General features: G+C 40.4%; 3 pseudogenes; 2 read left to right on the top strand and 1 right to left on the bottom strand.

Moving 5' to 3' along the window:
* Positions 1-26,150: 26,150 nt before the first annotated feature.
* Positions 26,151-34,675, top strand: LOC134384440 (YTH domain-containing family protein 1-like; annotated as a pseudogene).
* Positions 34,676-74,113: 39,438 nt separating this feature from the next.
* On the top strand, positions 74,114-134,997 carry LOC134384439 (NADH-ubiquinone oxidoreductase chain 5-like; annotated as a pseudogene).
* A 2,780-nt stretch (positions 134,998-137,777) lies between these two features.
* Positions 137,778-138,415, bottom strand: LOC134384438 (FAS-associated death domain protein-like; annotated as a pseudogene).
* Positions 138,416-144,179: the final 5,764 nt, after the last annotated feature.

Here is a 144,179-nt window from a genome sequence, read left to right as displayed (position 1 = left end):
TCCCAGGGTAAAGCGGCAGAGCCAGGTCAGGTGCATTGAATGCACGCTTGTCTGAGCGAACTTGGTGGAACAGCACACTGGAGATGGGGGAGTCTTGACTGTGAGGCCTTGAAAACATTTTGCCTCTTTTTCAGCAGAAACAGTTTCTTATTCTACCGTATTCTCTGTAACAAGGATCTGCAATTGTTTGCTGTAAAAAGGCAGAGAGTAAATAGTTTTGGCTTTGCTGTCTATAAAGTTCTGTCACAACTGCTAATCTCTGTCTAGATACTGACAACATGTAAATGACCTGAAAATAAAGAACTTTATTTACAAAAACAGGCAGTGGGTGCAATGGAATGTTATTTAGCCTTGAAACAGAAGGAAATTCTGACACACGCGACAACATGGATGACCCTTGAGGACATTATGCTAAAGGTAGTAAGCCAGCCACATTTATATCAGGTAGTAGAGTAGTCCAGTTCATAGAGATAGAAAGTAGAACGGGGCTGCCAGGGGCTGGGGGAGGGAGGAGTGGGGAGATGTTGTTTAATGAACACAGAGTTTCAATTTGGGAAGGTGAAGAGGTTCGGGAGATGGCTGGTTGGGCTGGTTGCACAGCACTGTGGGTGGACTTAATGCCACGGAAACGTATACCTGAAAACTGTTAAGATGGTAAATTTTATGTTAGGTTTGTTACTCTTGAAAGGTAAGGCATGTAGTGTACAGAGAAATATTACATTTTTCACCCAGCCAATGGTCATAATGTTTCTCTAGCATCAGTCCTGTGGGGTGTGGGGGATGGACGGGGAGAGAAATGTGTGGTGTGGTCCCTGTTTCACTGGGGACAGAAAAATGTATTGATGAAATCATCTGAGTTTTCAAGAAATTCAGAAAAGAAAATGAAAGAAAGATTTAAATTTACTTTTGGGGGAAAGGTGTCATTATTTTGTTCTCAAGAGCAGTCTTTTCTAAGCCTGTTTGAGCACATAGTTACTTGTTCTCATTGCCTAAAAATATGTCTCAAGGACAAATGTAACAGAAAACTGAATAAGCTTCAGTAGCCGTGCTGTGTCAGACTGCAGTGTCCGGGTGAATTTGCTCGGTCATTGCTGTGGACTGAATTGTGTCCCCCAAAATTCGTATACTGTTCAAAATTCATATACTGCTCGGTCATTGCTGTGGACTGAACTGTGTCCCCCCAAAATTCAACTACTGTTGAAGACCTAACCCACAAGGTGATGGAATTTGAAGATGTGGTCTTTGGGAGATAATTAGGTATAGATGAGGTCACGGGGTGGAGTCCTCATGATAGGATTAATGCCCTTACAAGAAGAGACCGGAGAGCTTGTTCTCTCTCTGCCATGTGAGAATGCAGCAAGAGGGCCGCCATCTGCAAGCCAGGAAGAGGGTTCTCGCCAGAATTTGACCCTGCTGACATCTCGATCTTGGACTTACAGTCTCCAAAAATGTGAGAAATAAATGTCTGTTGTTTAAGCTTCCCAACTTGTGGTATTTTGTTGCAGTAGCCTGAGCTAATACAGCTTATATATACGCAAGTGTACATCGTGTGTATTGTGTGTGTATATATGTGTATGTGTACACATACACAGGCACACATGTATGTAACCCAATGGCACTCCATCCGTCTGTGTAGACAAGCAGGGATAGAGGGAGGGAGGGAGCTCAAGTTCAAGGTTGCTTCATTGATATTAAATTTTAAGTAATTTTAAACATTCTCATGGAGTAAAGAGATTTATAATTCCAGAGCAGGAAATTCTCTGTCCGTTCAGGAAAGAACAGAACAAGGAGCGGCCCAACAACGACAACTTTTCTTTGCCCTGTAGGGTGTGGGCTGGAGTTTGATTTGATTAAGAAACACCCACAAGTGAAGGGCAGGGGTTGGATAGCTCGACACAATCTCATTTCCTTTCCTTACATAAACTCATTAGCAAAAACATTGATTAGAGTCCTTGCTCATGATCTACAGGTGTATTTCATGTTTTTGTCTGTCCCCCAATAGGGCTTGCCCTAAGGAGAGCTCAGTGAGAGCAGTGCTGAGAGCCAGTCATCAGGACAACACTTAGAACATTCCAAAGACGTCAGGTCACCGCCCTTGGGCTGGCTTTGACCCTGCAACCCTGAAGCACAGGGCTGGGGCCTGCTGCAGCCTGGTTTTCTCATCTCATCACAGCCCCAGGCACACACTTTCAGTGTCCTAAATGCCTAATTCTCACCCAAAATTGGGAATGTTATGCTGATCGCACTGCATGTCTGTGCATAATGTCACTAGGATTGTGGTTCTGTTCATTCCTAAAGACTTTATGGTGTTTGGTTAACCTTGCTGTGATACGGCTGTTGCCTTTGGAGTTGTAATTGCTACTGCTAATTGAGAAAACCTGGTGATAGGATTTATGCACATTGACCACCATTATGTGGGCGGGGCACAGTGGCCGTCCTTAGAAACTAGATGGCACAGAATAGCTTTAATTAGACATGACTAACATCACGGTGAAGTTAAAGCACACTGAAAGGCGCACCATCTTGTTTGATCTTGAGAAGGGAGGGGCGGCCATAGTTGCCTCTAAGAGTTTTTCTCTCTCATTTTAAAATGAGTTTGGCTTTGATTTAGGATTAAGGAGCTGAATATTTTCTGCTTGTTTGGAGAAGTCATTCTGTGAGGTTTATGGTCAGCAATACGGAAAGGTAAAAATGATCATTTAGACACTTGGAAAGCCCAGGAGAGCTGTTTGCTCTTTCCCATTGTTAGAGGCCAAACCTTTCCTAATTAAAAAGAACTAGGCATGGAGCTGTGTGGCATGGATCTTACCCTTCTCTGAAATGTCATTTGTTTAATGAAGATCCATATGACTGATAAGTGTGGCCCACATGTTAACATAAGGACAGTGATGATTGTCTTTAACGCTCTTATTTGTTAGTAATCTGAAACAAAGCCAAGGCACTGTGCTACACCTCACCATTGCAGAAAGCCATAACTCAGAGGGACGAGGATTCTTTTCTCCTGTGTCACATCCCTGACTTGCCAGCTACCATCCCTGTTCAGACTCCTCCCTAACCTGCGCCTCAAGCACTTCTCTGCCCAGCTCACTGTCTCCGTGTTCTGCTGACCGCCCTCATCCTGGCTCCTCCCAGGCCCTAACGCGGGTGGCCAGAGCCACAGTCAGCATCGCTGCCCCTCACCTTTCCTGCTCTTGGTGTTACCTTCTCCTGAGTTATCCAGGATTGAAATGTCCTTCTGCTTTCACACCTCTTTTTCTTAGCTTCTACATTTCATCAGTGTTAGTGGCATTTGATTTTTACTCTGTCTAGTCCTTCCATTTCTGAGCTGGATGTGCCTCCCTAATTCTCTCTGAACTACTGAAAAAACCTCCTTGGTTGTCCACCTGCCTCCAGTCTCCCCACGTAACTGCTTTCTGGGAGCTGCCAGGGCGACCATCAAACACAGCTTTAATCATGTTTCTTCACTAGTAGTCCCCCACAAGATAAGATCTGAACCACTGAGGGAGCCTTACTGGGTCTCCACAAACATTCCAGCCCCAAGTCCCTTAATACCTTGGCACACTTTTATCATACTGGACGATGGAAGCACATTGGAGGTTCCTAGTAGACTGCTGCCTACAGTACAGAGTTTGAAATAAGAATTGGGCTCCAAACCTCAGTCCAACTCTTTCTAGATTCAAACTTTGTGAACTCCTCCAACTTCTCTGAAACTGTTTCCTTGAAAACGATTTGTAGGCATTTCTCAAAGTTTGTTGTAAAAGCGAAATTAAATGCTGGAAAATTATACAGCAATTTACTAGTGGAAAGAAGTATTTTTATTGGGTTGTTGGTAAAGAAAGCCAGAGGTCTTCAGTAAGTTGAGAAAGCCAGTGACAAAAAGCAAACTTCAGATGAAAGAACAGACTCAATATAGAAATTAAAGTACAAAAGTTGGTCTGATATAGCAGCAGATTTAGACAGAAGGTCCCCTCCACTAATGCAGGCCATGTTTTCTACCTGCTGACTTAACTTGTGGTTATGAAAAAGGACGTGCTCAGTTTCCCTGGGCTCAGGTTTCAGGACACAGCTCTGGGTTTCAACCCACTCCCTGAAGTCTTAGGCCCCCCACATAGGTCTTCCCCTAGAGGAAAGTTACTGTTGCTAGTTAGACCTACTTTCAGCACTAACGGGGAAAATGAGACCACAAGGGGCTGGCTTATGCAAACCCAGTGGCTGGGCATGCTGAGTACGGAAGGGTTATATAACCCTGGTAGTTGAATGGCCTTCTACTAGAGGTGCTAGAGAGCACAGAATATTCTTGAATAAGTCTGGTGCATGTCATAGGGTCTGATGCATGGTCCAAGAAGAGACCGACTGAGCATGTGCAAGATTAATGTTACATAACTGGAAACCACCCCCTTAATTGAAATTAGATTGTGAAACTATAAAAGCCCAAACCCAGTAAAAGGTGGGGTGGTTGCTCACTTTGCTGCATTGGCTGGCTGAGGTGTCTGTGCTTTACTTTGTATCAAACTTACTTTCAGCAAGCAGCTGCTCACTCTCTTGAGCCAGCCTGCACTTTGTACTGAGCTTTAAATATGTTTTTCTTGCTTTTGTGTTAAACTTGGTGTGAGCCCTGCTTGGTCTCTGGAGCTAGGCTGTGGTCTCTCTGAAATCTGTGTCTCTTATACATTATATTAAACCTATTCTCACTTTGTACTGTGACTCTGCCCTTGAATTCTTTCCTGTGGCAGAGTCAAGAGTCTGGTAAGAGGACGGGGTGGGTTGAGGCTGGCTATTGGGCCCCTGGGACCTCACCTCTGACATCACTACTTATAATGGGTCCCTCCACTTTACAGGTCTCTTCCCCTTCAGCCCCTGAAGGATGCAGCTTCTGCTCTCTCTCACATACTAACAGTGTCCCCATCTTACTGGACTCTTCCCATTAGCATCCTGTATTAAAAGAGAAAACATCTTCTGCCCAAGGCGCCCTTTAGCCACTGCCCATGTCTCTCTTCCTGAGAGCTGTCTGATCCCAGTCTCTGTTTCTGCTTGTCCCAGTCTCTCTCAGGTCCACTAAACTGGTTGTCATTCTCACCACATCTGGAAGCTGCTCTCTGTACAATCCCTGGTGACATGTGTACACATTGCTAAGCCCAGCGGTCAGTGCCCGTCTTCGTCTTATTTTGCCCCAAGCCACATTCTGTGCACTTGGACGCTGTCCACTCCTGCAGTCACGTGCTCAGCGTGGCCTCACTGACTCCACACCCAGGCTGTCTACCTGCTCCGAGGATGCTCCTTCGCAGGCTCCTCTTCTCCCTGACCTCTCTGTGGTGGGGGCCCCGACATGGTCTTGTCTCTCTGTTTCTCTGTCTACACTCCCTCCCTGGTATCTCCAATCTTAGGATTCTAAATAACATCAAAATGGTGAAGATTCCTGAATTAATACATCTAGCGTGGTCCCTTCAGCCTCCTAAAGAAATCTGCCTACTTGACACTTTTTCTGGGTTTCCAAAGGCCAATCAGACATGTATGAAACTGAATTTCTATTCTTATCCTCCAGACCTTCTCCACCCAATTTTTTCTATAATAATTAAAGATCATTCCAGCAATCCAGTTACTTGAACCAAAATAAGGGAGTCTTTCTTGATGCCCTCAGCAAATCTTTTGGCAAACGTGGTGGCTCTGCCTTCAGAATGCAATCCAAATCCCATCACATTTCACCACCTTCCTGCCACCACCCTAGAAAAAGCCACCATCATCTCTCACCTGGGTTATTAAATCAGCTTCCTAAATGATTTCTCTGCTCCCACACTCACCCTCCACTGGCTCTTCTCCATGCAAAAGCCTGAGTAAGCCTTTTACCATATAAGTCAGACAGCATTACTCCTGCTCAAAAACCTCCAGCAGCATTGTAGAGCTAAGGCTGGGTCTGGAGCTCACAGACCCCTCGAGCCCATTCACAAACCCTTCACATGCAGGTCTATGAGCTAGGTAACTGGCAAAAAGGTCCTTGCAGCCTTGGTTGAAGAAGGAATAGTCTTTATTCAGCACACACATGTCTAGGAGCTAGGCAGTACAAAGAGAAACTCAGAAACTCAACTGCTACCAGCAAAGTCCAAAGAAAAACTGAGCAGCTGCCAGCAGAGTAAACATCCTCTATTTTTAGATGCAAGCTCTGCCTGCCAGCTTCTGCTTCACAAACTCAAGAACACACAATAGCAGCAACTGAAAAGATACATTGGTGCACATGTGCACTGACTCCCCCCCAACACAGCTTGTTTACAAGAAATGTGCTGCTCGACCCCCAACCAGACCTGTGCCCAGGGAGTCTGACTAAATTATCCTATTTTCCCCACAAACATCTTCTACAAGCTTCACTTGGAGCACCTGCAACCACATAATCTGAGTTGGCTCTTTGGTCTCATCTCCTGCCCTCTTGCCTATGCTCTCTGCAGTGATGACTCTTCACACATACCAGGCCACTCCTACCACTGGGCCTTTGCGCTGGCTGAACACATGATGGCCTGGAGCACATGATCCCTTGTACTTCTGTCCCCTTTCAAGTCTGCTCAAATGTTACCTTCCTGGCAAGGTCTATCTCAACCACATTAACAATTCCAGCTCCCGCTCCTGGGGCTACTGACATGTCTCATCCCACTCCTCCCTAAGTCCATGGCACTTACCACCTTTTCACACTGAATGCAATCTTCTTCTTTGTTGTATTTGTAGACTCCATTCTTCCCAGGACTATAAGTGCCATAAGAGTGGAGACTTTTTACCTATTTTATTCTCTAATTCCCTCCAATCCTGGAGGCTGACAAACAGTACATAAATGCTACTGAATACATTAATAAACTAATGAATATTTCACTCATTCAGTAAGCAGTAGGGAACATGAAAAAATTTTCAACAAGTGTGGTCTATGGTCCAAACCATGCTTTAGAATTATTTTCAGGTGGTTGAGTTCTTGAAAGATCTCAGACTGTCTCAGTCACTGTAGCTACCTACACAAAGCCCTTAAAAACTGTATATTTTTTGAAACTGGAAATAAAGGAAAATTATGCAACAACTAGGTCACAAAGAGTTTAATTTTTCAAAGAAGAAAAATAATTCTTTACCTCTTTCAAAAAAGTAAAATAAAACTTCTGGGGAGTTATGTGAGGTAGACTTAGAGAAATAAATTCATGACATGAGAATCACACTTAGGTGCTCTGCTAACTCCAAATTCATAGGTATGATTACGCATGAATGTTTCTCATATACAAGAATTTATCTTCAAAAGGTGAAAAGGCAAATCTTCACCTATTTCACTCAAAGTGTCCATCCAACCCTCTCACAATATTTGTTGACCAAGCACCATAATCGGTAGAAGTGGAAAATTTATAATTCAGTCCATCTCGGGCCTTCTGTCAGCATATTTTCAGGATATATGTCATTCTTCCCAACACACCTTCCTAAGAAATACCCTGTGTCAGGGTGAACAAAGTAAACCACAGCCTCCTCCTGTGACAGGAGTAGAGGAAATTTGCATCTTCCCGCCCGTGTAAGCAGGACGCTCGCTTCCATGGGTAGTGATCAGAGTCTACTTTGGAGATTGAAGGAAACTCTTAGAATGGGATTTCTGTTTCTTTGAGGTTCACCTTTTAAAAAAATAGCACCACAAAACATTGACTTATCCAAGTATGTCACACAGGTCACTAATACTAAGAGCTCTCAGGTATTTGAGTTGGACATTCCTGAAGCATTCCTGCATGACACTTGGCTCAAAACAGCAGTTTTCTTGGTTTCTGCTCTCTATGCAATCACCTCCCAGAATAATGCTTTAGGAGCAGAAATCAATGGTCAAAAATGTTCAAAGCCAAAAACAATCATCACTTTGTAAAGAAAGAAAAGCTTTTATTTTACAAGAAGGAGGCTAAGAGGCTTACCAACCACCTGCATAATGAGGCTGTCACTGGGTGAAAATGACACCTTGGTCTCTTTCTTCCTGACCCTTTGTTCTCTCCACCACACTAATACACAATACCCCAAGAGAAGCACAATCAGGGGCCTTCAGCCTTTTATCCCATCACCTGAGAAGGTTCTTCCTGTAACACTGCCGTCTTCACCAAAAATGTACTGAGGAGCTACCAGGCACAAGGCACATATACACCGGACAGGAAGGAGGGGATATGACATCAGGTCACCTGTCACAATGTGGCTCCAACCACCTGGAGAGCCAGTCCAACTTCTGTGTGGCATCCGCTGCTCTGTCCAGTCAAGGAGTGAGACATACCATGAGTTGTTACACGCAGAGACTCACTGAAGGAGGCATGTCTATCCCTGTTCTCATGACTAACAAAACATGCAAGCCTGGCCCTTAAATAACCTCATGTTCAGCCACTTACTTCCGAGTGTGCTTTCCAGAGAGTGCGAGAAGGCAGCCCCGTCACAGCCAGCACGCAGGGACTGCAGAAACCCACAGCCTGTGTTACCGGGGGCCAGGTGTGGAGCAGGTCATTTAGGAGAACAGCATCCATCAGGCAGAAAGGAGGAGTCCAGGCTGAGCCCACACCCGCAGCAACACCAGGCACACCCTTCATGAGCTCTGAAGGCCTTGCATGGCCTGACCACATGCAGGTGTGCAGGATCACCTGTGCATGCACGGGCCCAAGTCATGACAGCCTGCACTCCACATCGTAAACACCCCACCTGGCCTGTCCTCCCCACGCTGGCTCTGATGCCACCTCAACTTCTCCTCTAAGTCTAACTGCTCCAGCCCTTAAATGAGCTTCTCTCGCTCCTCCTGTAGGCATGGCCAGCCAAGTCACACAGTTTAACTCCTAAATGTTCTCTGAATACTTCATGCATGCCTAAACCACCAACCAGGGCCTCTGTGGAACCCCTCACCACCTGCATAGTCTGAGGCCATTATTTAGGGATTTGCACTGATGAGGAAATAATCTTCCTCTGTTTCCCCAAGTTTACATAGGTCGGGTCTTTTGTCAGACATGCCCTTGTGAATACTGTCCATCACAGTGACTCTGAAGGCTATTTAAAGCTGTAGATTCATATCCACATACCAGCCAGCTGCCAAAAATAAATAAATAAATAAATAAAATAAAGCTAGAGATGGCTGATGTCAAATTTAAAACTCCACTTGACCACATTATCTCAACCATTATATGAGGGTACTTCAAAAAGTTCTTGGAAAAATAGAATTAAAAGATAATACAAATCCTTCCATGAGATTTTTGTAGTACCCTCATATTTCTACCTGAATAGTTCAAGCATAAAAAAAAGAACCTTAAGAAATCAAAAGGAGGAATGATTTTTTTTAAAATGCTTTTGGGGATGACTATAGAAAATCTCAAAGATTTTGTTTTTTAATCTCTATTCAGTTTTCCAAATGCACCACCATTCTTGCTGTAGGTGGACACTGGAGAAAAGCTTGGCTCTGACCCCAGCTTACTCACAGGTCACTGGTGTGGCACAGGTAGGGGACAGCCTGCATCTGTACTGTGGGTTCCAGGGCTTCCTACCCAGTCTGCGCCAAAATGATGGCTCTTTCAATCACGTCTTGCAGTAGGATGAAGATGTAGTTATATTTGAACCCATCAGCCAGTAGACTCTCAGGATGAAACTTCAAAGAAGGGTTTCATGTCCTCATGCTGTATAAGACACTGGTCCGAATCATGTATGTGACACGGGGTGGCAATTTGAGAGACTCTGATCTGAAGTTCTTGCTGGCTAAGGAATTGTTGAATATAACACCTAATGGCAGAAAAGGAAGAATAAAGCATCGTCACAACTTAGGCAGGGGCCCACACCATGTCCACACTGGGTCAGATTGGACAGCGGGCAGGACTGTGAGGCTGGGCACAGCCCTCCACTCCTGCAGGAGCAGGACCAAGCCCTAGGGAGGCAAGAGCTATTTTCAGTCACACAGGCAGTGGGTGGTAAGCTTGAACCAAGACCTCCTGAATTCCAGTCCGGTGCTTCTCATTTTTAATAAAACCATACTGTGGTGTCATCCATACAAAGAAATCACTTGTTTTTCATTTTTTGCAGGACTTGACAAATTACATGAGGCTGCTCAAATAATCAGGCATTCCTGCTCTCGAGTAGCAGCTGTAACTCAGTGTATAGAACCCATGTGTTTGGGTTACTTATCACTCATAAATATGAAGCTACTTCAAAAAAGTTTGTGAGAAGATTTTTATTATCTTTTAATTGCATTTTTGAAGTACCTTCATATTCTATTTTCTGTCACATGAATTCTTTAAATTTCATGCAAAAAGGCTATTATGGGATGAATTGTGTCCCTCACCAAAATTTATATGTTGAAGTCCTAATGTCCAGTACCTCGGAATGTGACCATATCTTAGACAGCATTTTAAAAGAGGTAATCAAGTTAAAATTAAAATCAAGTTAAAATGAGGCCATTAGGGGCCCTAATGTACTATGAGGGTGCCCCTATAAAAAGGGAAAATTTGGACACAGAGACATGCTTAGGAGGAAGATAATAAGCTAATAAGGTGATCTGAAGAGACACGGGGAGAAGACGGCCATCTACAAACCAACAAGAAAGGCCTAGAGAGGATCTTTCCCTCACAGGCTGCAGCGGGAGCTGATAGACGCCCTGACCTTCCAGCTTCCAGAACTGGGAGATAACAGATTTCTATTGTTTAAGCCACCCAGTTTGTGACACTTTCTTACAGCTTCCCCAGCAAACCAATACAAAAAGCTCAATAAAAAAATAACCAAATGTTTATTCAGAAAGAATAGAACACGTCATATAGACGAACAATGAATAACGGCGTTGAACTGGCCATTGTTTTTTCTCCTCTCCTCAACAAGACATCAAGACACTATGATAAAAACAAAGGTGATAAAGGAAATTCCAGTATAACTTTAATAAGGAAAAATGTAATTTAGCATGTGAGATTTTACCATAAAACAATGTCATAAAAACAGTAAAAACATGTGGAGAGTAGCATTTGTCTCCAGATGGTGAAAATGCCATCAGTCACTAAGGTATGGGGCATACCTTTTCATTAACTCAATGCCAACATTTCTACTTATTTTATGTTTTATCTGGAAAGCATTTCTTCCTGAGCCACCTTTAGGGAGAAATATGCAAAATGACAACTTATTTGAGCTGGTGCCTTTGTGAACATATTTTTTTCATTGACTACTTACTGCCCAGAAACTTATTCTGCTGCATGAGTTCGTTTGCTTTAGTCTCAAGGGCATCAACAGACTCCACAGTGTGGAAATGGTTCAACACCACGCAGGAAGAGAGGTTGACCAAGACACGGCCCAAGAAATGGAAGCGTCCAGCCCGTGTGGTTAAACATCTTGTCCAGCATCCCTCCTGAGGAAAGTAAACAAATCAGGATGTGTCAACTCCTGTTTCACTGCAGCACTTACTGCTTATATAGTAGAGATCGTGCAAATGAATTTGAAAATGAGTATAAATTCCTTCATTAAAAATTGCTCAGAAGAGTCAAGTTTTGATCATATGCAAAATTTGCTACTTATTTGCTGAGTGTAAACTCTCCCGTTCTGGATGTAATTTCTATAAAAATGATACTTACATATAAATGAAAAGGAAACAGTTAAAGCACAGAGGGTGATGCTGCAGCCCAAGGAACAAGAGAGAGCGGGAGACAGGAGCAGGAGAGCAGAGGAAGAGTCTACAAGTCGTAGGGAAGACCTTTGCATGAGAGTTCAGCAGCAACAACATAAAGATAATGTTCCAACCTGGAGTCAAGTGATTCTAAAAAGAAAAAAAAAATTAAAAATGCCTTCGCTGAAGCAGCAGGCATTTTGTGAAAGTCATTTTACAACATTAATTTTGCAAAGACAATTATCAAGGATCTCAAGGATCACTGACATTGAGGAGACCAAATCCTTGTGTAGCCCCTGTCCTGGATTTGTGCACTTGAAACAGAAACATGGCAGTAAATAAAAGTTGGCAATATCTGGCTCTGGAAGTTCAGCATCAAACATTTTTCAGGGCAAAACACTAGGATGTCTCAGTATCTTTGCCTGTGCTTGAGGAATGAGCTGGAAAAACTAAACGATCTGGAGTAAGGCAGTATGGGAAGAGTACCGAGAACACAGCCTAGAGAGGGGACAGGACATGAATGATCACAGAATCAGGGGGTTGCTCTGGAGGAGGCCTGACCAGTGGGAGATGCCATCACAGCCCCAGGGTCACCCCATCACCATAAGGTTGGCAAGTGAGCTCCCCACCTTGGTGGTACAAAAGGAAGTGGTCCTGCTAGGTCCTGTCCTGTAAGAGAGCTGCTCATCTAGTCCATGTGATATTTCCAGCAGAAGGGTCTTCACCCACCCTAGACCCACAGACATGAAGGAGCTAGGTTGCAACTAACCCCCACCAACTCCAAATCCATCAGAATGAATATTACTATCCACTTCTGGGAAACACCAAGTCTGAAAGAAACAGAAGCACGATTAGACTTTTCCAAGAAAGGGCTCACAAGTACATATGACACAATCTTTGCAACACCTTTTAATTTCACTGAAGTAAATTATATATTTTAGAGCAAGTATTGACTGACTGATATTTTAGTTACATATTATTTTGTTTAAATATATGAGTGCATTCTCTATTGCTGGTGGTCTTTCCTGGGAACATGGTAATCAGGCAACTTTGTGGGCAAGGCCATGGTCAATGCTTTGTAGTCAGGGCTCCATGGTGAGGGCTCCATGGCAAGGCTCCGTGGTCAGGACTCTGTGGTCAGTCTCCATGGGCAGCACTCCATCATCAGGGCTCCATTAGCCTGCTTCACTGAGGGTCCAGGTGTGAGTGCACACTACACAGACCAGAAGTTGCTCACTGTCATCTCTCCAACTCCAAGTTCCCACATGTTTGTCCCCGAGGTGGCATGGCAGCATTAGTCTCCACTGAGAGCTGCCTCCACCACTCCTGCTCACTCCCCTCCTCGACTAGTCTTCTCTGAGCTCCCAGATCTTTCTGGATTCCTAGCTACCTAGCTACCTCCTCGGTAAGGAAAATATCTTTTCCATCCACCAACTCCAGGAAAAAACAAATAAAACATGTTGTCTTTCCCAGACGACATAGAGAAGTGTCGTGATCCTTCAGCCACTTGACTCTTCTCGACCTTCATTGCTCACTGCTCCTCAAAGAAAAAGTTATTTGTTGTTGTTGTTGTTACTGCTCTTGTCATGTTCCAGGAATTTCCAGATCTCAGGACAGGACACAGGTGTAAGGACTTGGAAAGGCTGGATTTCAGATGATTAAGCTTTTGCTAAATATCTACAATAAGGAGGTGGCATTGTCTGAGTGTCAGTCATGTGCCAGGCAAATTCTGGGTATTTTATGTGTTGTCTCACTTAATCCTTACCTCTATAGAAAGTGCAATTGGCATGTTCATTTTGGCATGTTTCATTGGTGCAGGAATTAAGGCACAAAAAGTAACAAGTGATAATCAAAACCTGACTCAAACGTGTGCCATCTAGCTTTGGAGCCCACCTTCTTACAGCTACACCAGGCTGCATTTATACTGGGTGAAACCATGTGAAACTGCTGCTTAAGGTATGTCAAAAAACCTCAAATTCCTGGAATTCCATACAGCCCTGACAGACACACAGTAGAAAGACTACATGATCTGAAGTCCAAAGAACTGGGTTCCTGGATCCACTAACTATTACAGGGCCTTGAAGCCAGTCTCTAGGCCCCAGCCTTATCATCTGTATTTTAGAAAGAATAAAAATTCTGTTGCAGTTTCTCAGGGAGAGATAACAACAACAAAAAAAATCTATGAAGCTGTTACTGAACTGTTAAGCAGGAGATCCATTAACTATTGCCATTGGAACTTACACACATATTCTCACAGAAACACCATCTTAATTCACAATTTGGTAGACCCCAAAGCATCCAGTTAAGTGAAGACAGTCCAAGTGGATTTACAGAAGTTTAAAACCAGTTCATCGGACAGACCAGTGAGAAGAGAACAGCTGCAGGGGCAGCTCTCCAATTGCATCGACAGTGAAGACTGCAGTTTTCAATTCTCATCCAGCTTCACAGTCAACAGTTTGTATGATTTAAGGCAGGAAGGACCTTTGGCTGTTCAGATGACACAATCAGAGAGAAAGTAGATGGACCCCCAGGGTTGGGGTCTTCTGCCTCAGTGTGTCCTGAGTCACCACAACTGGGACAGTATTTCCCACTTCCGGTGCAGGAACATCCACCACAGAGCATCTCAGAGTCCCTTGGAAAGGTTCTGAGCATCGGAGCAGCTGGGATGGACACCAGCAAGACCTTTTCCTCGACACTGATGTGGCAGGCTCCAGGGGGCAGCTAGTGTCTGGTCTAGCCTCTCCTCACTGAAGAGGTCATGTGGTATTGGTATAAAGAGTTCCTCTTGGTGTGGAGCCCATTTGGCCAGGACATGGAGACATAAGGTCTCTGGGCCTTGAAGTCTAAGGGTCAGATGGATTTGAGGTCTGCTCACCATTCCCTAGTGGGCAGCTGTGTCCTCCTTATGAAATGGGAATGATAATACTCTGCTCCATAATGAAATAGAGCAAGTAACACATTTGGCACTCTCTGTGTCTGCTGCAGTGAGCACTTAATAAATGTTCTCTAGCAACACTGAGCAAAAAAAATAAAGCTGGAGGCATAACACTACCTGACTTTAAACTATACTACAAAGCTATAATAACCAAAACAGTATGGTACTGGCATAAAAACAGACACACTGATCAATGGAATAGAATAGAGAATCCAGAAATCAGCCCACACACCTACAGCCATCTGATCTTTGAAAAAGGCACCAAGCCTATACACTGGAGAAGAGACTGCCTCTTTAGCAAATGGTGCTGGGAGAACCGGATATCAATATGCAGGAGAATGAAACTAGACCCATACCTTTCACCATACACTAAAGTCAACTCAAAATGGATTAAAGAATTAAATATACTCCCTGAAACAATAAAACTTCTTAAAGAAAACATAGGAGAAACACTTCAGGAAATAGGACTGGACACAGACTTCATGAATATGACCCCAAAAGCACGGGCAACCAAAGGAAAAATAAACAAATGGAATTATATCAAACTAAAGAGCTTCTGCACAGCAAAAGAAACAATTAACAGAGTTAAAAGACAACCAACAGAGTGGGAGACAATATTTGCAAAATATACATCTGATAAAGGATTAATATCCAGAATATACAAGGAACTCAAACAATTCTACAAGAAAAAAAAAAGCAACCCAATTAAAAAATGGGCTAAAGAACTAAGTAGGCATTTCTCTAAGGAAGATATACAAATGGCCAACAGACATATGAAAAAATGCTCAACATCACTCAGCATCCGGGAAATGCAAATCAAAACCACACTGAGATACCATCTCACCCCAGTTAGGATGGCTAAAATCCAAAAGACTCTGAACGATAAATGCTGGGGAGGTTGCGGAGAAAAAGGAACTCTCATACATTGTTGGTGGGACTGCAAAATGGTGCAGCCTCTATGGAAAATGTTATGGAGGTTCCTCAAACAATTGCAGATAGATCCACCATATGATCCAGCTATCCCACTTCTGGGAATATACCCAGAAGAATGGAAATCATCAAGTCGAAGGTATACCTGTTCCCCAATGTTCATTGCAGCACTCTTCACAATAGCCAAGAGTTGTAACCAGCCCAAATGTCTATCATCGGATGAGTGGATACGGAAAATGTGGTATATCTACACAATGGAATACTACTCAGCTATAAAAAAGAATGAAAGGGCCGACCCCGTGGCACACTTGGGAGAGTGCAGCACTGGGAGCACAGCGATGCTCCCGCCGCGGGTTCGGATCCTATATAGGAATGGCAGGTGCACTCACTGGCTGAGTGCCGGTCACAAAAAGGACAAAAAAAAAAAAAAAAAAAAGAATGAAATACTGCCATTTGCAACAACATGGATGGACCTTGAGAGAATTATATGAAGTGAAACAAGTCAGGCACAGAAAGAGAAATACCACATGTTCTCACTGATTGGTGGGAGATAAAAATAAATAAATAAATTCACACACACACACACACACACACACACACACACACACACACAAACTGGGGGTGAAAGGACATAACAACTACAATTCCTTGAAGTAGACATGACAAGCAAACAGAAAGGATATTGTTGGGTGGGAGGGGGGAGAGGGAGGAGATAGGGAAGTTTTGGTAATGGGCCACAATAATTAACCACATTGTATATCGACAAAATAAAATTTTAAAAAATAAATAGAAAGAAAGAAAGAAAGAAACAGAAAAAAAAATTTTTTTAAATGTTCTCTAGTATTGTGGTTATTAATATATTAATTGATTTCCAACAGAGGCACAGATAAAATACGTTGCCTTTCTCTTGCTCTAGACCTCAGATATTGGCTCACGTAACACTGCACAGTCAAAACGATGTGCTGCGAGGCAGGTGGATTTGCAGGATTCCCTCTCCCCTACCCCACCAAGATGGAAAGCTCAGAGGCCTAGCTTATCTGCTGTGGAGACACAGGAGGCAGGGGTGAGCAGCTGGACTGGCTTAGCTGATTCTGGGGCAAAGCTGACACCAGTAACTTTGTATATTTTTCATCCATTTTCTTCACCTATTTCCTTCTCCAGGATCTCTCAAACCACCCTTGAGGGGTAACTGCAGCAAGCAGGGCTGACCGCTGCTGTGTTGTGTAGCCCTTCTCCAGTGCTTCCACCATCTGGCTCTAGTGGAAGAGGAGGACAGAGAGGGTGGTGGGGTGTGCAAGGGGAGGACAGAGATCCTGCACGAGCCTTTACAGGACAAAATGTGAAATCATTGCTTCTTCATGTGCAAAACTTATATTGCATTAGCCTACCTACCTCTCATTTGTTTTAACATAAAATTATGCCTCACTTTCCCCAAAATGTTGAGGCAAAAGTGATGTCTTTGGACAATTCATCATGTGTACTCACTCCATAGCTTTCTATGGGCCCTGGAACTCTGCCTGGCACCTACTCAGAAGCACTGGTGTATCAGGTTGGGAGACATTTTTATGTGAAATGCTACTGTAAGGAGTGGTATTTATGGGGTATGCAGGGCTGGGATGAAAACTCCTCTGGGGATTCTGTTGTTTTCTTAAACAGTATGAGAATGAGGCTAAGCCTGGGTATTCCTACGTGCAAAGAAAGCCCTGGGAGCCACCAAAAAGCAAGACCCATGAGAAATGTGGGCTGGCATATGCCCGCCTGGAGGAATAGGGGTGGCATCGTCTCTGCTGTGACTGCCACAGGGCAGGACAATGCTGCTGCAAAGCCAGCAAGACGCAGCCTTGACCCTATAGCAATTCTACTATTTATTCCATGATTTCCACTGGGAAGTTACTTAATCTGTCAAAGTTTCCATTTCCTCATCTGTAGGGTGAGAAAAGCAAAATTACCCATGTGGTTGTTGGGAAAATTAAATGAAATATATGTATAAACTGATGTTACAATAAATGCTCCCTGAATGCTAACTATTATCACATTTGCAATTGCTAAAGAAGAGAGCTAGGCTTCAACCAATTACTTTTATTTAATTCCTTCACTTGAAACTACATAAAAGTAGAAAAAAGGAGATCAAAGTGTACACTGTGCATTGTGAGAGGCTTGATTTTTTTTTCATGGAGAATTAGAAAGTGTTAAATTTTACAGGATGGGGCAAACTGGGGACATTTTTGTATTGCTGACTGTTTGTCATTTGGAATCTGTTGCTCTGTAAGTGTGCCTAAGTAAGCTTGGTTAGACAATTTAACTGTGTATAATTCCAGATGTTAAATATAGTAAAGAGTGACTTGACTTCAGTATAGTGTGGCTTTAATTATCTTTCAGAGGAAGAATCAAAGCTACTTTTAAAAAATGCCTTAAGGATCTAAATCATGTATATAACTGGGAGACATACTTGCATATGTATATGTGTGGATCTGTGTGGATATATATATTTATATATAGAGAGAGAGTGAGAGATAGACAGACATATAGATACAAGGGCACTTCAAAATGTTTGTGGAAAAATAGAATTGGAAGATAATATGAATCTTTCCATGAACTTTCTGAGGTGCCCTCAGATATATATATACACATATTTATGAATAAGGTTAGGAATTAGAAAAGCCAAATCTGACTAAAGGATTTGAAACCCCAAGGTGCCTGCCCCTAATAATTGTTTTCAACAGGTGACTGCATCCTATTGCTCTACAACGAGGGCTTCTCAGCCTTGGCACTGTGGACACCTGGAGCCCATAATTGTTTGTTGTGGAAGGTTGTCCTGTGCATCCCAGGATGTGTAGTGTCACCTCTGGCCTCTCTACCCTCTAGATGCCAGTAGCACCTCAGCAGCTGTGACAACCAGAAATATCTCCAGACATTGCCAAATGCCCCCTGGGGGACAAAATCACCCTCAGTGGAGAAGCACTGGACTAAACTGAATCTTAGTACGTTCCACCCATATAAAAAATCTTTCAGTCAGATTCTAGTGCCTCATTCTTAACATAAACCAACATTTAAGGAAACCCTTCAACATGTAAAAGAGAATTCAAAATAAATAACAAAACAAAATAACAAAAAACAGTAACAGCAATCAAAAGATAAACCTAAAGATAAAAATGACATTAGTTTTTAAGTGGAGGTTAAAAAATATATCAAAGAAATAATGACAGGAAAATTTCTGACAATTGACCGACAATAGTCTTCAGATTGAAAGGACCTATTGAGAGAATTTCTGCTTAGAGTAATGAAGAACAACTTGTTGCAGACAAATTTTCCTGCCATGAACAATTAAAAAATACAAACGACTTAAAAAATCTATATGAAGGCTACAAAGAGCCAGCAAAGACTTAAAGGTCTGAGATCCAAGAGAAAAGGGAAGCATATTGTAAGTGCTGCTGCCACAGACAGAGAAGCAGAGCCTCCTGTGGTTCCTCGGGGCTCTGAGTTTAGGGCCGTGCGAGGATGTGGGCCTTGATAAACACCATCTGTTTAGCGGAAATTTCTCCTCACCCCAATAGGGCTACTCCTTAGGAGTACTGGGAAACTAAAAACTTCCCTTGTACAACCGAAGCCCATGAAACCGCTCAGTCTCTGATTATATTAAGAGAATGTAGCCCCACCCCAGCTCTTTGCCTAGGAGAAGGAAAAAAACATCTGGAGGCAGATAACATCATCAAGACACTCAAATTTATTTCTATAATTTTTCAAATGTAATGTATGGTATTCAATGTAAAAAATACTTAATACTCCTGGAGGTAAGATAGAATAACCAGAAACCAAAAGAAAAATGAACTATGGGTACGACCCCGTGGCGCAATCGGGAGAGTGCAGCGCTGAGAGCACAGCAGCGCTCCCGCTGCAAGTTCGGATCCTATATAGGGATGGCCGGTGTGCTCACTGGCTGAGTGTGGTGCGGCTGGTCACAAAAAAGAAAAGAAAAGAAAAGAAAAAGAAGGAAAAATGAACTATGGAAATAGACTCACAAAAGACTCAAATATTATAGTTAACAACATGCATGTCAAAAATATTATTGTGTCCAAATATTAGATGAAAATAGGGGAAAATTTGAGCAGAGAACTAAAAACTATAAAAAATAAAATTTAAATTTTCAATGGAAAATACAATAAAATAAAGAACTCCATGGGTATGTTTAACAGCAGATTAAGCTCAGCTGAAGAGAGGATTAGTAGAGTAGAAAACTTGTAAGAAAGAAATTTACAAACTGAAGCACTGGGGAGAAAACAAAAGGTTAGAAAACAGAAAATGATACAAGTAGCATTCAGATACTGTGAGAAGTTTTAATCGTGTTTCACTGGAGTTGCAGAAAGGAGCAGAGAGACAACTGCAGAGAAACAACATTTTAAGAAATAATAGCCAAGACTTTCCCCAAATGTGAGATATCAAGCCACTGATTTAAGAACTGCTACAAAACCAAAGCAGGATTCTCATTAAACAACAACAACAGCAACAAAAACACCTAAGTAAGCCCTAGCAAAGAAGCTGGAAAGAAAAAGCAAGCAAGCAAGCAAGAAGGAAAGAAAGAAAGAAAAAGAGAAAGGGAGGGAGGGGAAGAGGAGACGGGGAGGGAAGAAGGGATGAAATTAAATACGAAGAGATGAAAATATAAACATCTCAAACATAGTTTCAATATGAAATAAAATACATCATCAAGAAATATAAAGTTTAAATCTATGAAACTTAAAGGAGAAATAGACAAATACATAATCATAATGGGAAATGTAAACATACACCTGTGAACTAGTAGAACAAGCAGACGGTGAGAATACACAGGATTATATCCAACAATTTGAGAACTATTGCATACAGGAACCAAAATTGACCTGGGCATTAAGCAAGTTTCAATAAATTTCAAACAAAACGAAATCGTACTGATTGAATATAATCTCTGACCACTGTAAAATACAGCTAGAAATCAGTTACACACAGATAAATAGAAAATCCCAATTATTTAGATATTAAGCTATCAACTTGCAAATAACCCAAGGGCCAAAAGAGAGAGAGAGAGAGAGAGAGAGAGAGAGAAATTACACTATAAATTAAAATACGTTTAATTATAATGAAAATACAACAGATCAAAACCCAGGAGATGCAGTTAAGGCAATGCTCAGAGGGAAACGTATAGTCACGAGTCTATACATACATATAATATTATATAGATGAGAAAAGAAGACGAGGTGGGAGTCAATGATCTAAGTACTCACCTTGAGTTACAGAAAAAGGCAACAAACCAAAGGGAGTAAAAGGGTGGAACCAATAACGAAAAGAGCAAAAATTAATGAAATAAAAAACAAACAAATAAACAAGGCAAAACTTTTTTATTTTCCTAAAAAAGACTAAAAGAATCAATAACCACCTGAGAAGACCAATCGAAAGAGAGAGAGGACAGAAATTAAAATTTTCAGAAATGAAATTGGGGATATTTCCGTATATTCTTCAGGAATAAACATAACTTTACTGACTAATATTACTTAGGAAATGTCTCTGTCCTGTCTTTTTCACGGTGATGTCTGCGACGATAAACCCACAAAACATGGTAATAACACAAATGTGAGGAGGACATAGAACCCAGGGATCCTGGCCTCCCGCCCAGGGGAGCAGAGAGGAGAGTCCTGGGGAAGCCGTGGGCGAAGGGCCACCCTTCCTCGCCGGAGCTTGAGGGAGGCCCTGGGTGGGTGTCCTCAGACAAGAGGACCTGACCCAAGCACGGTCTCCTGGCACACTGCGGGCAGGGGCCACGGACAGCACATGTCACATGTACAAGCAAGAGAACATCAAACTCTAGGGAAAGGGAAACATAAAACAGGAAATTTCATGATAAGGCACAGCCTGGCTGTGCACTGAACAATATGTATCTAGTCATAATGTTTTACGACAACTAAAATGGTCATATAAGTGCCGTGGGAACAACCGGGTGGAGAAGTGATGGGGGCAGAACTAATTCTGCACCTGTCATAACAGGAAATCAATTGATAATTCCCACAACAAGTACATCAGGAAATACTACTATAGGCATCTCCTTTAAGGATAACAACCAATCTGGAAGAAATTGATTAAAAAGTTTAAAGTAATTTATACTAGGGTGTGAAAATGGAAGAGGAAGGCTGAGTTAAGGGACTCTTTTTTAGTAACAGAGTCAATATTTGTGGATATGAAGAACCTTTGGAATCCAGTTAATTTTTTAAAACACAGGTTACAAAATGATGTGGACAGAATGATCGTTTTTATGAAAATACATATACCTATGTTCCATCTGGAAAAGAATTCCAAGGCTTTTACAATAGCTATCTGTGATGAGGAGATTATGGGTGCGTTTTTTGTTGGGTTTTTTTTCTGGCTTACTTGTATTTTCTGATGTTTCTACAACAGACTTATACTGTTTTTCTAATAAGCAAAACATTATTTTTAAAAGTTATATAATGAATAAAAATGACAGCATGATTGAATAAACATCTCTAGGAACTGCATCAATATAACTTCAACAGTTATTTTACCCCAGTCTCCAGATACTGGTTATAGGATGAAGAAATGTATGTACAACCTAGGTATAAAGTTAAAAGGCTGCATGCACTAAGGAGAGTTAATTCTTTAGCTAGAGAGTTACAGAAGGAGGTTTCATCTAGTCTGTGACCAGTCCCCCACCACCCCTGTCTTTACCCTGTGCCTGTTCCCAGGGACTGTGCAGGGTCGGATGGAAGATAACCATCACCCCAGCGCTGACGACAGGAGCTTCCTTCAGTCTCCAGCGCTGGGTGGCAGCAGGAAGAAGGAAAGAATCACACTTCACAGATCTCAAAATTCCGTGTGAATTTCATATTCTGGGTCCCCACATACTTGAAGGAAAAGGTCTGAATTTCTGTTTTTTCCCATTAACTTTATAATAGAAGTACATAGGCCAGGAAACCTATTCAAAAGTTGTGTTGGTTCTTGGCAGCAATGTGTAGAACAAGGTGGTTCAAGTGCATCTCATGCTCTGAGACACTATTTACACCAGTGAAATGCACAGAAAGTCTCATGATGGGGACTCGGCTGTAACAAGCTTTCCTGTACAACTTCATTTACATACATAAATAAATAAATGTTCTAATTATTCAAAAAAATTATTTTAGCCAGTATATTTATTTTAATATATTACTAATCTTTCTAAAGTAGTAAATTTACCAAAAACATTTTTTTCCTGAAAGAAAATTGTGCTTAATAGAATGCCTTGCCTTCTTCTAACCTTTGTGCCTCAGACAGATCTAAGCCCCTTTTCTGTCCACAGGCAGAGTGCCAAGATGCCAGGGACCTGAAACAGCCTGATCCCCTTCCTCCCCCACCTTCAGGACCCCTCCAGCTGGTTAGGTTCCTGAGAGCATTCCAGGCAGGCCTCTGACAAAGCCTGATTCTGACCCAGTGTCACTGTTTCTTAGCCTGGTCATCTTCCCTATGCACTGTGTGGTGGGACCGGAATACATCATGCCCTTTCTAGATCCTTGCACTGAACTGGCTCTCCTTGTGTGTTCAGTAAATGTTTGCTAAACACCTAAATGAATTCATAGGTTCATTGACTGTAGAGGTACAATCATGTTTGCTAACTGATAGATTTCTTTTTTAAATCCAAGCTCCACATTTTCAAATCAATGCAACTGCTTTCAATTTACTGTTAACTCAATACTAATTTCTTTTATAATCTGGCTTCTTAACTCACAATTCTTTTATTTGAATCAGAAGCCTTCCTTTTTAACAAGTTCTTTCCTTGTCAAGCCCTGAATCAGAAAACTTCAAGTATGAACACACTTTGGAGTATATTTAGTTCAAGCCCTTCATGTTACAGATAAGAAATCAGAAACTGAAAAAGGAAAAGTGGCTTGTTCACGTCACCCAGCTACTTTGTGGCCAAAGGGGTAGGACCCAAGAGGCAGAGAGGCATTTGGGCAGATGGACCTAATACCCCCATCAGCACACTTACCATATGTCTGGAGATTTTCAGTAAGTGTGTCCACATCAAAGTGCAACTGGCTTTCTACAAAGTTTCTTATAAATTTGTTTCCTAGAGCTTCCTTAGAAAATAATATAGCTTAAAAAAAATAATTGCAAAATTTCCTCTTGTTAAATAATACTTATTAGGCTTATTGCTTATTATTACTTTATTCAAAATTTCATTATGCAGAACAAAGGCACAAGGTGAATCCACTTAGAGGTTCTAAAACATCCAATAAATAACAGGATAACATTTGATTAGGACTTTACCTTGAAAAATGTAACAGTTATCTAAGTTTAGGTTAGAATTGCCATTATGCCACTAAGAGTGTAAACAAAGAATGAGCTTAGTGGTGACAGTCATCTCTTGAATGAATTGTCATTTATATCCTTTAATTGGCCTTCAATCTCCAGCCCTAAAATCTATTTTTCACGCTGCTTCCAGAATTAAAGTTTTGAAATACAGATGTGAAAATGTCATTCCTCTGCTGAAAACCTTCAATAGTTCCAATGTAATGAAGTCAAAATATCTTTCACATTCTTGCTTCATCTACCTTTCTAGTACTTTTTTTCTCCCATTTGCCAACCTCTTCCCAAAATACACACACATGCACGCACACTCCCCTGTGCTCTTAGCACACAGGTTCACTTGCAGTTTCTCAGACATGCTGTTTCGTTTCTTTGAAAATGCTTTCGTCCTGTGCTGTCCAATATGGTGGCCACCAGCTAGAGGTGGCCACTAAGCATTTGAAACATGGCCCGTCCGAAGTGAGATGTGATGTCGATGTGAAACAAACAATGAATTTCACATACTTTGTACCAAAAGTTAATGTCAAATATCTTATTAATACTCTTTCATTAAAAATTGTTACATGTTGAAATGATAATATAGTACGTATGTTGGGTTAAATAAAATATAATATTAAAATTTAAAGAAAAGAAGTGGTGACATTTTGGCAATTTTTTCTAACAAAACTATATGCTGATCTTTTACTTTCTATCAGATCCTCTCCTTTCCTTTCCATTACCTTTTCCACAGGACAGTTATGAAGAGGGGGTGACGGTGGCAAAAACACTGAAAAGGGACTTCAGCACTTCCCAGACTCCTCTCAACCCTCTGACATTCACGTCTTCATTGCTGGAAGCATCATTCACTGCATAATTGGCACCATTCCTCTCTCATCATTGACGGTTCTAACTTTACCTCATTTGACAACGGTTTCACTATGGAGAATTCTCCAAAATTATTCTCATCGCCTTACTGACCATTTGCGTCTTCACTGTGCGGGTGGCGTGCGTGTGCATTCACTTGCATCGTGCTGCCACGGGCCTGCAGCACCCGAGAGCCAGCAGGAAACTGAGAAGCCAAACACTGATGCACCAGGCACCGCGCCAGGGCCAAGCAGGCGGATTAGCTTTGGAATGTGCACGTTCCTCAGAGAGAATTTATACAAGAGTACTTCAAAAAGTTCAGGGAAAAATACAATTAAAAGATAATACAAATCTTTTCATAAATTTTTTGAAGTACTCTATTATGTTATCCAGACTTTGTTTCACCACATAACTTTATAACACGGGATTCTCAGATTAGGAATTTTCAAGTAATGTACCTTCTGTACTTAGCTCTTTTATTTCTTATGTTTGCCTCATTACATATGATGATTCTATCTCATCTCATCTAAGGATGAGAAGATATGAAACCTGGGCATGAGTTATTTGCCAGACAATGTGCAGGGTACTTTATTATGCATTATGTCACCAAATCTCAATAAGATGCTCATGAGCAAATTACTGTCGCCTTTTACTGATGGGAACAAGAAGCAGAGCAAAGTCATGGGTATCACACAAAAGCACCAACGACCCCATCGGTGGCAGAACCAGGCCTCAAACACAAGTGTCGACCCTTCTACAAACCCAAAGACACAACAAGCTTTTCCTAAACATGACCCCAATGTGACCAAATAGAGTAAAAACTTATGACATTTTATCCTATGTAAGATAGAAAGTTCTTCCAAATGATTGAACTTGTGATTTTAATTTCTGATGTGACTCCTACAGTCATGACAGGACCCAGCTAACCTATGCTATTCTCAAGGAGCTATAGCATTAGGCACTGCTTTCTGCTCTCACAGTACTTTGAATATTCCCAGTTTGGCACTTATAATATTGCATGTAATTATTTGCAGTTGCAGCAGAGACTTTATCAAAACCTAAACTATTTATTATCTGGCACATTATGGAAAAACTTTGCTGATCTCTGGTTTAACAAACTAATCCATGAGCAAACAAGTTAAAGAAGAGTATTACAATAAGAGCCAATGCGTACAGGCTGCCGTGAGAATGAGCACCGCAGCTCTTCTAATACAAGGAAGGACACTGACCAGGGCCCCGCTGCTGTGCTCTGAGTCCATCTCAGCCTGTCCCAAGGCCACGGCTCCCACGGGCTGACAGTGCCACCACAGCAGGCACACCCTTCAGAGCCACTGGCCTCCGCTGAGCCAATGCAGGACTCCCCCACTGATCACTGACTTTAGCTCCATGACTCCCGCAGTCTTTGCCCAATGTTCATTAAATTGCCAGCTAACCAGCTAGCTGTGCCATCAGTGCCACCACTCATGCCCAGCAGCTGCTGCCACACCTGGCCTGGGGAGTTGGCGGTGGGGCCAGCTCAGGGCCATGCAAGCGGGCACAACCCGAGCCCACAAGCACCCCAGCTTCGCTGTGCTATTCATGAAGCATGTTGGCCAGGAGCATGGACCCCCAGTAGAGAATGGTTCTTTGCATCAGAAGGAGTCAGTCAATGACAATGACTCTGAGCCCTACCTTTCTGGACAGTCAAATCAGAGTAAGAGTTACCCCTTGATGAGCGATCCCTACCTGTCCGGCTGGTGCCCGCCGCCCACGGATTTCCTCATTCTCAGGTGCCTGGTCCACCTCAGGGGACCCTCCAATTCCATAGCTCACCACCTGCAGACAGCGCAGTAATGAGGATGATCATCTCATGCGTGACGCTGTTTTGTGGCAGCCCGGAGACCTGGGGAACAACATCTATCAGGAAAGGTTTAATTTTCCCCCCAAAGCCCCTGTGTTCTCAAGATGGGAGACAAGTGGATCTCAAGGGCAGCAGACTCAGAATCCAGCACATGGACGCAGCTACCTTACCTGCCGGGCCGCCTGGGTGGCACGGTGGTTGATGGCCAGACAGATTTTCACAGCAACACACTAAACAAGGCCCCTGGGATGAACAGCCTGGAGCAGGGCATGGTTGGCCTGAAGATCAGGGATGCTACCACCTCTGCAGTCAAAATGGTGGGCTCCGTTGTCAACAACGTGGTGCTGACTGGTGTCCTTTCTGCAACAGTGGGACAAATGTAACATGCCAGTTTCAAAACCGACCTCATGGACGGCCATTGCCAGCAAGCCTGCCAAACCCAGCCTAAGATGAAAGCAAAGACTGGGCCTGTGATGGGAGGCACACTGCCCCCTCCACCCCTAAAGCATAAATGGACATCAGCATCTGGGATAACAAGGGGCTGCTGCCAAGGCCCCAGGCCCCCAGCAGACACTGGTCCCCTCAGACTGTCCCCCAGCCCCAGCTCAGCCTCTCCCAGCCCAGCCTCCCCCATCAGCCCAACCATAATATCAGAGCCCTCAGCAGCCACCCCAAGCCGCTGGGTCGTCCCTCACAGCAGAAGGGCAGCATGTGGGCAGAGTGCAGGGACCAGCAGCGCGAGTGACGGTCCTGGAAACACCCCGCCCAGCTCTGCCCCGAGTGCAGACTCGCACCCCATCCTTGAGAAGCTGAAGGCTGCCCACAGCCCTAATCCTAAAGACTGTGACTGGAACCTGAAAAGCGGGGTGTGTCCACCATAGAGAGCCACGCCGAGGACGACACCCGTCACTCCAGGAAGTGCCCCAGTCGGTGGAGCACTGAGCGCGGCGACAGGCGCGCGGACAGCTTTGCGCTCCGCTCCGCGAGTGACAGGGCCCGCTGCCGGCTGCTCGGCGTCCACGGGATGGCGTTTCTGTGGGGCGGCCGAGAGGAAGTCGCCCCGGACCAGGCACCAGTGCTGGAGTCTGGTCTCAGGACGAGAGGAAGGGGAAGCCCGACGTGAAGTGGATTTTTGTCAAGGTCGCGCCCAGCAGCCAGGAGAATAACGACCAGGAGCGGTCACGAAGTCCCGCGACTCCCAGATGTCCTCGGAGGAAGCAAAGCAAGCGCCGAGAATCGTCGCCTCCGAGGAGCACCGCCTCCATCTGCGACGCTTTTGTCACCAGGAGCGGCGCCGGGAGGGGCGGGAGCAGGAGGCGCAGGGGACGCAGGATGGAAACAGACAGCGGGGAAACCGGCTTCTCACGTTTCAACATCTGACTTTGTAAAACGTTTGCAAATTGTGTGCTCGGTGCTGTCCCTGCCTCGCCCGGCGTGTCGCCCGCGTTACCTTCTTTGTAGTTTATTTTTGCCCAAATGGATCCACGTGCACTTGTACTTTTTCTAGGTATTACTTGATATTGTAGAACTCACTAATAAAGGGGTATTTTTTTGAGCTTATCAATCAGACTGATCTAATTTGAAATATAAGTATCCTCAAAAACAAATAGAACAAAAAGCCTTATACATCCCAAAGGTTTTGTTTTTAAAATTTTGGCAGAAATTATGCTCTTGTTCTTACACCCACGGTCACTTAGTATCTCTATTTGAGACTTGGTATTTCTTTTCCCTTTATTGGTTTATAGCAAACACAAGAAACCATTTAGAGTGTCCTGTGAAATCTCTTCCAAACACTGAAGTCAAAGTTAGTGATCACCTTGTTCAGCTGGTTTTTATTAACTATGTTATCTGTCTAAAGGGCTAATCTGCCCATTTGGTTTTTTACTAGACAGATAAATTTTAAAATTCAAATCTGGTGAGCATGATTTTGCTTTCTTGGAAGAGTGTCCTTTCATAATCGGTGGCCTGCACCAAGCGGCTGCTGTGTCCCTCACCGGCCCACTGTCTGATCCATCTGAGTGGTGATGGGGTTCAACATGCAGAGGATTTGGAAGACGTTTTAGGTCTGGTTCCGTGTTCAGGCATTCTTAGTTGTTTGCACATCATTTTTAATTTCCCCCTTTTACTTCACTCGAGAATCCTAATGCCATCTTAAGTTTTCGTACCAATAATACTGAGCTTTAAATGTAGGATCTTGTAGTACAGTGTGGTGCTTGACACCCCCAATTGTGAATTTCACTGTGTGTGTCTAATCTTTTTCTTCCTGTTGAATGGGTAAAAAAATGCAAAAAACAAACAGAAAAAACTTTTAGAAAATGAGTTTGCTGTCATGTTTTGTGGAATGAGAGACCATTGAAGAACTTGCCACCAACTGGAGTTTGAGTTTAAGCATGAAAATGGTGCTGACGCCTGATGCTCTAGCACACCGAACCTTCATGTGCCATTGTAGAGGATCTTCCTGTCTTAGAGAGCAGATACCCTGAAAACTATTTACTCCAAAAGACTCTCTGAGTCAAAGTTTAAGCTGTATTATTTAGACTTGTATTTAGAACGTGTCACTTTCTCTGAACTGTTACTGCCTATATAGAGTCATGGACAACATTGGATAACTTTCCTCTAGGAGAATACAAGCCTTAATAAACAACACCTATTTAGAAAAAAAAAAGTCGAGGATACTCTAATTTTGGTTTTGGTTTAATTTCTCCATATATGATGATAACAATCTTTGCCCTCAGCCTAACTCTAATACATCCCCAAATCTACTTGTCTACTTGATATTTCCTCTAAAGACATCCCAGATTCAACATGCCCAAAGTAATCCACCAGCTGTGCCCCACTGTGCCTCCAGACTTGTGTTGTAGCATGTTTTATTCCCCAATTTATGGGATTCCCAATGAGATAAATAAGAAAATCATCCTATTGCTTTTTGCTGGTTTTTTGTAATTCCTAAACTTGTCTGTAACCTGCCCTCACCTTCTCACTCTCCCTGACACTGCCATAGCCACAGTCAAGCTCAAATTCCTCAGCTTCACTCTCCAGGACCACGGTCACGGCTTCCTCATCTACCTCGAGGCATGCACAGGTTCATTGTGTCCTAAACCACAGAAAAAAATTCTGACATGCAAACCTCACCATCTCACTCTCCCCTATAAGACTGATCCATTACTCTCTATCACCCATTTAGGGTTAAGGCCTTCAACAACCTGGCTTCTATCTCTTTGGTTCCATGCTGGAGTTGTACATATATGATTGCCTCCCCAACATTTTAGAAAAGCACCAAGTTTCCATCTGTAAATCTACATGCTTCTGGGGAAGCTGCCTCTACCCCTGCCCTGGAATGGAATATACAACTTAACCACAGAAATACTACTTTAAGAATGGGCATGTGACCTCTGCTAGTCGAATCAGAATGGATCCAGGACTATTGCTGGAAACGCTTGCATGAAGGTTCTGCACAGTGAGGGAGAAGGACAGAAGCCTGGAATCCTAGAGCTCAATTCAGCACGAGGAAGGAAGCCAGCTGAGAGCAAAGGCCCTAGGATAAAACCATGAACCTCCACGTGAAACTATGTTGGAGGCTGTTCCCTTGGGCATTTTCAATTATGGGAGTAAATAAATTCCCTCCATTATTTAATATAGTTGAACTGGAATTTGTATAAATAAGTAGATACTCCATATTCATGGACTGGAAACCTCATTATTGTGAAGATGTCAATTCTTCCCAACTTGGTCTATAGATTCAACACAATCCCAATGAAAATCCCAGCAAGCTGTTTTGTAGCTATTGAAAAACTAATTCTAATGTTTATATGAAAAGGCAAATGACCCAGAATTGTCAACATGACATTGAAGAAGAACAAAGTTGGGGACTGACACAGCCAGATCACAGGACCCACTACAGAGCTACAGGACAGTGCAGTGTCAGTGAAATAACAGACGTGCAGATCATGGGACAGAAAAGACTGCCCAGAAATAGAACCACGCGAATACAGGCAACTGATCTGACACAGAAAAAAAAGCAATTCAGCGGAGAAAGGATTGTCTCTCAACAAATTGTGCTAGAAAAATTGGACTTCCACATGCCAAAACAACAACAAAAAATCTAAACACAGCCCTTCACACCTGTCATAAAAATTTTCTCCAAGACAAGAGTTAAACACCATACCATAGGGCTGGCCAGTTAGCTCAGTTGCTTAGAGCACAGCCTTATAACCCCAAGGTCACAGGTTTGGATCTCCACACCAGCCAGACACCATAAAAATTTAAACTTAAAAAATTGAATAAATAAACACAGTACCATAAAACTTCTGTAAGGAATTATAGGAGAAAATTTGGGGTATAACCCCAAAAGCACATTACATGACAGAAAAAAAAAGCGATTTTAGACTTTATTAAAATTTAAAATTTCTACTCTGTGAAAGACAGTGTTAAGAGAATCCAATGACAAGCCAAAATAAGAGAGAAAATATTTGCAAAACACATATATGATGAAGAATTTGCATCCCAAAATACAAAGAACTCTTAAAACTCAACCATGAGAAAATAGCCCAGGGTTCCATCCCATCCTGGCCAGCCACATAAAAGAAAACAGCCCAATTAAAACATGGGCCTAAAAATCGAAACACCTCATGAGGAAGACACAGGAATGGCAAATTAGGATATGAAAAGATCTCATCACTTGTCAGCAGGGAGCTGCAGATTACGACAGCAAGGAGACGCAACTGCACACCCACTAGAATGGCTGAAATCTAAAACACCGACAAGGCCACGAGCTGCGAGGCCTGCAGAGCAGCAGGGACACTCTCATTCATTACTGGTGGGGATGCAAAGTGGCACAGCCACTGTGGAAGGCAGCTTGGCACCGTCCTGCAAAGGTAAACGTCGTCTCACCATTCCACCAGCAACCTTATTTACCCAATTGATTTGAAATCTAATTCTCCCACAAAATCCTGCAAAAGAATGTTTATACCAGCTTTATTCAGAATTGCCTAAAACTGAATGAATAAGCAGATTGTGGTCCAGACATACAATGAAATATAATTCAGTGATGAAAAGAAAGCCATGAAAAGACATGAAGGGATCTTCAGTACATGTTATTAAGTGAAAGAAACCAGTATGAAAAAGTTACATGTTGCTTGGTCCAACTCTACGACATGCTGGAAATTCAAAACTATAGAGACAGTCAAACAGAAGTCACCAGGGGTTCTGAGAGAAGAGGGATGACAGATGAACAGGTGGAGAACAGGGGATTTTTAGTAGGTTAAAATGTGTTTTCTTTTACTATAGGTCCGATTCCATAACCACACCTTGTATTTCACACTCTAGGACCAGCAAACTAATGTTCTTCTATGAGTATTTTTCTTAAGGCTGTATTTATTCACTATTCATGTTGTTGACTGAAATTAAGGCTGTGGAGGCAGAAATTTTATGAAGTTTATCAGGAGTCAGTTGTGAAGATCATCTTCCAGAAACACCATTCCACAAAGTCAGAGAAGTGCTCAGAAGTTTATCATAAACAACGAAGGCTTTATAGTCAGAAAAAGGCTGAAGAGAGCAGAAACAAAGAGCAAAGAGTGGATTGGTCATTTCAAAGTTACTTTGCTTGTAAGGTAGAGACAGGGGCAGAGAATAATGGAAAAATAGCTGATTAATTAACATCAGGTTGGTTCTGGCTATCTCTTCTGTGTAAGGATTAAAGCAGAGGGAGACGTCACTATCATACCTATTGAAGATTTAAACTGGCTTGTTTTGGAAATTGGCTGTTCTCTCTTTCTCCTGACTTCTCGGGTCAGACCACAACCTAAGTGAGATGGAATTAGCAGGAGTGACTCCACTTTGGTTTTTTTTAGTCTGGTCTGCTGGAGCCTAGTGCAGGAACATAGTTCAAAACAATGACCTCTGATAATTTGTGTTTAACAATATATTCATCCTGTGATATTGTAAAAATATATATTCAGTCTTTTTACCATATCCTGCCATACAACTCCTAAAATCCTTCGAAACTCCAAGGTGCTGTCTTTTTGTATGATAACGAGTTGAGTTGACTGATGGCTGGCAGTCCCTAGGTAGTTTCAGGATGGGGGCTAGTACCAGAAAGACCAAGGTGGGACTTTCAGTCCTACCCCCAACCTCCAGGGAGGGGAGAAGGGCTCTAGGTTAAGTTCAACAATGGCCAATGACTTAATCAATTTGCCTGTGTAATGAAACCTCCATAAAAACCCAAGAGGCCTGGGTTTGAACAGCTTCTGGATGGCTGAGTGCATGGAGACTCCTGGAGGATGGCATGCCCTGGGGAGGCATGGAGCTCTGTACCCATTCCGTCATACCTCATCCTATGCATCTCTTCATCTGTATCCTTTGTAATATCCTTCATTTAAAAAAAAACAGAAAATGTAAGTATGTGTTTCCCTGAGTTCTGAGTCATTCAAGCAAACTAATAGAACCCAAGGAGGGAATTGTGGAAACCTGGGTTTACAGCTGGTTGGTTAGAAGTTCCAGAGGCCGGGACTTGCAACTGGCATCTGCGATAGGGTGCAGTCTTGGGGACTGAGCCCTCAACCTGTGGGATCTGACACTACCTCCAGGTAGAGAGAGTCAGAATGTAATTAAATCAGAAGATACCCAGCTGGTGTCTGCTGCAGAATTAATTGCTTGCTTGCTGGTGGGGAGAAATCCCCACACACATGGTCACAGAAGTCTGTCTAACGTGTTGCTGATAGTGCTGCAACAGCAGAGGAAAACACACGGTTTGTGTGTGCACGTGTGTGTGTTTTCCCACTCATGCTAATTTACTCAAGAAATAATCTTTAAGCACTGTGCCAAAAGCCAGGCACTACTCTATGCTAAACGTTTTTGTATATCTTTGAGCATAATTCATTCCTTACTGTTACTTCTTTCTCTATTGGTGATACAGCATTAGCCTATTTAACACTGTAAACTTTTCCCAGTCGTCAAGTGCTCTGAAAACACGTGCATACCTGTCCCTTCAGGAGTCAGATCATCCTTTGATATTATTGTCTTATGTGAGCTTCCTGTACAATTAAATATTTCGCCATATAGTGCAATTAGTTGTTTACATCTCTTCTGTAAGCTTAAATTAGGGGGCATTGTTATTAAAATGATCTTGTAAATATATAATCACGAGTTAAAACCTTGTGAAACACACAGGATTCAAAGAAATACACTTTAATATTAGTTTTGTGGGGGCCAATGAAATATATAAAATTATTCAGAGACCTTTACATGTAAAGAAGAAACAGGGACTTATCTTAAAAACCAAAGTCTTGCAAAATCCAATCAAGTGAGCAACTTGTATGGACGGTAGCGTTCTGTAAAAGACTCGAGTTAGGTGATAAACATAACATAATCCAGGGACACGACCTGGCTCCTGAAGTTATGGAGCAATCCACATGGAAACTATAAACAGGGCTGAGGATTGTGGACGAGACTGTGACGTCTCAACCACAATCTCCTGTGTGCACAGAAGGTCACTTTTTCCTGCCTCGTGCCTGTGCGCCGTTCACGCTCGCTCTTTTTGATTAAATAGACTTATTTGTCACTGTCTTTCAGGTTCACAGTGGTACTGAGTGGGAGGCACAGAGTCCCTTCTGCCCTGTGCCCACCGCCTGCACCCGCTGCACCCCGGCGCACACTAGATGGATGAGACTGCCTTGGTCACGTGGACCGTCTTTCCTCGTGGGGAAGCGTCTTGTCAGTGTCAGGAAAAGTCTAAACGTTTAGGAGAATCAAAATCTCACCTCCTGGGGGTCAGGAACACGCCGGCCGCCGGGCACTTTTGCCTCCGCGGGCGCAGCCTCCGGCCCGGGCCTGGCTCCTCCCGGCGCTGGGGACAGCGGGCGGCTCCGCGGTGACGCCCGGGCTTCTGGAGCTGGCAGCAGGCCCGGGTGCCGCAGGGGAGGAGCAGTGGGTCCCCAGCCCCCTGGGCTGTCCCGGGAGGAGGATGGAGCCCGAGGAGGGGAAGTTCACGAGGGGCTGGAGTGAAAGGAGAATTGGGCGCTGTCCGGGCGTATCTGAGAACCGAGAACCGGGACAGACGCACGGAACGTGGGTTGACGCTCTCACCGTCGCTGAGATGCCAGGGGACTGGAAGATGCCGTCAGTGCAGGAAGGACGACGGAGGCTGGAAGTTCCGGATGCGTCCGCGTCGCCCGTGTCTTCAGCCCGCACGTGCGGCGTCTGCAGCCACTGAGGCGGGTCTCCCGGCGGTGCAAAGGCCCGTCCCTTCCTTCCCCAGCGACGCCGCGTGGCCCCGCGGCGCACGCCCGGGACCCTCCCGCCGCCTGCGACCTCTTGGGACGCGCTTCTCTGTCTTCCTCGGCAAAGGTCTGCTTCAAATCGTCTTTTATTTAAGTGTAAAATATTTTAATAAGCCAAAGCCACATGGAATTTTCTTCAGCGGCCTTAACGACGCCCCCCCCATCCATTTCTTCACAGCGTTTTCCGGTTTTTTGTCCATCTGGCGTCACTGTGGTTTATTTTGTCAGATGGAATTACTCGTGTGTGCGTTTCCCCCTAAATTGTTTTCTCGTTTACAGCATTAACATATTCAACAAATCCTTCTGTGATAGGAATCAATGAAAATTATTCTCGGTATTAAATAAATCCAGCCGTCCTAAAACTTATTTTGCAGGATCACAATTTTAATTCATAAATTGCAGATTTGGGCGCTTTCCGTATGTTCTAACAACTATTTTGACGAACTTAATTTGCTATTTTGGGGAATTCGTCAACTCATTTGTCTGATCACAACTGGTATTATGTCACTAGCTGCCTGATTTCCCCTATAATTCAATAGTACTTTAACATGAAGTGTGACTCTACAGAGTTGATGATTTTTAGGGAAATATTGTGTGCAAAATGCATGTAGTGAATACATCTTATATATGCATGAATTTCTTTTCTTATTTACATATATACATGAATTTCTTTTATTTATTTTTAATGTGCAAAATAAGTTGGTCTATTAGAATTTCAGATTTATAACTCTAACATGCATATAGATTATTTGAGTTAGACTTGTGATTTTAAGTTGAAATCTTCCTGAGTTGGAAAATTAATGTAAAGTTAAATTTCACTGTATTTATAAGTTCGATTTATTACATTTGTAAGAATTACCTAGTACTCCAGGAGGTTCAGTTTATTAGGTTAAAATACTTTGGAAGGAAATGGAATATATTAAATTTGCAAATGCAAGTTAAAGGTTTTAAAAACATAAAGATTGTAAATGAGGCCAGACTCACCATTCATACCAGGTTCTCTAGAAGTCACAGTGAACAATTGCTCAAAATAGAATAGGAATATTAGGTTATGCACTTTAAAACTTTAGGAAAAATTACAGTTTTGAATTTTTGACTTTAAAAAATTTTTAAAAAACAATAGTTTCTTTGGCATATGCAAAATTGCCTCTGAGGCAAAATAAAACAAACCCCTTGTGCCTAATATGCTTTTTTTCTAGAGTTAACCAACCCTTTTTCCTTCAAGGTTTCAAACTCCTAACATTGTATGCATCAAAATTAAGTTTTTTGTTTGTTGTATTTATCTCTTTCTACCATGCAGTAAAATCCCAGAGTGCAGGGACAGCATCTCGTTTACATCTGATTCTATAGTTAGTGTATGGCATGGTGCTTTGGCATACTGTAAGTGCTCAATAAAAGTTGACTAAACACAATACAAAGTTTCAGGCAAAAGAGAAATAGCAGAGTATGACAAAATGCCTCAAATTTACACTTATTCACTATCAAGAAAGCTGGATCAGAGCAAATTGCCTCACACTGCAGGTGTGTCTGAGATGACCTGCAACATGATCACCGTTTTGGTCAAACACAGTCACTGTTTTGGTCTTGTTTCAAAATGGAAAATCGCACACAGTTCATCTCTATTTCCTGTCTGTTCACGTGTCAGATGTATTCCATAGGAGTTGCTGTTGGTCCTTTCATGGCACTTTGAACATCACCTTCCAGAGTCGCACTGATGCTTCTGAGTTCATTGGCTGTTTCTGGAGCTCAATTTTAAACCTTAATGTTGTCTTACTGAAAAGAACTTGGAAACAACAAACTTGAGCTCAAGGCCTGATTCTGTCGCAAAGCAAGCGTAACACCTGCTCTGTGCAGCCTTGGCCACATGCTTCCCTTCCTCAGTATCCTTTTCCGTGGCCGTGAAAGGAAATGGTGTCAGCATCAGCCTCATGGAACTTCTGTGTTTATAAGACAATAGAAACTTATAACCTACAAGAAAACTTAAAACCTATAAGACTACACACACGGAAGACACACCTGCTGCATGCCCATGGTGACAGTTTCTCTCATTTGTCCTCACAGCACATTCTACATTCTTCTTGCTTGAGCGTGGTCTGTGGCCTAACATGACTGGCCCTGCCTGGAGGCTTGTTAAATATGCAGTGCCCCGGGCCTTCCCACCCCAGACCTACCAAATCAGGGCCTGCATTTTAACAAGATCCCCAGTGATCGCACAACACAGTCTGAGAAGCATGGTCTACACAGAACTGAAGCTGTACTCATTTCTTACTGCTATTGGGTTCCAAGACTTAAACCAAAGGCACCCCTGGCTCACCGTCCTTGGGCCTCTGACCGAGAATCACACCATCGCCTTCCCTGCTTCTGAGGCTCTCGTGCTTGGACTGAGCCAGGCCACTGGCACTCACTTTGCAGACTGGCTATAATGGGACTCCTCAGCCTCACAATTGCATGCACCAGTTCCCCTAATAAGCCCCTCTCATGTGTTTATAGACATTTCCTGTTGGTTCTGTCTCTGGAAGACCCTGACTAATAAGCCCCTTGCACATTCAGGGTGGGGAGTGTTTTGGGGCCCTGCTGTTATAGAGCTGAAGACTTGCACTATGGAAACCCTCATGGTTTCCCTACACTCTGCTCACAACTTTGAAAAATTTTTTTTCTACAAAACTTGCCGCAAATTAGTTACTTTGGATGTGCCAGCCTTCCTGTCAGAACCCTGGCAGAATATAAATGTGAACCTTTGGTTCTTTGAGGTGGTTGGATTGTACATGATAATTATTTTTCTGTCTTTACTTACCTGCACTTCTCACATTTTTAATTTGGAAATAGGTTATTTATATACATTCTAAGTTAAAAAATAAAAAGTTAGATGAATATTTAAAATGTTTAATAAGGGAAAATTAATGATGGCTTGAAATTGGATGATATTTAGGCTCCTAGCAATGGCAGTTGGCAGGGAAATCCCATTATAGAGCTGCTGGATTTTTATTACCTTTAAGCACAATGTCACACATCTATCAACTTTTCCCAGACATTGCTACTATAACTAGATATTACAGTGCATTATCCAGGGTTCATGATATAATGGCATAAAAGCAGAGAGAGGTGGCTGGTTTTCCATAGATGACAAGATTAGCTTCCTCCAGCCTTCGAGTCGTGGCTGTAGAGCCAGGTTGAGTAATATGTTTAATGCGGACAATGTTTGTAGCAGACAAAGTCAACTACAAAGCTCATTTCACATGAGCTTGTCAAGTGTCCCCTGCTCAGTGTGTTCTCTTTTTCCCCTCTCTCACTCTTTAAATAAATTATAGGAGCAGATAATTTAGCTGGGAACTGCTACTAATCCCGAATATGAAAGTCATGTTTGGAATATCTGTGTTCTTGGCCTCATGTCCTCCAAAAACGCTCCATGAAGAGAACTTTTCCTTAAGTCAGGCATGCCCCTTGTTTCTCATTCCCTTGCCTTCATAATTCAGACGTGTCTTCTCAGTGATGCACGACTTGGAGTATGTCTTCTTATGAGGGTCATTGTCCCTGCTAGAACACAGTGATCTTGTAACCCTGTTTCCCCTCTCTGTCAGGTAAGTGCCTTCAAAGCTTCAAAGAGATTTCCCCTTCAGCCATCAGGCTATTTTTGGGGGGCGGGGGGCTGGAAAGTAAAGTAAAGGGAGATGAAACCTGTGATTTCTCTCACTATCTGAAAAGAGTCAGGAAGTGCTACATTAAAAAACTAAAAGCACCAGTGGAGATTCTTGGTCTTAGACTTTAGGAGATAAATCTCACAACTTCCCCACAGCCTCTAGGCCTTGTTTCTTGCTGTCTTATCTGCCACCGTGATCCTATCATGGCCTAGTATTTGGTTCCATGGTGGCCTGGGGGATGCTCTTACAGTCATCCCAGCTCTTCCAGCATCCGAGCACTAGGCAGTTCCAGACAGTGAATGGGAGTGCAGCAGAGGCTCAGGTGCTGAAAATGGGGGACACACTGTGACCAGCCTTTTCCTCCCAGACAGAAAGGAATCTTGACTTTGTCCTTGAAAAACTCTTTGCCATGAGTCAAGGATACTGCAGCTCCCAGCAGAGTGCCGTGGCACAGAGAGAGGCAGAAGTTGTAGCTCTCAGGGCCTCGCTCCTGTGCACCAGCCTCCTGAGCAGCTCCTGAGCCTCCTGCGATCACTCTTTCCCAGTGCAGATGTCGTGGCGTCCCTCACCCGTGCATCCCTCCCCAGCCCACCATCCCTTTTGCCTTCTCCTCTCCCAGGAGCAACCTCAGCTTTTCACCTCAGAATGTTTTTGCTCTGGGCCTCTCAGATGTTGATTTAAAAGCCCCTCTCTGAGCTTTCTCCTAGGACCCTAGTGGCAACTTGTGTGGCAGTTGAGCCAAAGACAGCAAAGAGACAAGAGTGCTCCTGAAGCCAACATTGCCAACCTGGCTAACTTATGATGAACCATTCAGAAGTCATCACTGCCAGTTGCAGGATGCCCATTTGAGTGATTATTTCTCTCTTCTCTGCATATTTATAGTTTATCCCTAGGACAGGACTCATCTCTGAAGGTAACAACAGCACCAGGAAACAGCCTATTAGCCAAGAGACTTAAAAAAATTGGGCTGGTTAGATAGCTCAGTTGGTTAGTGTGCAGTGTGATAACAGCAAAGTCAAGGGTTTAGATTCTCAATGTGTCCAGCAGCCAACAAAAACCCAAAAAGGTTGAATAGGTTTGGGGTTTAGGATGGACTAGGTTTAACCATCTCTGAGCAGGTGTATACAAAATTCTGATATTTTAGCACATGTCTTAGACTTTGGATACCACTAAGAGGAGCTATTCCAGCTCTTCGGTTTCAAAACCAAATTTGCCAGAGTTCTGAAGGTACTGTTACTTGTCAGTGTACAAAATGGATCCTGGTGCTCCTAAGCTTGCCTTTGAGACATGTGTAAATAAAGACTAGGTCCACCGATAAAGCAGCTCACAAGCATTCCCTGCAGAGCCAACTCAAGGAGCCCTGTGCTTTCTTTCCTCTCTTCTCTGCGTTCTCTTCCCCTTTCTCTCACCCTTCTCATGACAGAGTAAAGATAAAATCTGCTGGAGTAGAGTCAAGGAAAAAGTTAATTACAAGGAAGGGAGATGGAGTTCATTGTTAAATAGGCTTCTGCTTTCCTTATTTTTCCAGGCAGCAGCAATTCTGGAGGCAAAAGAAGAAACCAACCCTACAGGATGGTGTATCGCTTACTAGGAATCTAGGTTTTTCTTTCCAAAGGGAGGAGGGTACGCAAACTTGGAGCGATGTTTTATGGCCATTGGGATTCCTGGTCAGAGGAGGCAGTGCCTTTTCAGAGTCTGTGTGCTGCCCTCTCCTGCCCGGCCTCCCTGCAGGAGTGTCACAGCACAACACGTGCACTCATGGTGTCCCCACGGCTGCATGTGATGCACTGGGAGCATGGGAGACTGTTTAAAGTATTTCAGGATGTCTCATCACAAGTTTACACTTGAAGAAATTTGAGGAAATAAATTCATCCTTCCTCTTCCTCTTGGATTGACATGTGAGGATGGCGATCTTTAGAGCATCTCACCTTGTACCCTGTGCTTCAGCCCTCCCACTCTTCAGCTTCTTGATGCCCATGGGTGCTGGGACTCAGCTCTGCAAACCAGTGCTGCACCACAGGCTGGATCCTGTCCATGGAGTCAATCAGAGACATCACCCCAAGTAGAAGTGGTGGCAATGGGAAATGTGCTGAAGTCGCTGGTCAGTGTTTACTCTGAGGACCCTATTTCAGACTGACATTTGATTAAAATGAATTCTACAGTTTGTTAGGTCAGCATGTGCAATTCACAGAAACAAGAGAAGTATGTGGGAGGAAGAGAAGCAGCTGAGCAAGGAGGTAGCAAAGAGGTGACACCATGGGTCTAATTTATAATTGCACCCCTGCCTCTTCAAAACATTTGTCTTACTTGTTGGTCTTTTGTGTGACTTGTTTTAATCACAATACTGGGCACATTTTCCCCTGTGGAAATAATTCATTACATTTCTCCTAAATACTTAAAGGATCCTGATACTGAGAAAATGCCTGCAATCTGGCGCAACTGCTGTGGCAGCACTGGGGCACCATGTGGCCAGCCTAGTGTGCCATAGGGCTGTGCTCTGCAGCCTCTCAGTGTTTTCCTTTGACCCAGGCAGCCTGGGCCAGGCCTCTCCTTCTCAACAAAGACTCAGAGTCTGTTACCGTTCCTTTCTGTTAGAAGAAGAGAGCTAAGGAAGAGGTGTTTACTTTAAAGAGATTTAAAGGCATGTACCTTTTAAAACATTACCAAATTTGTAACTTGAGGGTATCTAAAGCTCTGATTTGCTGCACTAAGATTGACAGAGAATGACATTTTGGTCACCTCTCTCAATGAAGCATGATAGCACTAAACAATGAATAAGTGAAGCATTGTCTGTGTATCTTTGAAAAGCCATCAGCATCTTGTCGTCCATATGAATTGACACATTCAGCCTCACATTCACTCAGTCCCTACTGACATGCCCAAAATTGCTTTAGAGTCTGAATGGTAGGCGGGAAATGGGCTCCAGTTTATTTCAGATATTGTATTTACACAAGATTGACCAATGCTCATAATAATGCAAAATTACCTTTTAATTACTAATAGAATTTAGTTGGGTTAATTGATTTACATGTTCGAATAGGTAATTTTTTTATAATCAGTTTCCTGTGATATGAGGAGAAAAATATTCATCTATAAAATCAAAATACTCTGTCCTAAATGTAATATTCACATGCCATGTATATTCTTTGACATAAGTAAAAAAAAAAGAAAAATGTTAAATCATTCAGATCAGTCAATGGGCAAAAACATAAAATCTATATGACTCTTTGGTATAGCTAAGGCTGCATTTTCCTTAATGATGAAAGAACATCTTCATCTGACAAAAAAGCAGGTCAACATAAATTCTGCATTTTGATATGCAAAACAAACACCTTTATTACAACTTCCTTATGTTCCGTGGTCGGGCACAGGTCCTGGGATAAGGACTCTGCTGAAAACCAGGCACTACTGGATGGCAAGTTGAGTGTGAGTTACCAGTGGGTGGTTTGGGGTGATGTACTAAGAACCCCCTGAGAAGCGTGCTGTTTCCCCATCAGATGGCACATTTGCTCACTCCTGCACCTGCGGCAGTGCCCTTCTCTTGTTCAACTAGAACCCAATCTGTGTATATTCTCCACTACAGAAAAAGCACTTTTTACAGGGATTCAGAGCAGTAGGACACCCAGTATTTGAGGACTGCCTAAAGCAAGACCAGTCTTTTTACTGAACCCTCATTCTGTCCCCTCTGGCTTTTCTGGGGAAAGACTGAAGGCCTGAAGCAATATTAGTCTAATCACAAGTAATCAACAGCAGAAAAATTTACATTACTGACTTTAAAACTCTGAATCAAACATAGTGAAGTCCTAAGAAAAAAGATTTCTTTTTACAAAACTCACACCGGAAAATGAGAGAAATAAAGAAAAAAGGAAAGAAATAGGTAGAAGTCTACTAGTTTTAAGATGAAATAGAATCAAACCAAAAATTAACAATTCTTTACAAGAATCCTATTTGCTACAGAGTTGCATCTCATGACTGTTTAATGTAGAAATACCTGAGTTACTGCAGCTCATACTGCTTAAGGGTGCAGAATACAGATGCATTTTTAAACTCATAAAACAACGTAAAAATCAAGTACACAGGAGGAATCAGACACATATAAAAATATCAATCTCCCTTCTCTCTTTTTCTCTTTCAACTACAGCATAGTGACACCGTGATATTTACCTTACAAAGTTATTCCCCATATGCTTTAAACATCAAAACCATGCCCAAGTCCACACATAGCATTTAAGAGGTTCAGGGTTTCAGGGGGAGGCTGAGCCAGCCCAGAGCAACAGGCACAAGGAGCTGAAGATGACTCATGAGTTTGGAGCAGAGTCATATAGCTTTAACCCCAGTCCTGGTCCTTACCAGCAAGGAGGGATCTCAGAGCCTCAGTTTCTCCCTTGCAGCATAGAGGGAACCTTGGTCTCTGCCTCCTGAGGCTCCTAAACTGAGAAGTTGCAGGTGCCCTCAAGCTCCTTTCCCACACTGAGGGCAGCTGGCAGATGAATCCTCCCCATCCCCAGGGTCTATCTGTGCCAGGTGGTGACCTCTCCCCAACCAGTTGTTCTATCAGCCATGCTGTAGGGTGACCTCGCTGTCCCCGGGGACTCTCCCCACTGAGCGGCCCAACACAGCATGCTACTTCCTGCAGCCTCTTCTGTGCACTGAGCCCTGGAGGAGATTGGGTTCACTGTACACAGTCTGTGCTGCCCTGGGGCTGTGTCCCTGTCCTCCTGTGTGCTGCCCAGTGCCTGGTAGAAGGGGGACACATGCAGAGATGCATCCAGGGTGGCAGAGGTGGCAGCCACTCACTGTGCTGGGCATGTTCTACTTCCATGCAGGTGGCAAAGTGGTGCAGTCACACCTGTATGCAGCAGCAGCTGAGCTGGAACCATGCTGCATCACTCTGCTGTTCTGTCACTGTGGTAAGTAGCTTCCCCAGTGTGACCTTAAGGCTCATTGTTTATAAAGTTGGGGACAACCAGTGATGGCCACCTCTTCCCAGGCTGTGCTGAGTGTGATCACATGGTGCAGAGCAGGCTGGGAGCTGTAAAGGACTGCACAAAGGAAGTGATGTTTTGACAGAAGAAGATGGCCTGCCAAGTGTTGCAAAGGGTCCTGGCCTTGGATTCAGGAAACTGGGGTGGTGACGCTGCTGATGGCACATGCATATCCCCTCGGCATGCCTGAGTTCACCTGACACTGGGGCAGCAGATCTGCTGCAGGCCTACAGCACCGTCTCCCCAGAAAAGTGTGCATGTGCACACACACGCACACCTGCACACACACACATGCACACACCTGCACTCAGCGCAAGAACAAAGAGGAGGAAGACCGCATGGGCCACACACTGGTCTCCTGGGTGGAAGGACTGGATATTAAATGGTATTCTCCATTCAGACTGAACTACCGATTTACTTATAAGCATTACCTTTGGCTTCATAATACATGCCTATAAAATGGGAAACTAGGTAATGTACTTAGTAGGTGAGTGTTCAGTGGATAGTATTTAACATGTTAATGTTTTTGTAAATATAAAATACTCTGCAAATTATACAACATTTAAATATCACTTCAATGAGAATAAAAGGTTTTGAAAGTCCCACCCAGAAGAGCTGGTCCACGTTCATGGCCTGGTCATGTCTTCCGGGCTGTCGCTCCCATTCGATTCCCTCTGCCTCTGTGTCTGTCTCACTCTCTCACACAGATTCACTTACATATAGGTGTGTAGCACAGTGACAACACATAAACATTGTTTTTCCACCTGAGTTCCTGGATACAGACTGGCCTTCATGACCTGTTTATGTGACAATTTATGTAACGTCTCTGCACACGGGAAGCTCAGCAGCTGCTCAAAGTTCCCTGGTCTGCGTGGACCATATTTTAACACCCAGTCGTTCTGCAGGGATATTAGTGATGTGGCCAGCCCCTTTCAATCTTGAAAACCTGGGCAGCTGTGGTGTGGCGTAACTTCCTAGCATCACTGCTGCCTGGCACGTGGACACACGTGGGCACTTTGGTAGGAGCTGCTGAGTGGCTTCTACGACAGGGGTATCTATGAACACATTTCCCGGGGCATCCGCTGGGACCTCTTCTTCCCTCATTCTCACAAGAGCTGGTCATCACCAGACATACAGACCTGCCCATCTGATGGGGCAAATGCCATCTGAATAGTGAGTAAATTTCTGTGCATAATCATTAGGGAGGCCGTAGATGTCTGACATTTACTGGCCATATGAATTGCTTCCCTTTGGAACTGCAGGAATATGTGCTTTGTCCCTATGGATAAATGAGAACTCTTTGTACCACTAGGATGCATACTACCCTTTCTCTGCCCATGAAGAATTTTCCAGTCTGGGGTTTGTCTTTTCAGCTTTTGACATTATTCTGGTTTTTGTTTTGACCAGGAAAAGTCAGCATTTTCCTCAGTGGCTTCTGGCTCTCTGGTCATTCAAAAGTAGTTCCTATTTCAAGATTATGGGTATAATAACTATCAGGGCTTTGTGTTTCTACATAGAGTCTTTGATTGTTCTGTAATTTTCCTCTTACTAAAAACATAAAATGAAAATTAATCAGATCTTTCTCCTATTATGTGGCCAGATACAAAAGGCCACAAAACATATAACTGTAATGATAGGAACAATCCACGATAGGTAAATTCACACACACAGAAAATGGAGTGGTTGTCAGGGACTGGGAGAGGCGGGATGGGGAGTGACAGCTTAATGGCTACAGAGTCGATGAAGCTGTTCGATCACTAGATGGTGGTAAGGGTTGCACCATATTAAAAATGTACTTAATGCCACTGAATGGTAATTTTGAAAATATTAAAACACTTTAATTTATACAAGGGATATTATTGAAAATAAAAGATGAAAAAATTTGAGGAGATGCAGGACACAGACAAAAACGAGGAGAAACAGAACGTCAAGGAAGGGCAAGAACAGATCTGGAGTGGGGACTGGTGAGGGTGTTTGTGGGAGCTCTGGAGCCAGGGCTCCCCTGGGTGCTGGTGTTTCTTCTAATTCTTTTGATGTTTCAGGAGCGGTTATGTCAGCTTGCTCTAGCTCTACCTCTGGATCTTGATCTTTCTCCTGATCTTTCTCTTGATCTTTCTGTTGCTCCTGCTCTGGATCTTGCATCTGCTCTACCTCTTGCTCTGGATCTTGGTCCCACTCTACCTCTTGCTCGGGCTTGGGCTCTGGATCTTGCTCTCGCTCTGCCTCTGGCAGTGGAGGTGGAGCTGGGGCTGGAACTCGAGTCGAACATGGCAGCAGCTCTTGGGAGAGTTGTTCAGCCTGGGCGGAAGCTGGAACTGGAGAGACAACAATTGAAAATATCAATGTGAGTTTCTATGTCTCGTCCAATGACACTGTCTTTCTAGAAGCACAAGTCCAGAGACCCAGCCTCAGGAAGTCTCCCTACACTGCAGAACACTGCATGATTGTTCTGAGTACTCAGTGCCCCTGTCCCCAGCCTGCTTCTGGAAACTCTGCTCTGTGTGGCCCAGCCCAGCCCCCTCCGCAAACACACACAGGCACCCACCCTCTTCCTCCTCACCCTCAGTCTCTGCCTCACTAGGCTCCAGGTGCTCCAGCTTCTCCAGCTGCGCCAGAAGAAGATCAGCCATGTGCTCCACCTCTGATCCTGGCATACTGGCATTTACATAGGCCCACAGAAACTTCAAAGAATGGAATTCAGGAGGCTCATGGAAATCATTGGAATAGAATTCCATCCAGATTTTTAAGACAGAGGACATGGCACTGCGGGAGACAGGTGGGCAATAGCATCAGAGGCCTGGCCTATCCCTCTATGCTGCCCTCCCAGGGCTCCCCTGAGTGAGCTGCAGTCTTTTACCCTCTGCCCCTGCCTGTCCATAGACCAGCCCGTCCAATGTCCACCCCAAGTATGGCAGTTCTGGCACAGATGGGCCTGGCAGCCAAGGAGGGACTGGCAAAAGCCTCCATGGGAGGAGCCTTCAACCACTGATGTGACCACATTTCCCTTCTTCAGGGAAACCTGACACCCTCTTCTGTCTGTGTCACTGCTCCGCCCCTGCTGGAATGACCTGTCCACCCCAGGAGGGTGCTGTCTGCTCTGGACGTTACTCTCTGGCACACAGGAGGTGTCCAGGAATATCTGATAAATGAGGAAACAGAGGGAGGCTCTGCTCCCCTGGCCTACCCAGGGCTCTTGGAAAAGCCCAAACTTGAGCTCACACGTGAATGTACTGCCCAAGTGTCTGCATGAAAATCTGCATCTCCTTTTCCCACTGACACCGATCTCTTGGCCCTGACCACACTCTGCGTCCCCAGCACCAGATGAGCCTGCCCATGGAGGCTCCAGCCCCGAGTGTGAGCGGAATGCTCTGCACACCTCCTGCTCTGGCTCAGCACGGGCTCTGAGGGTGTGGGCAGGGCTGGGTGGGAGGGGTAGGGATGGATTCTCTCTGGGCTCACTCTACTCTCCAGCCTCTCACACACCCTACGGTGCCTGGGACCCCATCCCCAGCCGTCTTGACTCCTTTCCCTGCAGGGAAAGCCTTGAGCCCTCAGCCCTGTAGCAGGAATCATAAGATGTGTGAGAGCCAGAGTTCTGCCAGCCCCCGACCCACAGGCCCCCGCAGACCACACGCAGTTGTGTGGAGATGGGAGCCCCTCCTTCTGCACCCAAACCCCACTTACCATTTTAGCTGCTCCAGCGATTCGCCATCCCCGTCACAATCAGAAATCATGTTTCCATATCTAGAGGAGGTCAGGAGTGTGTCACATCTACCACATGGTGGCACTACCTGCTTCTCATGTCTACTGTGACTGTCTCACCTCTGACTAGAATGGAAGCCCAGGAGGGCAGGGCATGTAGTCTCCTCGGTCTATTGGATTATGGTCAGTGCCCAGAAAGTGACTGCACATAGTGTGGCTTCACATATGTTTGTTGAAGGAATGAACCCCAACCAACTCCTCCCAAGAGAGCTGGGTGCACCTGAAGCTGCTCTGCCCGCCCCTGGTCTCCCTGCTTTGAACACACCCAGCGGCCTGCAGATAGAATCTCACATTTCCTGTAAAAATGTGAAAACAGTGAAGCCCAAGTCAACGAGGTCAGTGAGGGGGTGACAGAGACTTCCTCGTGGGGGGGCAGGAATCCTGAATGAGGACGACCCGTGGCCCCTCCAGCAGACCTTCCACAGGGCTGGACTCAGGAGCAGCACTTTCCATGGGGGACCCACTGGAGCTTGTTCCTGTTACCACCCACTGAACACAAGTGGAAACTGAGGCTCAGAGGGGTGTGGTGACAGTCCCAAGACTCACAGCTGGGAGGCGGCCTAGTGATACTGTGCAATCGACGACCAGAGTGCTCACCTGAGGAAAAGCAGGTGCAGCACATGCCGGGGACTGGCAAAGTTCCTGTACGTTGACAGAAACAGGTGGACATAAGATTGGTCACCACCCAAGACAGCAGGCACCAGGTGCTCCACCCGATTCTTCAGGTAGCGTGCCGGGACAGGCCACACCCTGTGGGTGGCATCCGAGCTCAATGAAGATGTGTCTTCACTCTAGGACAGGACAGGGGAGAGATACACAGTGACAGCACCGTGAACCCCAAGGAGGGAAGGGGCTGGAGGCCAGTCTTAACCCCAGGGAGGACATGAAAAGACAGCCTGAGGGCCCAGGGTTAATGTACAGGGTGGTGGTTGCCACCCCAGCAGTCCCCTTTCACCCTCCAGCCATGACCTGAGGTGTGAACACACCAGGACCAGCAGGTTTATAAATCCCGCACCCTCTGCCCCTGCCCAGGGAGGGTGTCCCATGTCCCCATTCCCCACACACTCAGGAGGAGGGGGTATGGTCACCCAGGGAGGCTCATAGTGCTGGCCTGACCTTGCCCAGACTCCTCTGGGCCACCTGACATTACCTTTGGGGACCTCCTCCCAGACGGCCACAGGGGTCGAGGGCGAGGGCTGAACCAGTGCCGGAAGCATTGGCCAAGCCTCTCAGCACAGGGGTTCCTGGGGCTACGGCCCCAGGACCTTGGGAAACAGCACAACATCTCACTCTGCCTGTGGCCAAGTGAGCTGGGGAAGGGGCTGTGTATAGAATGTGGGTGCCAGGTTACCGAGTTCCGAGTTCTGTTGGGGTCTGTTGTCAAGGAAGTGAAGTCAGTTCCTGATACCTCATTTCCTGGGCCCCTCCTTTGTGTACAAGACTGCAAGTGCCCCTCTGGGTACATGACTGCTGACCCTCCTTCCCCATTAACTCTGTCTATTGCCCACACTTCCACCAACACTGCCTGACCACACCCCTGTGCAAGGCCTGGGTGCAGCCAGCATCACAGCTCGGAGGAGATACACGTAGGTTCATCCCCAGCTCCTGCTTCTTATCACTTATGTGACCCTGGACAAGCCATTGTCACTCTCATGACCTCCCCAGTCTCCCCTTTTGCACACTGGGGATCATTCTAGCATCTTCCTCCTAGGGATGGCATCAGGCATGTGTGAGAAAACACCTCTGAAACCGATGGCCGGTGTCACATGCAGCTAATAAACAAGACTAGAGATAAAATCCATGACGGTGTGGAAGGTAGCATGGAATACGAATAAAGACAGGTCTGGTTCCTGTCATATAATCTTGAAAATGTCACTTTTGCTCTTGGTCTATTTTCCCTGTCTGCACCATGCGACAGTTGGAATTTCCTGCATTCACATACTGCTGTCCTCCATAAAACCTCACAATGGCTTCGTGTGTATTTAGGTTTGGTCTCAAGTGCCACATCTCTGTCTGTGTGGTTGGTGACTCCTCAGGGGCTCCCAGTGGTCCCCACCACCTGCTGCACACATCCTCACGTCATCCCCTGCCCTGCAGTGTGGACTGGACTTAGTGACTCACTTCTAACCAATACAGTATCAAAAGTGAGAAGGTGTCACTTTCTAAATGTCATTGTAACACGCCTGTCTCTAGAGTCTTGTGTTCTGTCTCCTCTGCCCTCTCTGTGTGTATCTACCATATGCCAAGCATGGTGCCGAGAGCTGGAGAAAGAGCTGATTCAGCTGCACCCTGGCTTGGGAGATGATCCCAGCATAAGGAAAATGAGAAGACGTGCTATTGGTTGGCTGCCATTCTAAGAGAGGAAAGGGTAAAGTGATCCAGGAGGCCATCAGAATATTCTAGATTAGGAAGCTCCCTGAAGATGGTAGGAAATGAACACCATGTGCAGAGAAGAACCAGAGGCGTTTGGTCCATTAAGATGACAGCAACATGTAACTGATGTGTAAAATGTAAGTAAGAAATATTATTCACAAATTCAAATCCTATTTTCAAAATCATTGAATGGCAGGGATAAATGCTCATGTTAAATGCAAACATAACTAGAATTGAGGAAGATTCCATTTTTGGAATAACTTTATATCTCCATTAGATGAAAGTATGCAGATATGTTCAGCAATTCCTTTCAAATTATATAAAATATCCATTTTTGACATAATCAGGATTCCACCCCCATACTTTGGCTTCACACCCCATTTTCTTTACACCAGACACACATCCATTGCTGTGATTTAGATCCATTGCTGTCAACACTATCCCAGCCCACAGCCTACTGGTCCTGGGAGACAGCAACTCTATCACTGTATTGTGTGCAGAATCCAGGAAGGGCCTAACACGGGGGCTCCATAAATACTCCCTGAAATGCTGCACTTGAGAAGAGGCTATGATTTTATTACCTGGTGCTCTGCCTACACATGTTATCACTCTGCATTATGTCATGAGCCTTAGTCCCCCTCACCTGACAGTCAGCAACCCAGGAGCAGAGTCTTCACCTCAGTCTGCCCCTATTCCAGGCCCCCAGCCCAGCACCTGGCAAGTAATAGGTGCCAAGTACTGATGAATGAATTATCTGGAAACATGTGAAACAGGATTCATCAAGAATACCCAGATGGAAGGTCACCATGAACATGCAGCTTGATAACCTGCCAGCCGTTTAATTCTGTCTGGCCACCACTTCCTTCAGCCGGGAACTGCCTGGGCACAAAGGTTTCTCAGAGTCACCATCCTGCCTTGACTTCTGCCGTTCACTTTAGCCTCCTTGATTGTCCTACTTACTGTGGGTTTCTTCACTCTCAGTCTCAGGGGACACCTCTGAACCCCTAAGGTAGCCCACTGGGTCTTCCTTCTCTGGCCAACACATTCCTCTTGCTTCTGTGCATGGCCTTGATAGCAGTGTCACAGGCAATCCCAGGAAAGTGACACCCCAGCATGCTGACCTTGGGCACCCACACTAGTCAAGGGAGCCTTCTCACCTCAACTCCTGCAGAATCCCCCTAGGAATAGGGGATGCAGATGTGTACACATGGGTAGGGAGGAAAGGGGGGTCTCATGACATCTTAGTTAGAAGATGATTACAAATTTCTTAAACATTAGTAGAAAATTGTGGTTCATTTGTCCTGGCATGCAACTGAATGATAAAAAATCTGTGAAAAATTCTGATACCAATGACCAAAAACATGATCCAAACAATATGACCATAGAGGTACTTTTCTTTTATGCTTAGGACTATTGTTTAAAAATGTGGTATTAAGGAGAATGTCAACAATATTGGGGTAGGCTCTGGAATGATGCTGAGTAGAAAATGGACAATAGATTACTTTTTTGAGAATTGAGAGAAGCTATTTTGCAGAAAGTTGCAAATGAGCTTGACTTTTAAAAATGAAGAGCATTAAAGCAAGTAAGTTTAGTGGAAAGTAGATGATATTTGGGGGAGGGGTGACGTGTTAAGTTACAAGAGGCAAAGAAATGGAAAGAACACATATTTTGCAAAGGGAAAAATCATTCCTGTAAAACATCAGAATTGGCGTTTTCTTGCTGTTCTTTTTGTGCCTATGTAGTATCTTCTTTCTGCTGTAACTTCCAACTTGGGTTCTAGGTACTCTGTGTATGTGTGTGTTTACAAGAGAGAAATTGATAAACCTTAGTAAGCCCTAGAAAATTCTAGAGGTCTGAAATAAACAGCTATTTTTCAAGTTTATGTTATTAAAAAGCAAAACAAAACAAAAACAGTGTCATCTGCTCCTATTAGGTAAATAAATATATGATCATATTGGAATCTTTGTGTGTGTGTGTGGCTGGCCAATATAGGGATCCACACCCTTGACCTTGGTGATACGAGGCTGTGCTCTAACCAGCTGAGCTACCAGCCAGCCTATACATGATCATATTGGAATAATATGCAACAGAGAGATACTCTGCTGCTATGGAGAATAAGCTGATTGCAAGGAAAAAAGACGCTCACAGATAAGGCAAGGGTAGGCTTTTTGTCCCCCATTGTGGAATAGTACAGGGAACAATGCAAATGTATTGAGGCTGGTAATTCCAAGTCATGGGAGGGAAATAAAAATGATGACTCTGGAAGAATAGTTTCAAATGTCAAGGAGTTTGAGGCAGGTGATCAATTTAGTGAAATGACAATTGCTTTAGGAGAGGCTGCTTCTTTGAAAGGATTGATGCATACAGCAAGGCAAGGGAGGTGACTGTGCTGCTAAGTTTTTAATATTGCTATGCGTTTTAACTTTAAATATATTTGTGACTTTGCATGTAGCTCTGAATTTTGAGTGTCACAATTATTTGAGAATCTTTTATTGATTTGATTACTATAGCTATCACTGTAATTTCATGAGGTTTTAGAACTACATTCCATTTCTAATTTTGGTTTTATTATTTCCAAGTGCCAAAAAACTTGAACACAGAACCACCTCTTATTCTATAATAAAAAGCAATGGAGACAAGTTATTCAGTTGAAAAAAATTACTTTTTTTCTTTTCAAAGATGACCGGTAAGGGGATCCTATCCCTTGATGTGGTGTTGTCAACACCACGCTCTCCAAAGTGAGCCAATCAGCCATCCCTCCATAGGGATCCGAACCCGTGGCCCTGGTGCTGTCAGCACCGCACTCTCCAAGTGCGCATGGGGCCGGCCCTGCTCCATGGTAGTTTTGGATGCTTCCCTCCTTTCTTCTCAGAATTTTCATTTTCCCATGTTCTCCTGGACAACTTCAACCCTGCTAACAATTAAAACCCATCACATCTGTCTGTCGTGGTGTGGATTGGCTCCCACGCAGAAGACTCAGGGCCTCTTTGAACTAGGATTTGCATTGACTTCAACTCAACCAAGCCGAGGCGCCGATCTTGTGATTGCACTTAGCATGTGCTACGAATGGAGAGAAATGAAGTGAAAAGTGCCTATGAGATGCGAAGTCAAACTTGTCACGTTCCTAGTCCCCTCTCTGGGCTTCTCTCCATCTTCAGCTCCACCTCACTGTTTACCCCTTAAAGAAGCCAGATGCTCTCTAATTCGTATGTCCACGAAACACTTGGTTTCAAATAACGGGTATTAAATGACTATTTGTTGGAAGTTCTGTACCCTAAATTTGTAGGTGTCCTTTATGTGACTGACGATGGCATGAATACCTAGTGTTAACAGTCTTTGGTGTGCTCAGCATTAAGGTACGTTAGGAATTGTCATGGAAACTTGTAAAATTTAAAAAAAAATCCAAATGCATGTCATCTGGCCTTGGAGTCCAGTTCTTCAGTACACACTCTGCTGATTTGGGCACCTCAGTCAAGAACCCAGTCAAAGAACCTCACAGAGTCACCCACAGGCCACGAAGCCACAGCACACGAGCAAGACTGTCCCGTGCTGCCCTGTTAACCATGAGCAGATGCCAAGGGCCGCAGATGTTTCAGCAAATCCTCTAGTTTCAGCAAATCCTCTAATATGAAACAGGCCAAAGCAAACAAACAAAAAAGGAAAAAGCAAATTGGAAGAAATAGAGATCATGCAAGGGAAACAGAAAATACCATTAACTTCCTCAGAGTTATAGGAGAGAAACTGTTGGACTTACTGACGAAGAACAGACATTGTTAAAGTAGAAGAGGGAGAAGATGAATCAAATAACCACGAGGTCATTTAGAAATTAAAAATATAACTGTTGAAATTTTTGTTTGTTTGTTTTGTGTGTGTGTGTGACAGGTAAGGGGGTTGCAACCCTAGGCGTGGTGTCGCCCGCACCGCGCTCAGCCAGTGAGCGCACCGGCCATCCCTATGTGGGATCCGAACCCGCGGCGGCGCCCCTGCGCTCCCAGCGCCGCTCTCTCCAGAGTTCGCCACGGGGCGGCCCATAAGTGTTGAAATTTAAATTAGAAAACAACTCACTAGAAAGATGAGAAAATAACACAAGGGAAGCCTGATTAGATCAAAAAGACAAAAGGATAACGAGAAAGATACAATTGGAAAAAAGCATAAAAAAGTAAAAGGAGTAAAAGGGAAAGAGAGAGAGAAACCGGAAGTGCGTGTCCGCAGAGCCAGTGTCTGAACAACACGCGCTCCAGGAAGAGCCGCGGAGATGGGCAGGAGGAGAGAACCGTGGGAGAAAGGAGGAAGGGACAGGTCCCGGAGGTCCCCAGAGGTCCCCACGTGGAGAGTGACGATGGGTCCACACGCCGCCCCGCACTGGGGAAGCACAGGGGACACCGTGTCAACTCTGGGTGTGGGGGTCCAGGGGACGGACCCTGCGGAGGAGCCTCAAGACGGAGACGACAGGGGAGTCCGGCCTTCAGCGTCTCGTGCAGAGTCGGTTCCAGTCTCCGCTTTTCCTCGTCAAACGTGAGTCCGACAAGGCGAGGACGGGCCTCTGGACGTTTAGCAGCCCAAGACCGTTTTCTTAGCAGTCTATGGGGGGGGGGCGTCTCCCACTACGGAGAAGACATAAACCCGGACAGGGGACAGGGCCCTGGTGACGGCCACGGGGGATCGTACCGACCCCGACTGCTCGGAGGCTGCAGTGTAGACATCGGCTCCCAGGAGGTGTCGTCCAGAGCACCACATGGGTCCCTGAGGCGTTCACCTGTGGTGACAGCAGCCGCCCTAACCGGGACAGTGCGCGTGCGCAGACGCCACCGCGCACAGAGGACACGCCGCCAGCGCCGGGCTGTCAGCCGCGTCCCCGCAGCCGTCGGAGCGCGGCGCTCAGAGCCGCCGACGGGAAGCCGCGGTCGCGGGGTGCGCTCTCCGTGGCGCCTCCTGGTGGCCCTGCCTGCAGCTGCCGCCCCCAGGCCGCCCGCTCGGGGACAGGAGCGCACGACCGGCCGCTCTCCACTCCCTGCTCCCGCCCCTCTGCGGCCGATGACAGCGGGTTCCAGCGACACGACGGATTCCCACGGGCGCTCCAGGTTGGTGCATGGGGGTCCGCGCTGACGAGGCGCCGAGCACAGCCGTGGGGGGGACCCGCGTGGGCTGTCGTCGGCCGACGGTCCTGGCGGTTCCTCGGCCCCAGGCTGGCAGGCACAGTCCGCCGCGTGACAGTCCTGACCACGGAGTAGTGTGCTATGAAAGCCACACGGTCACCACGAGCGACGGGTGAGAACAAAGAGCGCGGGGAGCGCTGATCACACGACACAGACCGGCGAGGAGTGAACTCGCGCAGTCGTCTGCACCAGACATTTTGACATTTTGACACTGGAAAAATTCCGGCTTGGTAAAGGCCTTTCCTATGGCCTGGCTACATCAGGATTTCAACCCAGGTCTGTCTGGAAAGCTTTCTTGCAATGTCCCTTTTACGAGAATTAACCAAAGTCATTCAGCTAGTTGTTATCAGAGCTGGATCATTCACTGACTAATCATTTATTCAAACCTTATATGTTGAATGCTGACTCTAAAGATGGTTTCCTTGCTCATAGAATTAATAGCAGAGTCCAATGATATGAGTACTCAATTTAGTGGTAATCTAATAAAGAAATGTAAAATGTTCAATGCAGAATTAGTTCATGTTTTAGAGCTATTCCGTTTGCTCCAGACATCTGCATGCAAGGAGACGACAGTTACTTAGAATGCCATTTAGGGGCCGAGCCCATGGCTCACTCGGGAGAGTGTGGCGTTGGGAGCGCGGCGACGCTTCCGCCGCGGGTTCGGATCCTATATAGGAATGGCCGGTGCACTCAGCCAGTGAGTGCACGTCACGCAAAAGACAAAAAAAAAAAAGGGGGGGGGGGCGAACTGCTCTGTGTGAAATGCATTGTTGACTCACTGAACTTAAACATTCTCATTTACTTGTCTTTGCTTCTTTAGCAGTTAGACCAAATGCTATCGTATTTTTTTGTCATTCTTATAGATTTTCAGATTATCTTCTAAAGCAGACCCATGGTGAGGTGTTGGTTATATGTGACTAGGCATGCCCTAAATTGAAGAGTTAAATTAAATTACTCTTTATGTAACACTTCTTTCCAAGTATTGAGTCTAATTTCTGCTACTTACTAAGCAACTCATCAGTGATTTTATTTTCAGTGCCTTAATCCATTTATTGTTTGTTTAAGGTCCTTTAAAAAACAAGTTTTACTGCTATTTTATAATCAGTTTGACTAAACAGCAAACACTGGGTTAATATTAAAATACTGTTTTTGGTATAATTTTATCTGCAGTGAAAGTTAATCTGACATGTTTGTGAGTTGATGACAAATGAGATGAAATGGTTAACAACTAGAGCATTTAGGCAAAATCTTAAGTGTATTTAAAATTAGCCATCTTATATTTATCTGAAATACTCTTTATTCTTTGAGACACCAACCAATATTTCCTTTAAAAGCACATCTGATCAATTTCAAAGTGAAGAAAAATAAAGCCAGAGCCAGTTTTTAAAATTATTCCCTCTTGTAATGTTCTGAGTGCCGGAATTTATTTTACAGTTCCAGCTAAGCAGCCTTCTGGAGTGAAAAGCAGGGGATGAATAGTGTCTAAATCTACTTTAGAAGATAGCTTGTTTATCAAGCTACACCTCATTTTCCTTTATCTGTCACTGTGTAAATAATAGGTAGAATTCCTTGGTTGGTTGTTTTCTGCGTGCACAGCATAAAGCTTATAGACAACCAGCTGTAGGAATTTTGATTCTTCCTTAGGGTTTTCTTTTTTTCCTAAGCTTCCTTCCCCATCTCACCTTCCTGTCTGCCACATGATCCAAATCGAATGATGTAGTAGATTAGAGTCTTCATGTCTATCTTTAAACTTATACATTTATTCTGAAAATGAAATATGGGTTTTTTGCAGGATGAAATAGAAATTACAGTGAAATAGACTTTTAGTTATACATTTTTTTTTTTTTTTAGATTTCTACATTTTGTTTGGCAACATTTTTCTGTAAACTTAATACGTAAACAAGGATTAACTCTGTCTAACAGCATTTATCAGAGAACTCAGCGTATTAGGGGTTTAAACAGTATAGAAATTTATTTCTCTCTCAAAAAGGAAGTTTAGCAGTAGGCATTCTATGGCCCTATGTTGTCTCCATGATCTTGAGAGACCAAAGCTCCTGCCTCCTCCTGCTCTGAAATTTTGATTCTGCCTTTAATTCTTAGGATCCCCTCACATTACCAGATGGCTGCTGGGGCTGCAGCTGTCTCGTGTACATTCCATGTTGCACGGAGGAGGGAAGCAAAGCAGGGAGGACAGAAGGAATGCATTTCCAGGTGAATTGGCAGTTTTCCGGGAAATTCCACATAGCATTATGTGTCATGAGCTTGAACTTTAATAGCATGGTCACACCTAGCTGAAAAGGAGATCGGGAAGTGTAGTCTTTTAATGTTAAGTTTAAAAAGGGGAGGGTGGATATTATGTTCAATTAGCAGTCACGGTCATTGTTCATGGACGTGATGATTACTTCTCTGGTTTTCAGTTTTCACATGTTTAAAATGGGCAGAAGTGCATCTTCCTCATGATGCTTTTATGAGGATTAAAGGGCATGCTGTATGGATGATATTCAGGCTTGGGACATAGTAAATATTAATATGGTTGCTTTTCTAATTCTCATTTCCCTTATTATTACTATACCATTAGGACAGCAGGAAGTCTCGAGGCTTTGTGGACTCTCATGATGATCCACAGTAACTTGTGAATTATTTCACTTTAGGGACTAGTATGTGCTTTGTTTTGCAATTGGTATCTACTTGCATGTTTCTTCTATAAGCCTTACACAGCCCTTCTAACATTATGCCCTATATATAACTGAAAACAGGGGATTAGTCACTCCTTGAAGTGGAAAAGGATTAGCCATAGAGGGTAATTAATCTATTTTGAAATTTTGGGGACTACAGATTTCACTGAAACCATCAGCCTGTCTAAAGAGCAGCTCTTTAGGGAAGAGCACTAAATGGGAGTCAGAAAAGAAGGGCAGCCTCAGGCAAGTCACTGGGCAGTGTCCCTGTTAATGGAAAGGGGGCTTGGCTGATCTCTGAGGTCCTTCTTACTTCTTAAATAATATGATTGAAGGAATCTCATTCTCTTCAGATCCTTTAAGCCACACATAGGTTTTTGTGGTGTTTGGTAACTTTTATATGTAGACTCACAGTGAGGGACTGATCTGGTGGTGCTGAAGGAGCTCCTAAAATTTACACCCTTGACTTTTGCTGCCTGACCTCTTTGTCTCTCTCTTAAATTCTAATAATTGCAGATTATTCAGATTTGAACTACTCCTGAGAGTGAAAAAGTTTAGTGATACACTATTACATTTTTTAATCAAACTTTTATTTTATTTAAAACGTTTTTTTCCATTTTGATTAATAATTTGTTAATTGAAACAGAATTATGAATTGAACCCAGATCTGATTCCTTCTTAATATTTTAACCAATGAGACTAAAAATCAAAGAAAAGAGAAGTCCAGGCATATCATTTTGTTTCACGTTGGCTCCCATGTTAGACCTGAGCAGGTCTGGCTGGGCTGGGTCTCCCCCTGTGACATTTTGGATCACAGCAACTCCACGCAGCCTGTAGAGGCATGGGGCTCCCGGGGAAGACAGAAGTGACTACCAGCTGGCTCTGGTTTCATGATCACCAGCTGTGGGGAGAAGGAGCCGAGAAGAGAATCCCTCCTCTCAGTGCTGCTAGGCTGTGTTGGGTGGTAGCTGCACAGGGGCACACACCTGGGAGACTGAAGGGAGGGGAACTGTTTGCTAGCTCAGTCTTGCATCAGAGCACTGGAGTCTAATTCCTACAAATGACCAGCAGCCCTGTGGTCTCCTTCTTTCTAATTCTGGGGTGTATCAGGCTTGGCAAGTATAACGATGGCAAGTACCTTGTTGTGTGGTAGGAGCTGACTCACAAGGCCATGGCAAGAGCTGGTGGGGATTGAGGGAGATGCATTTTGCTCTCACCTTGAGCATCAGAACCTGGTCTGTGCATCCGAATTCTCCTGGGTCCCAGGGCTCTCCTCATCCTGCAAAGTCCTTACCGATGTGTCAGTTGTTCCCTTTCTCACAGATAAAGCCAGTTGACTAAACATCCCAGTGTCTCTGCACATGGTCCCCAATGTCTCCTGTTTATCACAACAGCAGCCTGGAGGCTGAGGCCAGGGTAGGGCAGCGCCAGGTGAAGCGCCCCCCACTTACTAGCCACAGAACTATGAGCAGGTTTCTCATCCAAAATATGGGCATGGGGCAGTAAGTCTTTAAAGACATCCACACAGTGTCTTTCAGCCCACAAGCTTTTCTGAGATATGATTTTGCCACTTCCGCCTCAGAAGGTGGGGCCTGATCTCCTCCCCCTGAGTCTGGGCTGGCCGTCTTGATTCCCCTATAGCCAGTGGAATATGGGGGAGGGGCACTGCCTGGATTCCAAGGCTGGGGAAGGCCACACAGCTTCCACCTGGCTTGGAATATTCCCCGCACATTCCACCACAGGCAGCTGTGGGACTCCTGAGCTTTACTCCTACAATTTTGGTAGGAATTTTTATGAAATAACCTGCATATATATATATATATATATATACATTTTTGCATATATATATATTTTTTTCTTTCAAATGAGCAGTGTAATACTAATAACTAAGATCCCCCAAATAAAGTCAGCTAAATACCAGTTCTCTTATTTGTTACTTCTATGCCTTTGGGCAGATCATTTAAACTCTCAAAGACTTAGTTTCCTCATCTATAAAATAGGAATATTTGTAATTCCTTTTATATAGGTTTTGTGGGAGAGTTAAATGAAATCATAAATGTGAAGTATTAGAATATCTGGAGCAAGAGGTCATTAAAATACTATACTGTTACTATTATGAAAATAGACTTAGGTAACTAGCTAATTTAGCTTCCATTTATCTGTTGCTGCATAACAAACTATCCCAAATCTAATGGCTTGACACAACAACCATTTCATTAAGCTCACTAAACATGTTGGCAGAATTCTGGCAGGTCGTTAATGCTGATGGCTTGTCTCTGCTCCACAGTGTCTAGGGCATGAGTCGGGAAGACTCCAAAGGCTGGGGGTAGAGACCTGGGGCCTGGAATCATCTGGAGGCTCCTTCACTGACATGGCTAGTTTCTGGGCTGTGGGGACTTTAAGGCTGTGTGCACCTAGCCAGTTGACTAGAGATCCTACACGTGGTCTCTCCATGTGGCTTGGACTTCTCCCAGCATGACAACTGTGTTTGGAAGGGGAGCATTCAAAGAGCAGGTGTTCCAGGTGACCAAGGAGAAGCAGTGTGGCATTTGATGACCTCACTTCAGAAGTCACATAGCGTCACTTCTGCTGCATTCTATCAATTGAAGCACTCACAGGCCCACCCAGAGTCAAGGAAAGAGGACATAGACCATACGTCTTATTGGGAGGAATATCAAATAACTTGGGGCCATCTCTAATACTCTGTTTTCATTAAAGAAGTATGAAAGGTAACAAGGAATAAACATGATTTAGTTTGGAAATGGTTTTTCTGTAAATTACTCTCAAAAGAGTAATGCAGTTGTAACCTGTCACAATCTAATATGGGCAAGCAATTAAAGGTTTTTATCAGAGGCCTAAAAACACTGTAAATTTCATCCTAGCTTTTAATTTTGTTAATCTTGGACATTTATACTCTTAACTCTAGAATAAATCTTTTGTTTTTTTTAAAATCAACATTTATTTGTACATATTTGTGGGGTACAGTATGTTGATTCTGTACATGCACATACTGCACAATGGCAATGATTCATTGAGGGTAGGTAGCATAGTTTTGTACCCAGTAGTCCCCCCTACCCCACACCTCTGGTAACCATTATTCTACTCTGTACTTCTATGAGAACCAATTTTTTTTTTTTTAAGATTCTACATATGAGTGATAGCATGTGATAAAAGTTTAAAAATCATTGTGGTTCTAGGGAGGCATATTTTATTTTTCTCTTATAGAAGTTTCTTTTTCTTAGGTTTTTATGAGGATTAAATTGCCAATTTTTAAAATGCTTAGATCAGTACCAGGTATAACTCCATTATAAATGTTCATTAAATTTAAAAAAAGTCTGTAAATCCCTTTTAAAAACCATAAAGAAAAACATAGCAAAGTAAATTAAGTCAATATGTTTACTGATACTGTATCCTTAACATCATTACTATAATACTTTGTCAAAAGATTTGAACAATAAAACTTATAAATTTGTTTAAAATCAAAATTCATTGTGAACAAATAAATAAGGGATTCAAATTATTTACAAGACCAATGACTTACTTGCTTGATATGAAATAATAAACAGAAATAATTACAAACTCTCCAAATTGTCAGTGATGGAAAATGTGAAAAGGGTACAACTAAGTAGTCACAGAGGACAAACCATGACAATACTAGAGTCTTAAAATCGGTTTCTACATTTTGTCTGTTTTCTTTTTCTTTTTCATTTTCTGGTGGCTGGTTGGTAAGGGGATCTAAACCCTTGATCTTGGTGTTATCAACACTGTGCTCTAATGTTTGTTTTCTTATACTGCCACAGGCTACTAAAAATTTCCTTGAGAAACTTTAGTTGGCTATTTGTGTGTCTGGTGCTATTAACTCATAATTTTACATCAAATTCTCATAACATGACATGATTGAGGTTTAATCCTAAAAAAAAAAAAAAAAAAAAATTCAAAACACACAAAACAGGAAAAAAATATCACCGTAATCCGTTTTGGAACAAATAACCTATTAAAGAGAATAAATGTGTCTGGCAGAATTCTAGAGGTGACAGAAAACAAGAGGAAATAACATTTCTTAATGTTATTTAAATAGGCACACAGGAGACAGGGAGATGTCCTGGGACAGAGAATCAACAGGAACCCTACTCTTCCTGCACACAGAATAAGGCTTCATTAACAATAAAGGAACAGGTATCTTGGGACCCATTTATACAGGCTATTAACTATTATGAGCTGCTGGTATCCAAATTTATTTTAGTACTAGGCAACTGATTAAAAATAAATACAAATTCAAATTCCATTTATTAGCATGTGAAAGCAATGCTTAGCTTTCCAGATTCTAATTTAATACAAAGGTATTTTTCTATGGTCCCGATCACAGGAGGATACTGAAATCCATATACAATATTTCCTAGTCCTAAAACAAAGACCTTCATAATAAACCTGATTTGAATGGAAAAAAATGATGAATGGCCTTTTATCTTGACCTGACAAAACCAAACAAGTTTTACAAAGAACTAAATTTTTATTCAAACTTAAATAATGATACAAACATGCATCCATCTTTAAAAAAGGAGGGGAGGGAATCACATACACCAACCTCTTGCCCTAAATTCATGCATCTTACCACTTTTTATATTACTTATTTTGAAAAAACATGAGGAGCAATGGTTATCCACTAGTAATTTTTCACTATCTCATTTATAATTAATGATTAAAAAATTAACATTCGAACTATTTGAGGAAACTTCACATTTGACTACAAATATTTAGAATGTTAGAGGGGATAATCTAGTGCAACATACTTTTTTATAGAACAAGAAAATAAGGTACAGTGAGGCTAAGTAATTTGGCTAAGGTAAACATAGCAATATTTTGACCACATAAATTGTTCAAAATACTGTTATACCGTAAAATCAGTATAATGATACCGATCTTCTAAGGATGTTGTGAGAATTCAATGGGTGTAGGTTGATCTGATATTATTTCAGACTGTTACATTTACTTGCAGACTGTTTTAAAAAGTTATGGTTTATTCACTTATATAATGATCTGATGGGGATATTATTTCCACTTATTACAGAGTATTAAGTGATTATGCTTTTTGTGCCACACTCTGTGGAGAATAAAGATGATACAGTGTGATCTATATCCACAAGTATCTAGTAAAAGCCACTGGAGATAAGAAATGGCAAAAAAATTTGAGAGATTGATGAGAAAGCCAAAGATAGAATCATGATTCTTAAAAACATGGTGATATTTTAAGTGGAAATAATTTGATAAGGCCAGGGTTTCTCGACCTTGGCACTGACAGCATTTTAAGCTGGATCTCTGTTGTGAGGGGCTGTGCACTGCAGGACATTTGGTAGCACCCCTAACCTCTACCCAGTAGATACCAGTAGCACCCCCCAGTTGTAACAACCAAAAATGTCTCCACAGACACTGTCAACTGTCCTGAGGAGGGCAAAATCGCCCCTGGTTGAAAGTCACTGGATAAGTTGAAAATCATGGGATAAGGCAGACGACTATACTTTATGTTGATTTTCAAGATAATGATACATCCTAAATATCACCTAGAGGCAAAACAAACCGGGAGCTTTAGTATTCTTTTAAAGATAGCTTCAGATCTAAGGCACTGAGCATTAGGATACTTAAGTAAAAGAATAAAATCACATGTTCAGTATCAAGATGTGGCTTTGGTTTTGACTTTATCGTTTTCTGCCACTAACTGCAAAAGAGTCCAAAGAAATATGAAGAGTTCTAGATCCATGTTCCTAATGAGAGACAGGTATCTTTCATTATATTAAGGTTTCTCAGATTAGAAAATCTCCCCCTCCCCTCCAAGAAATCCTAGTACTTCCTTTCCTACTGTCTTGAAGTATAACTTGCCGTTTTGCTAAAGCACAAATTTAATCAAGTACAATTCCAGGCTGCTGTGCAGAATCAAGCTATCCAATGGCCTAGGAATATTAAAACAATCAGGTTTTGTTTTGTTCTCTGTATATGAATTTTGAGTGCAAAAAAATTGTTATAAAACCATTCTCGAATTTAATACTTTCCAATATTCTTAAGAATACCAAAGGCTTATTGTACTGGAGACTGTTAAAACATTAGTTCAAAGACCAAATAATTGAGGTGGCAAGCAAACATTACATCTACATAATATACAAAGGGAAAGAACTGACTTCCTCTGTCTCATGCCCCTTCCTCTGGATTCTCTCTTCTCTACCTTTCACACCTGCTGAAGTATGAAACTCTGAACAACTGCTTGGTAATGGCAGCACCTCATTAATCATGTGGGGCATAGGGCATATGTAAGTACTCTGGAAGAAGACACTAAGAGAGAAAGATGGAAAGGAGTGTTTGAGAATCATTGGCCAAACGTGAGTTGGCTCAGGATCGAACTTAAAAAGAATTAGGCCCACAGAGGCATAGTCCATGAGACAGGCCTGCCATTAGTGCCTTCTCCGCTTCTAGGAACCTACAGGCTCTGAATTAAAAGCAAACAAAAAAAATGGACTGGACAATTGATGAACCTGAAAATCATAATTACCAAGAGGAGTTGCTCATTTTGAAATTAAGAAAAAGTTGCTTCACTTCAAAAGTTACCAGGTCATCTCAATTTCTCATACTCAACAAACTTTTGTTTCTTCAACATTGTGGAAGAAGAGAGAGGTCTGTGTTTTTACAAAGGGATGCCCACAGGCTGAAAAGTTCTATTCATATTGTTTTGTTTTGATTCTGTGTATAGTGGTATCTGCAACATTAGAAATTTGGACATAATTTGCTAAATCTTAATTTACATACTGAGCAGTATTTTCTTTAACAAAGTCTAATTGGAATGGCAATTTACGGTACATGAAAATTTAATTTAAAATGTTAGAGATACAGAGAAATCTGATTTATAGAGAAGACAACTTATTTTTAGTTGGAAAAAACTGCAATTCCAAACTATTTTGCATTTAATGCAATAATTTACATATATTACAATATTCATGATACATGATAAATACTGAAATTCTATTTGAAAAATGTTCATTGCAAAATAAATTAGAACTTTAAGAAAATGGTGCCTCACATTTTAAAGAATGTTCTCATTTTAAAAAGGTAAACGTAGCAATTTGACAAGCAATATTAAACACATTACTAATAAACTCAGATTCCTTTAATATTCCTTGAGTAATTCTAAATAGTAAAGGTAAATACCATATATAAAGAGTCTTCAAAAAATTTATGGAAAGATTCATATTATCTTTCAATTCTTTATTTTTCCAAGAACTTTCTGAGGTACCTTTGTATATGCCAATAAATTTCTAAATATATTTTTTAAAAATGAGCACCCTGCATTTAAGGTACATGATTAATTTGACAAAGAATTCTTTAGTTATTACAGGCAACATGCTGCCACAGCTACAGAGGAAAAGAGTTCTGAAACAACTGATGCTCTCTGACCCTTTTCATTTTTCAATTTGTGTTTCAAGGCAAAGTTTAGAGATGACATTTTCTACTTGTCCCTACAAATATCTTTTCACTAAAGTATTATTTTACTTGGGTGACAAATCATCTTTGTTTCTACACAATGGAAATTAACCACCCCCCCTAAAAAGAGACTAACCAATCAAGGCCCCAATTATAAAAATACCCAAATAAAATACAGGATCACACATGTAACACACCCAAATTTCTAGTGCTTTAAAATGTACAGAGACCTCCAACTCTCAGCATGGTGGAATGAGAAGAAGGTTGACAAATCCTCCCTCAAACAACAACTATAAAGCTGGACAAAACCATCAGCAGCAATCATTTTAGCAGTCTGCCATTTAACCAAAGGCCCACACTTCATCAGAACTACTGAGCTTCAGGTGGGAACAGAGGAGTCTACGCCGTCCTTGCCACGGCTGCTCCCAACTCCATCCCCAAGCTTCTTCAGCCCAGTAATTCCATCAGGGCAGGGGAGGCTGTGAAGACTAGCAGCTTTGTCACCTCTGCCAGAGGGGCTCAAGTTAAGCCTGAATAAGCAAACCTGATTGGGGCGAGCAGCAGACGAACAGACTAGCCAGGAATTTAACAGGGAGTTCCAGCAGCAGAGGTGGCTTAATCCCACATATTTTGAGTTGACTAGGGATTGTGTGCACTGCTGCAGAGACCAGAGAGGAACCACATATCCCTGACTAATGGAGCCTGCGAGCATATGCAAGTGAGAAATGAGAGGTCCCAATAGGAAGAAAAAGCCAGAGCAGCCCGAAGGTGAATATGTTTCCCAGTTCACACACAGATCCATCAGGAGAGACTGGAAGCCTCACTGGCTGGCTTAAGGTGTTTCAGCATAGCTTCGGACTAATCTTTGGCTGATCTCTAAGCTATGCAGACACAGGGGCAACCACTAGGAAGACAAACTTACAAAAACAAGGGAAAAATAGCAAGCAGAAGTGTCCCAGCTGCACTTTGTGGGGGATACAGACATCAACGGTTTAGCACAGGCAAGTTACAAAACAAACAAACAACAACAACAACAATCAATTGATACCACCAATGGAGGGGGAAAGTCAGAAACTATAGTTCCTACAACATATCATCTAAAATGTTCAGTATTCCACAGTAAGTTACGAGTCATGCAAGAAACAAAAACGTGATCCATAAGAAGGCTGTCATTAGAAACTGTCTCTAAGTGTCTTTAAGGTACTGTATTTAGCAAAGATTTCAAACTAGCTTTTATAAATATGCTTAAAAACAAAAGAAAACTATGTTTAAAGAATTAGATGGCCATCAATATAGAACCTCAGTAAAAGGATATAAATTATTCTTTAAAAGAATCAAATGGAAATCCTGGAAACGAAAAGTATAACAACTGAAATGGAAATATCACTAGAGGGTCTCAATAGTAAATCTGAGATAGCAGAGAAAGAATCAGTGAATTTGAAGACAGATCCATAGTAATTATTTTTATCTGAAGAATACACAAAAAAAAGACTGAAGAAAAGCAAACAGAGCCTCAGACACCTATAAGACAATATCAAGTACACCAAAATATGTGTAGTAAGAGCCTCAGAAGGTGAGGAAAAGTGAAAGAAAAGGCAGAAAATATATTTGAAGAAATAATGGCCAAAAATTTACCAAATTTGATGAAAAATATCAATTTACAGAACGAAGCTATTCAGTTAACTCTACATAAAACAAACAAAAGAGATATACACCCAGACACATCACAGACAAACAGCTGAAAGGCAGAAAAGTCTTGAAAGTAGCAAGGGAGAAATGCATCAAGTACAATTAGTGGTTGATTTCTCATCAGAAACAAAGGAGGCCAGAGCTCAACGGAATAATTCATTAAAAGTGCTGGGAAGGGAGGGAGAAGCTTGACAATTAAAAATTCTATATCCTGGGCCGAGCCCGTGGCGCACTCGGGAGAGTGCAGTGCTGGGGAGCGTGGGGACGCTCCTGCCGCGGGTTCGGATCCTACATAGGACTGGCCGGTGCACTCACTGGCTGAGTGCCAGTCACGGGAAAAAAAAAAAAAGAAAAGAAAAAAGAAAAAAAAATTCTATATCCTGCAAAACTTTCCTTTAAAAATAAAAGCAAAAAAAAAAAAAAAAGCCTCTATGAGGTAAAGAAAAATGGAGAGAATTTTTTTGTTATCAGACTTGCCTTACAAAAAATACTAAAGTCCTTCAGGCTGAAGGGAAATGATACCAGTAGGCCTCACACCACTTTCACAGAGGAGGTCCACAAGAGCCACCACAACAATTTTTACCTCTGCAAGGACAGCTTGCCACCACAGTAGCAGCCACAACCACCATAAAGATAGCCCGCCGCATATTCTACCACATGGACACGAGGAGAATCACCAGAGGAGCCTGAAAAAGAGGGGGGAATCTTTCTTGTCACAGTGTACTACAGAGTAATGGAAGAAACAACTGTTGTACCAGATAACTAGAAATCAATGTGGAAACACTAGAAAAAAGAAAGAGAGAGAGAGAGAGAGAGAGAGAGAGAGAGAGAGAAAGAAAGGAAGAAAGAAAGAAAGAGAAAAGAAAACTTGGAAATGGAATATAGTAATTATCAAGTACCAAACCCTACAGAACAGGAAGCCTTTGAAACTATTGAAAAGGAATTCTGAGTAACAATATTAAAGAAACTCAATGAGATAAAAGAAGACTCAGTTAGACAACACAATAAAAAGAAAAAAAAAATCCAGGAGGAAATTTACAAAGAGATTAATGTAGCAGAATTCCTGGAACTGAAGGATTCATCCAATGAAATAAACACAACTGAGAGCTTAAGCAGCAGATCAGAGCAAGCAGAAGGAAGAATTTCTGATCTCAAAGATGGTCTTTACAAAATAACCCAGGTAGCCAAAAAAAAAAAAAAAGGAAAAAATAATTTTAAAAATGAAGAAAGTCTAAGAGCTAGCAGACAACATTGAGCACACAAACATCCAAATCATGGGTGTTCCAGAAGAGGAGGAGAAAGGTAAAGGCATTGAAAATCTAATTGAAATAATAATAAAAAATTTCATATGAATAAGGAGAGACACAGACCTTAAGATCTAGGAAGCTCAAAGATCCCCAAACAGATTCAACCCAAAAAGATTCTCTTTAAGACACATTATAGTCAAACAGGCAAAGCTCAAAGAGAAAGACAGAATCCTAAAAGCAGCAAAAAAAAAAAAAAAAAGCATCAAGTCACTTACAAGGGAGTCTCCAACAGACTAACAGCAGATTTCTCATCTGAAACTCTGCAGGCAAGAAGACAATGGGATGACATATTCAAAATACTAAATAATAATAATAATATAATAATAATAATAATAATAGTAATAGTAATAATAATAATAATAACCTGCTAGCCAAGATTACTATATACTCAGCAAGGTTATCCTCCAGAAATGAGAGAGAAATAGTGTATTTCCCATACAAACTAAAACTACAGGAGTTCATCCCCACATGCCCACTCCTGCAAGAAATTTTCAATAGAGTCCTGCATCTGGAATCTGAAAAACCATAATTGCTACCACAAATACACAAGAAAGAAAAAACCCACTGGTAAAACACATATACAAATGAGAAAGAGAATAAATGAAATATTACCACCTCAAAAAACCAACAAACATTGAAGACAAACAATAAAAGGGGAAGAAAAGAACAAAAGATATTTAAAACGTCCAAACAGAAAGTGATAAAATGCCAGGAGTAAGACAATACTCCTCAATAACAACCCTAAATGTAAAGGGATTAAACTCCCCACTCAAAAGATGCTGACTGATGGATTGGATTAGAAAACTAGACCCAACTACATGATGTCTCCAAGAGACTCACCTCACCTGAAAAGATGCTCACAGACAAATGGTGAGGGGATGGAAAAAGATATAGTATGCAAATAGGACCAAAAATGAGCAGGAATAGCTATTCTTATTTCAGATAAAATAGACTTTAAACCGAAAACCACAAAAAGACATAAAGAAGGCCACTATATAATGATAAAGGGATCCATCCTGCAAGAAGACATACCAAACATATATATGCAGCTAACACCAGAGCACTCAGATATATAAAGCAAATATTATTAAACCTGAAGAAAGATATAGACCCCAGCACTGCACAGATCATTCAGGCAATAAATCAATGGAGAAACACAGGATTTAAACTTCACTTTACACCAATTGGACCTGGCAGATATCTATAGAAAATTTCATCTAACAACTACAAAATATACATTCTTCTCATCAGCACATGGAACATTCTCCAGGATAGACCACTTGTTACGTTACAAATCAAGTCTCAGCAAATTTTTAAAAATTGGAATCATCTCAAGCATCTTTTCAGACCACAATGGATTAAAACTAGAAATTAACAACAAGCAAAACTGACCTCCTACAGTAAGGTCAGCTAAACAAGCTATCGGGCCCATACCCCGAAAATGTTGGTTCACATCCTTCCCATACTAATTAAACCCACAACTTTTTTCACCACCCTTACAACCCTATTCGCAAGTACCATACTCACAATATTAAGCTCCCACTGACTACTAGCCTGAACCGGACGCTAGCCCTCATCCCTATTTTAACAAAAAAGACCAACCCACGATCAACAGAAGCAGCCACCAAATATTTCCTCACACAAACAACGGTGTCTATACTCCTAATAATAGCCATCCTAATCAACTCAACAAACTCAGGACAATGAACAATCACAAACACAGACAACCCCCTAGCGACCTCGCTACTGACACTAGCATTAACTATAAAACTAGGCCTATTCCCCTTTCACTTCTGAGTTCTAGAAGTCACACAAGGAGTCCCCCTAACATCAGGCATAGTCCTACTGACATGACAAAAACTAGCCCCCATCTCAATTATATTTCAAATAGCGCCACTGCTTAATCCCTATATCATCCTAATCACCGCCACCCCATCTATTCTAGTAGGGGGCTGACGGGGACTCAACCAGACGCAACTACGAAAAATTATAGCCTACTCATCAATCTCACACATAGGCTGGACCACAGCCGTCCTTATCTACAATCCCCCTACCTTGGTTCTCAACCTACTAATCTATGTTCTGCTTACACTTACTACCTTTAGCATACTAAATTTAAACACCAACCACACAGCCTCCTCTTTAACAATCCTATGAAACAAAGCCCCACTAATTGCCCTCGCAATCCCCCTTACCCTACTATCACTAGGAGGACTCCCCCCTCTAACAGGATTTCTACCCAAATGAACTATCATCCAAGAAATAATAAAAAAGGGCAACACCGTTCTACCAACATTCATAACTATCGCAACATTACTTAACCTATACTTCTACATACGACTAATCTACTCTACAGCCCTCACCATATTCCCAACAACCAACAACACAAAAACAAAATGACAATTCGAAAACACAAAACAAACACCCCTCCTGCCAACACTAATAATTTTGTCTGCACTCCTCCTCCCCCTCGCCTCTATACCCTCCATCTTAAACTAGAAATTTAGGTTAGAACAGGCCAAGAGCCTTCAAAGCCCTAAGCAAGTATCCCTACTTAATTTCTGGCCTTAAGGACTGCAAGATTATACTCCTACATCAACTGAATGCAAATCAACCACTTTAATTAAGCTAAGCCCTCACTAGACTGGCAGGTTCCAACCCCGCGAAAAATTAGTTAACAGCTAATCACCCTAAACAACTGGCTTCAATCGACTTCTCCCACCTCCAGGAAAAAAGGCGGGAGAAGCCCCGGCAGGATTGAAGCTGCTCTTCTGAATTTGCATTCAACGTGACTAATCCCCTCAAGGCTTGATGAAGAGGGGGCTCGACCCCTATGCCTAGATTTACAGTCTAACGCCTATTCGGCCACTTCATCCCCGTACCCATGTTCATCAGCCATTGACTGTTTTCAACAAACCACAAAGACATGGGCACACTTTACCTCCTATTCGGTGCCTGGGCTGGAATAGTAGGCACGGCCCTGAGCCGCCTTATTTGAACTGAACTTGGCCGGCCGGAGCCCTTTTAGGTGATGATCAGCTCTATAACGTTATCGTGACTGCCCACGCATTCGTGATAATCTTCTTTACAGTTATACCCATTGTGATTGGGGGCTTTGGCAGCTGACTAGTTCCTCTTATAATCGGAGCCCCCGACATAGCATTTCCCCGAATAAACCACAGGAGCTTCTGACTCCTCCCCCGTCGTTCCTGCTCCTACTCGCCTCCTCAGTAGTGGAAGCCGGTGCCGGAAGCGCTGAACGGTTCACCCGCCCCTAGCCGGAAACCTGGCCCACGCCGGAGCTTCGTCTTCCTGTTCACAACTGGAGGCTTGACAGGAATGTACGAGCCAAGTCATCGCTAGACATCGTACTACACGACACGTACTACGTAGTAGCTCATTTCCACTATGTACTGTCTATGGGAGCAGTGTTCGCCATCATGGGAGGTTTCGTCCACTGATTCCCTCTATTCTCGGGCTACACCCTCAACACCACCTGAGCTAAAATTCACTCCACAGTTATGTTTGTAGGCGTGAAGCTAACGTTCTTTCCACAACATTTCCTGGGCCTGTCGGGAATGCCACGACGATACTCCAGCTACCCGGATGCACACACCACGTGAAACACAGTCTCGTCCATGGGGTCGTTTATCTCTTTAACAGCAGTTATGCTAATAGTTTTCATGACGTGAGAGGCTTTCGCTTCAAAACGAGCGGTCTCAACAGTAGAACTTGTCACCACAAACCTAGAATGACTTCCCGGCTGCCCCCTACTTCCCACACATTCTAGGAAGCAACATACGTGAAGACTCAACGAGAAAGGGAGGAGTTGAACCTCCCAAGAATGGTTTCAAGCCACCCCATAGCCCCGATGACTTTCCCTACAGACGAGACATTAGTAAACACATTACATGACTTCGTCAGAGTTGATTTATAGGCCTAAATCCTTTACGTCTCTGTGGCACACCCACTGCAGCTAGGACTTCTAGACGCTTCCTCCCCCACCGTAGAGGAACTGCTGTATTTCCACGACCACACCCTCATAATCGTGTCCCTGATCAGCTCCTTGGTCCTTTATATTATTTCCCTGATATTAACCACAAAACTCACCCACATGAGCACTATAAACGCCCAAATGGTGGAAACCGTATGAACTACTGTACCCGCCGTTATCCTGCCTTCAGTTGCCCTCCCATCACTACGATCCTCTACATAACAGATGAAATTAACAAGCCCTCCTAACCGTCAAGGCCATAGGTCACCAATCCCATACTGATCTCATCCGAGGACGCTCTGCACTGTGAACCGTGCCCTCGCTAGGTCTTAGAACGGATGCCACTCCAGGACGCCTGAACCGGACAACCCTGTCAGCAGCACGGCCAGGTCTACTCTACGGCCAGTGTTCGGAAACCTGCGGCTCAAACCACAGCTTCGTGCCCACCGTACTTGAACTCGTCCCACTCAAACATTTTGAGACTTGATCCATCGTGAAGCTAAACAGCATTAACCTTTTAAGTTAAAGAATGGAAGCACCAACCTTCCCACAATGAAATGCCACAGCTAGATACCTCAACATGGCCCATCTCTATTATATTTATAATCCTAACACTTTTCGTCGTACTCCAACTAAAATTCTCAAAATTTACCTACCCCCACAACCCCACAGAAAAATCCACCAAACTACCAAAACACACAAATCCATGAGAAAAAAAATGAACGAAAACCTACTCACTTCTTTTACAACCCCCACATGGATAGGCTTACCCATCGTAACCCTCATCACCCTCCTGCCCAGCACAATATATCCTCTCCCCCCGCCTCATCAACAATCGCTGAACATCTCTACAAATATGATTCATCCAACTTGCCCTAAAACAGCTAATGACAATCCACAGCACTAAAGGACAATCATGATCCCTAATACTAACTTCGCTAATCCTATTTATTGGCTCAACAAACCTACTAGGCCTGCTACCCCACTCATTCACACCCACCTCCCAACTATCCCTAAACTTGGGCATAGCAATTCCCCTGCGGGCTGGAACAGTAATCCTAGGTCTCCGCAATAAAACAAAGGAATCTTTAGCCCATCTCCTGCCCCAAGGCACACCTACACCTCTCATCCCTATACTTGTAATTATTGAAACCATCAGCCTTTTCATCCAACCCTTAGCCCTGGCCATACAATTAACAGCTAACATCACAGCCGGCCATCTACTTATACACCTCGTCGGAAATGCTACATCACTACTAATTTCCCTAAACCCTCCAACGGTCCCAATTATCCTCGCCCTTCTCACCCTACTCACCATCCTCGAACTCGCCATAGCCCTAATCCAAGCCTACGTATTTACCCTCCTAGTAAGCCTCTACCTACACGACAACACCTAAGGACCCACCAAACTCACGCCTACCACATAGTCAACCCCAGCCCCTGGCCACTCACAGCAGCCCTAGCTGCCTTACTCATAACATCCGGCCTAACAATATGACTTCACTTCAACTCCAGCACCCTACTGGCCCTAGGACTACTAACTAACCTACTAACCATGTACCAGTGATGACGAGATGTAGTACGAGAAGGCACCTTCCAAGGCCACCACACAACCACCGTACAAACAGGATTAGGATACGGAATAATCCTCTTTATTACATCCGAAGTCTTCTTTTTCGCCGGATTCTTTTGAGCCTTCTACCACTCAAGCCTAGCCCCAACCCCCAACCTAGGAGGTTGCTGGCCACCAGCAGGCATCTGCCCCCTTAATCCCATAGAAGTTCCACTGCTTAACACACTGGTACTGTTAGCCTCTGGAGTATCTATCACTTGGGCCCACCACAGCCTCATAGAAGGAAACCGCAAACACAAAATCCAAGCCCTTCTCATCACAATCTCCCTGGGCATTTACTTCACACTTCTCCAAATCTCAGAATACCTCGAAGCTCCTTTCACCATTTCCAATGGCGTCTACGGATCAACATTCTTTGTAGCAACAGGCTTCCACGGCCTCCATGTAATAATTGGATCTACCTTCCTCACCATCTACCTCCTACGCCAACTAAAATTTCATTTCACATCCAAACACTATTTTGGCTTCGAAGCAGCAGCCTGGTATTGACACTTCGCAGATGTAATCTGTCTGTTCTTATACATTTCCATTTACTGATGAGGATCCTATTCTTTCAGTATCAGCTAGTACAATTGACTTCCAATCAATTAGATCTGGTCACAACCCAGAAAAGAATAATCAATCTAACACTAACCCTCTTTGTCAACTCAACACTAGCACTCCTGCTCATCACCATCGCCCTCTGACTCCCCCAAATGTACACCTACGCAGAAAAACTAAGCCCATACGAATGCGGATTCGATCCCGTAGGATCTGCCCGCTTGCCATTCTCTATAAAATTCTTCCTGGTAGCCATTACATTCCTTCTATTTGACCTAGAAATCACCCTGCTACTATCACTCCTGTGAGTCACCCAAGTAAATGGCCTCAAACTAATACTTACCATTGCACTTATTCTGATCCTCACATTAGCACTAAGCCTGGCCTACGAATGATCCCAAAAAGGCCTAGAATGAGCCGAATATGGTAGTTACTTTAACCATAACAACTGGTTTCGACCCATTAAATTACAACATCTCGTAACTACTAAATGCCTCCAATTTACATTAACATTATCCTGGCGTACGCCACATCCCTTGTAGGGCTGCTAATATATCGGTCCCACTTCATATCTTCCCTATTATGCTTGGAGGGCATAATATTATCCCTATTCGTCCTAGCCACCACTCTAGCCCTAAACCTACACTTCACCTTATTCTATATCCTTCCCATCACTCTCCTAATCTTTGCAGGCTGCAAAACCGCCGTAGGCCTAGCACTCCTAGTAATGATCTCTGACACTTACGGCCTAGACCACATACAAAACCTTAATCTTCTACAGTGCTAAAACTCATCATCCCCACAATCATACTTATCCCCACCACATGATACTCCAACAATAACATAATCTGAATTAACTCAACAATTCATAGCCTGCTAATTAGTCTCATCACCCTTCTCTTCCTAAATCACAACAATGAAAACAGCACAACCATATCACCAAACTTCTTCTCAGACCCCCTATCATCCCCCCTCCTAATATTAATAACCTGACTCCTTCCCCTAATAATCATAGCAAGCCAACATCACCTCTCCAAAGAAACACTCACCCAAAAAAAACTATACATCACAATACTAACCTCACTACAAATTCTACTAATCATGACATTCACTGCCACAGAACTAATTATGTTTTACATTATATTCGAAGCAACACTGATCCCAACCTTAATTATCATCACCCGATGAGGTAACCAACCAGAACGACTAAATGCAGGACTCTACTTCTTATTTTACACCCTCTTCGGCTCCATACCCCTACTTATTGCACTAGTCTATATCCACAACTCCACCGGCTCCCTAAACCTACTACTACTCCAACACTGAACCCAAACACCCCTACCCCATGATCCAACACCCTACTATGAATGGCATGCATAATTGCCTTTATAGTAAAGATACCACTCTACGGACTTCATCTCTCACTATCAAAGGCACACGTAGAAGCCCCCATCATCGTATCCATAGTCCTTGCAGCCGTCCTCCTAAAATTAGGAGGATACAGAATAATACGAATTACTATCATTCTAAACCCTCCTACGGGCTCCGCAACCTATCCCTTTCTTATCCTCTCCCTATGAGGAATAGTCATGACAAGCTCCATCTGCCTGCGCCAAACAGACCTAAAATCCCTCATCGCATATTCATCTGTTAGCCACATGGCCCTTGTAATTGTAGCCATCCTAATCCAAACGCCCTGAGGATTCACAGGGGCCACAACCCTGATAATTGCCCATGGACTTACACCATCCCTACTCTTCTGCCTCACGAACTCCAACTACAAACGCACCCACAGCCGGACTGTAATTCTAGCCCGTGGACTACAAATACTCCTTCCCCTAATAGCGACATGATGACTGGTGGCCTCCCTAACAAATTTAGCCCTCCCACCAACCATCAATCTAACCGGAGAACTATTCGTAGTAATAACAGCATTCTCATGATCAAACATCACGATCATCCTCATAGGATTTAATATACTGATTACAGCTCTGTACACCCTGTACATACTAATCACAACACAACGAGGCACCCTCACACACCACATTACCAATATTAAACCAACCCTTACACGAGAAAATTCCCTAATACTAATGCACATCATCCCACTTCTACTCCTATCCCTCAACCCCAAGACAGCTCTAGGACCCCTTTACTGTAAATATAGTTTAAACAAAACATTAGGCTGTGAACCTGACAACAGAGACTCAAAACCCCTTATTTACCAAGAAAGACCCCAAGAACTGCTAATTCTTATAACCATACCTAAAATTATGGCTTTCTTACTTTTAAAGGATAGAAGGAATCCATTGACCTTAGGAACCAAAAATTTGGCGCAACTTCATATAAAAGTAATAAACCTATCCCTATCCCTATCCCTAACGATAACCTCACTTGCCATTCTCACCATTCCCACCCCTACCAGCATACACAAACACTACCCACACCACGTAAAAACCTCGACCCAACTTGCCTCCCTAATCAATCTCACACCTGCCCTCACATTTATCCACTCCGGACAGGATATAATCACCTCCAACTGACACTGAATCACTATCCAAACACTAGAACTATCCCTCAGCTTCAAACTAGACTCCTTCTCCATAATTTTTACCCCAACAGCCCTCTTCGTCACATGATCCATTATAGAATTCTCCCTATGGTATATACAATCGGACCCCAACATCAACAAATTCTTTAAATCTTTACTTATTTTCCTTATCATAATACTAATTCTGGTCTCTGCCAACAACCTATTTCAACTCTTTATCAGATAAGAAGGAGTGGGCATCATACCTTTCCTCCTAATTGGGTGATGACATGGCCAAACAGACACAAACACAGCAGCTCTGCAAGCAATCATCTACAATCGCATCGGCGACATCGGCTTCATCCTAGCTATAGCATGATTCTTTGTCCACTCAAATACATGAAACCTTCAACAACTATTTATTCTCAACATGGACCCGAATTCCCTACCACTAGTGGGTCTCCTCCTCACCGCAACAGGCAAATCCGCCCTATTCAGCCTACACCCATGGCTACCCTCTGCAATAGAAGGCCCCACACCCGTCTCAGCTCTACTTCACTCCAGCACGATAGTCGTAGCAGGGATCTTTCTACTAATCTGATTCCACCCCCTAATAGAAAACAACAAAGCAATCCAAACACTAGCACTATGCCTAGGCGCCCTTACCACACAATTTACAGCAATCTGTGGCCTAACACAAAACGACATTAAAAAAATTATCACATTCTCCACCTTGAGCCAACTAGGCCTAATGATAGTAAGAATCGGCATCAACCAACAACACCTAGCATTGCTCCACATCTGCATGCACGCATTCTTCAAGGCCATACTATTCATATGCCCCGGCTCTATCATCCACAACCTAAACAACGAACAAGACATCCGAAAAATAGGAGGCCTGCATAAGACCATACCCCTTACAACAGCCTCCCTAATCGTTGGAAACCTTGCCCTCACGGGCATGCCATTCCTAACAGGCTTTTACTCCAAAGACCCAATCATCGAGACCATTAATACGTCGCACACCAACGCCTGAGCCCCTACAATCACACTCATCACCACTATCCTCACAGCTGCCTACAGCACCTGATTTATTTTTCTTACATTACTAGGACAACCCCGCTTCCCAACCCTAATAACCATTAATGAAAACAACCCTAACCTCACCAACTCAACCAAACGTCTAATGATTGGTAGCATTTTCGCCGGTTTCATTATCTCACAGTATTCCCCCGACGAACATTCCCCAAATAACCATACCCCCCTACCTGAAGCTGTCTGCCCTCCTCATCACTATCCTAGGCCTTATCCTAGCACTAGAACTGTGCCTAAACTCACCCAGCCTAGTCCCTAAACCACCAGTGAAGGCTTATTCAATTTTAAGTTATTCTGGACTGTGCAATAATCCTCTTTGGTTGTCCCTGGTTTTATGGTTTTTGTGAGAATGAAGGAAAATGATACAAATAAGAAGCAGAGTAATACTGAGAGAGGCAGAAGCCTCTCTCTCTCGCAAGTGGAATTATTCTAGGAGCAGGATTCAGAGCCAGAAGTGTACTCCCAGAAATTCTCTGAAAATTTAAGGAGGGATTTGACTTCCCTCTATATGTGGGATGCGGCTCAAGTCTTTTTATTCAGATACGGAAGTATAAGGACTGGTAAGAACTATTTGGCAGACAGATGCTACAAACTATACAAATACAATAAAATGTGAAAATAACACATTTTTAATTACCTCCACATAATAATTCCTGATACAAAACAATGTTAAGTCCAAAACAGGAAATACTAAAATGATGTACTTGAATATAACATTTGTATTCATTAAAAATATACAATAGATTGACAAATATGCTTATCCTTCAAATGTAATGCTCTAAATATAGCAAATTTAAAAATATGAACTAAATCTCTGTTCTAGTTTCCCAAATCAATGTAATTTTTAAAAATTATTTAATGATATATTTGATTATAGTATGCTGTAATGTGTATTCCAAACCTAACGAAATTCTGTTAAATAAATGAAGATTGGTTAATTTGAGTTCTACATTTATGAAGCAATGATATTTGATGAAGGTCTGATAATGAACAAATATGATGCTTTTCAAGCTTTCTAAAAATTGCTATGATAACACAAGTCATGTCAACCACTGAAGAGAGGATATTGGTTTTAACATAACAGCAAAACACCCCAGCTAAATTATTCTAAGTAAAAACTTTTTTAAAATGTGTAGATAATTACAGTAGGCTGAATGATGTCCCTAAAATTCATGTGTTGAAATCTTAACCCTCGGTAATTCAGAATGTGACTGTACTTAGAGAAAGGGCCTTTCAAGGGCTAATCAAGGTAAAATGAGGTCATATGGGAAAACCCTAATGGTATATGTCTGGTGTCCTTATAAGAGAAGGAGATTAGGACACAGACACACACAAACAGAAAACCATGTGAAGACAGATGGAGAAGACAGCCGTCTATGAGCCAAGAAGAGAGGCCAGAAGAAACAATCTTCTTAATATCTTGATCTCAGACTTCCAGTCTCCAGAACTGTGAAAAAATAAATGTGTGTTGTTCAAGCCACCTGGTCTGTGATACTTTGTTATGGCAGCTCTAGGAAACTAATACAGTGATAGTAAGGTTGTGTAGGTCATAGTAAGACAGGATTATCCCATATGATGTTTAATACTTTACACCTGTTTAAAATATAATCTATTTTCTTCCATGCAAATTTCAACATTAGCATGGATAAATTAATTCAATGAGGACCTCTTGAGTTAGGGAAGGATCACGTTAGGCTTGTAAAATTTAATCATTAGGCCATAAATCAAAATATTCTGTTGTATTTATATAATTATTATATGTATCCTATGCTTAAAGTGGTTTTTAAAATTTGTTTGTTTTTTAAGAAAGGAGTTGGGAGATGAGGTGGGTAACAATATAATTTTGAAATTATGTAGGTAATTCTATTCCTATTTGTGAATAGTGATCCAATAATAAAGTAGAAACTTCACTTTTAACTTTTTAAATATTCAATATTACAGTCTTTCATGATATAGATTATTTGATCAGTAATACTAATTTTCCTAGGGGAAAAAAAAGTCACTGTCTAATCATTAATACACACTGACTTGACACAGCCATTTCAGAAAAACTTGTAGTATAGGTATACAGGTAGTGTGCAGAAGTGTCTTAGGCTGCAATACAGTATCCATTGGAACATGTTTACAGCACCTTTGCCTTTTTAAACCCAGCAGAGCAGAATCCACAAGCCCTTCAAAACATAGGACAACTAAATTCATTAAGTTAAAGATCACATGTTCATATCTTAGTAGTGTACATATAAGTATAAAGCAAAAAGGTCGATCTTGCATATTTCAATAGTACTGATACAGCATTAAACAAATAAATAATTAACTTGAAAACGGGCTGTAAGATTAAAAGGTGGCAAACAGTTTGAAGTATATAAAGCACAACAATTGACGATTACAACAAAATTATACATTGATTTGGTAAATTAAACTGAGAATGTCAACTATTTTTTAAAATAACCTTTTCTTTAAAAGGTAGAAAAAATATTTGCAGAGACCTTTCACATGTAACTTTGATAGAGTGTCCTGGTTCAGCTGCAATCACCCACTCACAATTCAAAGAATCTTTATAATAACCTGGCCGTCCTGGTGAGAGAATCACTCCACTGGGTGCTGAAAAAGGCCACCACATGGAGCTGAAAAACAAGATCAGAGAACAAACAGGAACAACACTTTTAGAATAAGTTGCAGGAATTATTCTTACACTAACTATTATTTTTAAATGAGTCTCTGCATAAGCTAATTAAATGCTAGTTAATACTATTTTTGAAAGTAAAATGCATCTGGTCAATTACTTCTGTTATTAAATGATTATTTTCCCAAAAGATGTAATTCACTTTAAAATACGACATAGCTACACTTAGCATATTAGATAATAAACTGATCATCCTCAAGTCTCCAAATGATATCCTTTAAATGTATTCTCTTGTCTCCATCATCATCTTCATCTTCAAAGCTTGAAAAAATATATAAGTTGTTAGTTTTAGTTTCTTTCTCTTTCATTTTCTGATTATGTCATCAAATCCTGCTAATGCATCCCACACCCTGTCTAAAACTTTGAGTTCCTTTTTTCAGAATGGCTACTACAATTTAGGCCTTTATTGATTCAGTATGTTATTTCTCATCTGTTAATTTATCTCTTGCTTCAGTTCAGCTGTCAGAATAATGTCCTCCAAATTATAGTTTCATTATACTATTTCCTGGACATGCATTCCCTTTCCTAGACATGTATTTTGATCTCTTTTCTTTACAACATCAAATTTAAATTCTCTCCTTACCATTTCAAGTATTTCACCCTCTATTTTTCCCTAAACTTACACACAATTCAAACCACAATGATAGCATTATAGTTCCAAGTTAAGAACTGATGAGATCATTTTACTGTAAGCATCTCATTTTGGAGATGAGTAAACAAAGTTGCAGAGAGAGCAACTTGCTAAAGTTCACATGGCTTGAAAGTCTCAAAAGCAAGTTCAAGACAACTTTTGCAAAACAGAACCTCAAAACTGTTCTTCCATTATTTCCTGTATTGGTAAACAAAACCATCTTCCATCTACTTGCATAAACCAGAAAGCTAGAAGTATTCATTTTTCACACTTCCGTTATTCTTTCCATTTTCTCCCATATCCAACCCAATCTCAAGCTCACTTTTCTTAGCTTTGCAGCTTCCATCTTTGTTTAAATTACCATAATCTTATTCCTGGAGTATAAAAACACCCTCTAACTGGTCTTTGCATCTACACTAACTGTCCTCCACACCGTAGTCAGAGTGATTTTTTTTTTCAATCCACACATCTTACTGTGCCCTTCAATGGCTTCTTTCTGTGTTGACAAATAAGGCCCTGCAAAATCTAGCTACCGTCTGCTCTGTAGCCTAAACTCGGAACTTCTCGCCTTCACTCTGCTGCCCAGCTACATTAGCCTGCTCTATGTTCAAGAAGTACAAACAGAAAAAAAGAATTGAGCAAAGGGTATTTGAGATATTACAATTATTAGAAAAGAAAAAAAAAGATTACCTGTATATTAGATCAACTTTTCAGCACATTAGAGACTATTCCCAATGATCACTTCATATTTTTATGTTTTTAAATATTTCAATTTAAACTCTCTCCTATGTGTTTACATTTTTCTTTTCTAACTTGTTTCTTTCTGTTTTACGGAATTTCTAAAATTTGTTGCTCTAGACACTATTTTTACTTTTATTTATTTTTCAAATAACTTGATATAAACCAAATAAAATAGTAAATATTTATAAATTGGCCTAAGAATTAAGTATTACTATAAAATGTACATTTGTATAAAATATATTCTATGTGAAATCGACAAAAGTTATTTGTATGAGATAAAACTTTCATAAAAAACTAAATTTTTTTCTTTAGTAGAATTTAATTTTGTTTCTTAAAAAGCTTTCAAAGTAGGCCAGTTTCATGAGGATTATTTACTCTTCCTAGTTATGATGATTCATAATTAGGTTTCCTGTGGGGTTATGTATTTCAAAAATAAAATTATGTGCATAATAGTTACTTAAATTACCATATTTTAAAAGACAGAGGTAAGGATTTTTGTGAGAGAAAGCCCTGAAAATATGGAGCATTTCTGACAGAAATCTTTATTAGGTCATCAATTCATATTGTTCCAGGAAAGTGTTTGTGCATTCAGGCTAATCATCATTAAAAGAGGTAATTCGTCATAAAATTAAAAATTGAGTAATGTGCCATAAAAGATTAAATATAAAGTATGGAGAGACATTTTGACTGGCTCCTCAGTCCAAGGGCCCTGCCTGAGGGAGGCAGGGTGAGGAGGGGGCATTAAAGCTGTGGTCACTATCTGTGTCCTGAAAAGGCTTTCCTGAGTGGTGACACTTCTAAAAACTTGGTCTTCTACTTAGCTAGCAACATTTTCTGAAGTAGTTTCTTTCTCCCACTATAGGGTTGGAATACTCCAAAATTATTATTCCAAAAATATAGGAGCAGACTCCCCATAAGATAGGAAGCCTAAGAAGTGAGAGACACATGCTCATATGAGTCACTCGGAGAAAGCCTTACGATCAAAGTCACTATCAGACACGTGGCAGGAAAATGTGCACATGGAGAAGCCATGGTGTAGCCACAGAAGAGCATCGAGTGGACAAAGTGCAGGAAAAAAGGAGAGACCAAGAGTAGAGAAATATTCAAGATGAAAAAAAAAACTGCCGTAGAAATCTGCCCAAAGTAGATATCAGTATAAACATACACACATATATAAATGTGAGCTTTACAACAAATACCTAATAATAATATTAACAGAGATTGTGTTTGTAAAGAGAAATCTGTCTGCAATATGAATAACAGTACAAGCAGAAAGACAAGTTAGTTGTCTAAGCCTTACAATTTTGCTATTTCTATGTTTTGCCTATGTTATTTAATTAATAATTTTCTTTAAATATTCACACTTTTATTTTAACTTAAAAGACATCTCTTGACTTGTCATAAGCAAAAATATCCATTAAATTAGAGATTTCATGTACTAGTTATTTTTTCCCCAAATACCTGAAAATAAATATGTATCTATTGAAATTTAAGACATGCTTATACATTTAACACCTGAAATAGGCTTGCATATCTCCAGGTGTAAAGGTACTACCCTTTAGGAAAGATTTCTCTAAAAGACAATAACTATCTCTGGCTGAAAAAGAAACTTGAAATACATAGAAAGCAGAAAGAAGACCAAGACCATAATTAGGTATTCTTAAAGTCCCATTAATTCATTCATTTATCATCTATTCATTCATTTTTCAGTTATTTAATACACAATATGTGTCAGGTATGTGTCCTGTAGCATTTGTACTATTTCTACTAATTAGCATTGAATGTTTACTATGTGTGAGGCACTGTGCTGAGAAGTCACCTGGATTATATAATACTCAAAATAATCCAGCAAGTTTGGTACATTATTATAGATATAAATACCAATGCATAAATAATTTAAATAATTTGCATTTGAGCTACCAAGGATTTGAACTGAGGAAGTTTGACTCTAGAACCCTCTTTTCTAAAGTCATTAAGATACTCTTCCTTTCCTCATAATGCTCATGGTGCAAAAAGACAAAAGTGTAAACAAAAGCAAAAATGCCATATGTTCTATAACGAAGATATGTCCACGGTATAAGGGGCCTGAATAGGGCATGAATAAAGTTTTCATAAAAGATATTCTGTTTAATTTGAGTCTTCAGGGATGAGTTTCTATTCATGAGTTCACCAGGAGGAAAGGGAGAGAGGACATTGTAAATTGAAGCCACAACATGTTGGAAGGCATAGAGAGTTCAGTTGGCACAATGCTTTTGAGTAGTACCGGTACCTTTATTGGGAAACCAAGAAGTGATGGAAGACGAATGAAGAAGAGGAGAAAAGTGCTGGGCATTCTACACACTGTGTTCTGGAAAATGAACCAAAAACAACTGAAAAAATTGTAGACAAAAGATACATATACATATATAGACAAAGAATAAGATTTTCATTTAAATGGAACTTGCACGTAAAAAGGATTAGGGGCAATGCACCTGGAGTTTGGAAGATCACTTAGGAGATTGTTACAATTACCTATAAAAGGCATAATCAGATTCCAGAATAAATTGTACCTGGGAGGGGCTGAATATGAGGGATATTTAGGAAGTAGACTCAAAAGCATTTAGTGATGACATGGAAGGAGTGAGCAAGAGGATGGAGTCTAAACTGCTCCGTGGGCCTCTGGCAAGTGCAAAGTAAAAAACACAAAACAGGAAGTCTTACGTGGAAAGCTAATGGGATTCGGCGCTGAGGCTGAAGGGTCTGTGAAATATCACCAGGAGAAATAGAAAATAAAATATGGAGTTCTTGGCTATCTTAGGAGTCATTTTCAACACAGGGTGGTGTTAAAGCTTCATTGTACATGGAAGGTAAAAGTGAATAGAGGGCGGGGGGAAAGGATGGTTGAATATGCAAACTTTTGAAAAAATTTTCTTAACTTAATAAAATTAAGTAGGTATTGACAAATGCCAGTATATCGCTATATTTGGGCAAAGGCTGGGGTGAACTATTTCTATTTGGGTCTTCCTCTGTCTGATGTGTGTGAATTGGGATAATTGTAGCTTGTAAAATAAATTCCTAGATTTTAGTGGTGTAACAAAATAATTCATTTTCCACAGCCCTCAGCTTGACTGAACTTTAGACAGGATTCTTCCTGATTCTAGAGGCCCCTCTCTGCCTCTTTTCATAGAGCATTTGCTTTAGAAAATTTGTGAATTCTTTCTCTGCCATTTTGAGGTGTAAATCTCCCACTCTCGTGCTAGTTTTACATCCCAGGAATGTCTTTCTCAATGACCTGGAAGTCATCCCTCTGAAATGTAATCAATCACCCCTATTTCCCAGTTTCTGTGGGAGGGTAGGGATCCAGTTTCAATAAGCTCATGGTAACCACAAATAACCTAATCATATTGGCCAACCTCCCTCCTAACATCCTCCTGTGTCACTTTTCTACTAGCTCACTCCAGTGCTTAAAAACCCTCCTTCCCTTTCAGAGTAGTTGAGTTCAATCATTCTTCCCTATTGCATTAATCTTAAATAAAGTCTTTCTTGCTTGTTTAACTCTGCTGGTGAAATTTTTCTTTGACATATTCATGAAACAGTACAAAGAGGTGAACCTATTGGCAGAATAGTCTTCTTCCATCTAATCGCTCAAGACGTAAGACAGCAAAGCTGCTGCTATTTTTAACATATGACTTCCTACATTGCCTTGGAGGATATTTCCAGTTCAACTAGCTTTTCTGAACGGCTAGCCATTTTTGCCATACCAGCTAAGACAGTTATAGCACTTGGCAGTTTAGAGTGTGCTTCATATACATCATTTAATTTGGCTCTTTTAATTATCTTGTGGCATAAAAATGCTGTTTTTTTTTTCTTTTGCCGGTATTGCAGATGAAGAAAAATCACGAAACATATGACCCAATCAGGAACACAGACTTAGGTAGTGGTAGAGCTGAGACTCTAATTCGAATAATTAGATTCCAAGTTAGAAACTATTTCTGTGATAGATTTATTGAATTACCTTTCCAGGAAGGACATTTATTTAAGCACTTCTTACTCTCCTTGCCACAGGTTTAGTGAAAACAGAGATAGATGGAAGGTTAAGGGGATAGACTATTCAGTCCAAAGAGTTTTAATATAAATTTGAGGTTCTAAACACCCCATTTTAAGTGCTTCCCTTATAGTAATTTATTTATGATTTATTTATTAATTTAATAAACATTTATTTAGTTTTCACTACACATAAAATACTGTGCTAGCTGATAAAATGTTTTTAAAAATCTATATGACATCATACCTGCCCTCAAGAGACATAGACTTTCTATAAGAAAAACACAGCTAACATACTTGAGTTGGGTAGGTTGCCTGGAAATATAGAGGAGGGACAGATAGCATCCCAGGGAAATTTGGAAAACGTTCCTGATGGAAATGTTGCCAGAGGAGAGCTTAGATTAAAAAACGAATAGAATATATGATTAGAGGGAGAGGGATAGAATGAGCAAAGGCAGGAAGTGAGAAATACTAATCTCTATGGGGTCAAGTGGTTTTTTATTGCTACAATTTATAGTTAGTGGGAGAGTAATAAGGAGCAGTTCATGGAGACCTTTTGGTTTTCTGAAGTGATTACTGCTTGCAAAGATTTTCTAAATTTGGGGACCCCCGGGGAACATGTTAAAATGCAGATTCCTAGAATGCATCTCTAGTAGTTGTAAGGTAGGACCCAGAAATCTGCTCAGTTAACAAAACTCCCCACCTGATCCTTCAGATCTTTTATTATTTAGGCCTGAAAACCACACTGATAAAATTTAAGAGGATGTGGGTGGTCTGTAGCTTCAAGATTCTTCTGGATAATCTCTCAGGTTTATGGGATAAGGAGGTGATTTGGGTATGTTTGTGAAATACAGGTTGCTGCCTCTCTTGCCCTCTTTTGTAGCAATGAAGACAGAGCCCATGAGAAATATAAAGTTGACATAGTTCATTTATCCACTTTTATTTTTATAAGTCCTGAAGACAGTCTGTTATAAATAATTTTATATTGGAATGCTGCCTCTTTTCTGTGTTACTTTAAGCGGAATGGACAAATTCAAAATACTCAGTGTTTTAAGACATGTATGAAAGAATCAGAAATACTTCAGACTGTATTCAAATAAGATTATCTTGAACAAAAATGCCAAGCACTTCTGCTGTTCTGCAGCAGAAGATGCTCTTCCATCTAAGAAGTGCCACTTAGGTGCTCAGAAGACAGTTGGAGACTATGACAGCTGGGTTTTCATCGCAAAGCATTTGCAGTAAGTGAATTAAAGAAGCGAGCATTCTAGCATTTTGGTCTGATAGATGACCTTTGTGTGGAGTTGTGGCTGATAAAACCTAGATGCCACCTCAGGGATTATCAGACAATGATAATTCCATTTATTTCCTTTTTTTAAAAAAAATTTGCTTTATGGTTCTGGGTGTGATAAGTAATAACCAACTCTCTCTAACCTCAGCACACTGGAAAATGATTCAAAGAAAATTATGGGTAACAAATCAGGCCTGTATCTAGGATAAAAAAAGAAAGGTAGAAACACAGGAAGTCAAGGAGCATAATTACAGAGAAAGACTAGGCACAGTTCTGCACCTCCTTCCAGTTCCATAATCTCTTCTTCCCCTTCCCCATACCCACGTCCATGGACTTTAGGAGCAAAACCCTGAAGATGGCTATTAAATTAGTTTGCCTTATTAGTTATCCAGCAGATCTGGAATTTAATACTACTTAAAAAAGTAACTAAAAGAGGGGTTTATTTTTAGATTTGAATATGTATATGTATGTGAACATGCATTCTGTCTATGGAAACCACAAATCAATTCTGATTTATACATCAGATTGTTACTCTCCTTGCTCACTCAAAAGAACTCTGCAAAGAAAATGTAATGTCTGAAAACAAGAAGGGCTTCCTTTCCTCTGAGGCTAACTGAGAGTCAAGAAAAAACTCCTCATCCTCAAAGGGAAAGTTCATCAGGCATGAAAGTCCAGCCTTGTCTCCAAGCAGTTCTCCAGGAACTTCAGTCCCATCCTATTCACTCAAAGAATTCGCTCAGATTTCCCGTTAGGGAGTAGGGAGGCTCATAAGCCGTCGTGACACGGGGAGTCCTCTGCTGAGGGCCAGGAAGTCCCTGCTCGAGTGAGCATTTTATGTAACGTTCTGACATGAGCAGAGCAAAAACCGATGATCCCTCCCTCCTTCCTTCCTTCCTTCTTTTCTCTCTTTATTTCTCTCTTCCTTAATTACTGCCTTCAAATATGCACTGCCAAATCTTCCTCTCTTTAAAAAACATGTTTGGCAGATCCTCTTCCTTATCACTTTCAGTATTAAAAACCTTCGTCCAGTCTAAATTTAAATATTTCTCTCATTCCCTCCAGCCACCTACCAAGATGCCTCTTTGTGTAGTGGCCAGAGAGACACGCAGGATGGGGAGGAGCGAGCGGAGGACATCTGGTGCTTGCTGATGCACTCGCCAATCACCTCAGCACTTGCAGTTGAGGTAAGGTCTCCTCTTTCCCACTTGTGATGGTTAACTTTAGGTGTTAACGTGACTGTATTGAAATGTACCTCGAAACCTGGGAATGCATTATTTTGGGGTGTGTCCATGCAAGTGTTTCCAGAGGAGATTAACATGTGTGCCTGGGTGGACTGAGTGGGGAAGATCTGCCCTCCGTATGAGCAGGCACCATTCAATCCACAGGGGACCCAGAGAGAGCAAAAACAGATGAAAAGGTTGACTCTCTATCTGTTGGAGCTGGAATATACTCTTCTCTCCTGTCCATGGACACCAGAACTCCAGGGTCTTCAGCCTTTGGGTTCCAGGACTCACACCAGCAGCAGTTCCCAGCTCTCAGGTCTTTGGCCTCGGACTGAGAATTTTATCATTGGCTTACCTGGTTCTGAAGCTGTTGGACTTAAACTGAGCTATGCTACCAGCATCCCAGGGTCTCCAGCTCGTGGAGGACATATCACCGGACTTCTCAGCCTTCATAACTGCATGATCCAATTCCCCTAATAAATTCCCTCTCATATATCTAAGTGCATAGTCTATTAGTTCTGTCTCTCTGGAGAGCCCTGAGTAATATAACACCTCATCCCCTTTCTTTCCCTTTTAGGTCCCTTTTTCTGTGGTGAGTTAGGGCTGGGGTGAGGTAGATCGTGCTGACATAGTTCTTTCCTGGCTGTTGCTGTTTCCCTTGCTGAGAAACAGTGCCTTCCACTTGTCAGGTATTAAAAATGTATGTTCTCCCACGAGCAGAATGAACGAGTTGTTTGGAAAGGCCAAGTGTGGAGAGGGGTGGCCTCTCACTCTACATTTTCCTCATACAAGAGAATTTCAGCCTTTCTTAGTCACCTCCCTGCTCCCACCACGGGCAGTACATCCTATGGTCTCTTGTTGCATTTCCTTTACCTGGTGGCCAAGCCTTAGCACCTTCTTTGGTATTCACTTGATGCATAAGAAACTCACATTCTTCTTGACTAGCCAGATTGTTTGAACTAGACATCTCTCCTTCTCTCCATCCTGTTTGCTTTTCACCAATTTATTTTTCCTTATTCAACAGGCATGAAAGGGAGATCACCAAGTCTGCCGAGTAAGCAAATATCCACTTGGGGATTCTAGACTCTCTTTCACACAGGCACCTCCATTCTCTATGAGCCCTTCTCCTCTACTTGGCTTGAAGATAAGGAGACTAACATCCTTCTTCCCATAGGGAGATGAATAAAATGCTGAACAACTCTTGACTCCAACAGTTACAGATCGATCGATAGATAGAACAATAGATAGAAAGATTTATAGATCTCCTTTACTTTCCTTTTGCTGCTTATACAAATTGGGAATGGCATGACTGAAGTTATGACTGAGATAGAAGAGTCAGGTAAGACACACTTAAGCTCCTGAGGGGCTCTCTGGACTTCAATTATTGATGGAGGGAAACATTAATACTTTTTTCTTTTTAGATGGGGGTGGTCTAAGTTGCCAAGTCCAAAGCAGCAGGAAAACCTGTCTCTACACCTTTTTAGTCACGCATTTTTTCCTATAGTTTTCCTTATCAAGAAGGCTGCAATGATAACAATTTTTGAAATTATTGTGAGGCTCCACTAGAAAGGTGTGAATTTTCTTTGTCAGTCTTCACTCTGTATTTGAATTAAATCATCAGCTTTGAGCCAATATCGTTCACCTGACTCTTCCAATGTATTTCATTAAATGTAATCCTCTTTATCTATAAAGCAGTCCAGTGAATGTGTTACATCCTAATCATATTCAAGAACATGATCATGTAATCCAGAAGGCCAATATTTCATTTCCATTTTTGTTGGGGAGATTGCCTAAGTTCAATGGGGGCGTTGCTGGCTACAGTGTAATGGGCATGGGAGGCAGAGAGCCAGGTAAAAAGGAAGACAGAAGAAGTTAGCATATATGCATCAGAGCCTTCTGACACCCAGAGGAGAAATGATTATGAAGAAACTAATGGGTAAGCACAGGTGAACTGAAATATAAGCCATTTCTAAATTTACATTACACATCACAGCATCTGCATGAGATTTGGGAGGGAAAGGCAAGGTACTACTTAAGGGAATACTACTGGGACCAAGTCTTTATAGAGAAGAGTGGTATAGCACTTTGGCTGCTATGTTGAGAATAGAACTGCACAGGAAAAAGGGCAGAAGCAGTGAGACCAAACAGGAGGATTTTGCAGTAATTAAAGCCAGAGAAAATGGTTGCTGGATCAGAATGTTAGCGGTAGAGACAGTAAGAAGTAGTTGGGTTCTGAACATATTTCAAAGGTAGACCTAACCATTTTTTTTTTTCTGATGCATTGTGCATGGTTTTGATAGAAAGAAAGGAGTAAGGAATGACTCAGAGTTCCGGCCTGAGTTATGGAAACAATGAAGTTGTTATTAATAATGATGCAGAAACTCTGTGACAGTCATTGGTTTGGAGTGAACTGGGGGAGACCAGATCAGTTTTGGACAGGTTAAGTTTGCAATGCCTATTAAACATCTAAGTAGAGATGTTGAGTAGGAAGTTGAATATATGAGTCTGGAAATCAGGGTAGAGAACTAGGCTGGAGTTGTACATTTGAGAGACAGCAGCATATATATGTTATTTAAAGTTAGAAACTGGATGAAAATCATGAACAGAATGAGTGAAATAGAGTGGAGAAAATATTCAAGATCTAGCTCTGGGACACTCAAACAGAGATCACAGAGATGAAGAGAAGCCAGGAAGAGATTCCTAAATGAGCCTGAGTAGTATATTTACTAAAATTAAATTTAATAAAATATATAATTTTTAGACTTGTCTAACTTATTTTTCCATGAACAGTGAAATAATTTTATACCTTGAAACTATTGAGAAAAATTTGATTTTAAAAAGTAATAACATGGATTTCAAATTTTATAACTAAACAATAAATACATTTTAACCCAACTCTCTTTCTTGGTCTGCAAATAAACTTCTGATCTTTTAGTCTTCATGAGTATAGTTCAATAGCATTTCTTTTTTTAAAAAATGACATTGATCAGTGAATAATAAATGCTCATACTCAGGAACTGTTTCCTTCTGTGGCTGCAATAGAGATAGAAGACTTAATTTATGTCCAATTGTCTTTATGTTTAAAACAGATAATTCTAGATGACTTAGTGCTCACTGCTTGACACCTAGAAAAAGAACTTTCCTGTTTTATCCTAAGTCTCATGACATTGTATCTCTTTCAAGTTCTTTTGGGATGTGTTGGCTGGTTTATTACAGGCAAACATAAAAGTGAACATTTATATAGAAGAAATGCAACTCACAGAGTAATTTGAAAAGATATGCAAAAAAATTTTATCTCTTTTTTAAACAAGATTTTTTTGTTTTTTGTTGTTTTTGGTGGCTGGCTGGTACAGGGAAATGCTTATTTTTGTATAAAGTAGAAAATGTGTTTACCAAGCTTCCAACAAGACAGAATTTCAACTGAAAACCATTAGAAAGGGAGGAACCAATCTTTCCTGGTGTCAGAGTACAGTGGAGTGGGTCTTCTTTTAACGTGAGAGTTACATAAGGGGCAGAGAGGCTGAATACAGGTGAGCAAAAGTACACCTGTATACTGGGACTGGGAAAGAGAAAATAGTAGGGGAGAGAAGAAAAGCTTAGTGATGAGAGAACTGTGTGTGTAAATATAGGGAAAGAGAGGAGAAGAGAAATGATAATGATGATGATAAGTTTTACATGTAACAGCTAGGTTGAATGGTGGGGAAGATAATTGAAAAATTTTCTGTCTATTTAACTGTGCAAAATTTGGAATGATGACATATAGATGGCAGAATAGATGATATGCAGCGTGGCTCCTCCCAACACTGATCAACTTACAACTGTTAATATTAATATTAATATCAACTTACAACTATTAATATTAAACAATTATTAAAAACTGCCATCTTGAGATCACTGGAGCTCAGGGAAAGAGTAGGAGAGACCTGTGGAGTTCATGAAGGTGTGCATGGCTATGGCAAGAGGGAGGAGGGATCACTCTAACCATTCCAAGCCCTGGCTGCTTACAGGGCTGGCATGGTACAAGGCAAGCAGCAGCTGGAAGCACACAGAGCAGTTACCAAGAGATTAACAATCCACAGCAATAACCTTTGCATGGAGCTTGGAGTCTTCAGGAGAGAAGGGTGCTTCAGGGTGCACCATCCCATTTCCCAGGAGAGCGAAGCTACTAGCAAGCTTCGCCTGGATGCACATAATAGTGAGGAGCCACAGAGGGGAGGATGGAACACCCCAGAGGTTGGTGAGTCTTGACAAGGGACTCATACATGGCCTGTCCCAAAGAAAGCTTCTAGAGTACCAGGGAAGTGGGGTGGTTGAACCACCAGGGGTGCAGCACAGGCAACTGATCTGCTTTTAGATCAGTGGAGACCAGTCAGGGCAATAGAACTGCGAAAGGTGCAATTTGTGAGAAAGACTTAGTCCTGGGCTGGAATTTCCACACAGTCCCGTTGTGTTTGTGGTAACCTCACAAGATCCAGAAGTGACTACAAGGCTGACAATTAAAATATGATCTACACACAGAAAGATTTCCCCAGTTTGAGAAACAGCAGCAAAACAGCAATTTAGCTCAAGTACAGAGCTCAAGTCCCAGTTCCCCAATTTGGAAGCTTCCCCCAAATTGGGAATTAACTATAGGACAGCAAATCAGTTCTAGTGTAGAGTTTAAGTGGTGGTGGTTACTATTAATCATCACAGTATGGAAGGGGAAAAAAACAAAACAAAACAAACAAAAAAATCCCACAGACCAGAGATAAAATGCTGATATTAACTAGTAAAGGTCTAATACCACCAAAGAACACCTATAAAACCTAGAAGAGGAAGACATTTCCTCAAATGGCTAGGCATTAACATAAAGATAAAAAGATTGAGAAAGAACAGAGAAATATGATACCACCAAAGGAAACAAATTACCAGCAATGGATCCCAAGGAACAGTGAATTTATGAAATGTCTTACAAAGAATTCAGAATAGCCTTTTAAGAATGTTTATGGAGTCACAAAAAAATACAGATAGAAAATTAAATGATATTTGGAAAATAACTCAGGAGGAGAACAAGAAACATGACAAGGAATAGAATTGATTAAAAAAAACAGAAATTCTAGAAATAAAGAATACATTCTCTGAAATGAAAAACTCAATAGAAAGCTGCAACAGCAGACTTGATCAGAAGAAAGAATTAGTGAGCTCAAATGTGGGACATATGAAATTATCCAATTATGGGAGCAAAAAGAAAAGAAAATAAGGAAAAATGAAAAAGGAATGCAGCAATTATGGGAATCCCTCAAGAAAAATAACCTCTGCATAATTGGCATACTAGAATGAAACAAAAAAGGTAGAGACGTACAAAACATCTTTAAAGAAATAATGACTGAAAAATTTTCAAATATCAAGAAAGATGATAGTATCTAGGTACTGGAAGCTCAGAGATCACCAATCAAATTCAATCCAAAGAGGAACACCGCAAGGAATATCATAATCAAATTATTAAAAACCACAAGCAATGAGAGAATACTGAAAGTAGTGAGAGAAAATATACACATAACATTTAATGGAGCCCCAATATGTCTCTCACGGGACTTCTCAGTAAAAACTGTACAGGCTAGAAGAGAATGGATGGTGTATTCAAATTGCTAAAGGAAAAATACTGTCAGTGAAGAATTTTGTAGCCAGCAAAACTAATTTTCAAGCATAAAGGAAAATAAAGTCTTTCCCTGACAAACAAAAAATAAGGGAATACATCAATAGCAGACCTGCCTTACAATAAATGCTAAAGGGAGTTTTCAATCTGAAAGAATAGCAAAAAAGAAAAGAAGGAGGGAGGTAGGGAGAGAGAGAGAGAGAGAGAGAGAAGAAAATTTTAAAAGTAAATCAATAAAACCAAAAACAACAAACAAAAAGAATAGAGAAAAAAAAATTCAGAGGTACAAAACTCACTGGTAAAGTAAGTACACAGACAACCTCAGAATACTCCAATGTAGTAAGGATGGTGAATAAATCACATACATCTTTAGTATGAAGACTAAAGGACAAACCTAACAAGGAAATAACAAATACAACAGCCATGTAAGAGATAGGGAATATTAAAAGATGTAATTTGAAACAACAAAATGTCAAAAAGCATTGTGTGCGGGGCAGGAATGATGTCCTAGCATAGAGTTGGCTCTGTTTTTTTTTTTCTTTTTTCTTAGATGTTGAAGTTACGTTGTTAATCTGAAATAATCTTTTATAACTATAATGTGTATTTTGTGAGACTCATGATAACCATAACACAAAAACTTGAGACACACTAAAATTAAATAGCAAGAAATTAAAATATACTGCTAGAAAAAAACACTGAACCACAAAGACAGTAAGACCAGAAAAAAGAACAACAAAAAAAAAGAACTACAAAGCAACCTGAAAAAATATAACAATATGGCAGTAGCAAGCATATAAATAACAATAACAGCTCTCTATATAAATAACAACTAAATGTAAGTGAATTAAGTTCCTCAATTAAAAGACACAAAGTGGCTCAATGGATTATAAAACAAAAACCAACAATACGCTGCTTATAAGAAACTCACTTCTGGAGTTCCGGTCAAGATGGCAGAATAAATGGTCCCCAGTGTCACTCTCTCATACAAATCAACCAATTTACAACTATACAAATGTAACAACCACCAAGCTGGGGCCGCTGGAGCTCAGGGGAAGAGGAGGAGAGACCTACAGAGTCCATGAAGAGGAAGAAACCATGATGAGAGAAAGTAAAAACTACTTGGAGCATTTCAGGCCACAGCCACTTTAAGGCTGGAGCTGCTGAGCACATGGAGCAGGAGCCAGCAGAAGCTGCAGCTGTGCCATTTGGATGGAGTTGCTTGGAGGCAGCAGGGGAGAAGCTGGCCTTGGTGGCCCCTGGGACAGCAAGACCACTAATAGGTTTCCAGTGGACTCACTCAGGAGTGAGGAGCCAGAGCAGCTGCAAAAGGGGAGCCATTCAGAGGCCAGTGAGTCACAGCAAGGGACTGGCACAGGGACTGTGCCATGGGAAGTGTTTGAAGCATGGGCAGTGGGAGAAACAGGTGGTGAGGGAGACAGGTCCACCAGGAGAACAATGAGACACAGCAAGGACAGCCGATCCACCCCGCAATCAGCACAGGAACACTCAGATGAGACTGGTTGGGAATGCAGAATTGCATAGAGTGCAGTTTGATGAAAAGACTCAGGCCCAGATCAGAGTTTCTACACAACCCAGGTGCACCGGGTCTCTGGAGAGCTAGAAGTACCTCTAAGGTCAACCATTAAACCCTGAAATGCACAAAAAAAATCCTCCCTAGGGATACAGTAGCAAAGCAACAATTTAGCTCAAACACAGAGCTCAAGTACTGGTTCTCACAGGAAGTTCCCCCATTTTAAAAGTAAGCAAAGGACAAAAAATTATTTCCAGCCCAGGCACACCACCAGTGCCTCAGGGCCCACCACAGGACCTGAGACATGGAGCCAGGGATCAAACCACCCACCCACAACTATGCACACTGCGAGCAGCTCGGGGTCCACCCAGGGACCTAAACTTGTAGCTGAGGACTGGACCCCTGCCCACATCCAGGCACACTACCAGCACCTCAGGGACCTGCCCAGGGGCCTAGGGCATCAAGCTGGAGACAGTACCCCTTACCCACAACCAGGCACACTACCAGCACCTTGGTGAACCACCCAGGGCATCGAGCCAGGGACCAGACCCCCACCCACAACTAGGCACACCACCGGCACCAAGAAGCATGCCAAAAACATCACCTCCATGTGGGTAGCCCACCACAGTAATCACAGCTGCCATGAAAGTGGCTGGACATCACAACCACTACACAGATGGTCTGCCTGCCACTGGAGTGTTGACACAAGGACAGTCACCAGCAGAGACCAAAGAAAAGAATGGAATGTCTCTCTCCACAAAGCCCATTCCAGAGTGACAGGAGGAGCATTTACTCTATGATAATATTGGGGGACCTGAACACACCTTTCAGCATTGGACAGATCATCTAGGCAACAAATCAACAGAATAACCATTACTCTTTCAGAGGGAGAGAAGAAATCTGGGGTTATCAGTGGTGGCAGAGAGGGGAATAGGGAGAAATCAGACAAGGGGCATAAAGAATAAGTACAATTTGTAACAATAAATATACTAGCAATATTGATTTGATCAACATGTTGACATTGAATCCCCAAAATATGTATAATCAATTATGATTCAATTAAAAAAATGTTTTTAATTAAAATAAAAATAAATAATAATTCCTAAAAAAAAAATAAAATAAATTCAGTGTGGTTAGAACACACACACACACACAAAAGAAACTCACTTCCTCTATAAAGACATACATTGTCTCAAAGTAAAGGAATGGAGAAGATATTTCATGCAAATGGAAGCCAAAAAGAGGAGGAACAGCTATATTCATATCAGATAAAATAGACTTATAGCCAAGGAAAGCAAAAAAAAAAAAAAAGATAAGGAAGGTCATTATATGATGATAAAGAGATCAATTCAACAAGAGGATATAACAATTCTAAATGTGCACACACTCAACAACAGAGCACTAAGATATATAAAGCAATTATTATCACACCTAATGGGAGAGATAGAGTCCAATACTATAGTAGTTAAGAACTCTGGTATTCCACTTTCAGCAAAGGACATACCATCCAGACAGAAAATTAGCCTAGAAACATCAGAACTAATCTCTCCTCTAGGCTGATTGGATCTCATGGACATTTACAGAACATTCTATCCAACAGCTGCAGAATACACATTCTTTGCAGCAATACATGGAACATTCTCTAGAACAGACCATATGTTAGGTCACAAAACAAGTCTCAACAAGTTTAAAAAAACTGAAATTCTATCAACTATTTTCTGACCACAACAGAGTAAAACTAGAAATCAACAACAAAAGGAACCCTGGAAACTGTACAACATGCTCCTAAACAATGAATGGGTCAAAGAAAAAAATCAAAACGGAAATTAAAAAATTCCTGGAGGCAAATGAAAATGAAAACACTGTATAGAAGTTTTGCATCCAACTTAAAGAAAATCAGAGTAAAAATCTGTCATTTATCAGTGCTTCTTGAATACTTAGTAACAGTTCCTGAGTCTGCCTGAATCAAATCATACTAGACAATTGAGCTATATTAGCAAGTAAATTGTTAGCAAAATTCTAGTGCCAAATGGTTAAAAAAATGATAAACATGAGCAGAATGTCATTAACAGAAAGGGAAAAGGACATTGTAAAGACTATTCTTAGTTTGAATAACGATTTAGCGGAGAATGCACAATTCAAGATAGAATGTTTCAGCTAGACTCTAGGTGCTAGAGGAATGGATTTAAGCAGTGTTACACAACTTCAAAAAAAGGAGGAACTCAAGGAACTTCTTTATGAAGTAACTACTCTGGAAAATGGTTGTTAAGTAGGTCCAAAAGATACTGAATTTCTTGAGATAGAGTGTGCTTTTTGAGGAGAGAGGTTGGTGGACGACATATGGCTTCTGAACGCGCCCTGAGGGATTCATTACTGATCTTGGATTTCCACTATGGGTTCAAGACATTTCTATCTAGGAAGCTGCCATTTTCTAATGTTGATGAAAGGACTGTATACGAGAATGGAAACACTGTTGTCAGTTGTCAATAATGTCATTCTTGTATTGCTTATTATTATTGGTGTTGGTGTTATTAAGCAGAGAGATATTTACTTGGAACCATGTCTCTATAAAACGTGGGAAAACACACCTGACCCTTAAGCGGATAACCTGTTTCATCTAGCCTACCTAGTTCATTGCCATTACTTCCTTGCTCCTGTAAGCATTTGAGGTCATGATTCATACTGCCTTGGGCATTAGGTGCTATTGGTGAATTCCGATCCATCACTACTGCCATCTAGTGGCAGTTGGCTTAGCCATCATGGAGGACATAAACACCCAGATGAAGTTCAGCAGAGTGCGAATGCTGGAAAGAAATGTTCTGGCTACGTATCAAACTCATCGAAAAGGTTAAAAGCAAGATATCCACCGATGTATAAAAAGATTGGAAGATGAGAAGCACCTGCAACAAGTTCGTGGAGAGCGACTTATAGACAACTTACCAAATAATCACAGACTAAATCCCCAATACGAAGGGGTCTCATGAATCTGATGAAGCAAATCAGAGTGGAGAAAAAAAAGTTAATTATGGCTGTACTTAAGAAAGAAGGCCAGATAATGATGATGATATAATGATGCTCGGATTATTTGAAGTACGGATGATGAGGCAGCTGGCCTTCTTGGCCGGCCTCTCGGAGTTGGCCCTCAGATGGGTTTCCCAAAGCTCAACAGGTAATCTTTCTGATGAGTCAAATATTAAACCCTAAGATTTGCCTTCTATGTAATAGTGTTGGTCACAAGGAAAATTCCGGTGACTAGACATCCTCTGGGATTTTACTGGTTGGTTAAAGTTTCTAGGATTTGAGGGTCAAGGATGGCTCCAGTTTGCACTGCTTAGCATAGTAAAGAAAATCTAGTGGCCCAGTGCTCCCTTGAAAAAAATAAATAAATAAAATTATCTTACGTATGTTTCAGGAGACGCAAACACACATGCTTAGATGAAGAGAGAAATGAAAATATAATTATGTCATGAACTTTTCCCTTTTCCAAATTTCTTAGCACTTAACACTGGTAGAAGAGACTTTAAAGGACCTGAGATAGATGAGCCTAGCAAATGCTCTCAGAGGCCCCAGAAAGGAATTTTGATCATACTACAGGAACAAAAATGTAGGTTTAGGGTTTGGGAAGAAAATTCCAAGGGAGAAGTTTCTTATGAGGAAACTGCATTTCAGGAGGGCTAAACTTAGTGAGGAGGTTCACAGATACCCGATGTGGGGTGTGGACTGTGCAGAACAGAAAAATGAGCGAATGTGGGGGCAGCAGGGCTGTGAGGGGAGTGCAGGGCAAGAGAGGGAAAGCTGTTTAAGCAGCTTCTGTGAGTGGGAAATTTTGGCAGAGAGAGAGGTAGAGGATTGTTAGGAAGTTTTCTATGTGACATATTATGAAAGTCCCTATGCCCGCCCATTAAAGGGATCTACAATAATCATCTGCAATATTCTTCATGGCTTTAGGATGTTTCTTTGCAGGAGACACATGCAGAGACTGGCTGCCGATAAACCCAGTCACATTCAGGTTGTACTCTTAGTGTGGGTGGAGGAGTCACCAACTGTCATTAAACTGAGTTAAGATGACAGTTTGTGGGATTCAAAGTGAAATAATTTCAATGCTGACTGCAGTAACTAATGCATTGTGTTTTCCATTAGCAGAACTGAAAGATCGCAAGGTTTTAAAAGGCATCTAATCTTTCTTCCTCATGGTGAGATTGAATCAGCCCGTTCTAGAGAAAGAAGTTCAAATTTTCAGATAGCCCAAATCTGTCCTTAGTTAATGCATCAGTGTTGAACTTCAGGTCAGTATATAAAATGTATAACCCAATTCTGTACAACAATTGTATTTAAGCTATCTAAAGTGAATCTAAATTCAGCTGTGAGATCACAGAATGGGAACACATTATGATATCATTTCTTCCTTTTGTCTGACAATCCTTATTTAACAACTATGGTGGATGAAAAGTTTCCTTTCACTTTTCTCAAAGATTTTCTACAGTTTTAGGATTGAGGACTGATTACCAGGAGTGGATCACTAATTTGCCAGTGTTTTGTGTGAAGCAAATAAAATACATGTAGAGAGTTAGTTGGATTAATCTATTAAACAGACCATGTAAATGTGCACATTTAAAAATTTCTTCTATATGAAATGTTTAATATAAAGATAATTAAAAAGTTTTAGAGAAAGTATTAAGTATGTGTTAGAGGCTGTGATAGTGTCCTAAAAGATGAACTATGAGAAATAATGAGCAAAATTATTTTATCAAAATATGGAATGTTTAGAGAACAGGCAGAGAGGGCTCCCAGCCACAGTTCTCTATGTAAGTGGGAGTGGCTGTGTGACAGCTTGAGGATTGGTAGGAAGAGGGGGAAGATTGAAAAAAATTTAGGAAAAGAAAAATAAGCTTTCCTCAGCTAGACTCAGGCTTTCGTTGTTGTTCCCTAGCAGAACTGAGGCAAAACTAAAGGAAATCAATACAAACCTTAATTAGAGTCTAAGAAATCAAATCCACTCAAGTTAGTTATAACAGGAATGGACTGCAGTCTGCTTTGTTGGGTGGAAACCGGCTCAGCATGGCCTGGGACACTGTGGGTAACCTGGAACATGCCACTCTAAGATTGCTTCTGGCCTACTCTGATCTTGCCTTCCTTGGCTCCAAAGTCATCCTTAGTGATGCGCCCTCATTGGTACTGAATCCACAAACAGCTAGGTAAGCCAACTGCATGCCATTTTACTCAATGACACACATTTTCCTTTTCTTTAGAAACTTCCTAAAAGTTCTCTTTGGGATGTTTGGAGGGCCTACCGGCCTGTGCCTACCACATTAGAGTTCTGAATATTTTGTCTTACTTATTTTTAAAAATTAAATACCACTCATTTTTCTCAGACAGTAGAAAAATCTCACTGAAATTCCTCCTTCTAACTAAGCAGTGATTCATAAAATTATCTGTTGATATCAGGCTTATTTTTATCTCCCCATGCAGCTAGGCATGAGGCAGCTCCAAAACCAACACCCGAGTTAGGCAAGCGAGGAAATTCAACAATTACCTGGAGGTAGTCTCTGTGTCTGTCCACTGAGATTGAAAACAACTTCCAGTGCAGAGGAGAGAGAGGCTCATATGTCATTTCCCAGCTGAAATGGCTCCCCACCAGCCATGGGATAACTTTGAAACTACTTAATGTTATTTGCAAAGCATTTAAAAATGCTCTGGACCCCTCCAGCTCTGTCCTCCACTCTAGTCACACTGAACTCGTGCTGTTCCTTCTGTCTGAAACAAACTTTTCTCCTATCTCCTACTTTTCTTTCAAATACTAATAAAGGCTTTCCTGACTGGTTTCCCAAGTCTGGGTCAAGAACTATGTTAAAAGAATGAATGGGCTCAGGCACAAAGTATGATGGAAAAATTGAACATTACTTTTCTTTTTTCTCTTTTTATTTCAGTTCTTTATAGTGCAACTCCATTATTATTATTATTATTTAAAAAAAATTCTCATTGTTGTAATTATTGTCAGAGGAACCCGTACTGAATTCATAACATTTCAAGTTTGGAAAAGAACACTAAAGTCATCTAGTTGTGCCCCCTGATATTAAAAATGAGAAAGTGATGAGAAGTCAGGAGGGAGGTGCTAACAAAAGGGGCCACCAAGAAAACATAGTTACCTGCTCTGGGATTACTTCATTATGAGACATTATGAAAATATTCAATCTAATGAAAGTCACCAATTTATAGGTAATGTTTGTATTCTATAATTACGTTTGCTATACTTTAGAAAAACTGTACAGATGGTCCCTGGTTTTCAGTGGTTCAAGTTAAGATTTTTTGACTCTACAAGTCGTATGAAAACTATGCGCATTCATTAGAAACCGTACACTTTAAGTACTCATACAACCATTGTTTTTCACTTTTGGTACAGTTTTTAATGAATTACATGAGATATTCAACACTGTTTAAAAATGAGCATTGTGTTGGATGATTTTGCACAACTGTAGGCTAATGTAGGAGTTCTAAGCATGTTTAAGGTAGGCTAGGCTAGGATGTTCAGTAGTGTAGGTGTATTAAATACAGTTTCAACTAAGAATATCTTCAACTTAGAATATTTCAACTTTATTGGGGCATAATCCCATCATAAGTCAAGAAGCATCTATATATTAAAAATTCTCAATTTATCAGTTAGAAATTGAGATAACAAAAGTTTCCATTGTCAGTTTGAGCACAGGTAAGCAGAAAAACTGGGGAAGCAAGAAGAAACGATTTTTTTTTAAATGATCTCCCAGTTATTATGTGTGATCAACTAAAGGGTGTTTCATGGTTCTACTTTATTTATTTCTTAGTAAAAGTTCAACTGTGTGCTTTTACAGAAATAGATATGTATTCTTAGATACTAGAGTAGAAGGAGAAATTAGAATTTAGAATGTCGTTCCTACTGTGGCAATTCTAAATAAAGCCCCTCCCCTTATATTTCCATAGATTCTAAATTGATACACTACATAATTGATATGTTGTATTTTTAAGTAGAATTAACCTTCCTTCCTACCAACAAAATTTGAGATTTTATCTGAGTGTACATATATAAAAATATATATTTCCAAACATTGTATATATATCACACACATATGTATTGTCCTGAAATTTCTTGGCTATATTTTATGGAGAAAATAAACATTAAAAATAAATTTAGCAAACAATGCCTACAAAAATTACACATTTTAAATATATATATGCTGTTTTAGCATAAGTTTATTTATTATAATTAATAATTATTGACACATTTTTAAAAATTAAATAAATGTGTACCATGAATATTAAAATGCCAAGAAAAATACAAATGGAAACTGTAAACTAAACTGTAACTATGAAGTGTGCTAAAGATTTTACACATGCAACCCATATTTACCATTTATTAACGTACATCATTTAGTAAGAGCTCTTTTCGGGCTGGCTGGTTATTGGTTATCTCATTTGGTTAGAGCATGGTGCTGATAACAGCAAGGTCAAGGGTTCTGATCCCCATTCTGGTAAGCCACCAAAAAACAAAACAAAACAAAACAAAACAAAACAAAACAAAACAAAAGAGCTCTATCTATCTATCTATCTATTTATTTATTTTTTGGCAGCTGGCCTGAATGGAGATCCAAACCTTTGACCTTGGTGTTATAACACCAAGCTCTAACCAACTGAACAAACCGGCCAGCCCAAGAGCTCTTTTCAAAAGGGCATAAAAAAAATTTTAACATGAAAAATTAACTATATACATATAATGTGTAAGGCTAGCTAATATTTCAAGATAAAGATTACAAAAGTCCTGGTAGAACAATGCTTCTCCTGTTATGGTTTCTAGTGCACAATGATGATGGGGTTGTATTTCACACTCACCTCCACATCTTGGAATTGGTCCGCTCCACATTACTTTTCCATCCATAAGGATACATGTGATTGTTTCTGTTCCCTGGGTTTTAATGAATCCTTCTTCACAAATAACCGAAATTGAACTTCCTAATTGAAAGCTGTCCCCAAACCGTCGTGCATTGATTGGTATTCCAGGATCAGGGCATTCATTATGTCCAAATGCTTTAGCATTGACAAACAAACAAAAACACACAAACAGGTAGCATGGGCACGGGAGAGACTCTTTCATGTTTTGGATGAGAAAAAGTGAGGTTTAGATGTGTTTACTTCAAGAAAAGCTTTTTGTTTATTTATATTTTAAAAATTTGGAGGCTCTCCTCTGACTGTACATGTTTGACTGAGGGAGGATGTAATGGGTGTGATTTCTTTAAAATATTAATTACACTTAACATTATCAAATTTTAAAATAGAATTGTTTCTGCTTATTTTTGGAGATCATTAGGCTTAGCCTATGCAAAAATTTCCAATATAAGCTGGTAAGAATTCCAATTAAAATGAATACAGAGCAAGTTAACTCTATCTCACTGGAAACTTTTCTTCTGATTCACTCTGTTGGGAATGAAGAGATAATTTCATTGTGAGAATTAAAATGAAATGTTTCAATCTAGTGTGAAAGTCTTTCAATTACTTTATAATTTTCCATGACATTTGCTTTCTGCTATCTAGGAAAAGAGAAGAGAATTAACTCTTTTGCAATTATTATGTTCTAGGCATTGTGATATCTTACTATCTGATTTAACATTTAGAACAGCCTAATGAGGAAAATATCACCATCTACTGTAAAGAGTAATGTTAGACTCAGAAAAAGTTAAGTAGGTTGCTTCAGGTCATAGAAATAGGAATTGATAGGATGGAAATGTATCCCCCAGCCTGGCTATCACTTTTTTCTCAACAACCTGCTGTATCTTGGGTTGTTTGTCTCATCTTTCAGGAGAATGTGAGTTCTTGAGCTAAGGGCCACTATCTTATTTTACCTTGTTTCTCCTACTGTGTATATTTAATCCAGTCACAGCAAACAGCAGAAGAGTAATAACAATGTGTTTATTTTATTTTTCATAGATTATAGATTACATGAACCACCCAAATTTTTCACTTTATTCAGAATACCTGCATGACCAAATGTAAACAGAAGAATATTTAAAGTAGCAAAGTCTAAACGTGTAAAATATATTCTATGAGGTGTTTACAATTTAATTTTGTATTCATACTTCATGAGTACATATAGTTATTTTAAATTTTCTTACTAATCACTTGGGTGATATTCATAAATTGCATAATTTTATTATCCATTCTCCTCATTTTTAAGTTAAGCAGTAAAAAAGAATATTAAGGTAAATTCTAAAATACATACAATATATTTCGTAGGTACGTTTATTTATAATCATTACTTTTTCTTGTTCTTAAAAAAAAAAAACTCAATTTTGATGAAGCTTGTTTGCTCCAATATACAGGAGTACTTTTAAAAGGTCATGGAAAAAATAGAATTAAAAAATAGTACAAATCTCTCTATGACATTTTGAAGTACCCTCATATAGTGTTTGACTGATATTTTTTCAGAAAAAAATAAATCTCAGTAGTAAGCATTAAATATAAGAATTTGCATATGATCAATTAAATTATTTACTATACAAACAGAACAAGAAACACAGAAGCATATCTACATAATACCCTGAAGTTACCATATTCATTAATGTTAAAAATATTATGCATTTAAGACAAAGTAAAAATGTAAATAAATAGATGCATATAAATATCTATCTTTATACACATATATAAAATATTTCAAATGGATTTTCAGATAAAGCAGCCATTTTATACAGCAAGTCTCTATGACACATGTCACATCTAATTTATCTTTAATGATGTGCAATCACATGTTGACAACTTATTAGTGACAGTATTCACCACTAGTGTCACTTTGAAAAGACAATAACTGTTCTTTGTTACTAATTGCCTAAGCTCAGCATTGAATAGGCAAGAGTGGAGCAACGTGGAACTTCTTTTTAACAAAGGACTTGAAATCAAATCCTATTGTTCTATGACACAAATATTAACCATTAATGTTAGTCAATATCTGACAGAGGATGGAAGCTTCAAGGAAAAGTGATAAAAATCATTAGTATTCTATGGCTTCGGATAGATCTTTTGCAAACAGAAGTACTAGTATGTAAGTATATTAACCCAGTAAGATTTGTTCTTCTTTCTGTGATTCATCTTTTTGCTACAGTTATAAGCATTTTTTTGGATAAATAATATTCAGTCTTTTGAAATATGAAAAGGCTGAAATATGAAATATTCAACCTTTTGAAAAAAGAATATGGGTGATAGACAATAGCTAAAAAACACCAAAGCCATCACAAATCTAGAGAAATATAACACAACAACGTAATACGTCAAGGTAATAGTTCAAAAGCTAGCTAAAAAATAGTAGCTAATGTTTATTGAGCATTTACGAGGTACCATAGACTCTGTGCTAAATTATTTATACGCATCTCCTAATTTTTTCCTTACAACAACCCAATGTATTTTTACTGATGTAGACACTGTGGCTCTGTTATAAAAAATAAAAACGCACCAAAGCCAAGATCGGAAGTTGTATGGTTTAACTTTAAAACCGATGTTCTTAATCACTAAGGTATTTTTTCCCCACAGTGGCTTTGCTATAAGTCAGTTCACTGCCCCAAAGATAACGATCTTCTTCACTGTGATGCTTCTGTATCCTTGTGGCTTTTTTCTTTGGAATTATGACTCTGTGCTGTCATTATTTGTTTAGTCTTCTGTTGGCTTGAAGGAAATATCTATTTCCCTTTTATGCTTGCATGAAAATAACAGAGCAAAGTATGGATGTATAGTAGGTTTGAGTTTATACTGATTTAATATAATAAGCTAATATTTGGGCTTATATAATAATGATATTTGAAATATATTTCTTTAATACGAAGCCTCTCACAAAGAGAAATGACACAATAGAGAGTAAAGTGAATATGAAAGTTGAAAATCAAGGATAGATGACCATCCTTGCCACAAACACGTCTATGGCTTGATCAAGTTTCCTTATCTGCGAAACAAGAAAACAGGTTTGTATGATCCCTTTCCAGCTCTAATTTGTATAAATATATTACATAGAAAAACACATAAAAAATAACTTACTCTTGTAGGTGACGTTAAAGCCACGTCCTGACATGGAATGGTCAGCTTGAAATGCTAATCGCAGTATATGACTGTTACTTGTAAGATGAGAGGGCACCTCAGCCCCAGTAAAGGTCCCAAGAGTTGGGGAGTCTGGAGAGTCACCATCTTTAACAGCGAGGAAGTCAAACCGGGATTCCAGATCAAAGTCATTGAAAGAAAGATGCATCCGGCTCCCTGGATCAGAGATATTTGTCCAGATGCAATTTAAATTATTTCCATACCCTTCTGGGTAATCAGGAGAAAGAACTGTTCCCATGGGTGCAGTGAAGTTAGAGAGGCAAGGAACTGATGAAATAGAAAGATTATCAAATACGTAAATTTTAAAAGTAATATTTTACCTTATTTTGTCATATTCCGCAATGAGGATAATCAATTATCAGTTTGATAAAATAATATTCAACGATGTAAATTATCTTATAAAACTGAAAGAAAATGTGACCATTTCTGCATATTAGAAGAGACAACTAGCACTTTGGATGAACTTAAGACGATATACTTAAATATGCACAAAAATATAATTGAAGGAATAGCAGGATTCCCCCCCCCCCCACATTTATCATGTTGTATTACAGTGCGATGAAAAGTTTTAGTTTCTGTGCTTAAAGAAATATATCGGAGAAAAGCATAGAGGTTCCCTTGGAAAGCAATAAGGCTCATGAACTGATTGCAAACAAAAAATGTTATGTGGATATTAACAAAATTAGGATCCTGTAGCTCAGAGAAAACTCAGGGTAGAGGTGTTGACTAGGTGAGTTTCATTCTCAACATGGCCATGAGGTGTTCTGATAGTTTATGACACAAATTAAGGAGATCAATTAATTTTTTTTTTTTTTTTTTTTGCTTTTAAAAACATCTGATTTAAAGCTTCACATCGATTACTTGGAAAGCAGGAAAAGGATAGAGAAACAAACAAAAAAATAACCTTAAAAAAATCAAAGTTAAAAATTTGATATGTTTTCTTCCAGTGTTTTCTATTACGTGTGTTTTTAAAATTGAATTCATATAATTTTGAACCAAATTCTATTTTCCTTATATTTAATATGTGAGTTTTTCAAGTCATTAAGAATAATTTATATTCATCATTTAAAACCACTCATCCCATTCATTTATATGAATGTGAAAAAATTAATCTGACTCTTCTTCTGTATGACATTTAGAATTGATTTTTAAAAAATTTTTGAAATATAAGTAACATTAACCTTCTATTTGAAGAAAGCTTTTATTGGTGTTAGTTATTGCCTTGGGATCTATTTTCAAAAAAAAAAAAAAAAAGAAATTAGAATGACACAGAGCATGAACTGTAAGCCTCAAAACATTTTGCTAAATTTCTGCTTAGAAAAGTTACATCAAATTGTACTGAAACAGAAACATATTACAGAATACAACATCCCTGCCAGCATAAAATCTTATGATTATTCTACTTTTCTTAACTTGACTTAAAAAAAATGGCATCTCGTTTTAATTTGCATTTCTTTGACTACTAGTGAAGTTGAAGATTTCTCATATGCTTATTAAACATTTTTACTTTCTCTTTTTTGGAATTATATGCTCATGAACCTTAATCATTTAAGATTATGACCTCTTAGTTTATGATATTCATTCAACTGTTTCCCATTATTTTGTTATTTTAATAATATTTTGGTATGAAGAATTTGTTTTGAGTATTAAAAATAATCCTTTGCAATTTTATATATTGCTTTTAAGGTCAGATATCTAGCTTTTTACTTATCCATGAAAATATAAAGACATAGATATAGATATTTCTTTATATATAATTTTTATCATTTTAAAAATATTTGTACCTTAAATTTGTTTTTTTCTGTGTGGAATGATTATAAGAGTTAAAACCAGGGCTTGCAAATTGACAGCCATTGGGCTAAATCCAGATTGCAAATGTGTATGGTTTGATTATTTTTTACTTCTGTCTCCCCCAAAATTTGAAATCACATATTTAAAACCATCATATCTCACATCTGAGGGAAAGAAGACAGTATTTGTAGTTCAAGCTTCTCTTGAAAAGTTAATGTACCCCAGTTCACTACCATTTCCAAAATGGATGCACATATACTTACTTCTGCTCCCTTTACACTCTTCTACCTGCCTGCATCCTGTAATCATTTGATTCATTAACCCTTGGACTAAATTATAAGTCAAAAAACTCTTTCTATAAAGGAGCAGGTTGGAAATGTTTTGGCTTTGGAAGCCATCTGATCTCTTTTACAACTACTTAATTCTGTCATTGTAACAGGAAGGCAGCCATGGACAATTGGTAAATAAAAGTGCATTGTTAGGTTCCAATAAAACTGTATTTACAACTCCAGGCAGCAGGCTGGATTTGGCCCATAGACTCAGTTTGCCAACTCTTGATCTCAATAATCCCCTCCTAGAACAAGAGCTGACCAAAGTCACCACCTTAATCACCCTTATCAGAAAGATAGATAGGCATTTCTACCATACTTTAAATCCTTAATTATATCAGATGCAGTTTTTATGTAACTTCCTTCGACTTGGTGTTACACTTTTGTTAGTACCACACTAATTTTATAACTTTATATTTTGCTTTACCATCTACATAAAATACTTTGTATAAAATTCTCATATCTATTTTTTTTTATACTTAGCTATATAAAATTATAGTAGGTCAAGTTCCCCAATGAACTATGCTAGGTTTTTGGTTAAAACTGAAAAGCAACTTTTTGTATAATTCACATATTTAATATAGTGTCTTCTCATTTCAGGAACATGGCATCTATCTCTACTTTATTCTCATAAGATTTTCTTTTCTTATTAAATTTTATAATTTTATTTTTATAAGTTATTTGGACTTATGGGTCAATTATTTATATGTATTTTATATTTTTTTAAGTAAAAAAAAAAAAAAATTGGCATCTGGCCAGAATGGGGTTCTCAAGCCTTAACATTGGTGTTATAACATCATATTCTAACCAACTGAGCTAACCAGCCAACCCTATAATTTTTTTCTGAATAAATTCTCTTTCAAATACATTTTCAAATTAAGTATTGCTTGTATATATGAATACTATTAATTGCTACCTACATTTTTATTATATATCAGGATACTGTGCTTAATTGTTTTTAAAGTAATAAGAAATGTTTTGTAGATTTTCAAGAAGTTTTTAAAATTAGTTTTAGCCAGCAATAGTTTAAATACTTACATTAAATGCATTTTGGAATCTATTAAAATGCTTTTAAAAATATTTTCATTTTTGATGTGATATATTATATTAATAGATTCTCCAGTAGTATACCAACATTGTCTTCCTGGGAGAACACTTAGAATTAAAGGTCTCTAATCAAAGTCTTTTGTAGTATTGATAAGCTTTAGATGATGTGAATAGAATCAAATCAGACTTTCCTAAAGTATTTTATTTTCTCAGTACAAGAACTTCATAAGGTGATCTTGGTTAGGGATGAGCTCTGGCTATAAACTAAAAGGGTTCTATTAAGGGTGTCTGTGCACTCTTCTTCTCATAGGCTTCCTGAAGAGCAAACAAATATACTGTAATTAGAGAAATTTCTCCCAGATGTTAAAAATACCTACTTTGTTGTAATGAAGACAAAATTTAATTGAATCTAAAAATGCATTGATAAGTAATACAAATTATATTTTTGTTGTAGTTAAACCAGAATGTATTAATGTATTTGGGGAAATATATCCTATTAACCCAAGCATGTTGTATATTATAAACATTAATGAGTTTTAGTTTGTGCAATATAAATAAATGGTACCTCATGCATTAGTGTGAGTATCTACAAACAAAACTAAGTTAATTAATTATACATAGAATGTAAGCTTTAAATATTTAAGTGTTTTTGGTTATAAATAAGCATATACTATCTTGTAAAAATAAATGAGTCAATTAGAATTAGTTCAGATGTAGAATTCCCATAAGAACTATGCTATTTATAAAGTATAAAATGCCACCAAATAAAGTGTGCTAAGAACACATGTAATATACATTTTGCAATTACCAAGTAAACTACATTAACTTTATTTAAATCTATAATGAAATTTATAAAATTTGGTATAAGCACACTTGTTAAAGATAGTATCACAAACTGTTACTCATTCAAAAATAATTACATGGCTCCAGCTCTTTGCAATTAATTACAAAAGCAATTATATGCAAGGACAGGGTAACATACGCTGTCTGGAAGCAAAGCATTTGGTACTCACAGATACAGATGGGTATGTTTGCAGACCATTGGTTATTCTCTTGACAAACAATGGATTTCTCTCCAATTAATTCAAACCCAAACTGGCATTCAAACCTTAAAACATCACGATTAGAAAACCCATCGCCTTCTCTAATTCCATATAAGGGTGTACCAGGATCGCCACAGCTTTCTTTTTCAATTTCTGCAAAAAATAAGGAAAAAGTCACCTTCAAGGGTTGCAGACATATGATACCCATGCCTTAACTTTAGTAGATATACTCTCCTGCAGAGATATTTCAGAGCAAAAGATGAATTTATTCTCCAAACTTAATTTTTTTTTCTTTTGTCAGTCTTATAGACATGATTCAATGAAGTGATCTTTAGAGAACATTTAGCATATTTCTCTCACTCTATAGATGGGAAATCTGAGGTCATCAGAGCTAATGAGGTTACCAGCAGCCATATACCTCACAGATCAATTACTACAAGACCTCAGATTGTCTGTCTGTGCTATATACAAGTGTACATACATACATACATACATAACTTACGTAATATATATATTCCCCCAAATCCCAAAGACTTTTCGTATTCTTGCAATCTGTATATAACACAGTAAATCCTTAGATTGTGACCAGGACACGAGGGAACATTTTCTGTCTGTGCTCCTATACCAATCAATGGATGCCTGTAACTCCACATTCATTGTGCTGTCTGGTGCTTATTGGTTAAATTACTTCCCCAGCTAGATTTAAAAAAAAAAAAAAAAAAAGGGAAAAAGGCCAAAAAACAGAGAAAACAAAACAAAACAAAAAATCTGTTCAAGGGCAGGAATCAATTTTTCATTCCAAATTACCCAGCTATGTTCCTTGATAAGTGTTTATTGAGTGAATTGAAGGAGACTGAAAAAAAAATTCTTTTAAAATCACCATTAAAACACCTTTTTGAGGCATAGCCAAAGAAACTCCAAATATTTGGGATCACCCTTGGGAAGCTATGAATGTCAGCAGTATATGTTTGTGATGGTTGTTTGATGTTTAAGTCACATGAAATTCCATTAATACATTTGTCTTTAAATAAACAATAGAAAAAATAAACATTCAAAAACTAAAACTCAAATGAAGTTATAGCTTCTCCTGACATTGTAACATTTACACATTCCTGCTTCCTCTGTAATCCGCCAACACCAACTTGGTGTCTATCTGTCTTCTCAGTTTTTTCCCCCATGCTTTTATAATTATGCATGGACATATACAATATGTAATACAATAAACATCTGTATTTGTATGAATATAAACAGTCTCCCCACAAAAAACTATGTGGTACTGTTTCATATATTTACCATACTTTAACTTTTTTTATACTGCCAATATTATTCTCTAACTTGGTCTTTTTAAACCAAACAATATGTTTTAGAGATATTTTTGAACACCCTTTTACCCTTAGCAGAAACCATAGGTGGTTTTAATGATGATTTCTTTAAAACACTGGATTTGGTTTGATATTTTATTTAGACATTTTTAATTTATGTGGTAAGTGGCATTGGTCTATGACATTTTTCTTGTTCTGTTCCCATCTAGTTTTAATATCAAGGAAAGAGGTTGGTAATTTTTCATATTTTAATAGTCTTTAGGTTAGTTTGCATAAAAGGAAAATTTTGATTCTTGAATGTTAGAACTCTCCCAAAAAAGCTGGCTGAGTCTGGTATAATTTTGAGGTAGCCAACTGATTATTATTTCAATTTCTTTTAAGGTTATTTTCCTAGTCAAGTGTTTTTTTTGTTTGTTTTGTTTGTTTTTGGTTTTGTTTTTTGGACCACTATGTATTGGCAATTAACATACACTAGAGAAGTGATGACATTGTCTCATCACTTAGTGGTTAGTAGTTGAGTAGTAGTATATTGTTACAGGATTTAAAATATCGTCATTACAAATATGTCATAAATCTTTCTCGCTCCTAATGGTATTTATTTTTGTTAACCCTCCCAATTTTCTTTATTCGTATTGTACCTACAAAGGGTTGTCAAATTTTAATAAATGTTCACAGAACCAGCTTTTGCTTTTGCTGATGAATCTATTGCTTTGATCTTAAACATCTTTTCTTTATCTTTTTAGATTCCATCTTCAAGTCTCTTTTACATAGTTTATTGTTCTTTTCTACGATCTTGAGTTGATATCTTAGGACTTTCTATTAGTTTGTTTATTTTCGGTCTTTCTTGTTTCCTAAAAATAAAACAAATTTAGGTTGCTAACTTTTCTTTAGGGTACTGCTTTGATATGGAGAGCTTTTATTGTTCACTTTTAAATAGTTTGTAGTTTCCATTTTGATTTCTTCTTTAACTCATAAATAATTTCACTGTTTTTAAATTTATGGGTTGGGGCTATCATCTTGTTGCTGATTTCTAACATTATTGCTTTAGTATTCAGTATATGCATATCCAGGTCTCACAGTGGATAAATCAGTAAATTATATTCAATTCAATTTGTTATATTTGTCAAGTTAAAATTGTTTATGCTCTTAATTATTTTTTGTCTACTTGCACAGACACTTTCTAACAGAAGTGTGTTAAAGTTTCAAACTGAATGTGGATTTTACCACATTTCCTTACAGGTGTATAAAGTTCACTCCACACATTTTTAAACCATCATTCAGTTATTCCATTTATGCAGCAAACATTTACTTGAGAACTTTATATTTATATGTCCTAAATGCTGTTCTAGGTATTTGAGATACACCAATGAATAAACAGACAATGATGCCTGCTCTATAGGAGTATACATATATTCATGGGTTACAAACAGTAAACAATAAATAAATAACATCTTACTTTAGAAAGTGATGCATGCTGTGGGGGTAAAAAACTTACATAGGGAATAGTGGTAGTAAGGTGCTGGATGATGGGGGGTGACACTGTTGCTAGGCTAGGCTCACCAAGTTTTATTACACTTATACCTTCTTATGTAAATTGTTTCTGTTATTGAAAGAATAGATCTTTCTTCATCTGAAAATGTCTTCATTTTGTTCTCACCATCAAATGATAGTTGGTAAGGTATAGAACTTTAATTAAAAATTATTTTCCCTCAGTATTTTGAAGATGATTTTCCCTGGTCTTTCTTTTATCCATTCAGTATTCCTGATGAGAAATATGATATAAAGCTGATTTTAATTCTCTTGTAATGAATGTGTTCCTTGCTGCCTCTCCTCCTTTCCTGTAAGAGTTAGAATTCCTCTTTAGACTTGCTCTTTTAAATGTATTGGTTTTTAAATCTATTTTTTCTACTAGGTGCTTGACAAATTTCTTTTGTCAAATAACTTTTTTTTTTCTGTTCAAGGAAATTGTTACTATTATTTCTTTAAAAATGTTGTTTCTTATATGCTCTTACCTCCTTGGAACTCATTTACTTTGAATGTTGGAAATTGGGGATTTAGCCTTCATGTTGCTTAATGTCTCAGTTTCATTTTTTAATTCACTGCTCTGCATTCTAGAAAATTCCATAATCATAATATATTCACACATATGTGTATTTATATACATTCGTATATTATAATTTCCAGTTTACTAATTCACTGTGCAGTTTAACCAATCTCCACAAACCTATGTATTGAAAAATTGTGTTGTCATTTCCTAAATATTTAATAACTATTTACATATTGTTTCACAACCTCCTGTTATTTTTTCTTAAATACAATTTCCCCCTTTATTTTTGTGAGGATATCTAAGATAATTATTTAGTCATTGCTGTTTTAACTGTTTCCTTGGGTATAAGGAGCAGCGTACTGAGTGAGTAGCAGAGTGAATTTTCTTCTGAAGTAGAGTATTTGGAAATATATTCAGTGAATCATGATGGTTGTTCAACTTATGATGAAAAGGTACAGGAGGAAGTAGCTTAGAGGACTACTGTTGTATCTGAGCAAGTTGTCAAATAAATGTTTTCATTTGCTTACTTCTCTACAGCTATGTAGGTCTTGCAAACCCTGTGTTTGCCTCTAACCTCTTCTACCTTCAGGGTATTTGCTCTAATATCAGAATACTGTTGTACTTCTGGGCGTAAGTTCTTCCTTGTATTGATTGGTGGTGTGGTCTACTTTTATGGTCTTCATCCTGACTTGGAGAGGCTTGTCTCTTGATAAATGCATTGGATTTCCATTTCATATCTGGGCATTTGGCACTATAGCTGAAATATTTCTCTGTGGCGATTTCTGCAGTTTCTCAGTATCACCAGTGACTTCCTTCCTGAAGGTTTCTGGCCCCAGTGTACAATGGCTTCCTATGTAGAAGCTGCAGCAACAGTCTCCCATGGTGACATTGGTTTATGAAATTCTCAGTTTACATCTATTTTCCATATATACCTTTATATGTTTATTTATATTTATTCATCTCAGGGATCCTCTACAGTCTCGTAAAAACTGAGATTTTTCTCTTCTAATGCTTAAGCATTACTACATATTTTTTTATGTTTCCTAACATCTTTGTGTGATGGTTGAGAGTGAGTGCTTAATCTACTATTTCAAAGCCACATTTTTCTTTGCTCCTTTAATACATCATTCTTTAAAATGAAGGATATATATTTTAAAAAGGTGTAATTTTGAAGGTGAAATACTTCTCACATAGACTGAAAAACAATATGCAATAAGTAAAATAAACATACACCTATTATGGATCACTGGCTTTGAAATTTTTTTCTACCCAGGAGGCAAGACTGATATGTGAACAAATAAATAATATGCAATATATAAGGGCTATAGTAGAGAAATGCACAAAGAACAATTATAAATAACAGCTGTCATTTATTGAGCATTGAAACTGTACTAGTACTATGAAAATATGTTTTTAATATTTTTTATATAGCTTAATTTTCTTAACAGTCCTATGAAGGAACTATTTTCACCTCCATTTTTGGATGAGAAATCTGAAGTTAAAGGAAGTTAAGTAATTTGCCCAATTTCACACGTCTTATAAATCGGAGAGTTTAGGTCTGTCTAAATTCAGTCTTAATCACCATGTTGTGGTGGAGGAATTTTCATTCACTAGCTACCAGTTTATGAAACCTTTATTTAGTTTCTAGTATGTATCAAAAGTAATACCAGGCACTAGGGATATAAAGACAAGATGTGGCCTCTGTCCTTAACTGAAGGCATGAAGGAGATATTAGCAACATCTCTGTGGAGCTGGAGGCTGGCAAACAGGTAAAGTCCTCACAGTGGAGGTGAGCAACACTTGACCTACCTTCAGAGTTGTCCCGCTGAGTAAACTGGGAAAGACAAAAGAGGAAAGGATATCCCAGGTAGAGGAAGCATGATCAAAGAAGGCATGACGTTCTTGCCCTTCCCTTCCTTAGGCAGTGGCACAATTGGAGTTAGGTGGCAGTGACGATGGCACCAGGAGTTGAAGAGACAGTAGGGTCGAGTAGGTCGGGGTCTGGCTGAGAGCCCAACAAGTAGAAGAAGGACCAAGGAGGCATCCAGTGAAGATGGTAGATTAAGTACACGTGGAGGGTGGTGCGAATCTGAAACATGCTGAAGAGAAGGGTAGCCAGACGTCTCACTGTCAAAACGGGTATTTACAAATGTGGAAATGGAAGGCTACAAAGGATCCTAAGGAGTCGAACTGCTGTTGGAGAAACTGGTGTGAACTCATGTTTAAAATGTAGATGTAGATAAATATGAATGTGTGTATGCATGTATATCATATGTTACACATATGCACATATTATATATGCACACATATTTTCTATCTCTATCCACTGAGAATACTAAAAGCATGAATCCCTATAGCTACCGGCACAGAGAACCCAGGTCTTGGTTTCTACATAGCATCCTTTGCTAAAAGGAACCAAAGAGGCTGATTCCATGGCTGGGCAAGGAAAAGGACAAGATGAGTCTGGAACACCTTGCTATGTCAACAAACAAACAAACAAAAACAAGGAAGTACAGTTGTCCCTCTCCATATCCATGGGTTCCACACTGGTGGATTCAGCCAACACAGATCAAAAAATATTCAGAAAAAAATTGTGTCTATATTGAGCACACATAAACTTTTTTTGTTTTTGCCATTATTCCCTAAGCAATACAGTATAGCAAGTATTTACACAGCATTTACATTGTACTAGGTATTATAAATAATCTAGAGATGATTTGAAAGAGAGGATGTGTGCAGGTTAATGAAAATGCTACGCCATTTTACCATTTTATGTCAAGGACTTGTGCCTCCATGGATTTTGGTATCCAGGGAAGATCCTGAAATCAATTCCCATGATACTGAGGAACTACTGTGCTTACAGAATGATGATGGGTATAACCAAAAGAACAAAAAGGCCCACTTGAAGGGGCTCCACCTTCACATTCTAGGGCAGTTTAACCACCCAAACAACAGTTACAATGACAGCTTACAACCCACCAAATAAAATTTAAATGCATAAATCCATACTTATATAAATAAATGAATAAATAGTAGGGACAGAAAGGAAAACTTTCCATGTGGAATGACAGTTAATAAATACAGAATGAGTGAAAAAAGTCAACATTTGGCAGCCATCGTGGTGGTGTTGATTCTGGTGTTGCAAATGTTTGGTAAAAAACAAATATTATCTATCCATAAAATTCATACCAATCACAACGATGAAAATGGTTATGTTACCATGGAAAAACCTGGAAGACACCAGTTTTAGTAGGTGATCAATTATCACATAACCAGTGTGGAATTCATTGACATCATTGGCCCCTGATGAGATGCACTGAGGAGATAAGCATCACTTTTGTGGTCTTCTTGTCATGAATGCAGGGCCTAATTCGAGTTATGAGAAAAGACTGGACGGACCCAGATTCAGGGATATACGACAGAATGAAAGTCCCGTACTCTTTAACGCTATTGAGGTCATGACAGGGAAATATTGAGGAACTCATCTAGATGGAAGGAAATGAAAGAGACATAACAACAATGCAAGGCAAGTTCTTGGGTTGAATCCTGGACAAGGAAGGAAAAAGAGGCATTTTTTTGGATACATAGTGACATTTGAATGGCATCTTTTCATTATTTGGCAGTGTTATATTAACAGTGATGTTCTCATTTGGGTGGTTGTTTTGTGGTTATGTAAAAGAGAATCTTGTTTTGGTGAAATTCAAACCAAGTATTTAGAAGTGATGAGCATTATGTCTGCAACTTGTTCGCAAATGGTTCAGTGGTGGTTTTAAAACATGTTTTGCAAATTCTTTGATGCTCCTCCTATCAAAAAGTGAAATCAAATTCCCCTCCCTTTGATTATTGGCCAATATTGATTAGCTCTTCATGAACAGAATATGACAGAAGTGACATTTATAACCACTTCTTTCAGCTCCTCTCCTCAGGCCACCAGTTGTCTCAGGCTCCTGCAGCTTTGAGGAATGGAGCAAACACTGGCACAATCACTTTTATCTTGTCCATCGCAGCAAACACTATTGTAGTTCCAGTACCCAGATTTGACCCCACAGGATAACAAGAAGCTTGATTTTTCCCAAAAGCTTCCCTGAAAGGCTAGATAACAACCTGGCATTGTGGGGAATGTCGGAATTATGAAGTTTGACCCCTAAGGGACAGGAGATGGGAAGGAGACCAGTATGTAAGGTGCTCACCCCTCTCCCAAAAGAGGTGGTTCCAACACACAGCTAGTCCACAAGGCCCACATAACCAAACATTCAGCTGTGTTTCTTGTGAGGCTGTGGCCAGCTCAGTAACATACCCATGTTATATTGGGTTCCCTATTTCCCTTTTTATAATTCTTGCTGTCTTGTAATTATCACCCTCTCCCAAACCTCCTAATAAAGGATTAGTCCATAACCTTCACCTCAGCCTCTGTTTTCTAGGGAACGATAGAGAAGTCAAGTGAGTTATCAGTGACAAACAAATTAATAGACAAGGTAGGGTACTGGAGGAGTATTTCAATGTTGTAAACATAGATGTAATTTCCAGAAAGAGAAGAATATTAACCGCCATTACTGAGTAGCTATTATTTGACAGTGTGCTGCTAAATACTGTAATTATTTTAACTTATGTAATTCTTATTGCAACTCTGTTAGCTAGGCAGTATTATCCAGCTCGATAGATTAAAAAAAATGAGGTTCTGAAAGGCTAGCCGAAGTTAAATACATAGAAATAGCTCAATTGAGATTCTACTCAACATTTATCACACTCTTTTCAAATTCCCACTTTCAAATTCCCACACTCTTTTGCACTGTTTCATGCTGCTTGGGAGAAAAAGTGGAGAAAACACTGTGGGCCAAGTGCTGGAGTAACTGAGGAAAACAGAAGGATAACTTGAGTCCAGTACTGGAAGGGAAAGAATGGTAACATTATTTTTAAGAGAGGTTTTTGTCTTTAATGCATTAATGCACTAATCTCAGCTCTGCACAGCATGAAGGTGATTTTAGAATTATTCAGAACTCTTCAAATTCCTTACCATGAAAGGCCCTTCATGATCTTAACATTTCCTGCCTCTTCAGTCCTGTCTCTCACCATTTTCCCACAAGCAACCTAAATGTCAGACATGTTGGGACACTTGCCACTATCCACACCTCCATGCCCTAAGGCATGCCATTATCTACCTGGAAAGAAATTTCTCCCATTATGTAAAACCTGGAAAAATTCCTATTTATCTCTCAAGGTCAACCTATACCTTTCCCATGAAGACTTTGCTGAGCTTGCAAGCACAATTAGTTGCTAATTTCTCTGGGCTTCTATAGGTCTTGGAACATACCTTTGTTGGTGCATATATTTTATTATAATTTCTTATTTACTCATCTGTCTCTTCCTGTGGGCTTTTATTCACTTTTGCATTTCAAGTGTTTATGTACATGGTGATAACAAACGTTTATAAATCATTTACATGTCAGGCAAAGTTCTAAGCTTTCATATTTAATCCTGACACAGCCCTATGAGGATTCAAAAAGGTAAAGTAAATTGTCTAAGACTACACAGATTGTAAGTGGCAGAGCTGGGATGCAAACCCAGTCAGTGTCATTACAGATAATGAGTTTTTGAGCACTATTCTCTCTCTCAGAGGCTAATATTCAAGAAATAGTTGTGGAACATATAAAGAAGGAAAAAAGGCAATAGAGATCATACAAAAGTATGTGATTCTATTCATAAATAATATAAGCAATCACAAAATCCCATAGTTCTAGAGAAGCCACATTTATAGAAAATCATAGGGTGATACATATTCCAGTTGTCTTCTGAATAATTTAAAATTTATAGTCGTCCAGTATTGAAGGATATGAATTCTGGATATCTTCTGTTTAACCAACCATCAAGAACCTTTCTCCACTCTTGTCTGTCCTACCTTTTGCCCCACCTCCTCCAGGGTGAGGTAAAAGGTGACCCACACAGACTCATAATAATCAGGATCCTGTGCTACCTGGCTTTCTGTAGGTAGGGAGATGGGAGAATGTCAGGCAACAGGCAGCACTTTAGCAGGGGGATGAGGAGGTCAGGGGGAGAGTGCAGTAGGATAATTCCAACTCCTTCTCCACCTGATAACTATGTGATGGCTTTGTCCCTTTATTGAAAGCCAAGTTTAGGTCATGCAGCCCTCTCCATACAGCTGTCTTCCAAGTGCTGTGGTTAGCATCCCTGCATTCCTAAAGGTGATAATGGCTCCCTGCTGTCACTAGCTAGTGCTATTGTACAACCCTTTGTTAGTTTCCTTGAGCTCTACCCACACACACCTAGTAAGAATGTGCCATTTGTTTCCTGCAGAGTCCCTTACTGATAAAATATAATTTTCCACCAAAATCCCAATTCAACAAAAAAAGAATTTAGTTAGCATCCCACTGATATTTTATTTTATTATCTTATAATAATTTTGTCTCTCAGCATATAAAATGGCGTTTGGATTTCTCTAGCAAATGTTGCCTCCACTGGGAGTTAGCTAAATATCTGTGCATCACCCACAACTAAATCTGGAAGATACAAAGTGAGAACACATCCCCAGAGTCAAAGATTAGCAGCCATGGCGTAGCACCTGGTTCTGCTTTTTTGTCTTCCCTGCTGTGGAGGCAAAGAAATCAGAAGCAGGGGAAGAGGTGCTGAAGTAAAATGAGGATGGGAGGTCAGAGGAGATATTACGCAGAAAACTCGGAATGATCCCATGCAGTGAGTTGAAAGCAGTATTGGCAATGTAGGTTTAAACAGCAGTGACTGAAATTTGTAGAAACAGGGCTCTTTCGACACCTTTTTTTAGTAACTGAGTAACTTTGATCCTTGATGCCTAAAGTAATAAACCCTAATTTTAAATGCAATCAGATTTCCAGCCAAAGCATAGCATCTGGCCTTAAAGTGACATAGAACTACTCATTGATCAATCTCTGACTTGACAACAGTTGACACTGTAATTCAAATACTTCACAGAGGAACAGTGTAGGTTAAAAGAAAGTGATCTGTAAAACTTGCAGTGTTGGTGATTCTTAATGTTAAAAAGCCTCTTGAGAATTTCATTACCTCAGCAATGGGCTTACAAAGGTTGTGAAATATAGAATCTGCAGCTAGAAAAGACCTTGTGAGTTAAACTAGGTCTCACTTTCAAGCATCTCAGACAAATGAGACTATAGTCAACACTTAAAGAGGTTTTGAGAAGGAAATCCATAACTGACCAAGGAAAGTAATGGAGGACATATCTGCAGTAATAAATGTGTGAAGCATTTTACAATCATGATGGAAACACTAACGTTTTAAATGCCTTGGATTAGGTATGCAACAGGCTGAACAGAAGTGACTCCATTTTATTAAACTTCTAAATTAAAAAGTTTTTTTTCTTACTCTTGTAACCCATACCACATAGCTTGCAGCTGGACATTAGAATACAATGGTTCTTGTTCACATGATTTCTAGAACATAATGACTTTTGCTCACATTGTACACAGAATAACTATAGAAGAAATTATTAACCCAAGTGGCCATTCTTTACTAGTTTAATAACTAGATCTTTTTGAGGTCAACAGGAGCTGAGTCCATGACCTGACTTCATAGAGGATGGTTACCATGGATCAGCTCCCACCCCAGAAGTTCCTTGATGTTTAACTGAAATTTTATGATTATGCCTGCACGTCTCTGCTCAGGTCACCGTGAATCAGTCCCCTACCACCTGTCCCTATAAAACCCTTTGGCAAGCCTGGGAAAAGTGGAGATGGTCTTTGAGACATAAGTCCACAATTTCTCTGGGCTGCCAGCTTCCTTATTAAAGGCTAAAATTCCTTACACCAACACTCATTCTCAATTATTGGCTACTAAGCAATGAGCAAACAGACCTATGGGGTTTCAGTAACAAGTACAATTTAATAAAAAAAAAAAAAAAAAAAAAAGATGCAAATGGTGGAAAAGATATCCTAAGACAAGGTTTACCTTTTTGCACAGACCTGTATAAGAACATCTGCAGGTGGTAGTTGCATCACACAGTCTTTTGAGATACAGCAAATAAAGGTCACCTAAAAAATACTCAATTCTGAATCATGTTTTACCTTAAAAAATTTATTGAATACCTTAATATGGTTAGTAAAATTAGAAACTTTGTTTTTAATTTTTAAAATTTATTGAAACATATTTATGGGGTACAGAGTCACATTTAAATATATCATAGAATGTGTGATTATCAAATCAGGGTAATTAGCATATTCATCATTGAGAAATTTAATCATCTTTTTTGTGATGTGAATATTTGATCTCCTTCCTTCTAGTCATTGGATAGCATGCAGTAAGTTACTGTTAACAATAGATGCCTGGCTCAACTGTACACCAACAGGACTTATTTTTCCTATCTTGCTGTAATTTTGTGTCCATTAACCAGCCAATCACTACCTCCCCTTTCCTCTTTTGCCCCCCTCTCTCTAGTAACACAGTTTTTTCTCCTTCTAAAAGTCCAAATTATGGGCCAGCCCCATGGATCACTTGGCGAGTGTGGCACTGGTAGCACTGAGGCCATGGGTTCGGATCCTGTATAGGGATGGCCGGTGTGCTCGTGGTGCAGACCACACCATGCCAGGGGGTTGTGATCCCCTTACCGGTCAAAAAAAAAAAAAGATAAAAGTTCAACTTCTTATTTATTTATTTGTTATTTATCTGTGATAAAATAATGTGTCTTTCTTTTGTTCTAAATATGATGTTACTTGACATATCATTAATTTGGAGTTGTTTTTATGTTGTATTAATGTATTTATGACAAACCATTTATATTCTGTCACCTTGGTGTCCAGATCACAAATTTTAGAGAATGACTGGAGGAACTGCAGGTATTGTCTGTGGACACAGACAGCAAGTTTGCCAGCCTTCATAGGAATGGAACCTATGAATTTGGATCTTTTAACATTTTGTTCCAACTTAGTAATAATCAGATTTTCTTCTGACTGTGAGTTTCCTGGGGTTTTATGCAATAATTAAAACTCCATCTTCTTTCTTTTTCTCTCAAGAGAACATGTTGGAATGCAAGAGTGTGGAACTAAGATTATTTTTATGGATAGGACTAAGTATTCTCTAACTTAATTAAAAAGAAATAAATTTACAAATATAGGTACTTCAAGTATTATTAGTAACATGTTTATTGAACACAATACTTTCGAACACACCAAAGTGTGGTAAGTTCTCTACCTTATAAATTTATTTCATACTGAAAACAACTTAATGAGATGTGGTTGGAATCAGTCTCTTAAAGAAAAACATGCTTCTTGATGATAATAAGTGCTTTAGTTCAGGGAATTGAAAGGCTAGTATCATCAACTTAAAAGTATGCTCAGTTCATTTCAGTTCAATATTTACTGAACATTCACTGCGTGTAAGGAATTGTGCTAAAACTGTGACCACTGAAGGAGTTAGGACATGCCATCCCAGAATATGCCACTTTGGTGTATTGACTATTTTGAGCTAAAGGCACCTGAGAAACAGCAGATGCAGAAGGGATTTTGACCTCCCCTTTCATATCTAAAAACAGGCCATAAAATTTCCTGTGAGAAAGACATACCACGAAGAGAAGAATATCCTTATCACTGGAGAGTAGGAGCTGATACTGAAATGAATTGGTAAAACAAATTTACTAAAATACCTCTTATCTGCCACTAGTTTTCCTCAGTATATGTCTTAGTCACTTCCCCAGTATTTACTGCCCCTAGCCCAAACCACTTTGTCTTATCATATCTTCACAAATTTATCATTTCTTTGTCTGAAATGTGTATAAGCTTTTTGCTCTGGTCACTGCTGCAGATCCTCATTTCTTGAGGATTCTCAAGTACGTGCCAAATTTTAATAAAGCTTTTATGTTTTTCTCCTGTTGATTTGTCTTATGTCCATTTAATTCCTAGGCCCAGCCAGAGATCCCAAGAGGGTAGAGGAGAAATTTTGTCAGGATATATTTTTAAATTCCTTGGCACACATTTTTTGTTGTTGTTGTTGTTGTTGTTATTGCTTTTGGCTACTGGCCAGTATGGGGATCCAAGGCCCTGACCTTGGCATTATAACACCATGCTCTAACTAGCTGAAGTAACTGGTCAGCTTCCTTGACACACATTCTTAAGAGAAAAAAGTGGACAGTACTCTGGTAAACACCTTTGCTACAAAATGCAAGTGTTTTAAAACTGAGATGATTTCAGTTTAGTGCATTTCCTATGAATTCTGACTTGGGGGTATGTTATGGTTTAGAATATTAAAGATGACACATCAAGTGATAAGCAAATCCTCCTCTCAGGCTTGCCCTGAGGTAGTATCCTTAAACTCCACTCATTGATTATGTACTTAAATTCTGTCAAAGAAACTCTCTCACATTTGCCTTCACTTTGGAACCAGGTACTGCATCTGTGACAAATGTGGCAGGATGATTGAGTTTAGCAAACCCAGAAATATGCTCAAGGTCACTTTCATTATAAAAAATTTGGATTAGTAGATGCCATCATCCAATAAGTCAGCTAATTATAGATAACTTCATTATGAATTTTTCAGATACGATGACCTTTCTCATTTATACATTCATTCATTTATTCATCTACTCATTCAATCATCTATTATCATCCAAGAAAAATGTCTTAGAATTGTACTATGTCCTAAATGTTGGGAATATAAAGGTGAGTAAGACTTAATCTATTATTTTCTACTAGAAAAAGCCAAGCATACAAATATATAAATGTAAGATAAATAACATATTTTTAGAATAAGATGTAGTAAAGGCAAAGAAAAGAAAATGAACAATTCTGCTTAGGAGTGAAAAAGCAAAAAAAGATTGAATAAAGAAAAACATGGTCTAAAATTTGGCAGATTTACATGGATATGTGTTTATTGGGGGTAGGGTGGTGGTAGTTTGTAACATTTCAGGAAGAGGGAGCTGTTTGACCAAAGGAATGAGTGTGAATGAAAACATGCATTTGGAGAAATTTAAGTAGCTTAATATGGATGGAGCTTGGGTGCAAAGAAATGAGATAAGAAATTAGGTTGGGGAGAAGTGGGGCTATCCTTGCGTGCGTGTGAAGGGCCTTTGACTTTATTCTAAGCAGAGAGAAACCTTTGATAAAGCACTCTGCCACTGCACACAGAACAAATATTTCATACATAGCAACAGTCACACTAATTTTGTGTAAAATGAGCTAAACATGATTTAGAGCCGATTAAAGAGACATGATACTACTTCCTTAGGAGCTCATAGTCTAATAACAGAGCAGTAAAATAAAAGTATCAGGAAAACTGCCTTTTATAAGAAGACTCAACACATCATTGTTCACTAGCAACCTCACTTATCCTGTCTATTTTTTAAACATTTTCCTTAGAAATACCTTGAATGAAAGAACAAAGTGAAATATAGATTTTTGTCTAAAACTCTGCAGCTACCTGTTTAAAAGAGTTTGCAAGCAAGGATAGATCAATATTTTTTGAACTAAAATAGCAATCAAAGTAAATGGATTTTTCTTTCAAAAGAACCATATCTACTAGCAGCCCAGGAGCCGCCATCAAAAACTTCAAAACATTAATGCTTTTACTGTATTTACCAAATGGTAAAAGGACTTATAATTGAGATATAACTTTGTGAATCTATAAAGCAAGTAAAAAGAATCTACTACTCTTTCTTATGATGTAAAAGCCAGATTTCAACAAATGAGCAGAATATGCATTTTGCTTTAAAAATAATCATGTTAATACAGTGTTAGCCCTTTATGGAATTAAGTCCTTGGACTATCAACACGACCCCTTTCAATCTAATAAACAAATACTGTGATCCCATATGTGCTGAGCTAGTCATTGGTGGAGGCACGAGTGGAGGGGCAGGGTGGTCCTAGATGAATTGGACTAGGGGTTTGCTCAAGCCAATAAATATAACAATCAAGCATTCTGGAGCACTGGTGATGGATGTGAAAACAACACATTAATAAAATAGCAGATTAGTAGGTATTTCCCATTTCAAGTTAGGTCTCTAAGGGCTATTGTGATAACCACTTCTCCATTGTCTTTGTATGTCTTTCAGGCTCCTGTGGACTCTGTGTCCAGTAAAAATCTATTTTCAGCAGAGGACTCTATATCAATCATCTATACTTTAGTTTCAATTTGAATTATCGTGTAACTTCTTGCAATTTTCTGCTTTTTAGCTCTTCTCAAATTCAAAAAGAATGACAATAATTTTAAAAGAATATCAAGTTGTATTTGGGGTATACTGTTTGCAAACTGTGGAGAATAGATAAAAAGTCAAGTGTTTGGTTTTATGCATTCAACAACATATTAAATGCAATACATAGTATTTTGGACTGTGAAGGTTAAAAAGTTCACTAAAGTACAGATTCTGTACATAAAGACAGAAAAATTATTATTTATATACTACAGATACAAATAATTTAAACATAAGACAATTTGTGACAAGTCCAGTGCTATTTATTCAAGGTGTTTTAGAAATTCGGAGGAAGAAATGATTATTTCCATGCTGGAAGTGTGGGAGTATAGGGACTATAAGAGACTGTTTCAAAGAAGTTGAATTTCATATGGTCCCTAATGAATGAAAACAAGTTTTGTAGATGGAAATTAGTAAATACACTACAGAAGGATAAAAAGGCATATCAAAATGTGAGAAGGAAAAACCTTTCAAGATATGAGTGTAAAAGAAAATTATTCCCAAAAGGCTGAGAATTTCTTACATCTGGACAGAGTGTAAGCATGTAGAAGACACTAAAAATTTTGGAGTAAAGAAGTAACAGAACTAAAACTAACCTGGAATCTATGAGAGTAGCAGATTCAAGAAAGGGCTTGGAGTTAGCTATTGGAATAATTCAAGAAAAGCAAAATAAAGGAAATTAGAATCGTGACCAAAACAGAGGTGATAAATTCTGGTAAAAAACAAATAATAAAACTTGCAACTTATTTGAAGTGGGAAGCGCAGAAGGAAGATTAAAAGTTAAAAACGAATATGAACATATTTCCCAAAGTAACATAAGTTCCATGGATTGTTAAAAGGGATTCTTTTTTTACTTTTTAATCTGAAGGACTAAATACACACACGGACAATGGCCAGACCATATATAACAATAGAACTCTGACCCACGTAAGAAGTTCAGGGAGCCAACGTCCAACTTTTGTAGCAATCCAGAGCAAGGATGGTCAGATGTGGTTAAGGATAACAAATTTCCTTCATTTTCCTCCTCAATTCCAATTCAGGATCAATTAAGAAAGCCGAACGTGCTGCCCAAACTGATTAGATAAAGATGCTCCAGCTACCCTACCTCCAGTTTCCCCACACCAACAACCTGTAAACAGAGCATAACTGGAGTCATTCCTTCTTTTTTAACTATAAAGTTTTCCCACTCCCCTGACTGCCTTTGAGTCTCTGCCAAAGACAAGTGATGGGGGCTGGCTCCCTTGCTGGAGCAATTTCTAAATAAGTAGCCTTGGTTTATTCTGATTTGCATGAGTTTGTTCATTTCTAACAATTCCGGTACACAGTTATATATATAAATGTACTTGCATATTCATATACACACACCAACACACACACGAAAATAAATAACTGCAAAATTTATTTCATAGAACAATGTATAACCCTGTAAGTGTATTATAAACTATAGCCTCTGAAATTTTCTATTCCATTTTATTTCATTATATTCATAAAAAATGCTAATTCCAACCTGTTAAAATTATTTAATGGAAAACTCATCTTACAACTTTTATAATGACAAACAATTGTACACAGATTTTCTAAGGCTTAGTTGACCTCAGCGTCTTCTGTTCACAGAGTCTTAGGACTTGTTTCCACACAACACCCCTGGAGAAGACTGCATGCATTTTGAGTAGGGATTATTGGGAGAATGGGAATGTGATTAACAAACAAGAAAATTAGAGTAAAGACTTAGTTTTTAATGAAGGGTATTTAGTTCAATTTAAAGCATATCAGTTTAGAAATTACACAGTTCAGAGAAACAGAAAGAAAAAAATAGTAAAATGAAGAAAGAAAAAATTTCATAAAATTCTAGTTTTCTTCTGAAGCTTATTTAAAGGTCATTTAGTTTATCTTTCCTCTCAAGCAACAATTTTGTTTTCCTGTCCTAGCACCTGTTATGAAAATGGGACCATGCATGGGGCAGAGGGATTTTAAATAAAGAGAGAACCCCATTCTATTAGAAACTGAAGAGACAGCAAAAGAGCAAATATACATTAAATAAAGGCTTAATTTTCCAGGTTGAAAACAAGAGAAGACTCCCTCTCAGCTCCCTTTACCTCACTTTGGAAAACTTGTAATTGTCAATTCTTTCTGTCTTTTTCAAATGAATATAAATCTTTTCAAGTGCTATATAGGTCTCTTGTTCTCAACATTTAGAAATGTTTTCTCACAAATCTGTATGCCATCTCTTTAAACTATAATCTTCTGGGCAGACAGCATCAGATCTCCCACTTTCTGTAGGAAGGCAGGAGCCTAACTCACACCAAGTTGCAAAAACTACCTCCTGTCATAAAGATACAAGGTTTCTTTTTCCTATGGATAAAGCCAATTAGCTAACACAAATGGTCACCCGATCACAGTAAATTTAGGATAAACTGTGTGTGACAAAGAGCGGCATCAAGGTCTCTTACTTGAGGATGAGTTATCATTTATCTTGTGAGAGCATATATGTAATAGGGTTGTATCTGCTTAGCTATTTTAAAAGTTAAAATGCCTTTCTTTCTTTGCAATCTCTTTAGTGGATTAGCTAAGCTGCACATCTCATTCTGGTTTAATGCTTACCTAATAATAAGACAATTTTCTTTCTATGCTAATTTTGTGGAGAGTCTTTCTGAGTTGGCAGAAGATTATGTTTTTAATTATATTATCCCAGCAACAGCCACATATGGAAATTATATATTTTTTTCTTATTGGAAAAGATTTTTATTTTTTAAAATTTCACTTTGTTTTTTTATTAAGGCTTGGAGTTAAAAGAATTGGAGGTGAGGGAAAGATAAGTCTGAGAAAGATGTAGTGGACTACAGCATGAAGGAGGCAAAGCCTAAAAGATCTCTCACTTCATGAGTTTTTGTGCATTATACAACATTTAAAAAAATTGTGATTTCTTGCTTAGGGTGGGTAAAGCAAAGTTCTTTATTTTGTGACATAGGCTATATGAGCCATAAGTTCCAATAAGACTTCCTCTGAGAGCTTTTTGATAAAAGCTGTGTACTTTGTAAGAAGTATTGCACATTCTGCTTTCTCTTCTGGGACTCTTGCCATTTGCTGCTGCAAGGATGAGAAGAGACCTATAGAGCAGACCTGAATTAGAATCACTTTCTGGTTTCTAACCCAACCAGCCAACAGACTGAATGAAGCAGAGCCCCACAGACTAGTTCACTAGATCAGCCTAATTGCCATTGACCTGAAGAAAAATGAGCAGTCAATAAATAAATACTTCTTTTATGGTATGGTGGACATATTGGTAGCATTATTGCAGCAGTAGAAACTGACATAGGTGTTTATACATAAAAATAATCTAACAATAGATACACCCTAATTAGATGAAAGATGAAACAGTTTTTATGATAGTTACAGTCTCTATTTCCATAAGAAGGAAAAACCTTTACCTGGGTGATTTCAGACCTCACAAAGAGATTTTCCCTGAAATGCCCTGTAATAGACCAGAAGATCCAAAATGGAGGTCAAGGAAGTATTGAGAGTATAAGGTATTGAAGTTTACACAAAATCAAAGCTCTGTGAAAGTAGAAGCTGCAGGAAAAAATAATATGAGGGGGGAAATGTAGGAGTAGTTGAAATACTTCAATGGATTATGGAGTCCTTAAGGAGTAAACATTTCTAAATTGTTTTCATATGCCTAGCATCCAGCAAAATGGGAAACGACCTGTATGTTACTTTCTGTTTTTTATTTTCATAAATCGTAAGGGATATCAGAGGTAGAAAAATTGGAATTCAAAGCTAATCCTCATTAGGAACCTGAATCTAGATTAACTAGTTATAACTGAATTAATCCCAGAGTGATCTGGATTTGTGAATTGTTACTATATGAGAAATTGATTTACTGAGAATCCTTCTAAACAATAGTATTTCCTAAATCAATACCATTAAAAATTTTAAAATAATTGTTTACTACTCGTATATCTAGATTTTCTAAAATGACTCTAGTTAGGGCCACTAACCTACTGGTGGTCTGTGGACTTCTTGATATAGAAGACAACAGGGATGAAGGAGAGAAAAATTGTGTGCATGGCCTGAGGGGAGAGATAGGACAGACAGGATTATTGAGAAACTGACTCTTGTCCTTTGCAGGCCTGTGAGAGTGATTCTGAGCTCAGATAGAGAATCAAGTTGGGGTTAGAGGGCAAAATTGATGAGACTGATGGTACAAGTCAGATGAAAAGGTACAGGAATATTTGTTCTCTCCTGCAGTGTTATGCCACTCACATCACCACCACAGACATTATCGGGGTTTAAACTATGATCTCAAGGTGACCAACAGTGAAGGGCGGTTTTGTTTCAAAAAGCAGACAAATATTTTGATTAAACAAACAAACAAACAAACAAGCAAACAAACAAACAAACAAACACCTTGCCTTTTGGGGGGAAACACCAAAATTTTACTTGAATTTGGTAAATGTAATTTGATTCAATAATTTAAGTAATCTCTTTGGGTAACAGATTCTATAAAACAGATCTCTCCACAGTTTAAGTGGTTGATCCATGTAAAATTCTTCACCTTTTCCTGTTCCTCTTCAAATGGCTGCATAAGAGGTGGATTCATGGGACATCAAGGAAACTAGCAGAACAGTGGGGCCCAGTAACTGAATGTCTTCTGGTTTTACTGTCACTGTTGATGTAGATATTAAGCTGGCTTAATATCTTCCTTGCTCTGATGAGTATTCAAGTGTAGTTATTCTGGTCTGGACCTTTGGGCTAATTTGGGCATCCAAAGGATCTGGCCATTTGTTCTCAAGGTACTTGTGCTTTGTAGCCTTTTAATCTTGAGTTTCTGCTGATCCATAAGTCTTACAAGGAACTCTGCATCTAATCATCAGGGTAAGTAAGAGTTACTGCATTCTCATGACATGCCAAACAATGTGGAACCGAAAAAAAAAAAAAAAAAAAAAAAAACAGGGGAGCCTGAAGTTTCTCCTGTGCCATGCTGAATGGAGAACTGAACTCACTTAGGACCTGCAGACCTCCCCATCCAACTCAACACTTGGGGAAGCTGGTTATCAGTCTGTCTTTAAGGAACAGACTCCAGTGAGAGTAGAGAAGTAACTACCACTGTGTTACTTCCTTCTATAATCCTCAGGCTCATGGTCATGCTGGCTACAGGCCTTTTGTATTGTTTTGTTTTGTTTGTGGCTGACCATAGGGATCGAACCCTGGACCTTGATGTTATCAGCATCATGCTCTAACCAGCTGAGGCCACAGGCTTTTTTGCCTCTACTTGCATATTCTTCTACTCCTCTACTGTAGTGAGACTGAAGACTTAACTTGCACAGGTAGAAAGAGCATCTCCTCCATGCACTATGGAAAAAACTCTATGATGTGGGTCCTCTGGCCTTGATAGGTTTCCTAGGAAGTAAAGAATTTAGAAAATTCATTTTTCTTTCTGAGAAAGCTTGGCTTTCAAGACTCTTAACTCAACTCAAAATCATAGTTTTGTAGTCAAAAGCTGAACTATTTCCTTCTCTTTGCATTGCTACTTTAACAATTCCTGTCCCAATGCCTTTGAGGCATATGGACTTGGTGACCTAGGATGATAGTTATATACATAGCAATGCAAGAAAGAAAAGTATTATATAACAAAACTTTCTTTCATTTTACATATTTATAATTCAGACTTTCTACTAATTCACCCTTGAAAATACCTATTTATCCTTTAGGACTTATCCAAGGTGTCATATTCTCAGACAGCTTTTACTGTACCGCAATTTCTAGCAAATAATTTCTGCTTGCTCTAAATGCTGTGAGCATATATTCAAATAATCTATTTATATGCACCTGTCCCCATTTTTCTGAAAGTTTGTGAGTATATGAACCTCAACTATTTTATCTTCTCAGCCCTATTCCCTAACACAGTACTTGGGACACAGTAGGCAATTAAAAAAAAATTCCTAAAGGCAAATTAAATCTATTTATAAGATTAGGATTAGTACTCTTCTCTGTTTGAAAGATTTATTTTTTTTATTTTTTTATTTTTTGATGATCAGGTTTTGTTTTTAATAACATAACTTCAATACATAAACAAAAAGCTTGATATAAGTTTGTGCTTCAAACCTTGTAAAGTATAAATCGCCAACAGTGTTTCAAATTACGGAGATGCCTGCAAAACTAATACAATTTAGGTTAATAATGTAAATAAATGCATGTTAATTTAGTGCAAGGTATAATTTAACTGTGTTAAATATACATAACATAAAATTTAACCTTTTCACTGTTGCTTTTTTTTCTTTTTCTTTTTTCTGACTGGTAAGGGGATCGCAACCCTCAGCACAGTGTTGTCAGCACCACGCTCAGCCAGTGAGTGCACCGGACATCCCTATACAGGATCCGAACCCATGGCCTCAGCACTGCCAGTGCCGCACTCTCCTGAGTGAGCCACGGGGCCGGCCCAACCTTTTCTCTGTTTCTAAGTGTACAGTTTGGTGGCATTAAGTACATTCACATTGGCTGTGCAGCCATCACCATCATCCCTCTCCAGCACGTGTTCTTTTGCAGCCCTAGACCCACTAAATGACGTACACGATGTTGTTTTGCTAAAACAAAATCACAGCTTCATGTCATCAGGCAGGTTTGTGGGTTTGGGAGGCCTCGGATCTGTGCTGTGCCTGTGGTGACTCTGATAGCCTACCATGTTTTTCTGTTCAAGCCACCCCATGAAAACTTCATCCCTACGTCATTGGCTCAGCCTGATGAGGACCGCATTCATGCACTGAATTGGCCTCTGTTCCTGGATGACAATCCATGTGGTTGGCATACATGATTCTTGCCACAAGGTTTCAACTTAGTAAATGACTCAAGAAACTAAGGGCTTCTTTGATGACAATGGCTTTCAATTGCAAATTTTCTCTGTAAAAAAGAAGTCTTGCCTTTATATTAGCAGATGTGGGGTGACTGGTCACTTTGGCACGAGCACATGCTACCCAGAGTCATGCTGGCCTGCCTGGTTCCAAACGAAATCCACACTGGAACTGTGTGGTTGGACAGCAGTTAGCAGGATGACTCAGAAGAGTTATCATGGAAATACAAACACAACATGAAAGAGTACGCACAGAGAGCTCATGGTTTTTGAGAACAGAGTCAGGGGTCTGTAGTATGATTGTGCTTCAGGCTGCTGGGGGGTGGTGGGCTGGAAGGAGGGGGGATGGGCAACAGCAGAGGCAGGAGATGAGTCGGGGTACAAGGGGAGGGGCCTGGTGCTCAGTTTTCTCTGGGGGAGGAAAGTGAGCATGGGGGAGTGAGGGGCTGTGTCTTGAGCAACTGAGCAACCCGTGACGTCAGGCACAGAACTGGGCACAGGTGGTGGGCAGAATAGGGACCTGAGAATCTATACCCTTACGTGGCGAAGGGATTTTGCAGAAGTCTTTAAATAAAGGATGTCGAGATGAGGAGAGGATCCAACTGGCTCAAGTGTCATCTCCAGGGTGCTTTTAAGAGGGTGCTGGGAGAATCAGTCAGACGGGACCAGAAGATGCTGCACTGCTGGACTGAAGATGGACAAGGGGCCATGAGTTAAAGAACACAGGCAGCCTCTAGAAGCCGCACAAGGCAAGAATCTGATCCTCCTCTGGGTCTCCCAGAAGGAACCAGCCTTGCTGACTTCCTGATTTTAGCCCAGTGTGATGTATTTCAGACTTCTGATCTCCAGAATGGTAAGATGCCCGTGGAAAGTTGTCACAGCAGCCATAAGAAACGGATACCAGGTGCCAGGAGACATCTCAAGAAGGCTGCCCCAGGCAGTTGACACCATGGGGCTGGGCCCTCAGAGAAAGATCTGGACCAGAGAGAGACGAGGGAGGCAGGCAGCTGGGACCTGGGACAGCGAAGGCCAGGAAGGGCCGGGGCTCCCTCAGGAATGAGGTGAGAAGGCGGTGGCTGGGGCTGGGACAGGGTGTGCAGGAGTCTGTGGGGAGGAAAACCAGGGGGAAGAGAGAAGTTCACGGGCAGAACCATCAAGAGAGATGTCAGACACCCTAGACAGGCTGGGCAAGACAGCGCAGAAGCCACAAAGCAGACCCGGCATCCCGTGACCCCAGTGAGTGTGGTTTGTGGGGGTGGTGCCAGCAATGTGCAGCTGATGACAAGTGCTCCTCTTCTCAGGGACTGATGTCCCGGAGAGGGGAGATCAAGAGAGCCCATGTGTGTGAGCGTGTGGTGGGGGTGTCCAGAGAACAGGGCCGGCTGTGGGGAGGAAGGGAGCTCCTTGTAACAAAAAGCAGAAGATGAGGCAGCCAGGAAGTCTGCGGGAGCCGACCTGTCCCAGGACACGCTTCGTTGGATGCCCTGCATAGGCTGCAGGCCCCTGCAAAGCACAGGCATCTGGACTTTCCTTCCCCCTTCTCAGGGGAAGATCAAGAGAGCAAGGTGTGGCCTTAAACTTTAGCTTTCAAGTAAACCCCATAATTTATGTGCACCTTTTTCGAAACACGAATTTTATGATTGCAAAAAAGCAAACATGTTTTCTTTTGGTAAAATTGCCGCAAGAAATCCTTGTCCAAAAATTGCAGCAGGTCCCTACTTCGGGTGGGATGTAATTGAACCTGTCACGGTATGTCTGTCCCAGGAGAGGGTATGAAGATCCAGGACACACTCCCCTGCGAGCAGCAGCTCCAGTCAAAGGCGGGGAAATGCTGTGCAAATGCCCCTCCTCCCCGCCGTGGCTGTGCATCTGTTCACACAGGAGCCAGGCTCGGGTACTCTGAGCAGACCATAGAGAGGCAACAAAATAACCTCCGGACTGACCTCTGAGATTCTGGGTGAAATTTTGCTGCTGACTTTTAAGGCACCCGAGAAGCAAGTCACCGCAGATTTTGGTGAGGAATTAATATTTATCTAACAGCCTCTTCAGAGGGATGGAGCCACTGAGGCGCAGAGCCAGGACTGGAACCCAGGCCAGCCTGGAAAGCTATGTGCTCCACTGCTCTCTGCAAATATTCCCCACTAAGGAGTCAGGTTGCACCTATTACTGCAGCTGGTGGACAATTTTCAAGAAATGAAAAATGCATAATAGAGAATGTGGAAAATACAGAAAACATAATAGCCTATCACCCAGAAAACAACCATCATTAATAAACACCACTATTATGTTCCCACTTTTCGGGCCTACATAAGCATTGTGTATACACTTGTGTGTATATTATCCACTTCCCCTTTTGTCTCACGCAGCTGGGAAAAGTCCTGTGCTTCCTAAGGATAGGCTGCTTGTCCCGTCCTGTAGCGGCCTCGGCTTCTGGCAGTGTCGTTACGTGGTGGCTTCATGAATGGACTGAGATTGGCTGATCGCATGCATGTTTCTACCTGGCCCCGAGTCCTGCCTTCTGGGGGTGGTTTCTTGTGCAACTTCGCCACATGGCACCATGCCCTTCGGCTTTGCTGCCAGGGGCTGGTCCACCCCCACCCCGTCCTGGGAAGTGGACAGCAGGTGTGTTCAGCAGCAACGATGCAGAGGACTAGAGTCTGGGAATTCAGCTCCGTGCCTTGTTCGGGGAAGGGTCAAGGCACAGGGTGGGTCATGGTGAGGCTGGGCGTGGAGCCTAGGTCTGCTCCTTAATCTGCAGTACAGGAACAGTCCTGGTATGTTAAGTGCCCAGGGCAGGAGACCCAGCCCCTCAGTGATACAGGAGGACTGAGGGACAGGCCACAGGAGTAACCCGCGGCAGATGGGGGACGAAGCCCCGTCCAGCCCTTGCTCCCGGGCGATGGAAAGTTTTAGGTGCAATAATCTTGCATTCTCAAAACCCCTCTTAGAACACCCGGTGTGGTGAAAGGCCAGGGGTTCCTTCCAGGTGTGAGAAGCACAGAGAGAGGCGGAGAGCATTTCCACATTACAGCAGTTTATGCCATAAACTTCTATGGGAATGGCAGAAGCTCTGAAATCTGATTCTGTTCAAGAAATATGCATATGCTGCACCCTCTCCCTGCAAAACCTTATTCCCCAAAGCCAAGCTTCTCATATTCATGGATGGTGAGGGACGATGTGTCTGTTCTCTACAGAACAGACCTGACCTGACCTGACCTGAGGCTTGAATAGGCAGCTGCTGCTGGGGTGTGGGACATATAGTGTCTAGAAGAGGGGCAGGCCATGTCATTATGGGACTGCAGTTGGCTCAGTTCCTTGGCAGCACCATAGGGGTGAACTGCTTAGCACTTGTGTTATCGGCTGGGTTTGGGGGGCCAACGGGCAGGGTCACTTCTGCCTCATTGACTGCTGTGGCCCCTGCTCCTAGCATGGTGTCCAGCATCAGGAGGTATCTGCTGAAGGCTCATGAGGAGGGGCTTAGTGGGGACAGTGCTCCCAGTGACCTTGGCTAAGATCTCAGCAATCCAAAGTCAAGGTGGCACAGCATGGCACATGTGGCTTTCCCAAGACCATAGCTGGACAGCTGGGACAAAGAATGGCCACTTGACTCTGGCACCTCTCAGGGGCAGGCAGAGCCCAGCGGTGGCAAAAGCTGCCCTCTAGCAGACCGTGCTTGCTTAGGGTAAACACTCTCCTCGACAGTGTTAGTGAGAGGTTAGAAAATCCAGCCACGCTATTCACAGGGTAGAGCCCATGATAGGCTGTAAGGGAAAGTGAAACTAGCTGTATGGGGACTTTCAAGAATATTTGAATGAATCATCAGCAGGAGTGGGAAATTCTCTGTAATATGGAGGTTTCCACTGCAAAGGATCTGCTTCAAAAGGATTAACTTAGAAGCAAGAGGGTTGTTTTTTTAAATGATAGGACCTGGCTCCCTTGCCAATTCCGTTATCAGAAAGACAGTGATTTTGATACAAAATAGAATCACAGGCATCATAATCCTTATAAGAACTAACATTTAGAGCACTGACCATCTGCCAATCACTCGTGAGCACATGACAGATATTATCCCAGTCTATCCTCATAGCCATTATTACTGTGCGAGCCTCAAAGAGGAGACTGAAGGTGCTCAGGGGCTGAGAGCTGACCTATGGCTGAGCCAGGCCTCCAACTCCTAGACCACAGTGCTTCTCAACTCTGTTCCCCACGCCCCCTGATCCGGGTGTCCAGGTGTCCCCTGACAATCTCAAAGGAAACAAAACAAACCCTCCCTTATGCCTATCATGTGGACAGCAGGACGTCACAGTGGTTAGAAGCGTGGGCTGCAAGCTGGACGGTGTGGGCTCAAATCCCAGCTCTCCTCTTTCCACGCTCTGCCTCTCCTCCAGCTCCTTAACCTCTGGGCTCGTTTCCTCTCCTGGAGAATAATAGCAACAACCACTAATTTGTACATATTCCTTCTGTGTGCAGACATGGCTTCAAATTTCCCTGCGGGAGCTTGTTTAATGGAGACAATAGGATCTTGCACACAGGGCGATGACGAGACAGATGGAAATATCTGTGCAGTGCCCGAGCCCTGCCTGGCACAGAGGAAATGTCAATGAACGTAGCTTGAATTCAGAAGCAGTTGGTCAGTGGGCGAGCGCATACAAGGCGCTACCCTTGAGGGAGAGAGCCAAGGTCCACACTTTGCAGATGCCCCAGTCCCTGGAGAAGGGCAGTGGGCCTGTCAGGGTGCTTCCAAGGCAGATGCGTCTGATTCCCACGACTTCGGGGACACGGTGCCACTCCTGTTCTGGAGGCTCCGGGCCTGCTGGTCCTCCTCCACGAGGTCAGCCACCAGGTTCATGCGGCAGGCCCTCAGCACCCCCACCAGGTGGCCACTGTTGCGCACTCCCGCTCTGCGTTCTTCCAGATTCTGAGCGACGCCCTCACCGGTTCCGTCACGTTTCGGGGGTATCTTTCCTCGATGCCATCAATCTTGGCGTCAGAAACTTAAGCTGACGAGCCAGTCTTCTCCAGTCTTTCCCCACATTATCACATATGATGTCAAATGCTGCACGCAGGTCTTCCTCCCCGGGCGCCGCCCCGCCCGCGGCCCCCGCCTCGAAGTCGTCCAGGCGCCGCAGCAGGTCGTGGCGCCGCAGGGAGCCGAGCAGCTCGCGCAGCAGCTCGGTGCGCTCGGGTGCCAGGTCGTTCTGCTCCAGAAGCAGGGAGAAGAGGTCGAGGCCGCTCTGCACGAGCTCCAGCTTCCGCTTGCCCACGCGCGAGTGGCACAGGAACTTGAGCTCGGTCAGCTCGCTGCTCGACAGGGCGGCCGACACCGAGTGCAGCAGCACCAGGAACGGGTCCATGGCGACCAGAGGTTCCACCAGCCCGTGTTTGAAAGATTTACAACTGGACACCTCACAATAGAGCAGAAAGCATTTTCTGTCTAAATTCACTCCGAATTTGTTGAAGATATTATCCAGATATCAAAATAAACGGAACAAATCAAATAATTAAATTGCTAACAATATTATCAAACTTCATGTGAAGAAGAAAAGTTTCATTAAGTACAACATAAACAAAAGATCTTAAAGATATATAAATACTATACATCGCTGCCACGAGTAATAGCAAGAGAATTGGAAGTCTGATTAGGAAACTGAGTAAAAAATTATGCTATTTTCCAGAAAGGCAGATTAGAATTTGAGGTAGAAAGGTTAGTAATGTAGCGAGGCCCCAAAGAAAAAAAATGAAAGAATAAGGTTAAGTGTATTTATTCACCTTGTACTGCTATACCAAAATACCTTAGGCTGGGTTGCTTAAACAAGAAATTTATTTCTCCAGTTATGAGGTTGAGAAGTCCAAGATGAAGATGCCAGCAGATTTCATTGCTGGTGAAGGCTCTCTTCCTGGCTTGCAGACTGCTTCCTTACTAATGTATCCTCACATGGCAAATGGAGAGAAAAAAAATCTCTCTCATGTCTCTTTTCATAAAGATACTAATCCCATCCCAAGAGTTTCACTGTCATGACCTAATTACCGCTAAAAAAACCCATCTCCAAATGCCATCACACTGAGGAGTTGGGCTTTAACATATGAATTTTGTGGGAGACAAAATTCAGTCCATAGTAGTAGGTAAAAAGACTAAAAAAGTACATTTTAGTAATATAAAATAATTAATGATAAAACAGAGAAAGCTATTAGGGAAGATCCTTGTTTATAACAGGTGAGGTAATTAAAAGGGATTAGTATTCAACAGTCATTCCAAACTTCATTTGATGTACCTCCATTACTAAAAAAAAAAAAATTAAAGGAACAAATAAGCAAAGAAACAGCAGAACTTTTCTTAAACATCCTTTCAGCTAGCATTCTAACTATGGATTAGATGTAGTGAATTAGATGCATTCAGGTGAGATTTGAAAAGTGGGAGAGACATAGAAGCCATCTTCCTCATCTTCGCTGTGCTTTTGTTCATGAAGGCATGCATGGTTACTGGGTTTCTCTGAAGACAAACTCCATTGTCCATTCGTGATTTGATGGGCACCAACCCTTGAATGGAAGACTTTGTTGACATCAACATCAACCTCTTGATTTAGTACTTGTGGAATATACTATAAAGCATATGTACTTCACAGGGCCTGGTTTTCCAAAGCCTTGCAGTTTCAAATATTGACCTTGCAAGGACAGGAAATTCTCCTCAGGCTGTAAGTCTCTGGTGTAAGATAAAGATTTGTGGCACAGCAGGTTGATGGCTCAAAGACAGACTAGTTACTGGTTGTTATGTAAAGACACTGAGAAATTGCTATAGGAAGGAATGTTTGCTAAGATCAAACTGTTGTTGATAGGACCACTTAATTGCCTTACTGGAATGTCATCTGCCTTGTTTCACTGAAAGTTACCAGCCTATACTGTTAAACTATAACCCCATCTTTGTTCTCTTTCTGTAACTTCCTGGTCTGGAAAATGAACGCAGGAAGAGAACCCCAATTCAGCGTTAATTTCCCAAGGAAGGAATGCCTCTCTATTGAGGGTTCCAGTGGGAGATTAACCACTTTGGGGCCTCTCACTGTTTGGAAGAGATGGGCTTTGAGTAATCCTTTGTATCTTCATTGCCCAGGGGAAGAGGGGTGACAAATCAGTGGGGGTGAAGCAATGCAAAGCAACACCTACTGACCTAACTGTGGCAGAGGTACCACTCATTCGGCAGTTTGTTTCTTGCTGTTCTTGTAGTCTCCCTTGAAACTTGATCTACAACCTGCTCTTCTAACCACTCCAACAATTTTGTAAAAACAAATTATCTGAATTTAATTCCCTTTCTACTTAAAATGGCTAGAGAATTTTCTTTTGCTTTCAACTGTAACCCTGACTGATACAACAGGTTAAGAAGATGTGACATTAAACAAATTATTTTGGAACAATGTAGGTATTCTATCTAAATTATTCTTCCTAAGATATCAAAAGCCAAGAGCTACACAGTTCACCTATAAAATGGTCATTTTCCAAAACCTCATACTTTAAAGAGTCCTAAGCTGTATGGAACCTACATAAATATACAGAATTATATCCATCCCTATGTACAGCTAGGAACAAGCTCTGAACTGAGATGGTGGTAGTTCACTACGCAGCTCAGTCCCTATCCAGAATGTGATTAGTTTATTCAACAAGCATTCACTAAAACTTTCTATGTGCCAAGCATAGTGCAAGATTCTGGTAATATGAAAAACAAATGCTGTTGGTCCTAGAAGAGTTCACAGTCTAGATTTCAGACAGACAATATTTAGAATACAGTAATACTCTAGGAGAAGTTTACACGTATTTCTATTTATCCCCATGTCCATATTTTCATTAAATACTATTGAAGCAGAAAGAGAGAGTAATGTTCAAGGATATTTACATGATTTCTTAATATTCTGAAATTATCAGTTTGGAATGGGTTTTTATCCCCCATTTTGACTGTTTGTATTGTTCCACATTCTACAGAATCTAGTTTAGATCCCAATTCATCTGTGATGCTACAGTGTTTTAACACCAGAACAGACTATGTAAAAAAGTTAGTCTCCATATATACGGTTAAATGCCAGCGCTAGGTTAGAATGGTCAGCTCAATAGCCCAATGCCTTATCTGCAGTAGATATCACTCTTACCAATTACAGAATGTAGATTTGACTTGTTCATAATCTGAAATAGTCTGACAGCTCTGATATGTGAAAAAACAGAAAAATCTCCAGAAAAAAACAGAATTTATGTGGCTTCTTTGAACTTAGTGACACATGAAATATGTTAAAATGTCAAATATGTGGTAGAATAGATTCTGTGGAGTTGGGCTGTATAGAATTAATAAATAAAATGTGAGAAGAGCAAGTATTTATTAGTGTTTATAATTTCTTTCATATGCTCTATCTTTGATCTAGCAAAATTATGTTGTCTAGCTTTTATTAATACATTGTTCCTTGATACATTCTTGCTTTACCTGCTTTTGGCACTATTTGATAGCAAAGAGAGGAAACACCTAGCGAAGCCCGAGAACTGTTTTCGTTTTAATGTTTCTTGTCCCTCGATGCCATTTATTAGCCTCACAAATAACATCACCGTTTTTGAAGGGGTGATATCACTATATTTGGTGTGTGAGGTAGAATACATATGGAAATTTTTCAGTATTAAACAGCAAATAACATTACAAATACAGGAATATGACTTGCTCAAGATACAAGGATCTTGCGTTGTTTACATGCATATACTTTGAAACTTAAAATCCTCATATTTGAAATCTGACTCTGCAACTTGCTAAATGTATACATTTGGAGATTTCCTTCACCTTTTGTGAGATTCAATTTTATTATATGAAAAAAGGGAAATGTAGGACTGTGTTGGACATTATACTAAATAATTCATATAATAATAAGTGTCCTGTATGAGTCATTATTGAGAATATCTTCAAGGAAACTAGTATTGATTCTACTAAAAATTTAGTAGAAGAAAAACAACAAAGGCAAGAAAACTGTTCCAGAGAAAAAGAGACTGAAGAAACACAACAACCAAAGCAATGAGTGAAACTTATTTAATCTTCGATTTTTATAAAAACCTGCACAAGATCTTTTTGGGCCAACTGGGGATATTGAAAATGAATTTTATTGGTGAATGAATGTTAATTTTCTTAAAGTAATATTGATGTTATTGCTATACAAGGGAAGGTTGTTATCATTAGAAGGTGCTAGGTATTTAGGGTTGTAGTAGCATGATGTCCGTGATTTGCTTTCGAATGGTTCAGTGAAAAAACAAAAAAATAAATAAGTCAGTGCGTGTGCGTGTGTGTGTGTGTGTTTGTGTGTGTGTGCTTGTGTGTGCCCATGTAAGTGGTAAAGAGAGAAAGAGATAGAAGGTTCCAATGTGGCAAAATCTTAAAAACTGACGAATCTAGGTGAGGAGTATACAAGTGTCCCTTTTATAATTCTTTCAATTTTTTGGAAAGTTTTTAAATTTTCAAAACAAAACCAAATGATAAATGACTCACCTAAAATAAGTCATAATTCATAAGCTACAGAAAATAATATTAGTGTAAATAATGGTGATAATGGTAACAATAATAAAACATACTATGTGTCATAATTTAAGTGGGAGTATCAAGATGATTCACTTGTAACTGAAGATCAAAAATCACATAAATGTTTCTTTATTATGTTTTCTTGAATATAAAACATATAATAGGCTAAAACAGAAGCACAAGTTAGCACTTTAGATATACTCAGATTACATATTTTAGTGAGTAACAAGCAGGTCACATTAACCATTTGCTGATGAATAGTGAAAAATAACTTATCCATTAATGTACCTATAAAAAGTAAGAGTTAAATTTCAAAAATCTGAAAGTTAGAAATATAATAATCATTTACTTAACCATGTAGAACCACTTGCACAGCTTGGAGGAGATATTAACACAGAGAGAAAGAAAAGCCAACGCTGATATTACAGATTTCTTAATTAAAAATGACGACTACTCATCTTCTCATGAATTTTCTTGCTAACAGTGACAGAATATGTGTAACCCCTGTCTCCTAAGAAAGAAACTATTCTGTCACTGTGTGACTTATGGGTCAAAATAGTTTTGTGCATTCCTCACAAGCATTTCAATCTATATTTGTCAGTGCTTTTGGTGAGTTTATTAGACTTGACATGTCACATTTTACACTCATGAAGGTAGCAAATGGCTTAGTTGATGTATTTCATTAAAGTGTAAGATACATTCTAAACATCAAATGTCAACAACAATGATTTTTCATTCTTGTCAGGAAGTGGGGCTATTAATTTCCATGAGAAACATTAGAAACATTATTTTCAGAGTTCAACCTACTTTGCTATATAGGATTCAGTTGCGATAATGAGCTAATGTTCAGACAGGAAGCAGTAGGGATTAGGAGCACAGGCTTTGGAGTCAAATTACCCAGCTTTAAATCCCATCTTTGCTATTACTTACTGTGTAATGTTGGGCATATTACTTAAAATTGCAAAGTTTCAGTTTCATCATCCCTACCAGAGAGAACGTAAATAATCACCACCTCATTGAATTCTTGGAAAGATTAAATGAGGTAATCAAGACAGCCCATTGCCTGGTACATACTAAGCACAAAAATTCAGTTATTTAATAAATATGCACTGAGTACCCATTCGAAGCCAGGTATTACTGTAAGCACTCAGAAAATAGCAGTAAATGACAGAGAACCACCCCACCCCTCCCCCCAGAAAAAAAAGAAAAAGAAAAATAACCGTCTTTTTGGAGTTTAGATTCTAGTGGAGGGAGACAGACAATACAAAATAGGCATGATAAAATTATATAGTATGTTAGAAGGTGGTAAGAGCTATGGATGAAAAATGGAACAGGATAGGGAAACTGTGGAGAGGTAAATGGGTTCCAATTTTTAGTATTAATATTAGGTTAAGTTCTCTTGGAAAATGACATTTGAATTGAGACTAGAATGAGATGAGAGGGTTAGTCATGCCTATGAATGTATAAGGGAAATGGCCCCAAGAAAGCAGTATTCTTGAGTGTTTTAAGAAGCAAAAAGCTCACATTATGACTAAGTTTTGAAAGGATGACTTTGGAGGCCTGGCACTTGGTAGAGTGTGGTGTTGGTAACACCAGGGTCAA

This window comes from Cynocephalus volans, chromosome 8 (genome assembly GCF_027409185.1).
Source record: "Cynocephalus volans isolate mCynVol1 chromosome 8, mCynVol1.pri, whole genome shotgun sequence".
Classification (NCBI taxonomy): Eukaryota; Metazoa; Chordata; class Mammalia; order Dermoptera; family Cynocephalidae; genus Cynocephalus; species Cynocephalus volans.
Note: the sequence above shows the minus strand (reverse complement) of the source record. Positions and strands in the feature narration are given on the sequence as shown.